Raw genomic sequence first — 118,348 nt, forward strand, 5'->3', positions numbered from 1 at the left:
TTGTGAGTAATGGAAACATACTGCAAATTGGCTTAATGCAACAGTGATTCAATAAAATGCAGCAGACAAAGCACTCTGGTCTGGGGAGATCTGTGTTTCTGGGTCCAGGAGGAAAAACACTCCAAAATGATCTTGCAAAAAATGCTATCCATGCTGACTTTTAAAGTGTACCAGTGCCAAACAAGAGAACAGAACTGCAACAACAAGTTTTTGCCTCAAATTCCTAAATGTAGGCCAAAAAAACTGAAGGAGAGAAAAAAAAAAGAACTCCCGGAGTGTTTTTCACACACACCTGCAGCTATACACACGCTTCCAGGAAGTAGAGTAGAAGGCAGCAACACATCACCGCCAGCTAATGTGCATAAGTATTGAACAATGGTGCCTTTTTCTTAATACACAAGTCACCTTTGTATTCATGAAATATGTGTGATCTCTGGATTTGATCATGTTTGTACATGTGCATTCATCCCATGTGTTCTCTTAATCTATATTAGCCAGATGGGTGAGGACCTCAAGCTCAAATACTAGGACAGATGTTTCAAGACTAACTGAGGTTTTGCATTATGCATACTTTTTTTTTTTTTTTCCCCACCACCTGGCTGTAGCCTTCACGGATTGGTCACTCTTTTATTTCTCTGGTTTACATGGACCCATTCATGAAAATCAGTGCACATCAGTGACGTATACCAGCTTTCCCCCTGTTCCCAGAGGATACAGAGAGGGTTATGTGTACTGCAAGCAGCACCATGGACAGCGTCTCATTCAAAGTCACCTCATGTTGACGTTTATGGAGAGTTGTGGGAAAAATTACATGTGGGAGCCCCAAGATTAATAAAAAAATCCAAATTATCCTTTTGTGAATAACTGGAGGGAAAAATATAACATTAAATGTGCCTCATGTTAGAAAAAAAGGTGCACTTAAGAAAACAGACTTGGTGAGTATACTTTTAATGTATTCAAAGGTGTACTAAAGTTTTGATGTAACCACTGTGTGAACCACTGTTGAAATGACTATCAGTTCTCAAGAAATGCTGAAATACATTGGAATTTTACCGTACATGTATTCTGGTAGTTGTACATATAATATTACCAATATAAGTCGTTTTGACCAGTCAAGAAACAGCCTCAAAACTTTGCTACCTGCAAAGTGCTTATAGATTCACCCGATAAAACGGCTGAGTGGATGCCTAACAACCATTCCAACCAACCATAACAATAACTTTTAGCCTCCTACATTAAACTAACCATAGCACTTCCATAACGTACGCAATATTTTTGATATGTCTACCATTGAATCATATGATGGCTTAGAATATTAAAGTATTGTTAGCCCGGCCTATGGCAGGATTCCCATTATCACCTGAATTTATAAACCGTTTCAGCACCATGGACAGCAACTTTAAGGAGCTCATGGCATTCAAATGCCTAAACTGAACTCTCTTCGCAGAAAGGGTGCCAGCTCCGGAGACCTAAATTCAGCCAGTGCAAACCTATAGCCTCTGTTTCTAGAGCAGCCGTCTGCAGTTCGGCTTATTTTCTGAAATCAGTTTTAAGAGTAAAGCATGGTGGAAGTGGCGCGGAAAAGGCAAAACGATAGATGCAGTGGGTATGCAAGGAGCGGGTCCAATTATAGGGCGTTAACATCCTTCTATGTCATGATGCAGATTTGTCCTAACTAGTCGACTATGTCAGAAATGCTTTTGCAAGATCAGGGCTGATTCAAAACAGTAGATGGCGTTTAGATCTAAATTACACCAACCAAGCTGAAAACAAGCTTGGTTGTACATGTTTAAGTGTTCCCTATACCTCTTTAACTTTAAAACAAACAAATTATTTAGAAACTAACTAACTAACAAACATTTTAGGAAATCTGCTTACTGAGAGTTAGATGAAAAGCTTGATACCACCTTCATGTCTGTCAGTACAATTGTTACGTCCCCATTCGGTTGGTCCAGGGAAGGATTAGGGACGAACGTAAAAACAACCCAAATGATAAACGAATAGCCCATGTAGCATAAATAATATTTATTAAGCTCACGTAAAGTCAAAGATGAGTGAGTCTTAACACAAGATTGGGAGAGGATGGGACAGGTGTGGTCATGCCAAACAAAACTTGGCCTAACTAACTAACCTCTGAAATCAAACAAACCAAATGGCTTCTATAGCTTATCTAAATGTGCTTGACCAAAACCCAAATACAGATGAGACACCGATCAATAAGCCGAGTGTATCTAGAGACACAGAAAATCTACTACGTGTGTGCCAATGTACAGGGTACCCCAGACTCACCTACTGTCCGCAAACTCTCACCACAAACACTAACAAGTTCAGCTCTCTCAGCATTGACAGTGTGAAGTGAAGTTCCCCCTGAACGCCGAGGCTTCCTGCCTTTATCTGTGTCTCTCTCTCTCTGCCGATTGGCCAGCCTGCAGCACGACCGGCCCCCACAGGTGGAATCCAATCAATTGATTGACCTGTTAGGAATAGGTACGAGAGAGAGAGAGAGAGTCAGTGTACTATAGACTGTATGTAGCTACATTGTGTGGAAGTAAATGTAGACCAAAATTAAAGCCTATATTTAATGCTTAAAAACCATAACGCGTGCGTAGATATATAACGTCGCATTTTAAATACATTCACCAGAGTATATGCTAGCTACAGGCTAAGCAGAGCTTTTATAGTATGTAACCACAAGAACACAGTGTACTTTATCTCTGTGCACTGAAAGTGCGCTAAATGAAATGATACGTGTTTGTTAAGGCAGCGCTAAATTACTAAATTGTATGGCATAAATTACTTAATAAACGCGTATATTCCGATAATGCTTGGTCTCGGTGCACGAGGCTGGGGTTTATCTTTACCCGAGGTGGAGGGAACTAAGTCCCATGGGAGCAACGTCACTCCCCTCGGCATATCAGCCACAGCCCGCTGTATGCGCCCAGCAGAGCACCACAGAGGACGTCAGGATCGCATCCATCCTCAACGCGAAATGCTTTGCGAACAGAATATAACTAGAGCAATCCTCCCCGATTCCGTGCGTTTCGGCGAGGAGGCATTCACATGCTCCGGCATACAAGCGGGCTAAAGAACTCCTCGGAGAAGTGGGAAGGTAAATTCTAGGTGGAGAGAGTGCTCGCGTCGAGCATGGTCTCTGGTAAAGAGAACGTCACAAAGAGCCAACATCTGTAACTTTGGGATTTACTTGTAAAGGCGCTTTTTACTGGAGATCGTGGGATATTCTTTTTGTCAACATGCCTGTGAGAAGAGGTCACGTTGCGCCACAAAACACATTCCTTGGAATGATTATTCGGAAATTCGAGGGTGAGAGTAAGTATCTTCTTGATTTACAATTAATATTACCTGATATACTACAACAAATATATTTTAACAAATTAACCTTAAGGTAGAAATGATGAATGAAAACATGTAAGGCCATTTTGTTAAGAAATAATTATTCCCATTAAAAACATTTTATGGGAATAAAAATGTTTTTTATGGGGATAAAAGCATTTAATTTGTTGGCAGACTTTCTTTCATGTGGAATGCAAACCAAAGACTTGGCTGAATGTTGAGTTGTATGAGATTTGCTGAACAAAATCATCATTGCTTTTTTTCTATACAGTGACAGTGAACCTAATCAACTTCATTGCTAATTGCTTTTATATGTTAGCTGACCCCATGTTGCTCTGAGGTCAGATTTACCACAGCAGTACTCATTGCATACTTTTTATTCCATGCAGACCGGAAATTTGTGATAGCCAACGCCAGGGTGGAGAACTGTGCAATTATATACTGCAACGACGGTTTCTGTGAGATGACGGGCTTCTCGAGACCGGACATCATGCAGAAGCCATGCACCTGCGACTTCCTCCACGGCAACCTGACGGACAAGGAGGCCATAAGCCAGGTGGCCCAGGCTGTGTTTGGGTCCGAGGAGCGCAAGGTGGAGATCACCTACTACCGTAAGGATGGTGAGTAAGTAACCTGATACGACAGTGTCGCTGTCGCAGAATACCCGTAAAGTCTTTTGTTCCGTGTTGCTCCTGAGAAAGCACCTGCTGCAGCTCCTCACTATGTCCATCACTCCCTGATGTGGCCTGTCAGCCTGTTACCAACCAGCCAGAGTCAGTTACAAGATGTGTTTCAGATTCAGACATTACCCCTGATAGAGGAAAAAGGGGTTGACAGTTGGCTCTAAAATAACTCCTTGTGTAAATTTAAGCCAGAAGTATTCATGTCGTATTTGGTGAAAGTAAACCGATACATATAGACTAACTTTGATCCTCCTCATACATCAGCAGGTTTATGAATACGGATTTGAAAATAATGACCTTGTAGAGCAAATAATCAACATATCATCCAAACAGAAAACATCATGTGATGCATATAACATCCACCTTTAAACAATAACACATTAGAAAATAGTTGTGGTGTGAAAAATTAGTTTCGTTATATGCATTACAGAAGAGGTGTATAATATGCAAAAGCTCCATGTCCAAATGTGTAAAAACACAACGGTAGTAAAGTCTGGCTGCCAAAATGATGGTGTGTGGATCTCTTAGTTTTGCATTGAACGTATAGCATGAAGCAGTAGGTGCGATGTCAAGTGATCCACAGCTTTTGTGCTTTGATGGACAGAGTGAGGGATGGTGGTAGTGAGACAGAGCTCACCTGCTGTCCTGTAAAGTTCACGATGTTCTCTAAATTTATCGAAAATACATCGGCTTAACACTTTTCAAATTTGAACACATTCACAGTGTATTTGAGCTCCATGACGCACTTAGCCATGTTGTGGTTTGCAGCAAAGGTGTACAGCAGCCTTAGTAGACAGCGGATCAATCCTATAATCTGTAAATTGCTGTACATGTGGTAGACTACAGCATTGCCAGTTTTGCATAAAACATGCTCTCCTTTTAATGCTAGACCGGTGTTTGTCATTCCTTTTTGGCCAATCCTAGTGTCAGCATGAATGGTGCACTGGTGAGATAGCAATCCTGAGTCAGAGAGTATTAATACGATGTTACCGCTCAGTGGCATAAATCCCAGGACTGACCACCCCCTGCTATGCTCTCACATGAGGTTTTTATGGTCAACCTGACATAGCTGTACAGAGTCAATCCAAAAGAACTCCTCTTATAGAGCATCACTTTATAGAGCTTTTTTAATTTTAATTTTGTGCCAGCGTTTGCACCAACACAGGCCAACATTTGTGTTTGTATGCGTGTTATTGTTAACTCATATTTTGTTCTCTGAGATAACTTCCAAGTCATATTGTATATGATACAATATGTATCATATACAGCAGTATATGAGGAGTCTAAGCTAGAAAATAAGAGACGTAATATTTTATTTAATCATAAGGAGCCAGGGCTTTAATTTTTAATTGTGAGTTAGGTTAGATTCTAGGCCATGGATACATGTTTGATCTGCCATCAGCTGCCATGTACTACTTTGGGTTTGATGTGTTTTTTTGTTTGTTTTTTGCTAATCAGGAAGAAACCAAGAGCCAGCTGCTACACTGCTAAAATAGATTGTTTCAGAAACCTGCAAGACAATTACACAAAACACTCCAGGGTCTGTTTGTGAGGGCATGAGCAGCTTGGTTTTTGACAAGTAGGATTTTCAAGCAACTTCATTTAGTCTCCCATCTTACACGCATATGCTGTACTCAATCGAAGCATCATGTGCATGTAATGTTTAAATTGTGGCGGATGAGAGCTACAGAAAACCTTTCCGACATAATCGTTGCTCTGTCTCTTCACAATCCTCCCCGGTGTGCATCGCAGCTTCAAGACACAACTCTTAATACTCCTCAGAGGAATTTACAGTGAGCGTGTGTGCTCATGAATATAGATGTCAAGGCTGACAGTGCAGTGACTGGGAATGAGCAGCTTACAGGGTAAATGCATTACACTGGTTTGGAGGGACACAATCTGCATGCTCCCACTGCTATGTGGGAATGAAAGATTCATGTCATCCTTGAGAGGGATGGCCATATTGATTCAAGTCGCTCTACGAATTGAAGCTGACGGGTTGAAAGCGGATGTATTTCGTGTCTCCTCTCCTAACTGTATTTCAAATTATCAGTCCTCATGCAAATCACTTAATCCCTTGTATTAAACCCCTTCCATTTTCCATGCACCTACTGTACGTCCCAAATCACACAGGCATGTTTAAAAATAAAATAAAAAATCAGCTCAGATATGTTACCACTATTCCCTGTTCTATTTCTCCCTGATTTTACAGAGGATACAGTCACTCTAAACACTCGCTGAATTATGATCTATAGACATGCCTAAATGCTTTAGTCTTTTGAGTAATTCCAAAAGGACATAGTGTAGTTTGTTTTTCCTCTCCCATCAATAACTACAGTGGGAAAATAATAAGTTTTGAGATTTGAGGAAGCCGTGTGACATCAGGAGCAACAAAGCTTTGTCTTTTCTCACTGAAAAGGCAAAAAGTTAAGCTGCTTACATGCTTAAATATTAAAAAGTAGTGGAACAATGGGGACCGTGGGAGCGCAGCAAAGGCCTTCAGCATGAGGACAATTTCATTTTGTGTTCCCCTCTATGTGAACAACCAAGACGGGTTGTGAGAGAAGATACCACAGACACAGTCCTCCTCCAGCGATGATACATAATCAATGAGATAAATGCTTTCCCTTGATGGCTTTGTAAAGCTATCCTATACCAGAGGGTGTAATAATACTTTGTACCTGAATGAGTCTTAACAAAAGGAAGCTGACACCGTGCAGAGAGAAGTTAAATGGCTAATTGCTATATAACAGTGGCAGCTCAGCTAACCGTGCTGAATGATCTGGGACATGTGGTATGCGTGGGTGCAGGGTTTCATAGGTGACTCCCCACTGAGGGGACTGAAGGGCCGTGTACCCCTGCTGAGGGTTTAGTGGCAGGGGTGCCTACAGTGCACTAGGTGTTCTGCAGGACTCTTGGGTAACCACGCTTCAAAAGAACACATCCATTTTTCATCACGCTCAGCCCTCTTTGGTGTCTCGCAGTATGAGGTGAAACACATACAGAGCTTTCCTCATCATGTTTCATCTGGTAGATTAAAATCAGCTTGTCCAGCTAGATGTTGCAAATTAAAAAAAGCCCAGTGGCGATTTCCATCTTTGAGCAATGGAAAGTGTAGATAACAAGCTATAATTTATACTCATTTCAAAGGGATGACATGGATATGGTGTTATTAGAGATACATTTGCATATTTATTTTAATGGATGGTTTGCTGCCATTGCTTAATTACGTTTTAATTACGATGTGAAACAGGTATATTGGTAGCAAGGAGGAGCAGATGGAGCAATGAACACCATATGAGTACAGGTTTAACTTTGCATTGGACAGGAATGTTCATCCACGGGCTATCTTTAGCTCCTGGGATGCTTCTACTGGAGGTGGTAATCTAATATTCCTCTCCATACCATCTGTGTTTTTCTCTTAATCAGTCACTGTTTGCCAACTTACATTTTATTTTAGCATCCATTGCATTCGATCCGCCAACATTTGCGCCAAATTAAACAGAATAAAAGATCACAGAGCGATACATCATGAATTGATAAATGTAAACACAAATAAAATGTAGTTTGAGCCGGAGCTGCCAGTTATCCCTGATGGCTTTTGAGACACTGATTGAAGATGAAATTAGGCCATGCTGTGTAGCTTACAGCACTCTCGCTGAGGCGAGATGTTGCCACGAGGCCCAAGGACTCTAAACAAAGGGTTAGCTTGCATGGCCTCTCCCTACATGCCCTACTGCCGATTGGCTATGCCCCAGTAACGTTGCGTATTGGCTTAAGCAGAATAGCCCTAAACAGGAAACATGTCAGATTTCATTATACAAGACGTACAACCAGGCAGTAGTCTGCGGCTGTACTGTTTAAAAGCTCCAGTTGTGGATAGTAGTTTGGTAGAAAGATGCAAAGACAAAAATCAGCGCTCAACAATATTAGTCATGTTTTTCCCTAAAGCAGATCAGCTGATGCAGATTAATATGAAACCTCAAAACATGAATTGAATAACAGGGTTTAAAACAGAGCTTCTCTTTTTGAAATAAGATTAAAAAAATGTATAGTGGCACTTCTACATGAATAAAACCAGTTCTACTGTACGTATTTATTTATCTTTAAGACATCTAACAGGTTCACCACAACTCTGTTCGACCTGTGAGTCATTATTGTGAGAATGTCCAAAGGATCACTTGATTAAGCAGCAATGTTTAAATAATTGATGATGGAAATAGAATCTACAGTAATGAAATTTCCACCATGAAAAGGGAGCTAGTCTTAATACACTGTACATTCATTCAAGCAGGTGGTAATAACATTTCTTGGCTCACAGGGTAACACTCTACCTAAAGGTCAGGGAATTAATTTCACTCGCCAGTACAAATTGCTCTACTATATAATGATGTTAACCATGTCCAGCAGCTATGGCCAAGTTTGAAAGATATTATGTTGTCTTGTTGACTGATGTAGAAGAGCAAGGTTGGATAGCCTGAAACCCAAATGTTCAGTAGTTTTCAGTGGCACACATAGTGTACGCTACAGCTCACATGTATACATATAATGGGGTCAGAAATTAATCTTGTCGAATGTAAAGGTTGAGAGAGGATTCCAAAGAGCTTTTTAGATGGTACAGTGGAGATAGAGTTAAAAGCACATGCACATGGACGAAACACTCCATCACCATCACCAATTGGACAAGACATATGTCACATTTAGGGAAATAGAGCGCTGCAAACAAATAAAACAATTCACCAATTTGAAAAGACATATTGTAGACACATGTAGAAATATCACACGTTGTACAGAACACAACAGAGTTACAACACAAAACAAAGTTACCGGGGACAGAAGAAATAGACAAACATTTGATGTTAAATACAGCATGTTCAGGGCTTTTCATCAAAAAACACTGTGGCTGGTGGTTTTACTAGCCACTCAGCATTTTTACTAGCCACAATTTTGTTGTCGGGAATTTACATTTTATTTGATTAAAACTGACTATGGTGTGCTACAATTTTTTTTAAACCAGATTTGCAACCCTTTTAAATGTAAATGACCACTGTAAACACCCTAATGAAGACATGAAATGCATATAAAAACACTACAGTCCGACCTCGACTTAACAACAGTCCACTGGTCCAGGACTGCTCCCACCTTCACCCCAGATTTCGGTTTGCATGTCTAAAGCTAATATCTCTGTTCATATCAACTATACAGGGGAGGATTTTTTATCTAACTCACCTGTTTGAATTTCATTAAGGTTTAAATTAGGCATAATTAAGGGCTTTGCCCTTTTGAGTAATAGGTGGGTGCCATCTCAGGTCGCTAGCTGTCTCTTCTGCTGTATCAATGATCCAGCTCTTTTCCCATTTTTAGTTAGGCTGTGTCGTCACTGCCAAGATGGCGACGGCTGGAGAGCTTTGAGCTTCACAACACCTCTTCAGAAACCTATGGTTGACATCATGGAGACTACATCCATATCTTATCAATTCTATGCTCAGAACCTGTTGTACATTGTCTTTATGCGCATATATGTAAAGGACAGAACATAGATTGACTGGTAAATTGCCACACAGAACCACGTGTCCATCTCTTGCTCCATTTTACCCTCACTTGTGAACAAGACCCCAAGATACTAGAACTCCCTCACTTGGGGCAGTGACTTAAGTCACCTCTCAGCCTGGGCAACTCCAGAAAAGGCCAGAGTCCAGCCTCTCTCCAGGAGTTTGGTTTTAGATAAAGTGCTATGCGGAGGTGAGCCCAACTTTACCTAGTTTATATAGCTCCACCTCCTGCACCAGCTCCAGTACTATCCCCAACAGAGAGGTGACGTTCCACATCCCTAGAGCCAGTCTGCAATGCCAGGGGTCGGCACACCTAGGTTTTGGTCAATGCCTATCGTTGCGAGTTGTGGGCCCACAGGGTGGCGACTCCATGTCGATTTTTTGGGCTGTGCCCGGGCGAGCACTTCGTGTTAAGGCCCGGCCACCAGACCTCCTGCAGACAAGCTCTGGTTCCAAAAGGGGGCCCTGATACGCCCCTTTTACGGGTAAGGTGGTACAACTTTAAGTAACAAGACTGCGTTTGAAATGCACTATGATTCATGATGGTTTATATCTCCAGTACATGTTGTGGTCATAGTCGTACATTATACAGTACATAGCTTCTTTTACAATTGTAATTTCCCTATGAATTGGAAAAAGACCATAGCTTCTCATGAGTTTTGTTCAACATGCTGCTCTAGCTGAAAAGTTATGTCTGCCAAGGCAGTTAGTCAGTCAACAGGAGGTAGCATCACAGATAGGATCCATTCCATCTGTTTTTATTCACATAGTATTGTATGGCTTGACTTGAAATGCATAGGTTGGTTTAATTGTATCATAACATAATGTTAGGCAATGACATTTGGTTGAGGCTCTCATAAGTCTTGATGTACATGTCAATAACAATATTTTGAATCACCATCAATCATTTTGAAGTCATCATGGAATGTTATGGATCTCAGTTAGTAATACTAATGGAATAAGGACATAAGGACAATAAGGACAATGAAAAATAGGGGGAAAAAAGTAAAAGCTTTGGGTTTACATTATTTTCCCACCAAAATATCATTAGGCTCTTGAACTTTGTTGGAAGTAAAAAATAAGATGAATAACACAGTTGTTCCCACAGTCAATGGCTGGGACTGTCTTTCTTCAGGTCATGAATAGCTCTGCTGGTCATATGACATACCACCACGGATTTTAGCTGGAGGAAAGAAAAGCACTCCTTGTTTTATTCGCAAGAAGTTTACAAAGTCATAAATAATGTAGTGGTGAGAACATAATCAGATTTTGCGCTGCACAGTCTGCTAATATAACATAGCAGTTATAAAGAAGCCTTTCCTTTGATCCATTTTTGGTAGAGGTGACATTCAGCAGGAGACCAGATGAGAGGGGACCCCCTTGGCTTAGCCTTTAAGCATGACCATTGTTTTCCCATCTGGTAAGGTAAACTCTAGCCCAGAAATATGTCTGCTGAATTTACCATCTTGGCTGTACACAGAGCACAGTTATATGTACACTAGATCGCTGTAATCATGTAATACAAATATTCGCATAGTGTATTCCTATTATCTCGTTTTTCAGATGGGTGATTTAGGAGCTTATTATTTCATATTTTTTGCAGCATTTCATTCACAACATTTTTTTAAATTTTTCTATGCTCAGGGCTGCATTCAGTAAAGTTAAGAAATGAATATGCAATGCATGGGTTATTGCTCAATTCAGAAAATTGAAGAGTTCCCTGTGTTATTTAGAGTTGAAGCACCTCACCCGAAAAAAGGACAACCAGGACCCCCTTCTGGAATCAAACTCCCCCCTTAGACAAGACAAGAGCAGGAAACAAAGACATCATTAATGTTTTTAATTAATTGAAAAGGGTGGAACACATCAAGTTACAGTAACAAAAGGGTGTCATATTTTCATGCAATTATGTTGCCGATCCATCAGTTTATGACGTAATCTCTCATAGAGGAAGAATTTGGCTATTTCGTCCACCCATTCGTTCACTGATATACTGTATCTCCTTTAGTTTTCCAGTGACGCAACACTGGACAACTTTGCCAAATGTTGTTGTTAACTTTATTAACAACAACATATGTTGGGAAATATGTCATTTGCACATTCTGGTTGAAAAGCAAAGAATATGTGGTTAGAAATATGACATTAGAAATACAGTAAATATGCAATGTTGTTTGTGTAAACTTGTACTCAAAACTAATCTCAATTCCTGCCGGGAACCGTTGTTGCATGCCATTCCCTAATTTACTGTCGCCTCTCCAATTTTAAATAAAGGAAAAATGCCCCAAAAATAACATCATTGAGCGAACATTTATCAAGGGACGGTTTTAAGGATTTATCACTAACAATATTATTTCCTGCAGCCTTTATCAGATAATTAAAAGTCGATACTGAATAAATCTCTCACTCACTCTGAAAAATGAGCACATTGTTAATTCAAACAGATCAAAGTCAAAAGGGCTCCTTTTTATACTGTATACGGGACAATGTAGAATTAAGTGAAGGATTTCTGGGAAATGCAGGAAAGTGCTTTTTATGAAAAGGGGATTGGATCCCAGCTATCCATCTCTCTAAGCACTGCTCTTCTACTTAACAGCATAACTTAACCAGGCGCCCATGACAAGATGTATGGAGCATAGACCTGCTGGACTTAATATCCACATACAGCACATACACATGCTGTACTATGTATTCACATTAATTCACACGATACTGTTGAAACATTGAATTCTACCTGTTTTCTCAAATACTGTTCATTTTTTACTTTTTCCATTGTCCTGAAATGACATTATCATATTGTCAGTGGTGACAATGCAGCATCACTTCTGTGATTTGATGCGGAAATCCTTCCAACAGAACTCTGGCATGTTGAGGCAGACCGAGATTGTTATATTTAGTCAGACAGCAAGTCTACTGCTAATGAATGCTGCTGGCAGGGTGTCTGTGAGGCATGCAGAGATTACAGGGAACACTGGTAATATGTGTCCTCTGTGAGTAGGAGCAACACAACAGACAGAAGGACAGACGGGCCTATATAGAGTTGCAGTTAGTATTAGATATGTTAATTTCATAGATCAGATAACTTAAACCACTAAAGATATTGTAAATATATACTCTCTATTACACTTTACTTTTTGAAATATATATATAATGTCGTTTTTGATTGTGTGCTGATTAATTCCAAGAAAGCTTTCTCTCGCACCAGACATGGTCACTGTAATATTGTATGTCAAGCTGGTTGTATAGGAGCTATTGTGTTCTTGTTTAGGGTCCAGTGAGTAGCTAGTTTCATTGGCGGGCAGTTGTGCCCTCAGGCATCAATAGCTCAGCTATAACCAGTTCAGCTGATAAATTGGTATATTCAGGGCTCAAGACTAAGTTTAGATCACGGATTGGTTTCTGCTCCACCTCACACAATGTTCGGTTCGAGTGATTGTTCCTATGAGCACATTGCAATTCTCTAAATTGGCTGTAATCTGTGCTGCCTGTTTGATCTATTCGACTAAACCCTGCTGTCTGCACCCTGCTGTGGCTCTCGCATTACATTTGTCCAAGTCCTGCTAAGCTTAGTCTTTTCCATCCTATGTCTTGCTAATTAAAATACTTGTAGTGCATCTATATGGCACATGCAGCACACAGGAACTCAGACACAAATACACTTTGTTTAACCACCCCTGGGCTCAATTATTTTATCTCTCGCTACTATTTCATTTGCTCTGACATGCAGGCATTGACCTTTAAATCGGTTCAACTTCTCCTCTGTTTTCCCAACATTTATGTGAAACCAGAGGGAGGTGTTAGTCATTTTTAGATTTCTGTTTAATTAACATTCTATATAATGGCCGCTAAAATGACTTGGGGTTGTTTTTTTTCTATAGATTTAGGTTGAATAAAGACATCTTTGGACTTACCCTTTTAGAGGTGACTGGCAAAAGGATAATGAATGATTCTACTTTGTTTCTCTTTCAGGGTCTGACTTCCAGTGTAACATTCACATAATCCCTGTGAAAAATGAAGAGGGCATGGTGATGATGTTTATCTTAAATTTTGATTACATCGTGGATGAGGAAAATGACCACTCCACAGACAAGATAAGCCCAACATCCCCTACAAAGTCAGATCAAAGTGAGTATTTGATATACTATTCCCTCCTTACTATGATATAAATGCACCTGAAAAAGCATGGCTACAGAGAGGGACTATAAAAATAGAAATGGGACCTTTTTTTTTGTCGTCGTTGCTGTGGCATTTTTATTAGTTGAAATTTCATTTTCATCCCATACCAGTATTTTCTAGGTAAAAACGTCTTTCATGATCAAAGCTAAAAAAAGTCATGATATGATGCCGTACCAAAGAATTATGCATGGCATTGCATTTGTCATTCATTTGTCACATTTTCTCTTTTTTTTCCTCCAAATTAAACCTGTGCCCATTTTATGAAATGGCACTAGTCCTAAAAAAAAAGTTCAATAAAAATAGCACTTTACATCTGTTAGACACTAATTAAGCACTAGAGATTTTTATTCCGTTCCCTGAGATGCTCCTCCAAAAGTTATTACCAGCTTCTATTATTACTCCACAAAAATATGCATTATTTAAGTTGCCAGTACAATGCCGTTTACAATGATGGAATGAACCGTGTGCATGCAGGGAATGAGCAGTCTGCTTACATAACCTTATCTTGTTGAAAATGTTGAATTATTGATCGTTATATTTGTTTCATGTCTTTTTGGAGAACACCATATATATAGCATTTATTTTTGGATGTGTGTCAGTAGGTGTAAATGTCAGTGAGACGTTCCAGCTCCTCTCCGACCGGAGCTCAGCTATCCACTTCCCTCAGCATAAATTCATCCAGGGCACTGGCATTTCACTTGTGCTGTACTGTGTGTATGCATGCACGTTATTTTGTGCATGCATGCATATGTGTGTGTGTGTGCGTGCGTGCATACATGTGTGTGGTTTCTAATGTGTGAGCGAATGCCTGTGTCCGTTGCCCGTTGCTAACATTGCTAATCAGAGTTGATTGCTTGTGACCATGCTACAGTGAGGGGACCTGTGGGGAGATGGGGTAGAAAGAAATATGATGTGACTTTTGATTAGAAAGAGTCTTGACTACATGCACACATCACACTTTAAGTATGACCTTACTATTATCTTTATCTTTGAGCATTCCTTAGATAGCGCCAGGGCATAAAAGTGTAATTTTACGCTATATTGGGTTTGACGAAAGACTCATGCTAATGATTTAGCTTTGGCGCTGCATACTATCGTACTATATTATGTAAAAATACCATATTCAGTGTTTCTTAAGATGTGTATAAAAAAAATGCATGTATTCAACAGCATTTAGACCATAACTAGATACTTAAAATTGACACTGGCGAAGAACTTCATCAGGTTGTCAGGCACAGTGACACGACCGTTTACATGGCCAGAGGAATGACTTGGACATGTCCCTGCTTTCAAAAATAAATTCAGTTATTGTTTAGAACATTCCCAAAAAGCCTAGCCATACATTTTGGTGTAGCGGCCTATTAGAAGTGATTTTTGGACATTGGGGAGCTAATTATGATCTACTGTTGACAGCAGGCAAAAAGCCCGCAGGTATCAGCTAGCACAATATTGAGCCTGGACGATAGTAATCCCTCTTTCCCTGAGCTGCCTTCTAGAACAAACCATTCAGCAACTTCAATATGCCTGTAAGGCCCAAAACCTGAGATAACATACTTGCAAATTACTCAGCAGAAAGATACACTGTTCAGTGCACAGAGACTTCTTTCCACTGTTCAACAACAATCAACAACATTAGAATATATTAACTTTAAAAATAGAGGCCCAGCCGAGCCAGTTTCTGTCAATATGAAGGTCCACTCCTGGCCCTTTACAGATGTTTAAGCTCCTCATCTTATCCCTAAGGGTGAGCACATATACTCCCTGTGAAGGGACGTTATGTTGGCTGGTTGTATCCACAATCTAATAGTCTGAAATACTTATATTATTATATATATTATTTGGGGAAAGACAGGTTGACATGTTTCCCTCAGTATTCGGAGAAGTTAACCCCCCTTGTAAGACATTCTCAGTCATCCAAATAATGGAGTATTAAGAAGTCCTAAATCAGGCAGCTGGTGTTGCTGTTTTATTCTTGAAGACATTTCATCACTCAACCAAGGGATTTAACCAGTCTAGTCACTAGTGGGGAGCCCCAAGTAGGAAGACTACTTTGAATGATTCACACTTAAAAGTCACGTGAGGTGTCATTAAGGCCACTTGTGAGCTGTTTAAGTCACATGGCAGTTATGTGTGTGCCATCAGAGTCCCATGAATTGAGGTGTGAAATAGTTTAAACCACCTCAAAGGAGATGTAAGGACAGCACTCTACGCTGCTGATTTTTCAGGAAAAAAATGTCTTTTGTCAAAATAGCAAGATCTAGCAAAAACTCCAGAGCAACACACAAAGAAGCAAAGCTGGGCAGTCATTCAATACAAACAGTGAGTAGATTGAGTGTCCAATCAAAACAGGATCCCATGTTTTTCAAACCCAGAAACACACTTGTCCACTCTCATGACAATAAACCCCAAATACAAGTTTCAGCAGGCTCATTATAAACAAAATGGGACACTGTGCCCTGTTTTTCTAAATTAACAAGATTATTGTCTTAGAATTCAGAGAAAGGTTTTCAAAAAGCTGCTCTGTTTTTCTGAGTGAAAAATCCTGTGAGAAGCTCTCACCTATTTCATCTAATAAATAAATGTGCCCACGAAATAAATAAATATGCCTATCCTATAGCCTAATTCTTACGTAATTAAATGAGACAATATATATACAATTAAATGTATAAATGAGTCAAAATAGTTCAATAAATATGTTACTTTTATTAATTTTAGGGGAATATTGGTTCATAATTCCACATTTATTTCCAAGCTCTTATTATCTGTATCTAAAAGTAAAGTTTGGCTACTGTAAGTTTTTTTTTTTTTTTTTTTAACATGTGTGTTAGTGGTGATGTCATTGTAGAAGGGTTCGGTTGTGGTCATTGATAGTACCGTGATTTACTTAAACCACTCCAAGTACAAACTGCATCTGATAAGGTTTGATAGCGCTAGACTTTTCCATACTACAATATTTTATTCGGGGATTATATAAACATTCAGCCAGAGCAACAGTCAAGAGCATTGATGACAGTCTCCCTGCAGAGAAGAGACAGGAAGGTTGTCCATATCTTTTGCCAGCTCAGGATGTTATTATGTTCATTTTCAGGAAACCCGTTGAGGGTCATGGCTCTATTGTAAGCTGCTATAGTTGTAACATCAGCACATTTGGCGAGGGAATGGAAACAAATGGCAATGACGTTATGTAAGGAGGCTGCGGAGAGATGGGTGCCTCACGAGTGAGGCAGGGTTCACTTTTCACTTTCTTTCCTCCTTCTATTGTTAATGAGCCAAAACTGTCCCAAGAGGTCAATAACATTGGCTACTGTGTCCCTTGTGGAAATGTGGTTTCGATACAAGAATTTGGTGAGGCGTAATAAATTGATTGTGCAATCTGCTTTCTCACATTCTCATGGGCACTGAAAGGAGATGATTTGGCAAAAGCACATCTGTTTTGATCGGTCTTCATTTTCATAGTTTACTGCACTGATCTGCTAGCACGGCAAATGTTTAACACTAGACAATAAAATAGTCTGCCAAACATTGTTTTGTTAATTAAAAGACATGAAGCTTGAGTTACAAAAAGATTACAGAAATGTGATCCCCTGCTTGTCTGGGGACAGACACTGCATGGATGTCTTATTAAAGATTGATTTGCATTAAGGCCTGCACACTTGAGAAACCAGAGCCAAAATCTGTTGATCTCATATGATCGGACATGTTTCAGAACCTGACTTTGTTCACGTTGGGCCTCCATGTACTATTTTCTTATTACTGTTGTCGCTGAAAGGGGAAGCCGATATACCAAAATAACTTTAATAATAATATTACTTTGCGAATTAATTATACTACTTATACTGATCGATTATCCTTCAGTCAAAAAAAGGAGTTTGGTTCTCCTGGTTCCACTTTTATGACCTTTGCAATTGATGAAAATGGGTCAAGCATTTTATCAGTTCTAAATTGTATGTTTCAGTTTCCGTTTTCCCTCATGTCTTGTAGGCAGCATAAACGTGTTATCTAATCATGGCTTTCATCATGTAAAAAAAATGATTATGGGATGTTTTTATTTTCCGGTGCTGTATACTGACTAACAAACTTTCTCATAATGTTTCTCACTTTTTAGGGAGAAGTAGATTCTTCCGCTTCCGCCATGCCGCTTTGAGCCTAATGAATACCAAACAATCTCTTCCGCAAGAGGACCCAGATGCTGTGATGGTGGACCCGCCCAAAGAGAATGAGGGATCAGTAGCCCTGCGGAGCTTCCCTTCACCCACCAAGAGCATTTGCAGTCCCATTGAGACCAATGACACGCATGGCCTCATAGGCTCAAGCCACCACTCTTCCCAGGGTAGCGTCGGCCCTGAACCACTTGGCCATTCATCCCCTAAACACATCTGGGAGAATCTGTACCAAACAGAGCCACACCAATCTTCCACCACCCTCTCAAACACCTTCCCCAGAGGCAGCTTCAACAGCATGAGGCGAGCCTCATCTGTCCATGAAATGGAGGCCTACAGCTCAAATTCCAAAAGCATATTCAAGGATCGTCATACCAGTGACGGTATGTACAGAACTGCAATATATAAGTAGAACTTACAGCTCCAGCAGCAATTTGTGTAAAGCGCCCAACTGGCCCATACATCCCATTATGATTGAGTTTGCATTAGAAAGCAGACCAGTGTTAATTCGACCATATGTCATATTGGGTCATTTTACTCTTATTTTGTATTAAATATATATGTATATGTTTATTAAAAGGTTTCTTCTTTAGTTGCTCTGTCCACAAAATGCTCCCTTTGACAATGTCACAGGTAATCATGTATTTTACTGATGAACCATGACTCTGCTGTTCTGGCGCATGACTTTCAAGAAAGGCAATCAGCAAAAATGCTCTTCATAGATCCACTTTTGCTGGATCAGTTAAGTGGGGTGACTCCACTTAATTATGTGAAATTATGTTTTCATAAAACAACGTTGGGATTTTGTCACATCAGCCTCATAGCTGCTCTCATCATGCGCTAATCAAAGCATTGCTTTTATAAAGTATCATTATGTCACCCTATTACCAAAACATAGAAATAAGGTGAAGCATCCTTTTTAATATTTATTAAGTCTAAAAACCAATATCCTTATTTCTCTAATGTATTAACTGTTAATCCTATCAAAGTATACATTTGAAGTATTGTGTATAGGATAAGATTACCAATGGTACTAATGTGACTGTTATTTGTTCTAAACCACCAGGCGCTTTTAATCATGTGAAGTCCAGCCTGCTTGGCTCTACCTCTGAGTCCAACATCAATAGGTATAGCACCATCCACAAGATCCCTCTGATTGCACTCAACTTCTCTGAGGGGACCGATAAGAAGCCTCATTCTCCGCCAACACCCGAGACAACCATCATAGCACCGAAGGTCAAAGACAGAACCCACAATGTCACAGAAAAAGTCACGCAGGTGAGTCACTATGTTCCACTTTGTTTGATACAAACTCTTCAGCCATCATCACAAGACCTGGGGTTTGATTCTCAATAATCCTTGGTTCTGTATTTCAAAGAAAGCAATTGGCTGTGTTTGATGGGTGGTAGCTGGCAAAGCGATTATGTCTTCATCACTGCACTGACTCCAAATGTAGTCATTTGATGGAGTACCTCGAAGGTGGGTTGTTGGATAGCGTGGGACTCTGATACACAGCAATTTCCTGCTGGCAGGTCATAAAAAACAGCTGGTGACCCCATGGTTCACCGAGGTAACGCATGACTGCATACTGCCCATCCAGGTCAAGAGTGGAGGAGAGACATTAAGGACACGAGTGAAGGGTAATTGAGCATTCCTAGCTGCAGAGAAAGTGAAGATAATATTGAGGGGGAAATGGGAAAATTCGTACTCTTCAACATCAGCTAAGAGTAGTTGTTTGAGGGAGGGAGACAAAGGACATCCCACTGATCCCTCATAAAAGAATTCATCTTTTTACTTGCATGCCTTCTGCATGGATTCTTGCTCAAGGATAATGCAGCAGGAGACACTTCCTGGACACTTCCTGTCACAGGGGATACCTAGTCGCACAATTCCCTGTTCCCAAGACCAGCAGCACAGCTGATGCCAGCTTGCCAAGGACAGCTAAGAGTGCAGGCATCCAACCGAATTTTTATTAATGGATGCCTATGTTTCACCGGCTTATACATTCAATAGAAAGTCAAAAGTCATTGAATAGCTTGAATCATCCTACTAACTGGGGTACCAGCAAACCACTAAGGTATACTTTTCATCATATCTCACAGGTGCTTTATTCTATCATTCCAGTTGTTCATGACTTTGTTCCTAATAATTTCATGTCATTGTTTTCTGTTTCTGTTTTAATTAGTGCTTCTTCAACAACCCTTTTTTATATCGATGTATTTGGGTCCTTGGGGACCCCAGTCAAAAGCAATGGAAAAAGCATTTTTGATAGCTCTAATTGTTTATTAACCTATTGTATGTTAAACTATCCCACACTAACAGGGGTGTTCTGTCAGTCATTCTGAAGGAGAGAGACACAGATGCATCAGACATAGATTTCCTCATGTGCTCTCTCTATTTTCGTCTTATACAATATGCAAATTAACTGTCACTTTCATAAAATAGAATAATAATGTGTTCCCAGGGCCCCCAATCAATAGTCCTTGTATGTTTATTATGTTGGTAGGATGAGAGTAAAACACTCTACCTCCCTGTTGACGTTAGTTTGGAGTTTTGAGACACCGCTGAGACGTGAACACTGCATCTACTTCCTGACTGCTAGCATGGGAAAATCCATAATTCATGTGTTGAGGATATGGGAATGCTGAAATTAATAGAGAGACCCGCCGCCCTCAACCTAACTCCTGCACTATTTTCTGTCCTCTCTCTTTGTCTGCCACTGCTTATTAAGCCAAAAACAGAGGACGGCTTGGCCTTCCTGAGCACACTGAATTATTTATCATCCAGTCAGAGTTCATTCACATGGGGAAATTAAAACATTTTTGTTTTGTTTACCAAAATATATGTATACAAATATCTATCAGCACAGTTTATACAGCTTTTCTCCAATTTATCATTCATACAGTAAAGTACTTAAACTTTTTACCAAGAATGTGGAACAAGTATGTGGCAGTCAAATTATTTATGGAGTTGGGACATAGTCAATCTACTTGTCATTCTGGAGTGGCTGCCTTTACCTAATACTGTTTGACTGCAGAGCACTTACCTTTGTGTGTCACAGTTGCTGTTAAATCAGTTTTCTTGAAGGCTTTGAGCTAGCTAAATTACCTGGTGGGCTTCAGCAATTAGGATCATAAGATTTAAGTATGAAGGTGTCTTTAATTCAATTATCAGAAGGATTATCAGCAAAGAAAAACATCATCAACATCAATTTAGACAGGTGACAGAAAATACATTGTTCAGTGATCCTATTCAATTAAGATGTTTATCCAAAATCAATTTAAGTGACATGTAAAGTTGGAGTCGCGTGATCAGGTGGTTTCCCTTACTGTCCTGACGCTCTCTTACCACTCCCCCAGGTCCTGTCACTCGGAGCTGATGTCCTACCAGAGTACAAACTCCAGACAGCCCGCATTGACAAGTTCACCATCCTTCACTACAGCCCCTTCAAAGCTGTGTGGGACTGGCTGATCCTGCTGCTGGTCATCTACACAGCAATCCTCACTCCCTACTCTGCTGCTTTTCTTCTCAATGGCACAGAGGAACAGAAGAGGCGTGAATGTGGATACTCCTGCAGCCCTCTTAATGTAGTGGATTTAATGGTGGACATCATGTTCATCATCGACATCCTCATAAACTTCAGGACCACTTACGTAAACGTGAACGAGGAGGTCGTCAGCGATCCAGCTAAGATAGCAATCCATTACTTTAAAGGCTGGTTCCTTATAGACATGGTGGCGGCAATCCCCTTTGACCTTCTTATCTTTGGCTCAGGATCAGATGAGGTATGTTATCTCTAAAGAATATATTTTTTACCTGTTGTTGTTTTTTTTCTCCCAGGGAGCTTTGCTGCACATCAACGGCCATGCTTGCTCTGTTATCCATTTACTAAGTCCAGACTTGTGCCCCTGGGCCACTATTAAAGCCTGAATCTTTCTGTCTCGGCTTTGAAAGGATTACTTTAAATTGCATGTTTTTTTTCATACTTTTTTTTTTTTTTTTGAATGGTCCTCATTCTAGAATCCATTTACTCGGATTAATAGCTTACCAAATGGCAATCAATGATGCATTTATGTGAGGAGCAGGCCAACAGGGCGGTGTGCACAGCTTACATGCAGATGTGAGATGGCCATTGGTAGGCTGGCTGCCAGGCCCGCTGGCTTGTTTGTTGGTAGGATATGTCCCCTCAGGCTCTAGATCTACTTCAGTAGTTTACCGTGCTTTGTAGGCACTCCATTACACCAGAAAAGCTCCTGATTATAAACCATAATCATCTTTTCAGCCATGGCGGCTGCTGCTGAGTCAGTTCAGCGAATCACAACAAATCAGAAAGAAAATGGACGTTTGTTTCCCCCACAAGACAAAGAAATCACAAAACAGTTCTGGCAAATTTTCTCAAAAAGTTGCAAGTAAAACATATAATCTTTTGCATCTGGGAAATCAATGCAAACTATGTTACATTATAATGAATAATAATAAATATCATGTCACTGTGATAACATGCCGATACATTGCTTGCAGTTGTAGCTAACCAGCGTGGTCTTCACAATTTTCAGACTGAACATGCAACGTCCCACTCACCGGCATTCTCATTCAAAAGATAAGAAACAACTGAGACAGTGGCAGATGGTTTTCACAAAGCTTGTTTAATTTAGCAGCTTAACAAGACGGTTTTAACGCTAAAGTAAACCTTTTGATTGGAGCAGAGAATATACTTAGAATAGATTTCAATCAATATCGTGTTGCTTTTAAAACAAATTAGTCTTCCCACAAGATTGAACATACTGTGAGAGGCATTATGAAAAATTGGCACCATGTAGGGTTTTGTTAATAAGGATAATGATTATAATAGAAATAAAAAAAAGCTAAAGATTTATTTCAAGCTGTTGCACTGAATGTGGTCGGAAAGAAGTTGAGTGCTTTGTCCCAACTTGAACCTCCTAAATCTTGTACCCATTAGAGAGGAACAGGGAGAGAAGAGGGGAGGGAGGGTTCTAGTGCTGTGCAGCTGTGTTTCAGTATGAAATTGCTTCTTCAGGTACATTTAAGACTTAATTGAACTGCTATTTGATTGTCGAGTGCACTTTGCCTGTTGGTTCAACCAATGCGTGATTTTAAAGGCTTTTACCAAAACTACCAAAGAAAACAGAATACAAATTCCTGCTTATGGCACCATTATAACCAATAGATAGATATAATTTAAAGCAGAACAAAGAGAATGGTTGTTGGCTAATTTTTAAACGAACATTTAAAGACAGGTTTTGAAGGCCCGAACAACTGACTTTGTTACTGTTAACCCAGATAGAAACAGTTGTGGAAGAGCAAGTAAGATTCAATTAGTGGAGCTATCGTTAAACAACTTTAACTTCATTCAGGAAAAGAGACAGAATGAGAAAAATGTCAGCTTTAAAAAAAATCAAGATTGAAGGCGATGCTATAGTGGTTAAAAAGGAGAGTGTGCAGACATTAGCTTCATTTTCAAAGGACATTCACTAATTGTCAGGTAGATGAATGACCGTTCCAATGGGAATGGGTTAGTGCTGCTTAAACCTTTCTTGATGACACAGAAGCAGCAACGAACTCCCAGGGAGCCGCTGAGTGAGTGTTACTGCCCGTTCGGTGTTGACTAAATGAGGATTTATCTGTGCGCCGCTGGTGTCTTCGCGTCTGTTCATTTGCCTTTGGCCAAAGAGCTGTGGGGAGTTGCCACAAGGGAGTCTTTTTTCACTGTTACAGAAACTCATTACCTCAGTTTGTGAAGTGACCCTCCGGATTTGTCACTGCTTTAGATTTGTTGTTGTCAGAAGATGTGGCTGTGGTAGAGATGCAGCAAATAAGGTTGTTTCTTGATAATTGCATGACAAATGAAATGTCCCATACTGAAACCAGATACATTTATTATAATACTGTTTTATAAAAATACAGTATTATAATACAGAACTTTTGTTCAGTTAGTTTGACATAATAACATTCAAACTACTACTGCTATTACTAATAAAATGCCCTACTGTACTTTTTGTTTAGACCACCACTCTCATTGGCCTGTTGAAGACAGCTAGGCTCCTGCGTTTGGTGCGTGTAGCGAGGAAGCTGGACCGCTACTCTGAGTATGGTGCGGCAGTCCTCATGCTGCTCATGTGCATCTTCGCCCTCATTGCCCACTGGCTGGCCTGTATATGGTACGCCATTGGCAACGTGGAGAAGCCCTACTTGGAGCACAAGATTGGCTGGCTAGACAATCTGGGCGTGTCTATAGGAAAGAGATACAACTACAGCGACCCTAACTCTGGTCCCTCTATCAAGGACAAGTATGTCACAGCACTTTACTTCACCTTCAGCAGTCTGACCAGCGTGGGCTTTGGAAATGTTTCCCCAAACACCAACTCAGAGAAGATCTTTTCCATCTGTGTCATGTTGATTGGCTGTGAGTATGTTTTGTTCTTTTATTTTATTTTAGCATAGATTTTCTTCTGCTTTTATCTGGCGCAGCACTTGAAGTGGACTAAGTCATGAACTTCATTTTAATTGCATGTATGTCCATCCTGGGAGAAGGATCCCTGCTTTGTTGTCCTTCCTGAGGTTTCACCTGTTTCCCAATTAAAGTTTTTTGGGGGGAGTTTTTCTTTATCTGAATCGAGGGTCTAAGCACAGATGATTGTCTGCTGCACAGATAGACAGGCAAATTAGTGATTCATGATCTTATTATGATGATATGACTTGATTTGGCTTGACTAGACAACAGGTATCTAACTTACCTCTTTTATTGATCATTGTTTGTATTTCAGCCCTCATGTATGCCAGTATTTTTGGAAATGTCTCTGCCATTATCCAGAGGTTATACTCGAGTACAGCCCGATATCATGCTCAAATGTTACGGGTCAGGGAGTTCATTCGCTTCCATCAGATACCCAACCCACTGAGGCAGCGGCTGGAAGAGTACTTCCAACACTCCTGGGCCTACACCAACGGCATTGATATGAACACGGTGAGTAAAAGGGATCACCACATCTAACTGTTATTTGAACTGGTTAGCATGCCCAACAAAATGAACTGATCTTATTTAATGATATTAGAAATGCAGGAATATGCAAGATTCTAAAAAGAGCTTTCTTTCTCTTGTCTGCTTTTCATTTGGATTAACATCCCTACATTGGTAAGAGCAGGAGGTACATGTTTTTATTTCTTGTCATTTTCATGTCACTGTTTAAAATAACAACCCCATTATCCAGACAGTGTCAATATTAGAAATGCCATCACTTGCAGTATGCATGATTTGTGTGAAATCATCCAATTATTATAGTATATTTCATATCCTAAAGCAAATACATTATATTTTAGAGTGAATTATGCGAGGGTAGTAGCATGCACTGAAATGGCATTTTGTCTTGTTTTAATTCCATCTGAAATGTTTATTGCAATAACCTTATCAGTAACGTTTGCAGGCAACTACTATATTCCTCAACAATTCATGTGTTAATGTTTTGCTTTCTTATTACTTTTAATGTTCAAGTAGATATATTGTAATCGTCCTAAATTTGAGATTGTAACAGTGCAAGGTTTTCATTCCCATGTCATTTTATGGATTTAGGTAGAAACAAACCTCTTTCGATTGATTCAAGAAATATAAGTTTCGGTATTTAAGGCAATATCCCAAGATGAAGTGCCTACTTACTAATTAAAGCTTTACAATCCCATGTATTGGCTCCTCATCCATCAAATGATATATAATATATACCATATAGTGGGGTAAAGCATAAAAGATTTGATAATTAAATGTGGTTACTGGTCAGAAAAGTCTGTTTTTCTACTATTAAAATGAATAATGTTTTGCAGTCAATTATTTCCTTTAAGGTGGATGCATACATCAAAAGTCTGTTTAATCCATGGCTTCTACAGATGAATTGAGGGTATAAAAATGGTCGCTTCTTTGTTGCTCGCATTATATCACACAATACACTTTTCCCTAATATGATGTGTTACCGGTTAAAGAAAAGAAAGAGATAAAGCCAAAACTGAGTAGGCAGTGTGGGTTTTTGGGGTTATTTTTACAGATGACATTTGGTATGAAATCAGAAATTGTTACATCTTGATATAATTAATATGAATGTGTCTTGATTAAGAAACACTATAGTGTCCTATTACATTTGAGCTTGGTCTTCCAATACTCTGTATGACTGTTTAATGGGTCTATAACTCTCCACGCTTGTTTCCCTCATATGTCCTTATCTCTGTGCTATTGTCAAGCTAAATTACAACTTCTCTTAGTAAAAGTACATTCATCTTAACGCATTTGCTGCTCACAGCTTCCCACTGGCTCGCAGAACAATCTCTTTGAGACTATCAAACTCAATATTTTGTGCATTTTGACTCACCAATTTTCTCTGCATCACAGGTCTTAAAAGGTTTTCCTGAGTGCCTGCAGGCAGATATCTGCCTTCACCTCAACAAGAGTCTTCTTGAAGACTGCAAAGCGTTCCAAGGAGCCTCCAAAGGCTGCCTGAGGGCCTTGGCCATGCACTTCAAAACCACTCATGCCCCTCCTGGAGACACTCTGGTCCACAGTGGTGATGTGCTCACCGCTCTCTACTTTCTGTCCCGCGGCTCTATTGAGATCCTGAAAGATGACATTGTGGTAGCCATCCTGGGTAAATACAATGCCTTGTTGCTTATGTGAAGTATGATAATGGGCAACCCTAAATTAATAAGATATTGTTATGGCCGTCCTATGAAAGCTGAATAAGTTATTAGTGGATTTATTCATCTCCTTTGAGCTAAGATTGTTTTTCTTTGACCTTTTGCCAGTTTCCATCATCAGCACCAGGAATCTAGTGACAATCTCTAGTGAATAACTGCAAAAGTCACCTCCCTGTTGAATTGAAGATCTGCCAGCTGATTGTGTGTTGAATGTCAGCATCAAACCTGTTGAGACAAAGAAAATTCTTTTGCTTTTGTCTGAGCTTGAAAGAGGAAATGGGAGTTAAAAAATTATATTATTCTGACCTCAGTGCTAGTTTTGTGAGCATAAGTAAATGGAGTTAGTGCTGTCAATATTTTACAATTTAGGTAGAATATATACCATGGTTGTTTTTGACGTTTTGTTGAATTCAAATATCTGTTTACATTTTGTATGAAACGTTTTCAAAGTTAGCTTCAATCTTTGGCTTTTTGTGAAGGGTATTAATTATGTAGTTTATTCTGATTGATTGAAACATTTGAATTATTGATTGAGCTAACATCCTACTCTGCCCAGGATGCTTGATATGTTCAGATATATGTAGATGCTGCGGTCATAAGTTCAGGAAAGGCTATACAGTGCAGTTTCCTAATGGACACACAAGTTTAACACAGTTAAAGGAGGCTCCGCATGACTTGTGTGCACATCAAAGAATTAAAGGAGCAATATACGACATTCTGAGCATTAGCAGCAGACAACTGTGAGCTGTGTGGTGGAGTAATGTACCTGAGCAGAGAATGAAGTCACTCTCCCTCTATGTGTGCTGTTAGTCGTGGTTCTAGCCGAGCCGGGGATTGGTGCATGTACGGGCATTTGAGCGTGCCCCATTAGCTAACTCACGGCCGGCGCCCTGCACTGCTCTCATATGGCAGTTAAGGCTGATAACGCCTTTACGACCGACCGCGTCATCATGAAAGCGTAGCATCCAGTCTCCAGGTTCCCGTCAGCTAACGCTATTAGCTCTATCAGCACGTTTGCCATAGTTTGTACTGTTTTTTCCCTGTTAGCACCGTTAGCAACGAGCAGTCGGCATAGGCATCGCCATGTTGAGAGCCGTTGAGAGGCAATCTAAATATTCCGCATCCTGTATCTTACACCGTTAACTGAACTGCTTTCAGGTTATTGCAGCAGCTAAACCACATTGTGTTCACACGTTTTGACAAGAAGGGCAAGGTGTGACTGTCTGTCCTCTGGGCAATAAGGCTGTTCATGTGACAGGTCTGACATTTCTATTAAGTGGTTCCATGAAAGGTTGTTTGGCGATTTCAAAGAACATGGTGAAATGGCTGCCACTTTTTTGACAGCACAGGGAAATGTTTTAAATCCGCAAAATAGTGACTTTAAGAAAAGGGCAGACTAAATTGACTAAAACATTTGCCAGCTTTAAATGTGAAAAACAATTTCCCAAGCAATGTAGTGATACTGAATATATATTACTCTTATGACAATGATGAGTATTTATCTTTTACTTCACGGGTGAACCACAACCAGGTGCTGCACGCCGAGCCTGGATTAAGCTTGCCATGAGATGAATGCTCTCCAAAGCTGCAACTGACAGAATGGGGTTTAAGCTTAGCAAAAACTGCTGCATCACACAAAATCTATCATTAACAAAAACACTGGTAAAGTCACTGATCTCGTAGATCAGCCCCTTTATAATTGATACAAGTATAATGCTCCATCAGCATCATTTTGCTCCAAACTGTCCCATCTCCTAACATGGTAGTGGTCAGCCGATAGCGCTAAAGCATTTTCCTCTAGTAATGAGTCCAACAAGGCTGCCAGCATTGTACCTCAGGTGAGGAATTAGTCTCTTACACCTCCATCCAGGCACTGATGAACTAAATCCTTGTGCTGAGAGCTGCATGTGGGGGAGAGATAAACCAGTCTGTGTGAGGCTGTGCTCTGTGGCAGAAAGGTGTCTGGTGCATGCTGTGATAGGCACACTGGCAGCCAACGTATCATATCTCATTCTGCTGAACCCCTGCTTACAGTGTTGGCATTTAGTGAACCCCGGCACCAACAAAGGGATTTTTCATCATGGCCTTTAAACCAGACCTGTCTTCCTTTGCTAAATTGAAAGCAGGGGAAACTCCGGTGGTACACTACTTGACTTCCTAGAAGTTTGCTTAAGAATTGGCTTCATTATGTGATTGCCGTTATCGGCACACATTCTTCCTTTGAAGTACACAAGTGTGTCAATCCCAGTCGAAACCTCCTCTCCCTCCACATCAAAGTTGCTTTGAGCATAAATAATGGATCAAAGATAGAAAGACAACTGATGCACAGCCCTGGGAGAACATCTATACAGAGAGGGAAGACTGTTTGATTTTTATTATCCACAAAAACAAACACGTCTGTGCCCTTTAGTGAGAACCTTGGGAATAGCGAGATACATCCCTAAAGAAAACAAGACACAAGTTATATTGCTACCTGTGGATATAAAAGCAGGAAACACTGACATTTTCCCTATCCCAGTAAACCTTTGGAGAAGATTTATTGTCTCTGTGTGTGTTGATACCAGGAAAAAATGACATCTTTGGAGAAGTGATCCATCTGTTGGCCAAGCCTGGGAAGTCCAATGCTGATGTGCGAGCTCTGAGTTACTGTGACCTGAGCACCATTCAGAGAGAAGATCTGCTAGAGGTGATAGACATGTACCCAGAGTTTGCCGACTATTTCTTCAACAACCTTGAGCTTACCTTCAACCTCAGAGATGAGTCTCCAAAGGTAGATGATATTGCATTGTTGTTCAGGGAGCCACGTTCAATTGATGCTATTCACATTGTCGTTACTATGGATCTTCACAAATATTCTTTAAAGTATACTATTTGTATTATAATTTTGGTTTTTATTTATCTTGTAACAATTCAAAATATATCAATGTTGTCAACTAATTATAATAATTAATATATTCTAATACTCACATTGTTGCAGCCCTCAAGCTCTCACGGCGGTGATTCAGATGGCGAGGGCAGTAAGAGCATTAAAAGAAGGATCTCCTTCACACCGGATGTATCTAAAGGTAAGTGGAAACTAATATGCACATCTCCAGTACAGCCTCTTGTGGTTGCAAATGTGTTCTTTGTTATTGTTAACTGAGTGGAGCTCCCTAAGTTAAGAGCATCTATTCCACATGGAATACAGAGCGGTGCTATTCCACTCACTCCTGTTGATTGCCGTTCTACAGGGGAAAGCAGGGAAGTGGTTGAAGACTTGAGTAGGGAGAGGGAGTCCAACTCGTGCCTAAAGAGAAGTTCAGAAGTCCTTTGTACCTCTCCACCCAACGCCCCAGTCCTGGAAACGCATCTTGTTGTCAGAGAAAACGTGGAGAGAAGACCCTCCTTTGAAGGTAATATAGTTTTGTTTTACTGATGAGTATTTTATTAATGTAATCTTTACTGTTTTGACAAGTACTCGTGGAGAAGTGTTGCTAGGGGTTCCTGGGTGGTGCAGGGCGAAAAGCCTGACGATGGGAAGCCAGTGTGGGATTATGTCCTTGTTGCTGCAATAGAAACTCATGAAATGGTTGGCGCAAATGTGTTGAGGTGGCTGAGATCTTCAGGTGGCCAATGTTCACAGCTTTATCTGGCTTTAACCTCTACATAACATTTCCAATAATGAAACATGTCGCTTACTAAACCAGTATGCTTGATATTAATTTGCAACCTCGCTCGCACAAATGAAACAGAAATACAGAATACAGAAAGAGGAAATTACAAATGTACAGTCTTCTTTCTTTTCTCCAAGGAGTCTGCCTCAGACATATAAAATACTCTACAGTAACTGACAAACCTGATATCGAAATAACAGGAGTTTGTATGGACAAAGCACATCCCACTGATAAGACTGACTGAGAATAAAAAACTGGGTGACTGACAGACGATATTGTTAATCTCTACTGTTTGACGGCTACAGAACATGAGGCTGCATAAGGGCAATGGTAAGTGCCATCCATGGTCAGGGCACACACAGCATCCTACAAGGGTCCAGCCACCTGCACAGACTGCTGCACCAGATAGTGTAATCACAGAACGTGTGTGTTTAAAATCACAAAAGAGGCAGAACACATATCATTGGACAGCCAGCTGAATACTAGCAGGTGCCCGGCAGAGATAACAGGGTTGGTTTGCTACATTGCGTTGATTCTCCCAGTTCACGAGTTTGATGGATTACAACAAACAACCTACCCTTTCATGTAGAGATTAATTACGTTCTAATTTATAGTGTGTGTATGTGTGTGTGTGGGGGGGGAGGGGGGGGGGGGGGGGTTGTTTAGTAATGACGTTGTTCTGACCCACATGTGGGGATATAAAGCATGTGTGTTGGTTTTGGCTCTCCAGATCTGTGCTGTGATAAATGGGCCTGTAAGAAGCCTACGGACTACCTGGATGAGTCAGCACACTTCCAGGACGATAATTCTACCAGCGAGATCACGTATGGAGAGGTGGAACAGCGCTTAGGTCAGCTTCAAGACCACTTAAACAGGTACACATTTTCTAAGTCAGCATACAGAGTGTTGATCCTCGTGTAACACATGAACACATAAACGGTGAATTACACCAGAATGTAAACTTTATCAGTTTATAAACTAGTGTATGATGAAAGTGCTTTTTTTTTCTTTTATGGTCTAAATGGTTTCTTTTTGTCACCAGCACAGAAAGTGCTATACTTTTGTTCATACGGTGCTTAATTTGTAGATCAGGAGACACTGGGAAACAGAGAGGAAGCTTTTTTGGTGGGTCAGCAGGAGAGAAAAAGTCACTCAAAGCATCAAATATCCACAGTGCCTGGAGCACGTATGTGCTAGCTGTTAAAACTGTCATCCCAAACAAGACATTATTAATTTACATTTTTTAAACAGAGCATTCACAATAATCATTAATTAATTAATAATTAATTAATAATAATTTTGCACCAATGTCCACTTAGAATTGAGGGTAAACTGTTCCAAATTTGATGAACAAAGGTAACTGTGACTTCACAAAACACGTTTTTGGCCATAACTCAAGAATTCATGTGCTGATTATGACAATTTCACACAAAATGTCTAATTAGATAAAATTATGAAGTGAGGACAGTTTGGACAGACTGGTTGGCAGAGAAATACAACAAGAATGAGGTCATTCTAATTGGTCATATTTTGAAGAAATAATACAATTAAATTCATGGTTATTCTTATTAATTATCCTGCCATTCAATTTTCATTTAGTGACTTCATGATAATTGTGTGCCTTTATATTTTAAAGTTGTCACCTCCTACACTGCTAAAAGTAAGCCACACTCTTCAATTCAATTCAACATGAGTGGGTGGACGAAGACAACTAGCTGGCAGGAGCCGTTGTCGGACTCAGAGTGGGAGGCTGGATTTACTGGAAGCAGCATAATGTACAGTACCGCTGCAGAACCGGAACATATTAAACTTGAGAATGGTTGGCTACAGCATTTTGCAGAGTTTGTAGTACTCAGAATCTAAAACTGATGACTGAGAACAGAGTATGTGTGAAACATCTCGGAACAAAAGCCACTCTCGAGCTAAACTCCCTGTAATTTAAACAATAGATGAGCACGCAAGCTACCTTTCCAGAGTGAATACATTGCATTTTAGTGTCATTATTTTCTGTAGCGGAGAACTACATTGGCCATAGTTTTAACAACACACCTGCAGTCTGCAGGCCACATGAAATAGACACACAAATGAACAGCAGGTGGTATTTTTAGCTGGAATAATGACAGAGAACAAGAAACGGCATCAGGGTGCTGGAAATACCGGGGGGTTTTCCACCAATGCTAACTAGTTGCAGGAGGAGCGGCACTTTTCTGTCAGGATATGACAGGAAAAAAATGTTGTTGGAGCACAGTGTGGCTGCTTTATCCCTCATCAGTCATAATCTATAAACAAATGCTGCCTTGTTACAATAGGGCAGCACAGAGACACAATAGTAAATTATAAGTAAAAAATGTAAATTAGAATTATTATTATTAATACTAATAATGATTATTATTAATTATTATATAAGGTTATTTAGCATTACCCAGTTTTGCCTGACGCTCTAAATATAGAGCTTGGATGAAATCTACTCATAATTAGATTCACCAAATGTGTGTGGTATCGTCATTTCCACAGTAAATGCTAAATTCACACCTCCCACAGAGAGCTCATTATCACACCTAGCATGAGCAGTGTCTATCATTTACTATTCTGGCAGAATGTGTTTCCACTTTATCATCTCTTCATTTGTCCATTGTGGAGCAGAATCTCAATGTAGTGTATGCAGCTGGCTTCGTTTTCAGCCATTGCCTGATCAGACTTCATCTCCACTGTGATCATCTTTATTTTTTTCTGCTCTTTTTGAGGCTGGAGACTCAGCTGATGACAGATATTCAGACCATCCTGCAGCTGCTGCAAAGACAACCGACGCTGGGACCTCCAGCCTACAGCACTGTGACTGCCAGTCCAGACTATCACAGACCTGCTGTGAAGGTTCAGCCGGTTGCACTGACTGCAAGCCATTTTTTCAGCCATACAGGAACTCAAGTAAGGAAAGAGGTAGATACAGTTTTTTCCCCACACAATGAGTTATTTTTGCACATATGTTCATGAAGCGTTGCATTTTTTTCTGGCAGAGCATGGAAGTAATGCATCAGCTGGCTTTTACAATCACCAATCACATTCTCACCAAGTCATCAGTGGTGTTGAAGGAGAAAATGAGGCAGTCTCTATAATCTGACAAGCTCCCACTGTTTCATATTGCTTAGCTGCAACCTGTTTTGAATGATTGGTAGGTCTGCCACAGTGTTTGCCAGAAAGTCTGAATAATCAGAGGAACAAATCTGAGCCACTGTCTGACACCATCGCAATTGTCTGGATGACATAAGCCTTACTCAATACAGGCTAAAACAAGTAGTGAGGTTTTCTGTATGTCGAGCTGTTTTGTCTTGGAATCTATTTTTGCACAATTTAAACTTTTAAATACAGTAGTTTTTATTTATTTATTTATTTTTATCTATCAATAATTGCTTTTTTTCGGGAATTCATAACTTCACAATTATCATCAAAATGATAAATGATAATTGATTCAGTTGTTGTGTAAATACATTGTATATTCTGCCACTTTTCTTCTTAGGGCCCCAACCACAAACTGGAGAGGACCATTCAGGAATCCAAAGACTCTCTGTCGAGCTTGGCCAACGTGAATGCCCCCATCGAGGGCAGCCTTACAGCGTTGCTTGTACAAAGACACACAGAGCCGCAACAACAGATCACAGGGCATCAACAGTCTGCACTGATCCTTCTTCCAACTGAAACCTCTTCCACGACCTCCTCTTCCTCCCCAGCCCCTTCTGACTCCAACCTGAACACCACTGGACTCAATAAACCCGTCTCCGACTCAGAGTTCTCAGGGCCATAAACCTTCCAGCAGCACGGTGTTCTAATATCTGGGTTGGATTGCTGTTATTACTTTTTAAGTAGTGGCTTTTTATTGGCATGCTGGCACACACATCTGTATTGTTCATTTGCATTGGCTTGGTAATAGTAGTAAGATGTTTGTTTTTTTCATTATGCATGTGGATGAAATACTGTTGCTGCAGTTAACAGTGTGTCCAACTGTTTACTGCAGCTATCAGTGTAATAACAATGGTTACATATTGTAACAGTAGTTCTGTTAACACAGAAGCTCTCTGATGGACTCTAGAAGGACAGCACTTCCACATTTACTAAGTCGCCAGCTTCCTAACTAAGTTCAACGTAATCGGCAGGAATGCTGGTTAAAGCAGAACTCCACCTGGTTGTGATAGAACTAGCTCTACAACACCTAATCAACTTTCTTTTTCAACCAGCTTTGTTCTCTAATGGGCTCTAATGGACTCTGTACCACTGCTCGTGACTCAACATGTTATGTCCCAACACACAATTGGTCACACTGGGCTAGACTGAGTTGGCAAGTGAGTCAGCCATAGCGAACACCACATGTACTGTATCAAATCGGGTTTTCACTTAATTCGTGGACCCCAGAAAGAGAGAGAGAGAGAGATGTCAAGCCAACTGCTCCTCGTCATCCCCAGATAAGGTTCCTGTAGGAGCTGAACATGCTTGACAACATCCAGAGAGAAACCAAAAACAGGTCGAGACACTCAAAAAACACTCAAAGTCCTTCCTGGTGTGGGTGACAGCAGCACCACACAGAAAGTCTCACAACTTCTTTGAAATCCTGAGCGTAGGCCAAGAAAAAGACAAAAGTAGGTCACCTGACGAACAAGGTGACAAATGTCAGCCACCAATCCTTCCTTACAAGTAAAAGCAATGGGGGGCAGTAAAAAGCCAAACACCCAGATCCCCCAACTGTATAGAGCAAAGATCTGAGGTTCAGGACAGTTGTTGTCCATCGACTGATGGAATTAGTTGATGTCTTTTGCATAGTTAACAGCGATAATTTATTTGGACAAGTATTTGCCAACAACCTTTTCAGGCCTTTTCCCACCCTTTTGTTTCTGTAGTGAGAAGAGGGAAAGATTATCTCCCAATAAGCTGCGTGTCAACAGAGAGCAGCTACTTTACCACTCACTGCCAAAGTGGCCCTAGAGACAGGGAAATGCAATTGATCGCATAGCTTCCTGTACTCCAGTTAGTGTAAATAAAGGAAGTAGAAATGGAGACCTCGACTTAAATTTGTAGTTGTTGGCGAGAGAGGTGGCCCACCTCTGTCACCAGGTCGTCCAGACAGTTTTCAAGTCCAACCTGAGACTTGGACGCAAGGAATGTGAGCCAAATCGTTGGCCCTGCACTACTTTGTGTCCTCATTGCCATCATACATGTACTGCATGATTACGTAAAGCATGAGAAGGGGACTTTGTCACAACAGGAAAATGGTGACATAGCCATTGTTCCTCCAGCTGAAGTCTTTGCCTGGCACCTGACTCTGAGGCGCTGACAAGGCCATAGGTCAGAACACATACGGTGAATTTCCTCTACTGGGATAGTGGCCACATGAACACCCTCAACAGTCACTGAGGAACCTGGAAAGTCCTGTTAGAGCCTGTTTGAGTATAAAGCCTGTGTGTGTTACATATATAACCTCTACCACTTAGAGGGCCTGTATACTGTTTTCTGCAGCTATTAGAGTAATACAGCATTATTACAAAGGTGTGAGAACAGTTGTCTTTTCCTTAGTTGTATGCCCGACTTCTCTGAAGTGTGACTCAGGGGTTGTGGAAAATTGCACTGCAATATATAGCACAGTATCAAGTATACTGCCGTTTTCTTCTTAAAACAATGTGCATTATTACTGTGCAACACTGACGTGCACCGACTGCACGACATTAAGCCAACCATACATGCTTGTCCAGGTAGTTATCATAACATGCAGATTTATTCTGTATTCTGCTGTTATCTCAGAGCTAGGACTCTGACAAACAAGTATGATGTAGGTATTTCTACATGGCAGTGCATGTGTTTTCTATTTATATATTTACTGTTTTGCACTGTTTATGAGCCCAAAGTAGCACATTACAATATAAAATGATGTCAGAGTATTTGTCTCTTTTTAGGCTGCACTTAAAGGGTGGGTTGGGGGAGAGAGGGGAAGGGGAACACATGGAAAGTTAGTACTTGCGCATAAACAGGCCCCAGAGAGGGTTTTGTGCCTATACAACAATTCCAAATGCTAAGTCAGCATCTTCATGTATAACTAACCATAACATCAATGAAGCATATCGTTTTCCTGTACTGTTTTTGTTGGCAATGTACTTTCAAAATATTGTTAGACAATTGTTAGAAGATAAATACATCACATTGCAAGGTGTTAAAAAATATATATATATTTTTTTTTTTTTTTTTAACTGAGTAAATTATATGAGAAACTCATTAGCGAAACAGTAGTAGATATGTTTGTTTTGAAGCTGTGGGAGCAATAAATGAAAACACACTTCTAGTTGTGTCATAATTCTCTTTTTTAAGTCCGTAATGGTGTACTAACAATGCAAACACAAATTACTACAGTATCACTTCTCCTCTAAAGTTGCACAAGCTTGCCAGAGCTATGCTGGGAATTACATGAGGTCAGGTCAGGTGAGTCAAGCTGCCCCGCCTTTGCAGGTGCTAAATGATAGTGAGGGAAAAGAAAATCAAAGGATTTTAATCAGCCACAACTAAAAACACCTGTGTGAAAGGACAATTGGTGTGTTGGGCCTTTAACTAAATGTACTTCTACTCACGATTAAACAAAGTTCCTAACAACATGTTGTACGAATACATCAATACATATTAACAAATGCAACGCCGCTATAAACAGCTGAGTGCGAAAGTCAGTTCTTATAGGTCACTGTTCAAATACAAAAACAGCTTTAAATACCTCAGTGAGTTGCAGGCTAATGTTGTAGGTCCTATGCAAAAACCTGTTATTCAAACATATTATGTTACAATGCTGACACCTGGTGGCCAGTTCAGTATGGAGTGAATTTGATTACATGGTCGTTGACGTACCAAAAAGTCCCAGATGTCCCAGTTTCCCACTAGCACCTAAACGCAGCATGCATTTGTGGATATGCGTGGAGCCGCACACCGTGAAAACAGTCTTTCAACTTTACGCAAGAGGCAGTTCATGTAACCTGATCCGTATACATCAGGCGATCCGTGCGCACACGTTAAACGATCTAGAAAGCCATAAATAAAAATGTCACAAATATTTTAGACATGTGTAAGCTTTTCGAAGGGGATTTATCAGATCGGTGAAGTTTAATTTGTGCATTTGCACAACTGTTTTACAAGTGTTCAAATCGCTTGGTATTAGATTGGAACACGCATTTGTGAATAACGAAAATCATTTTTCATTATTATTATTTGTGTATATCAAATTTTTCGTTTGCAGATCATGTAATAAACAACATGTTTGTGTCGTGAAATCAGTTTCACGACAGTTTAATTCGTGGGGGTTTGGGAGAAACGAAAGTGAAACCTTTTCATTTCCTTGATGCAGTGAATCATCGTTTTTTTTATATTTAGAGACGCTGGAGCCACCCTGTCGAGGCTACAGCGCTATCGATCACGCTGATTCGCAATGGCTTCGGATAACGATGATGAGCGTCTCATTGAAGACTGTAGACCGAGGCTGCGAGAGCTTATTGTGGTGGATCGGGTACTGGATCATATACAGTTTATCGAAACCGCCCAAAAGGAGCAGATCAGACAGAAAGCGAGGACCGATGGTAATATTGTGGCCGCGGAACACCTGATCTCCGCAGTTCTAAAGAAGCCACATACCGATGGCTGGTTCAGGGCATTTGTTGACGCGTTGTTACATTCAGGTTGTTCTGCAGCGGAATACATGCTAGTCAATGCCCCAGAACCTGAAGTGGAGGCCGAGAATGATTCCTGTGTCAGGCTCATTCGATTGCTCTCACCAAGTCTTGTGGACATGAAGACTGAAGATGTGTGCCTTCACTGTTTCGCCCGAAAACTCCTCACCAAGGATGACAATGAGATTGTAAGTACACCGATCATATTTTAATTTAACCCACTGTAAATGTATAGCAGAAAATGGTGATCACATGTAGTCTGAAAACAAACTTCAGTGTGTATAGTTTTTCCAGTTCAACTTTTTAAACCCCATGTCCCAGTAGATGTATTTGCAGGGATTGGCCACAAGATGGCAGACAAATGTAGGCTGTTTCCATCTGTTTTGCACAGCACAGTATCTCAATCTGATAGCATAAAACCAGTCAATTATTATGCTCATGCTGTAGATTATTACTACAACGACAACCCAAGGAAACAGGAGTGGAGCCCGTGAACTTCTCAGTCGTATTGTGAGAGGTCGACCAGGATGGTTTTCTGAATTTCTCGAGGTTCTGCGTGAAACTGAACACCAGCACCTGTACGAGCTGACTGGGGGGTCACCTGACTCTGACAAGAAAGGTGACTCACATTACAGGAGCACACACCCAGCCGCATGGGAATGTCACTGGTGAAGTATCTGTGTTTGGATTATTAATTAGATCAACTTATTTACTACCTTTACCTCCCAATAAATTAACTGCCAAAGTGTGATTTGATTATTTCTCATCAGGCTCCGAGGAGAAACTGCCTTCAGTGAAAGATGAACCTATGGAAAGTGAAGCTCCAGCAGCAGCTGAAGGCTGTGATAGCCTGCAGTTAATGGACATCAGCTATAAGGAGGAAGGAGAAGCAGGTCTTGCAGAACAACTTTGTTCAACAATCAGTGAAAAATATATTATCTTTAGATGTCAGTGATAACAGCTGGCAGCAGCCCTGATTCAGTAGCCTTTATATTAAACAAGCTAAGTGAAATAAATGAATTTGGACATTCATACCGTCCAGTAGTAGTTTATGGTTCATTTTACCCAAATCACAAAACACATTTTTCTCATTTACCCATTACCCGGTGTTTGACCATGTAGATCATTTTTATTTGCAAAGGTTTTATATGGACATGTTCATGAAAATTGTTTCTTTAGTAGAGAATAAAACACGCACAAGAGTCATATGTCATCTCGGAAACTGTCCATAACCAGGTCTGTGGATTATCATGAGTAACTAGGACATTGCTTCTTGTAAACAAAATTCAAATGTAAGTGATCAATGCCTCAAGGACCACCCACACAATTCAGTCTACCTCCGTTGTTTTATTGAGAGGCAGCAGACATCTCCATCTGAAACTATCTGCATTGTTACCACCAGGGGTGAGAGGTGAAATCTTCCCTTTGGTAATTTTGGTGAACAAGTCTAAGATGTATCTCCTGCCTTTCCTGGGTGTGATTTGTATGCCTTAGTTGATACCTCAGTATGAGCGTAGTCTTTTTTTCTTTTATAGTTTTAAGGGCTGAGAGAGCCAGGACCGATGCATTTCATTGCATTTTTATGTACAATTGTAATAAACTAGAACTTTAACTCTCTTTTCAGACCTGTACGAAGGAGCTCCCACTGAATCCAGTCAACTGCCAAAAAGCTTGGAGCCCTCACAACCAGGTGGGACTGATCCACCGTCACTCACCCTACAGTCGTTGATACTGTTTCTGTTTTTTAAGGATTCAAAGTATGGTAGTAATCAAAAAAGCTGGTTCTGGTCCCACACACACAAAAACAACACTCAAGTCACAGTGAAAAATGTACGCTGGATGTGTCGATGCCCTGTAGTACCATAAAAGCAGAACGCGTGTGTTTGGAACGTGCTGCAAGTGGAACATTTCAGGCTGCTTGACACCAAAGAATAAGTTCCATGTGTGTACCATGATGGACCACATAGAGGTCAAAGAGGACAAAGCATAGCCGGCGCTTCAAATGAAAACCACATGCTACTATATTCGAGCATTGTAAAGTAATGTAAAGGAAAAGTTGACTTCAAGTCGCTGTGGAGTGGAGCCTTCCATTACACATATAGACTTATACCATGCTTCATTTTGTTTGATTGTCTCAAAAGCAACTGCGTCATCTCTCACCGCACTGTGCTCGTTTAAAGTGCCTCTCCGACATTGTGTTTGCATAATAAATGAGTGCTTCAGGGATAATCAACAGAAGTAGAGCCGTGCGAACTAATGAGGCGGTGGAAATAATTACATGATATGAAGAAATGGAGGCGGTGTCTTTTATTTTCTTAATAAGAGGTTGCAGTACAGTTTGTCTCATTAACATGAGTAAGGACATTAACCTGACCGGTTGGCCAGGTTGCATGGATTAAACAGAAAGGATGTTAAGATTGTTCCATGTGCAGATTGATTTGTGGTTCTTCTTGAATTCATTTCACTGCACTGAATCAAACTGTAAAATCAGCCTGTGGATGTTCTGTTCTTTTTGGAACAATATTAAACATAGCTGACTGTTGACTTTCCTGCTCTAATAAATTCAGCATCAGGGAACTGCTCGTAAAAATACAGGGGGCCACACAGGCCACTGTTTACTTCTTATTGTCTCTTAAGCCTTATCTTGCCATCGGCACAGACATGTATTTACTTCGATGTAGTTCCTTGAAACAGCACTTTAACCTCTGGCATACCCAGTATGAGAGGGAAAATTAAAAGCTGTCTGCATGGAGGGAAAAAAAAGCTTTCCGGGGGACATAACTGGGGGGAAACGTAGTACCTCTAGTTGAAGGTAGCAGAGAGGGGGGCATATGCACATGGTGCATGTTGTATCCCCTGCCTAGACAGAGCCAATGAGTCATAGCCCGCCAGCGACTTCAAGTCTGACTGAAGTGAATCACAAAGTCTTCTGTCCTTGCAAACAGGAAAATAAGACAAAATGCTGCCACAATAGACCTCAACAGGGTAGACCTCAACAGGGAAAACATTACTGAAATGAAATTATACACTCCAAGGCAGCTTGAGAAAATCTCAATGATTTATAAATGCAAACAGATGTTAGCTCGTGCAAGGAAATACTCATCTGGAGTTTGATTATTTTTGAAAAATTTGAGGCAGTTCAATTGTAATAATATTCCCTTTTAAATGAGACTTCCCCTCTTATATTGCTAATGAATAAAAGGCCAGATTACATAGATGTATCTGTATTTGAACAATGATATCTGCAGGCCTGCTTTTGGCACAGTTCTTTGAATCTTTGAACTTTATGGTTTAGACTTAGCAAATCATAGAGTGTTCACATATTGACTACTGTACATAAGGCATGGGGTTTTATCCGTGTTCTGTGTAGTTAATTCTGTGTTCATTCTGGTTTCATTCAATGAAAGGGCAACGTCTGAATGCTCAGTGTTTATGTTTTAGAAGAAGAACATATTCCATGAAATCAGTGCATATGCATACAGTGTGTTTTGTATTTTTGATAGCAGCTTTAAGAACCACCACAGGACCAAAACCTCAAACAATGACAAGTACAGTTATTTCCTGCTTGTGATGCCTGTAATTGTGGGTTGCTGACCTAGACGAGAGGTTCTCTGTGTCTGAGGCTCTGCTCTGCATTACAGCTTCAGTAGCAGCGGCTGGAGGCCCAGAAAGAGCTGATATTGTTCTTCGAGATTATCAGATGGACGTCGCTGGACCTGCCTTGGAGGGGAAAAACATCATCATATGCCTCCCGACAGGAAGTGGTAAAACCAGAGTTGCAGTTTACATTACCCAAAAACATCTGGACAACAGGAGGACAGAGGGGCGTTCAGGGAAAGTGGTCGTCCTGGTGAACAAGGTACAACAACCTGACTTGAAAGAGTTTGCCTTCGCACCACTACGCTGACCTACTTATCTGCTGTTCAAATCCAGAGAAAACATTCTATCTTTCAGTCAGTTTGGACATGTGGGTCAGCTCACCACAAATTACATGCCGTACGGTTTAGACATTCCCCTGCACTTTGGTTCCATTTGGCATGCATGGGACCTGCCCTGCACTGGAAAAGACCTCTACTTAATCCATTTTGGATTAAAGTTTCTTCAGATATAAAACTAGTTGAGTTTTAAAACAGCTTGAGAAATAGCGATCGTATGTGACTTAGACTGATCATAGTGGATCACTCTTCAACTCCGGAAAGAACAGAATTATAACTTGCCATGTCACTTATCTGCAGTAGAGAGAGTAACTCACCCTGATCTTTAAACAATGAACCACAACATATTTTAAATCATGGCACGCACCCTCAAAGAGCTTTGTATTAATAGAAACGATGCAGGGTGTTTTATAACACTGAATGTGCTCTGGTGTCCTGCAGGTTCCTCTTGTTGAGCAGCATTACTCTGCAGAGTTCTTGCCATTTTTGAAGCACACATATAAAGTGGAGAGAGTCAGTGGAGACTGCCAGCTCAAAATCTCATTCACAGAGATTGTGAAGAACAATGACGTCATCATCTGCACAGCCCAGATCCTGGAGAATTTCTTGGAGAGGTCTAACAAAGGAGAAGACGAAGGGGTGAAATTGAGCGGTATGGTTTTACGATGTGATTTTACAAAAGGTTGAGGAATCTGACACGAGAACGTAAAAAACGTTTCCTTGGCGCAGTCATTTCCTTTGGTTTTAGTAAACCCGATCGAAATATTTTAAAACAGACGAGCATTCAAGATTGAAATAAGGTCAAAGCAACCTTGTGTGTGTTTTTTTTTTTTAAAGGCATCCTAAAACCTTTAGTTAAAATCTGTTCAGGCTTAAACCACAGACACTGACAGGTTTTGGAATAGAAAGCCACCCAGAGGACTCATAACATCTCCCCTGATGATACCTGACAGGATCTTGTCAAAGTCTTCCGGCTCTGCTGTTCACTATTGTTGGCACTCACCAGTCCAAGGTGGAATAGCCACCTCAGTGGAACATATGCTGTTTGTTGAAACGCCTGAGAGCGTGTCCTTTTTCTTTTTTTTTCTATCTCCTGCCTTCCAGGCCACACGTCTGTTCAAGCCATCAGTGTGCGGCTGATCAAATTCACATGAGACCTTCTATCACCCACAGTACATCAAGCTGCCACTCCTCCGTTCTCTTTTTCCTCCGGGGACACATTTGTATCACTGGTTAAACTTTTTCGTGTGAATGATTAGAATTCACCTCACTCCGACTTTTGCAAAATACCAAAAATAAGTAATGAGTTAAAGCTTTTTTTTTTAAGCGTTTTCCAGCATATGTTATTGTGTGGCTGAAACTGCTGAGTCAGGTTCCTAGAAAAGTGCTGGTATGTGTGGGAGGATCTCTCTCACAGACAGATGTTATAATCTGCGAGTTAAAATCACCTCTATTTATTTAAGAAACACAAATAAATGTCATATAAATGGCACTGCTTTGGTTGAGAAAAGTGTAGTCCCTGGATGGTAATGTTACAGTGAGACACACAGAAATGTTATTGTTCTGACAAAGCAAGCAGTAATCTTTCCAAACAGATGAATCTCTAAAAAAAATCTCTTTTTGTAATCCTCCATGTTGCTTTTTACAACTAGACTTCTTTGTGCGACATACTGTACAATACATGCATTTATATGTTTGGCTGTCACGTCTTCTCTTCGCGTAGATCTGTCACTGATCGTCATAGATGAGTGCCACCACACTCAGAAAGGAGAGGTCTACAACCACATAATGATGCGCTATCTGACGCAAAAGCTCAAGAACACAAGGCTGAAGAAAGAGCAGAAGGAGCCCATGGCCCTCCCTCAGATCCTGGGCCTGACTGCCTCGCCGGGTGTCGGGGGTGCCAGGAAAATGAAGACCGCTGAGGACCACATACTGCGCGTAAGTACTATTCTCAGCTTCCTGTCCACACCTATTTAGACAAAAGCAGAGAGCACATATTAGGTACAACTGGCAAACTGCTATAAGAGAGGCCATGGCCATAAGAATCACAGAAGAGATGATTAACCTGTTGTGAATGCAGCTGTTGCTTTAATTGTGTCCACACCTAGTATAATCACATTTCAAAATCAACAAAGTAATTGTCTTTCTTTGAGTTTCCCACTCCTGCCGTGTCTCTGTCTTAGTCAGTTAGCGAGGATCCTGTTTATCCAGCCAAGCTGTTTCAAATGTTCCACACAGCCATAAAGTTTCCTAGTGCCACAAAAGTCAAAAATTGAAAACAGCCTTTTGGCTTCAGCTCAACTGTGTCTGACATGCAGAGATTTCGTAGAAATAGTGTGCATCACATCAACATGGAGATGTCTGATTTAGATTTATTCCAAAGAAAATATGTCAATATGTGTCTCTTTCATAGATTTGTGCAAACTTGGATGCGTACAAAATCATGACGACGGACCTTGGGAAGTACCAAAGGGAACCAAGGAAACTGATTAAAACTGTTGAAGACAGAAGAGAGGTACATTTGTATAACAGGAAATGACCTCATGGTAGCTTTTTCATACAGTTTCTCTCTACGGAACGGCTTTAATTACATGTTTGTTTCCTTTTCAGGATCCTTTTGGTGATGTAATCAAGAACATCATGAATGCCATTCATACACATGCCGAGCTGAGCCCCACATCTGACCTTGGCTCTCAGAATTATGAACAGTGGGTTGTTCAAAAAGAGCGACTAGGTGAGCAACATTTTGCATGCTCCTCTTCAGGGATACAAGCCCTTTGCCTTGCTTTCCCTTTTTTATAACAAGCTACCTGGCTTCTTGGATCTAAAACTTGTCTCATTTAATTCTAGCTGCAACAGAGGGAAATCAGAAAGTGCGGGTTTGCTCTGAGCACCTTCGACAGTACAGTGAGGGCCTGAATCTCAGCAACACCATCCGCATGCGGGATGCCTTCGGTTTCCTGAACAAATACCACGAGGAGGAGATAAAGAAGAAAACAACTCCAGACGAGGAGCATGACATAAAAATCACAGATACTGAGAGATTCCTCTTCAATTTGTTTAAAGGTATTGTGGTGTTGGGAGAAAGCCCCAGTGACTTGTTATCAATACTGTTAATGTCTTGTTGCATTTTAAGTCAATACTTAGACATTTGGGGAAATAAGCGTATATGCTTTCTTGCCTGGAGTTAGATCAACTCTGATATCTGTAAATATAAGGCTTGGTGCTGGCTAGCTTAGCCTAGCATAAAGACTGGAAACATAAGGAAACAGCTAGTCTGGTTGTGTCCAAAGGTAACAAAATCCACTAACCAGAACCTGTAAAGTTCACTAATTAACTTGTTATATCTTGTTTGTTTAATCTGTACAAAAACCAAAGTGTGAAACTAGCAAGTCGTGGTTTCATGAGTACGTTTTGCCTGGTAATCCAACGGCAATAACAAGACTCATTTTTAGGAACATAAACTCCTGTTCATCCACACTTTTTTCACTTTGGCTTTTGAATAAACGTATTTTCCCAAACTGTTCCTTCTAAAATTTTACTTAGAATTTACCACAATGCTTTGAAATCTGATATCTTACAGAGAACAAGGAAGAACTGCAGAGACTCGCAGAGAAGCCAGAGTATGAAAATGACAGCCTGTCGAAACTGAGATGTAACATTCTGCAGGAGTTCAGCAGCAGGGAGGCGGCCAGAGGGATCATTTTCACCAAAACACGTCGCAGCGCCATTGCTCTAAGTCAGTGGATTCAGGAAAACCCCAAGTTTTCTGACATCGGAGTGAAAGCCTCTCATGTGATTGGAGGAGGAGACCAAAGTAATGTTAAACCAATGACCAATGTGAGTGCACATCACACCAACTGCAGCACATTTCCCTCGAGCAACCTGCAAACTTAAAAATCACAATCACAAATAACCTCAAATGTTGTCCTTCATCAGGCAGAGCAAAGGGACGTGCTGAGCAAATTCCGCGACGGTGAAGTCAACGTGCTGATTGCTACCACCGTTGCAGAGGAGGGTTTGGACATCGCGGCGTGCAATTTTGTTATCCGCTACGGCCTTGTGACCAATGAGATTGCTATGATTCAGGTCAGTGACGTCTGTTGTCAAATCACCTGTGGTGTGAGTTAACGATTATATCTTATCTGTCCAGTAATGAAGGCACCATTGTGCATATGTATTACAGGAAAACGTTAAAGTGGTTGTTTACCATTGACTGCCATCACCTTTTTGCAGGCTCAAGGCAGAGGAAGAGCTGAGGACAGCAGCTACACTCTGGTCGAGGTGAAGAACTCTGGGGTGGCCGAAAAGGAGTGTGTCAATGAGTACCGCATTAACATGATGAACAAAGCCATCATCAAAATCAGAGCCTTAGATCAAGCGGACTATGAAAAACGGGTACGTTCTCTTCAAACTGTTTTTAAACTGAAAGCTACATTCCAATAAGACCACTCTGGGTGATGTTTTTTATTCTTTTCTTTTTTTTTATCAGATCTACGAGTTTCAGTTTCAGGCTATAATGGAGGAGAAGGTGAGAATGTCTAAGAAGAAGCAGAAACGCATGCAGCATGAGAAGTGTGAAGTGAAGTTTAGCTGCCGAAGCTGCAGCAAACACGTCTGCACAGGCGATGACATCCAGATCATCGACAACATGCACAGAGTCAACGTTACGCCAGAGTTCAGGTACGAATCACAATTCAGAGTCGACTTTTACATTCTTCCGGGATGTATAAACTGTCTCCCACAGTTGCAGTCATGCTCTCATCGTGAATTATATCCTGCATGCTTAGCTAATCTGTCCAAATTCAATTTTAATTTGGACTTCTTTTCTTTTACAGTCAACTTTTCACCAAGAGAGAAAACCCTACTCTTCAAGAGCGACTTGTGGATTATGAGACCAATTACTACATAGCATGCAAGGTCTGCGGGCAGGTAAATGAAAAATGTTCTTTTTTAATGGGACATTTGGGGAAATACACTTATTTTCTTTCTTGCCGAAGGTTAGATGAGAGAATTAATACTACGTTCATGTCCGTCCATTCAATATGAAGCCATGAATCTGCATGGAACATTCAGAGGGACCAGTGGTGTAGCTGTCTTTTCAAACAGAATAACAGAACAGTGTCATCCACACCCAAATAAGTAGGAATGAAAATGAGTCAGTAGATCACATGAGAGATAACTACAACCAGATGATTCCATACAGTCTTTATTTCAGGCCAGGACTGACTAATACTTACTCTGGTTGCTATTTTCCTCCCTAATTATGTTTCAGCTGAGCTCACAAATGACATTCATTTGTTTTGTCGTTGAACAAGCCTTTGTACATAATACCACCCTATCATCCCTGATTTGCGTTGCAGAGATGGGGTTCCATGATGCTCTACCGAGGGATCGATTGCCCCAGCCTCCATGTGAAAAACTTTGTGGTGACTTTCAACGGGAAGAAGATCAGCAAATGCACCAAGTGGAGCGAGCTTCCCATCAAGTTTCCCGTCTTTGACTACGCTGAACAAGCGAGCCGCGTGGCGGAGAGCTTAGATGACGAAGATGACGACACTGATTGAATCACACCTACGTAGACTCGTTCATTATTCTGTTGTGTTCTTATCTTTGGCTTGCACGGTCATGAATTACTTTACCCATCTCACTGGCAAATGCAATGCTTCCTTCGAGTGTCACGATAACTGGAGTCTCTGATGGTTGTGGATTTAAGCATGTGCTGCAAAACATGAATTAGAATTGTTGGTGTATGAGATACTATATGTTGAATTTACTGCAGAAACTCTTTAACAGCCATAGAATATACTGTATGTGCCTATTGTGTGCATCACTGAGGGAAATAGGATTTTCCTCTCAAACTCCTGTGGTCTCCTGAGATCGGAACCACTAAGCCTGTGATAGCCCCTCAGAGCCCACCTGTCAACACGCATGCAGACAAACAAGTGCTGCTGGTGATTTTCCATTAAATCCAAATGTTGAGCCAGTCACAGCGGCTATTTTTAGAACTATTTCAAAGAGTTGTTTTCAACCAACAAAAAGACACCACCTGAGTGATCAGATTGTCCGTCCGGGGCACAATCATGCAAGTTGTATCTTGAGTTATAAAACTGTGTTCACTGTCTGACGTGTCCTTTTATTTTTGATTTGCATTTATGTTCCAAATAATGAATTCAGTTTTTATTAAAAACGGTCCCCCCACTAAACACTTGTCCAACACCATTATTGTGTTTCTTTTTTCCACAACTGGAAATCTCTATCTCTAGCCAACTTCTGCCTCCATTTGTTGAGGGAATGACTTGCGCCATGGTGAAAAAGCCACTTCCTAAATACCAGCAAGTTGTGCGCTCTTGGAAAGTTGTGCAGGCAGACTTCAGGGAGGCATCTCTGTCTGTCTGGTTTCGGACTCCTCTCAGGAATGCAGCGGGAAGTGTGAGAAGCCTGGCTTCAACTAAAAGTAGGACGGAGCTCTGTTTTTCTCATGTTGCCGTATTTAGTTTAAAACCATTGTTGCGGGGTTTTTTTTTTGTTGCTGTGAGAGCATGTAAACCAGGCAGCAGAAGTCACTTTAAACTTCACATCGTCGACCAGGATTATTAAAGACTGAAGAGCTTCACGGCGACTTCTTCAGCGTCATGGTCAGTAATGGATTTATCAGCTTCAAAACTTAGTAAGGACACGTCAAAACTTAAATGCACCATTGGTAAATAAATGTGACTTACTGTGCAGCTTTCTGTTTGGGATACAAAACGAGACTCTGCAGCGTCAGCTTCTGTTGTGTGATTTCAAGAGGAGGATGGTTTTGCAACTTTTGTGTCACCTTTCACAGGGCTGCAGCAGCAAGGTGCTGTGGGGGTTGATAGGGGCGGCTGTCGTCATCACGTTAATAACGATCTCAGCAGTTTATTACAGCAGTAAGTTGAAGTTTAGGCCTGACCTGTCTGTGCTTTCCTTTCTCTCTGTGAGGCTGTGCTGCGTGTTCACAGTGTGAAAATAACCAAAAACAGTGTGACACTAAAGAAAGAAAGAAGTATATATCCTACGTATCTATACAGCATAGTAAAAAAATATTACATGAATGCTTTATAATTTGTCTTGTTTCAGTAACAAACTTGTGAACGAACAGACAACGAGTAAATGATTTATAAGTGGCTCTTATATGGATCAACAGAGTAATAGCACGCAGCAGGACGTTATAGCGCCACCGCGTGACGTACAGATGGATGAGTTTTTTTATTTTTTTATTTCTTATTTCTAACAGCAACATCTTACTTTTCACTTTATGCTTTCTACTTCTACTCCACCAATTTTGGAGGAAATCATGGTACTTTTTACTCCACTACATTTATTTAATAACTTTAGTTACTTGTGCGATTTAGGTTATTAATACAAAATACAAATTAACTTATCGTAGGTTAAGCCACCTAGCAGTATGTAAAGTAATAAAGATTAGTCTCATTTTCTCCAGCTACAACATTGAAGTGATGTACACATTAATGCATCACTAAATGTAATCCAGTAATATAATGTACATCATTCTGAGACGGGCTGTTGTGTATGATGAGTTGTTTTACTTTGATGTTGATGCTAATAATCATGTAGGCCAATTTTTTACTTGAGTACAATTTTGAATGCAGGACTTTTGCGTGTACTTTTATAATCGCAGTCATGCTACTTTTACTTGAGATCTGAATTCTTCTTCTACCACTGGACTTCTGGTATTGTGAACGGCAACCAGCCCTAATGCAGCATGTGCATCATTTCAGAGTCTGATGGTCCCAAAAGGCTATTCACCCTTGACGATTACTTCAACGACACCATTAGGTGGAATTCCTACAATTTGTATTGGATGTCAGGTAAATCTATATATTACACAGGTTGTTCTTTTTGGGCAAGACGATATATAAATCATGTTGTGTACAAACATTTTTCTTGTCTTTTATACCTGCAGACAAGGAGTATCTGCATAAAACAAGAGACGGGAATGTTTTCCTCCACAACGCTGAAACAAATGAGGAGTCACTCTATCTGAGCAATTCAACCTTTGTAATATATTTGTATTTTCCAATATAAACACTTTGTAACAATAAACACAATGATAATGCAGAATAACCTATATTTTATACTGATATTTTCATAATCGTTATCATTGTAGGCTCAAGTGGATGCCACAGATTTCTGGTTGTCAGGTGATAAGAGATACATCGCTTTTGAAAGCAATTTCACAAAGGTGAGAAACTCCCAGTGAATGTTCCCCCGGCTAGCTTTGCATGTGTGTTTCTACAATATTTCAACTTTACAAGAGGTTCGCTCTTTAATCATCATAAAAAAATACCTGACAGAAAACGTCTGACACTAAGTTTTGTGTTTGCACTCCGACAGAAATGGAGACATTCTTACACCGCCTCTTACTCCATCTATGACAGGGAGAGTTCGTAAGTTGCAGTGTTTTATTGTGATGCAGTCCATCATTTCTCATTGTATGGAGTAGACACACAGAATAATAGGTAGGTTTTTATTTGGTACCACCCTAAATTATATTCATATGTCTTTCCAGAACATTTGTTATGCCGGTGAATCTTCCAACTGTTGTGCAGTACTTTACCTTCGCCCCAAAAGGAAACAAATATGTAAGTTTACTCCAGGCAGCCCTGTCTTCACATTCAGTTGGAATAAACAATGTTTCAGCTGCTTCAACATCACTGGCTTTGAAATATGTTGCCATGATATGTGACGCAACATGGGACTCCAAAATAAATATCAGGTCCTGTAAGACTGTTGTAAAAAGTGTACTTGATGAAGTAAAGTTATGAATCTGAGTATGGATGTGTATCATGTATGTAATCAAAAACTACATTTTGATTTGCAGGCTTACGTCTCAGGCTTCAATGTTTTCTTCAAATCCTATGTAACTTCTGAAGCTATACAACTAACCCACAACGGGAAAAAGAATGAGATCCTCAACGGTGTCCCTGACTGGGTGTATGAGGGTGAGTAACATTCACTCCTCCTCAGGTGTGCATCTGTGTCTCTATATGGAAGACGATTACCGATTTCTTTTCTTCCAACGATTTCAGAGGAAGTATTTGGATCAAACGGGGCAATATGGTGGTCAACATCTGGAACATTTCTGGCTTATGCAGAGTTTAACGATACAAACGTTCACAAAATTGAGTTCTCTTGGTATGGAGTGGAGCAGTATCCGGAGACAGTGGCGGTTCCATACCCAAAGGTGGGATTCAATATTTACAGTGCCCTTCAAAAGGATTCACCCCCCCTTGGCGTTTTTCATATTTTGTATAGTAAAAATTGGAGATGTGAAAAAAAACAAGCATTGTATAAAGAAAAAGAATTGAGAACCCTCATGCCTTTTAGCTAACGCCAAACATATTGTTTATTTCTCAAAGAAATTACTTTTTTTCTGGCCACTCTTCCATAAAGCCCAGCTCTGTAGAGCGAAAGGCTTACAGTGGTCCTATGGACGGATACTACAATCTCTCTAGCTTTCCAGCTACTGCAGAGTTATCTTTGCTCTATTTGTTGCCTCTCTGAATAAATGCCTTCCTGGTCCGTGAGTATTGGTCCTCTCTCGGCAGGTTGGTTGTGGTGCCGTATTCTTTCCATTTCATTTCAAGGTTGTAATGCATCAAAATTGAGACGGAGTGGAGCTTTTTGGCACAACTTCACCGACTACTTAAGGTTCATGGAGAAGGGAAGGGAGGAGATTACCCTGATGAAGGCCATAAGTCGAAATAAGTTGGGCTAAACACCACCGTTGTTCTATATACTACAAGTGTCGCTGGAGTTTGAACCTTCGTAATGCAGCAAAATAAGAAAAATGCCATGGGAGGTGAATACCTTTGCAAGGCACTATATTTGTATTTATTTATAGCACACATTATACGGGCACATTGTCCATAATTTATCTTCCTCACGCTCTCATGTAATTATTTCACAAAAATGCTCCTGTATTTGGTGCAGCCTGGATCTCCCCTTACCAAGGTGAAACTGTTTGTGGTTGATACCACAAATCCATCCCGCCGCACACAGGTGTTCGCCCCCGCTTCTGTTGCTTCTGGGTCTGTATATTCTTCACTTCATAGCATCAATTAAATCAAACTTCATTGAAAACAGAGGCAAACACAATATCCTCATGGTCTGCCTTACCTTGTCACTTTCTGTTGCCTTTGCTGCAGCGATCACATGTTGTGCTCAGTGACCTGGGTTACAGACGAACGCGTCGCTGTGCAGTGGGTCACGAGGAAACAGAATTACGTGGTTGTACAGATCTATGACTTTGACGAAAGCAGCTGGCAAGAAATACAGGTAGCTGTCATGACCGATGTGTTGACTTCATGGTCATTTGAGGAAACGCTAATTAACTTCAATGAATTTCTCTGCTCTCTATAGAAATTTGAGCAAACAAGCAAGACAGGATGGGTCGGCCATGTAAGTCTCCGAGAAGCTGCCACCATTGACTGTGAATGAATTGGTTGATTCGGTGTATGACTGTAAAATATCGTCTTTTCTTTCAGTACGTCCCCTTACCTCTTTTCTTTGCTGATGATAAACTCAGTTTCTACAAAATCATGAGTGACACTCAGGGCTACAAACATATTCATCTTGTGAAAGATGTAAGTATATTTCAATTCTATTTACGCTAAATATACTGCACAGTAGCTTTCATCACGTCTTTGGTGTTGAGGGTTGTATTCACTCCTTTTGTGAAGGGCAACATGACGCCTATCACCTCTGGGAAGTGGGAAGTCATCTATATATCCAAGTTAACAAAAGATGCCATGTGAGTGATGATCCCGTACGCAAAACTACACAAAACATCTAAGAAAGTAAATACATGTAAATCTGATTCATGTAAAATTCCTCTCTACAGATATTTTGTGAGTAATGAGTACCAAGGAATCCCTGTGAAGAGAAATCTTTACAAGTAAGGAATTCTTCTAATCTCTGTGATGTATTCTTGGACCCCAGGAAGACTAGCAGACACTTTAGCCGAAGCATTTTGGGGATTCTATAAAGAATAAACAAGAGCACAACATTACAACGTTAGGATGAACTTGCATTACTTGATCGTCATAACTGACGTGAGTTATTTGTTTATCAGGGTTATTATTGGAAGCAGCCCTTCTGCTCCTCAGTGTCTCACCTGTGACCTGCATAAGGACAGGTGTCAGTACAACTCTGCTTACTTCAGCTTTGACGCCTCTTACTACCGAATGGACTGCTACGGTCAGTTACCCATCCACATCTTCTCTTAATAAGCAATAACTCATTCACTGTGTTGGGGGTCGTCTGTGGCAAGGACCATCTGTGAACAATGATCTGTGCAAAGACTTCCAAAGTGGTACAGAAGACTTGATGTTCGATAAACTGTGTTTGCATTTTCTATTTTTGTTTTTACCAGGACCTGGGTTGCCCCTCTACACACTCATGGACAACAGGGGCTCAGGTGCAGGTCCGTATCCTTACTAACCACAAGCCCATTGTTGATTTCTTTTTATTGCAGACATTTTACAGTCAATTCATATTATCATCTCACTTTGTGTGCTCTACAAATGTGCACGGATCATTTTGTATATATTAATAATATTTTGTTGTTGTAGCGTTACTAAATAACAGAAACATTCTCTCAAATCTTGTGTTTTTATTGAAAGTCAACCTTCAGTGTCAGTTATACTAAAGTGTGTTATGGTGATATCTGCTCTGTACTTTTCACACTGATTCTGGTCAGGTTGTATCAAGAGAGGCGGCAGATCTTAAAGATTTACAGTTTGTGGTTTAAAAGTAGAAATATATGATATTCACTTTTATACAAGTTTATTTTTTTCTTTTGTCAGAGCTCTCCGTTCTTGAAGAGAACAAGAAACTAGAAAATATTCTGTCAGAATTCCAAATGCCAACAATGCAGCATGGCACGATAAAGATTGCAGGATATGGTGAGACAATACAGTATATGTTTACAGATCCCTACCAGTATGTTTGAAGATGTCAGGTTTAACAGGTTTGGACCCAAACACAGATGAGTGCATTGAATTAATAACAGAAAACCTTACAGAGTCCAAAAATGATTGATGATAATGATATTTAAAACATATTGTGAAAAGGTTCAATTTCTCCCTATTCACTAGGCCCTGTTCCCCCAAATTCAGTGTTATGTGTCTGCTTTATTTTTATTTATTTTGTATTTATTTGATATATTATAAATGAAGGTGTATAAATGACCCAATCTTGTTTAGTTCTCTTTGTTTCATGGGTTCATAAGAGTTTTGTTGTAGTACAGCATGTACTTTTTTTCCCGCCAGATCTTTGGTATCAAATGATGTTACCACCAAATTTCAAGAAGTCTAAAAAGTATCCTCTCCTTATTGATGTGTAAGTAAACGATGCTCCCCGGCGCTCCATCTCAACATGATTCAGTGAGCGTTCGTGAACATTTGATGAAATCTGCTGTTGCTGACCGATGCAGGTACGGAGGCCCCTGCAGTCAGGAGGTGGACTACCGTTTTAAGCTGAACTGGGACACGTACCTCTCCAGTTCAAACGGGATCATCGTCGCCAGCTTTGATGGAAGGGGAAGCGGTTACCAAGGCGATGAAATAATGCATGCAATCTACAGACGCCTCGGGACGTTCGAAGTGGAGGATCAGATAGCAGCCGTGAGGTAAAGTGTGTCTGAACAGTCGATCACCTCATGTTACATCGCATGCACTGTGAAGAGATCTCATTTGTTGGCTTTACCTCTCTGACGAGCAAAGCTATGTCATATTATTCACAAAGATTTAAAAGTAAGTAGTGGATGGTCCGACACTCAAATGTGCGTTCATTGTTTTTGTTGCTAATAAATTATTTACGTGTTGTAGGAAATTCATCGACATGGGTTTTATCGACAAAGACAGAATAGCAATATGGGGCTGGGTAAGTTGCACTGTCTTGTTGCTCTCTGTATTTCTCATATACTTATGTTCTTATTCAGTGTTTTTTTACATTCACTAAATCCAATCTATTCTGACTTTCAGTCATATGGTGGCTATGTCTCCTCAATGGCCTTGGGTGCTGGAACTGGACTCTTCAAATGTGGAATAGCAGTAGCCCCAGTGGCAAAGTGGGAATATTATGGTTGGTGTTTATACATACTATAGTACATATTTCTACAATCTATTCTGAGAGAACTATTTCCCTCACTGGACATCATTTCTACAGTGTACTTGAGAGTTCTCCACTGATTTGCCATTGCAGTTCTATAACATCGTCAGACACAGTGTTGACACTTTGTTTGTTTTTTTAAATGGATTAAAGTCGATGCAACATCACCAGAGATGTCGAACTTTTTATTCCATGCATTCTTCTCCTTTGCCAAACACCCACAATGCAACCTGACCACAGACAATTTGGTTGGATATTTAGGTGTGTTTTGCTAGTGATGAGAAGCAGGCTTCAGAGGTCAGGGACTGAGTCTCCCAGACTCCCTAAAACTCGTAGTCGTCAGCCCCAACTGACACTGACTCATGTGACATCACTTGAGGCAGTTTACCAGAATTCCTGGAGCTCCCTCTGGAAGGACAAAATATTTCCACATATTCAGCAGTACTCCTCTAGACCTGTCACCAGACTTTGATGTGTAAAATCGAGGTTTCAAATCTCCATATAAATCTTGTGAACTCTCTCAAAACCTCTTTTCTTCTGCTGAATACGTGTAATTCATATACTATGTGCTGTATAATTGTGATATTAAATTAGTTTTCCTTTGCAGATGCAGTGTATACTGAACGCTACATGGGCGATCCCGCAGAGAATTCAGACTCTTACGAGGTACATTTTACCAAGTCAGCTCTTTCACAATACTCCTTTTAAACTGCACAATACTGACTTGAGACATACAGTACGTTTTTAATGGTGACATATCTATTTTATCTAACAGAATTCCACAGTTACCGCCAGAGCAATAAACTTCAGAACAGTAGACTATCTATTGGTTCACGGCACAGCAGATGGTACGTTTCATCAAAATAATCTTATTTTCTGTTTTTTGAGCATGTGGTAGCCCTGTTTCTCAACAGTGTACCAGGTAACACAGTAAAGCCTTTCACTAATGGACCCTGTTTGCCTTGAGCTTTGATGTTCATTCACGTAGTAAAAACACTGTCTTTCCTGTAGACAATGTCCATTTCCAGCAGGCAGCACAGATCTCCAAAGCTCTGGTGGACAAGCAAGTGGACTTTGAGACGATGGTAAATATTGGCTCAGGGAAGTGGGACTAATATTGGCCTTGATGGTGTTGATTTAATGAAAGTTTCAAATGGGGGGGAAAAAAACAGCCATGTGTTATTATGCACAGTCTTAAATATATGGTTTAAAATGAGTATAATTTGATATTGGAATTCAGAATTTTACAGGCTGTGCACTAATCTGAATTTGTCATTAATTTCAGTGGTACACAGACAAGGACCACGCTCTCAGAGGATCAGCCTTTTATCATATATACACCCTCATGAGCCACTTCCTGCAGAAATGCCTCGTTCCTCCCAAATAAATGTGAAGAATGTGACTGCATTTCTTTTCTAATTTGTGTATTTTTTTAGTGTCATGTTGAACTGAATTTGTTTTTTTGTTTTTTATGTGCAAAATATCTGACATTCAAAACATAGTAAAAGCCATTGCATGCATTTATGTTTGAAAGCATTCTTTTATGTGAATATCATACAATAGATAAATAGCTCGGCACTGATTTGTTGTGTGAGTGTTATAATGTGTGTAGCAGTCATGTTCTGATAAATACATTTTGTTTGAAATAAAACGGATTCATTATTTGTATATTCTTAGTCCAGATGATTTTCCCGCATATCATTTGTGGGAACATTACAATTAAAAATAATGAAGGTATGTATATTTTGTCTATCTCAATACATTTCCCTGCATGCTTACTTACAGGCAACTAATGTGGGGAGAATACATGACTTTTATAAAAAATAAATATATATATGTATATATGTATATATATATATATATATATATATATATATATATATATATATATATATATATATATATATGTTTATATATATAGCTTTGTTGTCTGTACATGATAAAACTAAATATTCAGAGGCAGTCATTGGAACACATATGGGTGCCAGTATTTGCCAGTCTTTATTTGTCAGGGTGGAGGTCATGTTTGATTGCAACACCTAAAGTGGCAGCTTTTACCACCCAGATTGCTTTAAACAAAGTCAAATACATTCAGTGGACTGAGATGGAAGCTGACTAATGGGTTGAGAGTAATAGAGGATGCTGATGTTTCAGTGACGGGGGAGTCACCTGGGAGAATGCTCCTCAGCTCCACTATATAAGACTGGGCAGATCAAGGGGGGGGACCATGAAACAGCTTCAGAGGGAAGAAGGGCACCTTTACGCACTTTACAATCCTTCTCGCAGACGCTTGACAGCAAGTAGCACAGGTGAGAATTTTTGTACCTTCCTCTTTTCAAATATAGACATGTCTACGTTAGATTTTATTTCTCTCATCCTGCATTGCAATATTCTCACAGTGTCTTTTCTCTGCTCATCTTTCAGAAGCTCAAACGATGAAAAGCGCTCACTCTTTGGCAGGAGTCCTGCTCCTCATCGTGATCCAAAGCAGCTGGCAGATGCCTGACCAGGACACAGACCAAAACCCCACGTAAGACCAGTTCTCATCTTTGTCTCACACATTGGCCTAAAAAGCAAAGATCTTTTTATGAGAGGATTACAAAGTCTGGCCATGAGCATTTGGTGACACCATCCTGAGCTGCAAAAATATGCTGCAAATCTTTTGAGAGCAACAACCAGGTTTTAACCAAATTAGATGACTTAGAGTGTTACAGCAGAAAAGCAACTACCACTTTTCATCTATTTTCTTTTTGTGTAATCTTTCTTTTTTTGTTTGTTTTTTTGGTTAAGAGGGCCAAACATTTCTAAAGCAAGAACGGCAAAGAACTCTTATGCTGTTAGACTGCTTTTCCGTTGACAGCTCCACATGTTGCTTTCAGAGTATCAGCTCTTGACATTAGAGGAAAAGGATCTCCGGGTTAAATAGACCAAATAATGTGTTGTTTGTTATTCTTTATTACGAAAAACTGTTGGGGAACTTTTAGGTGAGTTACGTGAGATAATATTTATATGTTTCATTTGAATGCCTTCCTTGTAGCACTATTTGCATGTATTGGCATTTTAATATTTAGTATTTATTTTAGTTGTATTGTGGTGTCCCCTGTCGTGGTTGCTGATGCAAAACTCAATTTACAAAAGTATCGCATAGCCTAATTGAAAAATATTTGAACGGTTAATTTCACAAGCATGGATCAGTGCATCAACGAGATCCAAATTTACAGATATTATTACTGATTCTAAAATGTACGAGTAGTTATTGGTGGATGAGAATGATGAGAATGATGATGAACAGCTGTGGTGTGAGAACTCCAGCAAGTTAAACTCTCTAAAAAAGCGCAGCGATGGTGGGCATTTATGGATATTTTTATGACAGGTAGGGGAGTGTTTGAGATGAAGTTGTGTCAACTAAAGCTTTATTATCTCCATCATTTCTAGTCTATTGGCTGAAAATCCCATGCTGGCCGAACCCATTGAGCTCACAAACATGAAGAGACATTCGGAGGGAACATTTTCCAACGACTACAGTAAATATCTGGAGACAAGAAGAGCACAAGACTTTGTCCAGTGGCTAAAGAACTCAAAAAGGAATGGGTGAGTGTGCCCTTTTCTTACTGGATCACTTCAACTTGGTGGCATAGCATAACCTATATCAAATATAGCTCAACTCTGTAATATATCAAGGAAACCATAAGTCTTGCTTTAATTGCATTAATACTGTAGCTTGCTCTATGCCTGTGGTATTGGATCAGACAACACAATTGTACAGTTATTGTGACTGCATCATGTAGATGTGTCTGTCTCTACAGGAGCCTGTTTAGACGCCATGCAGACGGCACCTACACCAGTGATGTGAGCTCGTACCTGCAGGACCAAGCAGTCAAGGAGTTTGTCTCCTGGTTGAAGAATGGCCGAGGCAGAAGAGAGTAAACTCAACCAACAGCTGCCTAAATAATGCAACGATTCACACTGACTCTGTGCTATTATATGTTTCACAAACTGTACTAGAGTTTTTTTCCTGGTCATGCTATTAAATTTCCCTAATAAGAAGCTCTGTCAGCCTTCAGTGGTTGAAGGAAATGTTGTCAAAATGCCAAAAGGAACAGTATGTTTGAAATGAGTCTCAATCATAAATGCTGTGTGACTATTTTATTTGATCAAGCATTTGAACCATAATAATGTTTTTCAGATTTTGGCAATTTTCATCTTTCTTTTCACATAAAATGTGTCAGAATATGCTACAATCACATTATTGATCTGAATTGCAACTTGGCTAATTACATCTGTAGATAATCTCAACACCTTTTCTTATCATTCAGATAAAAGTCATATTTAGTTTTCAATAAAGAAATGTGTACAATCTATGAGTTCCCTCTTTAAAGAAAAAAATGTAATCTCTTTTGAAATATTGGTTTGACAAGGATCACTCTTCTTGGCAAGGATCTACATCTGACTGCGTACGTGTCCATCTACACATATAATCTCAGAGAATACATGAAGAATACGTTTTAGGCACAGGATCCACCTGTAAATGTTCACCAAAAATAACATTCTAAAACTTCAAAATGAATAGTTATTTCAAAGAAAACATTTTCGATTGGCAAATGAGAATATATAAACTATTGTCATTATCCAGTTAGCACCAGTGTTACATTTTGACAGCAGGCACCACCTATGCTCTCCTAATGTTTCTGTTTGTGGAGGCAGAACAAACATCAATAAACACGCCACTACCCTGGGAGAAATGTGCCGTGGGATTTCCACCGGGTAACAGGATGATGCGTGTCACCTGTCAGCTGTTCAGCGGAGGAGGATCACCCAGTGATGCTGTGACAGCCCACCAAGGAGGGCTAAATGCTAAATGAAAGAACATGAAATCACGTCAATAAGCTCAGACTCGTTGGGAACAATGACTGGGTTGACACTCTTGAGTTCCTCCTGGCGCTGAGACAAAACAGGAATTCACATGAGCCAGCAGCTTGACATGCTTTGGGATGTGCCACCTCTCTAAGCTGTCATCCATCGCACATTCAAACCAGCTGTTGATTGCAAGAACCTCTGCCCACTTCAGTCTATTTGTAGGCCAAATCTCTGAGGGTTTGACATTAATGCTTAGCAGCAATGACATTGGATGTTTCTATCATGTTATCCCCCGTGCAGGAATTACGTCAATGCAGTGTGTGACCAAGCATGTGCTGCTCCCTGATTATTTGACAGTCTGATATGTGATTTGAGTCTGTAAAAAAAATCCTCTTTGAGTCTAAAATTAAAGGTTTTGTGGTTACTGTTCAAGCAAGGTAAACGTTTCTGAAGCACTTCATAATAAGAGAAAAACATGCTTAACTTATGCATAACTATTGAATAACTAGAGACGATTTAATGCATCAGGCTGTATTGTGAATTACCGTTGCTCACCTTTAAGCAATGTTACAATCACTATAAGTTTATGTATTATTATATTATATAATGGATTATGATTTATAGGTTTGTATGCCAAATGTTACTTTCCCACTGCAGACAAAAGCCAGATGTTAGTGGGTTTTTTATCCAGTGGCAAAGGGGCTTCAGTTACGTCATGCATTAATCTTTATTCCATCAAATTAGCCAGACGCCAGTTACCATTTGAGACCAATGCATTTGATCAGCATCTCTTAAAACAACAGCCGTTTTATCAAACTGATAGTATGCATCTACATCTACATGCTGCATGACCCAACAGCCTTTACTCAACATGTACAAGCTAGGGGTGTTGTTGTTCAAAGAAGCGTTTGTCAGTGTCTTTGTCAGTTCTTTACACATGAGAACACCATTACTTACCAGTTAGTAGTAGTCATAGTACCAGTAGTAAATTATTACTTAATGTACATTCACTGAAGGCGAATACTATTCTGCTTTCAGAGAGATTGAGCAAATGCATGCTCAAGTGGTCTTTTCCAGCAATTTTGATCTTGTATGAATGAATGTGTGAAGTAACAATCATTAATACATAAACAATTACATGTTAATTAATAACTAATAAACTCACAGTGACATGACGATGTCTTAATGGAAGCAATTCATACATATAGGACACATTATCATTAGGATTGAATCTATCTGTGACAATGATAAGACAAAGAGTGCTCATAGAAATGTATTAAGGTAAAATAACATTGACAAGATATATATAATAAAACTGTGTTCCCTAAGTATTTAAAAAAATAAGCCCATGTCTTTTAAAACACCACTATTAAAGCTTTATTGTAATCCTCAGATGTGTAGCAAAATTGCATTTATGACAATGATGCTTTTTAATTCATGATTCACTAAATTGTATACAAACATTAAAACAAATAATGAGATCATTTAAATTTACATTTACAATATAAGCAATACACTGACACCTGGAGGCAAAATACTGTAAGTCTCTGTAAGAATAGAAGGTATTCTCTGGCAAACATTTTAGTCCACAAAATAAATATGGATAAATAATTGATCATGTAAATACAGAATGGACTTTCTGACAGAAAGTGTTATTGCATTTGGTTCTTAAGAGTATATTGCCTTTTATCAATCACAGCTCATTCCTGTACTTCATAACCATTATTTGGATTCAACATGGCTCCATCCCATAAACAGACATCAGAAATGTGTATTTTACTGGCTTTTCATGTTATATGAATTTTAACACATTTATGTATGGCTTTTCAGAATGTTCTAATGGTTATGGTCAAGAATGACCATAGGCCTTTAAAATAGTTACTAGATCTTAATAATTTTCACATCATATCCAATGTCTAAAGAGAACATTAGGAATTACAGGGAATCCGTATACAAACAGATAAAGAATTCAAGGATATGTTATGCTATATATGTTAATATAATGATATTTAAAAATACAAAGTATCAAACAAGATTAATACAAATGTATCCAACGACAACAACTTGAAAACAGCCTCCAAAACCTTTTACATCCGTCTTTAACATGTGGTGGAGCAAAAGTTTCTAGATTTAGAAAGTACAACCCGACAGCACGAGAAAAGAGAAGGTTTCATTGGTTCATGAAGAGGCAGAATATTTCCGAAACATCAGATAACACAGTTATTCACTTAACGCACAGAGATTTACAAGACTAAACGTGAAGGATTGATTAACTGCAATATACAATACATTTGATTATGAGCGCACAGAAGGGATAGTGACTAAGACTCACAGCACTGTCCTCTATTTTCTTCCTCTTACATTTCTCATCATGCACACTAGTTTCGTGAAACACTGCAGTAGTGAACTGTGAGAATCAAGAAAGAAAAATCAGATGTGTAATTAGTAGATATTTATTAATCATATATTGTCGTTTAAAAAAGATGTGTTACCGACAGTGGTGCAACAAGTACTCTGATTCTTTACTTAAGAAAAACTAGTAACATCAGAGTGTAAAAATTCCTGTATTCAAAATTAAACGTGAGTACAAGTAGAGTTGTATAATTAATAAAACCTACATGCAGAATGGCCCCTTCCAGAGAGCTATCATTGTATTATTATACTGAACGTACTATACTAATTTATTTGGTATTATGATTACAAATTTTAAATCAAAAAGTTTTTGTTTCCTTTCGACAGAGCCAGGCTAGCTGTTCCCCCTGTTTCCAGTCTTTGTGCTAAGCTAACCGACTGCTGGTCGTAGCTTCATATTTACAGCACAGATATGAGGGTGGTATCAATCTTCTTGTCTAACTCTCAACAAGGAAGTAAATATGCATATTTCCCAAAATGCCTACCTGTTCCTTAAGTCTAAAATTCAAAAACCTAAACAACTCAACTTACAATAGTTAACCTACAGTCCGTACTGGAGTAAAAAGAAAAAGGATGTCTGACTTGTGTTAATACTCTCATGTAGTGAGCTCCTTTAATGAGCAGATGGCAGACAAGATTGTAGATAAACAATACTGTGTAGCACCATGTCCTTATACTAACATGTTTACCTGCGGTTATTACTGCCCACACAGTTATTAAGACCCAATTATTATTGAGATCTATAGATTTTCATTATTTTAGTTTTTGAAGATATTTGAGCCAAAAGTCTTCTGCAATTCGTAATAAGACACTTTTTAAATGTATTTTTGTGTAATGTAATTGTAAACACAAAACCAACTGTACGATATGAGTAAGTATACTGTATATTCAACAAAGCAAAAAGTCTTACCATAATGTTTTGAGGTCTTGATTCTTTCTAAAATATCTTAGCTGTTGGCAATCCAAGTATTTCCAAAAGAACCTTTTGACATTTCATCTGTGATATTGATGATGGGTATTCCCCTGTAAAAAGAGACGTGAATTTACGCTCTTATCTTTACTCAACAGATTAAAATGTACTGTACATGAAATTTAGAAAAAACCTGTTGTGTAAATGTTACTTATACTGCAAGTCAAATATAACTTACTTGTTTTCTTCTAATGGCACTTGCACGACTCCCTCATCTTCTGCCAGTATACTCTGCTCCTCCTCCTGAGGGTCAAATAAGACAAATGCATGTAAATGTTAATCAAATTAAATGAAATTGACATGCACGTAGTTGTTGGTTTATAATAGCAACCTCTTCAGCATCCTCAATCTTCTTCTTCTTGCTCTCTGGCATGAGGTCATCCAGCCAGCTCATCTCTCTCTTGGTGAAGAAACAGTCCATCAGCTTCCTGATGAACACCAGAGCCAACACCTGCAGAATTGACACACAGAAGCCTCTGATTCCACAGAAAGTTGTGTGTCCTAATAAAGGAGTACGCTGTGCTGTGCTCAGCAGTGTTGAAGGCAGAAAGTATGAAGGACAAATCAGTTTAAATGTTGTTTAAGTACGGTCATAGATGGAGAGGAGGAAGGTGTGACTTTAAACAATGCACAGTAGCAAAACTCTCTACATTTTGACGACAAAAGATATGATTGATAAAGTATGATATTATCTGTATGTGCCATGTGTTATTTTGGGAGAGTTAAATGTGCAATGTGTAAGATGTAGCCACACGCTTCACAGAAATAGGGGGCAGCATTTCACCTCCATCCTGGGTCCAATGTAAATTTATAAAATCTGACCAAACTGCTAACAATCTGGGATTAGATGTGTGGTGAAAGGTATGCTTCTGTAATGGTCCTTAAGATGAAAACATTTGATCGTTTACGCACCATCATGGGAAAGACAATAGCAGCCTTGGAGGTCTTGATGACCCAGAGCAGAACCAAACAGCTGAGCTGGATGATGGTAAAGAGGTGCACCTTCCTCAGGGGTACATGACGTAGATAGATGAAGTCCGGCTGGTGCTTAGCTGGCATGCCGAATAGTCTCAGACGATCAAAGAACTGGAGAGGAAAATGATGAAAAAAATCTTAAATTTCCAGTAACTTATTTCTTGGACATATAGATAGATGGATGGAAAGATAGAGATACATATAGTAAATCTATTTTAATAATGCACAATTTCAGAAGGATCACCACAACCTATGCACATGTAAGGGTTCCTTAAATGTGGCAAACCCAAAGAGGATTATATCATCCAGCTCTGAAGCTGTTTAAAGGTAATCGTTTGGGCAGCCTTTTTAAACAAAAAAGCTTTTTAAAAGTGACAATACCCCGCCTCCCCTGCAGCAAACAGCAAACAGACATCAAGCTAAAAGTGTCTCCGTCTGCTGGATGCATAACTACAACAAGCTGTATCCCCTTGAAAAGCATAGAACGACACCTGTGCAAAAGATCTTTTTTTTTTTTCAAAAAGTGTTTGTCTTCATATAAATATAGTTTTCACAACTAATAATAGAGAGTACTTCAAAGAGAAGAAAGTAAGAATTAAACAGGGCAATTAAATAACAGCCAGGTGTTCTGTAAATGCTGGGAACACACTAGAGGCCAATTAACACTTTTTATCTGGGCAGCCAGACAATATGGAGGCGCTCCCCTATCGTGGCTCAGTGAGAATAAACTATCTACAAAGATTATCCGATAGAAGCATCTACAAATTAAAATGTAACCACACTGGCCAACTGTCTGTCTAATCTCAGCCATGCAGATAATCTAAAAACAAATTCATATTCACAGCTAAAATTCTGCTCAGATGATGATGACATTGTAACTCTGGGAGGGCAGACGACTGCTTCTTGCATTAGGACTGAAAAGCTTCAACTTAAAACGTTGCTGTTATGTGTGTGATGCAAATATCTTTCAACATTGGTTATATTTAGTCCAGTCAGAGGAGGTTGTATCAAATGTCTTATGAGACAAGTGTCGTATCCTTGCGTTTCCTCATGTCGTGATACATTATGGGAGCAGAAAATCATGGATTAAATACAGTGCAATTCAAATCATTTTACCTGAATGCCTCTGAGAGAAGATGCCCCCATGTAAAGGAATACTCCGTACAATACAGGCATAGGAATGAACTGAAGAACAACAAAAGCTTTGTGTCAGTAACACGAAAATGTATGCCAGTAACTGCTCTATTATAGCAGACCTGCTGCAATCAAATCCAAGAAATATTAAATGTCTTGAAGATGATGCACTCAAAAAAGATGTACAACAGTTACAGAGGGATACTTTAAGTCACACTGAATAATACTGGAAGAATAATTGCACGAAGACGGAAATGCACAAATAATAAAAGACAGTGACCTTCAGCACAGATGTCATGAAGACGGAGCAGCCCATGAGGGTGAAGATCATGAGGCCAGTAAAGCGTTGCTCTCTGATGCCGAGGAACTTGGGCTGCTCTCCCGGAGCGGAGCACTCTGACTCGAGCTTCAGGCTGTTGACGTGGCTTATGGAGAGGACGGTGGCTGCTACGAACCAGGGCAAGCCCATCAAAGAGCACACGCCGAGCATCACCCCCACCATGAACAGATCGAGGTGGTACCCACAGCCTTTCTGAACAGGGGAAAGCACCAGTAAATAAAGTCGAAGTTTGGAGGCACGTTCAGAAAAGGCTGAATTCAAGTCACCATGTTGCCAAGTTGCTGTACAGTAAAAGCAATCTTACCAATGCGGTCTGCAACCAGTGTTCAAAGTTGGGACAGGAAAGTACCTTGAGTTTGTGTTCCTTCCTGTTGATGATGACAGCTGTGATCTGCTGGTCCATGAAGATGAGGATGGTGCACAGCAGAGCTGGGAACACTGTAATGATTGTGGTCCACCAGGGGTTGGGCCCCAGAGGGTTTATGAACCAACCTCGATCATCTCTGGTTGGCTGATGCAAAATAAAACAGTTGTTGTTGGTTAGACATACTTTTTAGCTTGATGATGTTAGTCAGCAATTTGTTGATGAAATCTTATTTTGTGGACTGTAGCTCACCTTAAACACACTGGGAACCTTTAGTTTTGGAGAGGGGATCCCTAAGGCATAGTCAATTAAGACCATGGTTAGGATGGTGAGGAAAACAGCAAAGTCACTGATGATGGACCTCACCTAATAGAGAGGAAAGTGTTATCTATTTTACTCAATATACATGCAAACAAAAGGGTTACATTAAATGGAACTCCTTAATTTCCAAATGTCCTTGTTTCTATTCTGCAGTATTTACATTTGACCACTAGAGCGCACCACTGCACTATGTAACTCTACAGCTGTAGTCGCTTTACCCTCATGCTTTGAATCATAATGCACTCTAATGTAATGATAATGTGGGGAAAATAGCACCTTTGTGGGAAAGTAATTGCTGAACTTGAACTCCTTGAGGAAGGCGGACATGAGGACGGTGGAGAAGAAGAGAAGGACACACCAGAAGAGGACATCGGGAACGTAGGGTCCATGAGGGCCGCAGGCGCTGCCTATAAACTCCCCGCGTTTATTAATACAATCCTGCAACGACAGATACAGTTATTCATACTCATCAGTTGATTAACAATACAGAGGAATCAGCAGACTCTACGTTTCCACAAATGCGGTTTATCAGCAACCATGTCCACAAAAAACTTAACTGAGTACCAAAAAAATGTGCTTTTATAGTGATTTGCAATGACTAATCCAATATAATCCAGCTAACATGCCCTTAATCTCCTCCGTTCAGTTTCCTACATCTGGGCGGGCAACGCCACTTTAAGGTGGACAACTTAAATGAAAAGTATTCTTTTCAGTTTGTCTTTGTGTCAGTCAACATTTCCAGCTATAGTGTGCAAAACCTCCATAACCAACAGACTTGTGTTTTTTTATTCTTTATTTTTTTTCTACTTTCTTAAACCAAATCAGCGTGGGAAGCACCTTGGTCTCCAGTGCTTCCCAGTAGATTTCTGAGGCAGTGACGTTGTTGATCTCCCAATACTTCAGGGTGGCATTGCTGGGTTCAGAAGGCTCAACGCATGAACATCTGTGGAGGCAAATGAACATCTGGGTGACTGAATAATCTCTCATCTGTCAGGGATTTACAGTACCTCCAAGACATGTAAATAGTAATTACATATATTTCCACATACGAGTACATGGTGAGTTTGTCAAGGTTGTTGTTCTTGTTAAAGGGATAGTGGTCTCCCAGGTGGACAAGTTTCTCCAAGGCCTCGTAGATGAAGATGATGCAGATGAGTGAGGCGAAGGCTTCCTCTGTAAAACGTGTGATGTAACAAACGAGGGAACTGGCATCTGTAGCCACCAGAATGATACAGAGGATAGCTGTCCAGAGACCAATGCAGGTTCTCAGAGACAGGTAGGACAGGCCATACTCCCTATGTGCAGATAAAAGGGGGAAAAAATCATTGTGGGACAGAAATGAGATCAAACCTCATCATATATTGATTATTTATCGTCTTTAATGGGGTGGATTGATGAAGTCGTTATCACAACGAAATGAAATGAATAGTATCATTTAAAGAGATCATTTCTGTGTGCAGTTAAATGAATATAAGACATACTTGCAGAATTTGAACAATATCTTTTCAAAAACAAGAACCGGCCCAGTGCTGCCCAGAATGGTTAGGGGCTGCCCGGCAAACAGGGAATAGGCTATTCCAGTCAGTGAGGCTCCAAACAGTGACTCAATTGCACTCTGGGGAATGGGAAAGGACAGAGAGATTATTGGTGGACAGTTACCTCAAAAATCGTTATCATATTGAACTACAACTGTCGTCAAGAAAAATGTATTGCAAGGCTGCTACAGTGCACAGCAGTGTACAGCTAGTCTTGGCAGAACACTGTGAACATTTAGAGGAAAGGGCGTGTGATTTACTATGCGTCCTTCTGTTGCCTCGCCCAGTAGTCCTCCAAAGGTGATGACAGGAGACATGCAGGCACAGTAGAGGAATAGGAGAGAGGCCATACACTGTAAACTACAAGCGTCAGTGTAGTCGGACAGGTAGTGGGGTGCCTTGCGCTTGATGTCTAGGAAAAGACCACCAAACCACCTGGAAATATAAAAAGGAAATTGACATTACAGCTGTATTATTGAACGTTATTAGTATTTCGTCTTTTCTATTTACTTGCTTTCCCTCCATTCCCTTTTTCCCAATGTTCAAAAGTCTAGCTGCAAATAGACAGGCAGGATGTTTCTATGGAAACCAAGTTATGACTACAACTATAGACCAAGTTTACCCAGAAATAGATGATCAGCATGACAATGATTTTGCGGAAAACTGATATTTTTTTAGTTTACTGGATTGATGTTGTAAAGGTCTGTGTACATTTTAGATAGCGGATAAAAAGGAAATACTGTTGTCAAACTAACCCAAGAGTATCTCACATAATTGTTTTTTATTTTAATTTATTATTATTAACAGCATTATTTAGTGCCTTATGTCAGCATTAGTATACTTTCTGTTTGAGATATTTAATTACCTAAAGCACCAAAAGCATTTTTTCTATTGTAGTAACCCAATTGAAAAAGTACACTTTAAAAAATTCCATATTTAACTGCTGGCTCCCTGCAAATTCTTCTCTATACGTTACTAGGGTTGTAACGGTTTTTAACATCCTGTAAGTGTGCGACAGCACAGCCAGACTTCTTCTGTCTGTACCTTTAACTCACACAAACACACACTCACGTTTTTTCAATACTCTAGATTATCAAATGTACACGGTATGATAACGGTCCATTTCGATGCAATGTAATACCTTGATACCGGTATGCCTTCACAACCCTATTTGTGACAAAACATGACAAAATAAATTGAGTGCTGTGTGAAGCTCTGGAGGCTGAGTAGTTCAACTGCAAATAGATTCTCTGCAACAAAGCAGTGAGTGTTGTGAGTGGGCTGCATGTTGTACTGCCACAGCACTGCATATCCACAGTTTAGTATGAGGCACTTAGTTATTTCAAAAAATGTATTTCTTCACCTCTGAAGACTTCATGCTTTTCTACTGGTGATTAGAATTCACTTCTTTTTTTTTAAACACTGGGTACCTTCCAGTTCGCTGCAGTTCTGGACCCCCGTGTCCACCTTCCTCCTCTTCGTCTTCGCCCTCTACTAATCCGTTTGGTAAAATGTTACTTTTCTTCCTCTTCTCCTGTTTATCAAACAACCAACAGCAAGTTAGGTTCTTTTTCAAGCACAACATCTTAAGAGTCACATACAGTCTGACAGAGAGGAAAGGAAAGGCAACCTGCTAACAAAATTCCTACCAACCTGAGAAGGTACATTCTTTGGTGGTTCTATCCGTATGGATGGGTCCCACTCTCCTGGAGGCAGGACTGTCACTTGATCGAGGAATTCATCAATCCCAGCGATCAGATCATTTCGGTCTTTAGCTTTATAAGCAACATCATGGAACACCTGGAGACAGAAAGAATAAGGAAGGTTGATGAGGACATATGTATACTTTATAGACTCATGGCTATACAAATGCAGGAATGTCTGCCAACCTTAACTGTAATCAAACAGAGATACACATATGCACATGTGCAGAATATACGGTACAAACAGAGGATCTGCTCACTATGACACAAGTTAGTGTTAACCACTGACTTACGATTCTCCCCTATAATATATATACAGCCTCGGGGCACCTCGTTATCTCACCTGGAAGAAGTGAGCACCCCATGAACTAAGGCTGAGTCCTTAGCAAAGGTCCACAAGCTCTTTCCTGTCTATACTATCTAATAAAGGCAAAGAAGACCGAAAATAATCATTACAAAAATAAAAAGACCAAAAAAGATCTAGTGTCATCGAATCTACTGAATATAACAAAGTTTGGACTTTGTCAAAGCCCATCTTTTCCTCCGAAGTGATGATGGAGAGCAGCCTACATCCCAGACAAAAAGGAGGACATGAGGGCTGACTAATCGCCAAAAGCTTGTCACAAAAGCTCTGAGCTGTGTTTCATGCTGAGAAATGTTCCATCACTTCGGGAATTTGTTGAGTTCTGCTGGACTGTGAATTTATGCAAAGTGCCTGCAGAGAATCTGAGTATGACATCTGGTTGACATTCAAAACAAACCACACTCTTCAAAACATTAATGAATAAAAGACCCCTGCAGAATGCTAACGTGGTAATAAGGTGTTCTCCAGTGAATTCTTACCTCATCTGTCATCAGTGTTGCAATGGACCTTCCAATCTCATGGTACTGAGGCCCTCTACCCAAGGGCCCGAGAAGAATAAACAGAAACCTAAAGGCAAAAACAGACTTATTTTAAAACACATTGTCAAATCAAATCTCTATCACAACCAACTGACAGGGTTCAGCTGGGTAGCTATTTATGCAGTAGGTCATTGAACTGGTTTAGTTGAATCAGCCTGCAGTAACCTTGTGGCGATGGGGACTTCAGCCAGCCCGCTGAGCAGGACCGCCGGTGAAAGGCGGACAAATGCCACCACCGGCTTGTTCAGACATTCCAGCTCTCCCACTAACACGTTGCACGCCTCGGCCCCTGCTGGGATCTTCTTCATGAAATGAAGGTCTTTCTGAAAGAGGACACGTTGTGTAGTGTTTAGAATATCATATAAAAGGCCTTTCCGAATTACATTATCGTCTAAGCTGCTTTGACGGTGAGCATGCTTTAAAAAAGCAAAAAGACAATATAAATAAATCCTTATTTGTGCTGTCCATCCTCACATTAAGCCCCAAATAAAAAGGTTTGACTGGATTCTAGTCTAAATGTAGTCCAGCTGTGTGTCATAGGGCGTAGCATTCAAATAAGTCACACGTGTCACAGTAGAATATTACAAAAGATTATTGAAACATGAATGGTAGTTTGAACTGTTGCATAATAACTCATAAGAATGACTTTCCTCTTAATTTCCCAAATAGGATTCCTAAAAGCGTATAAAAGCTGACCCCGACTATGAAAGTGACCCTCTTACAGTAGCTAAATCTGCTTTACACTCTTTAATGCAGTGAAACTGCATTGTACAGAGAATTCTGCAATACTTAAGGTGTTGATTTTTCAGCGATAATTATGAGGAGGCAAGTGTTGACTGGAGTGTTGTTTGTTCCTTCATAGAGTTTATTCGGCTCTAGGGAGGCTGTCCAGAATCATCCAACAGAATATCTGTGATGTATTGATGGGTCATGACTTCCATAAACACTGTTACCGTGCTGATTTTTTAAAGTATCACAGTTAATACTGAATATGTTGCTGTGTCCATTAGTAAATAACAACATGTAAGATGATATGCAGCTGCTGCAAAGGGGGGGGGGGGGGGGGGGGGGGCTTTGATTGCTGCCGTGTTCATAAATATATCAGGTTGACGATTCGGTAGAAAAATACACTCCATATAACCAGAGCACATTGCATTATTGTCTAAGTCAACAGGAGAAAGGACATGGAACAGTTATTATTTTTGACCTGAACAAAAGGTTAAAATCCTATTCATTATGCAAAAGGTTTCAACACAGATTTTGTCTTTGTTTTTGCTGTGTGTGGTTGTTATGTGGTTGCAATACTTAATATGGTTCTAATCCTAATCCTTAAGTAGATGGCCTTTCCAATAAAAAACAACAATGACCTCCTGTCTGTTGTGGGAAACGCACAATTAAATAACAGCCAGCTCATATTCGTCAAATATGAGGTACTTTTAGTAAGAAGTACATTTGGGCTAATGTTACACAACTGTACAGTATTCTGACAGCTCTGCAATACAATACCCACTCTGATAAAAGTGCATTAATTGATGCAAGATCCTTTACAGAAGTATCAAAACTTATAAATATACTTATAGTTACAAGTAAAATACCAGCATTATTTTATTATTATTATACACAAATTACACTTAAAGTATCAAAAGTCACTCATTAAGCAGAACAATATTATTGCTGATGCATTACTGTTATGTGTCGGCAGCATGTTATTATTGTAGCCGGTATAGAGGTGGACATAACTCGTATTCATTTTTATACTGTTCGGTATTTCATCTACAACAATGTATTGTATCTTCTACGATGACGTTACAAGAAATGAACGAGTAACTATAGCTGTAAGACGTTTCCCTCTGACATGTGAAGTAGAAGTATGAAGTAGTATGAAATGAAAATAAGAGTATGAAAGTACGAGATTTCTGACGTTATGCACAGTGCCGTGATTTGAGGGGGGATGCCAGCGTCTTTGTTAGCAAAATGACCAAACGGCCTCCACCTTGTTAACCTGCCGTACTTGCCATCCCCCCCTCTCCATCCTCTAGTAGCAGAGAGAGTGCAGGGTCAGAGGGGTTGTGTAGTTGAAAATATGTGTTAGTCTTGTCTGCCTGACTCGCTGATCCTTTATCTGACTGGGGTTTGTGCAAGTTATCAATCGTCCACCAGGCACAGGTGCAATGAATGTATTAATGTATTGAAGTGAATAGGTGCCACATGCACATTTAAAGAGGTTACTTCCCCAAACATAAGACACAAAAAAGGATGGAGGAGTAAATCATGGTTACAACGCATGTGTGTTGACTCCGCAGGGATATCGTTAAATGAAATTAGTAGATCAACAGGAAATATTTGAAAGCAACACAGAATGACTGAGAGCCTGTCCTGACCATCGCCCCAGTTAAAAATGTCGCCTATTGACAGCACTGAATGTATTCCAGTGCATCTGCACAGTGTGTGTACTCTACCTTGCTGAAGTCCACAGAACTGTTCTCTCTGCTCAAGTCCCCTTTCCCATCTGGACACGCTAAATGAGACTGGGAGGCCGTCATCTGACCTGGGTAATCCAGAAAGGAGAATTAAAAAGAATTGATGATTTCACTGAATATCATGAGACTGACCAAGTATACCGAATATTCTTAAAAACGGAACAGGAGTGAGGACCACACAGGGTTCACAGAGGACAGCTTTTACCTGTGCGTCGGTGGAAAAAAACACAAAAAAAGAGTTGCATTACTGTATTAAAAAAAAACAGGCTCATGTTAAGATGATTACTGCCAAGCAGCCTGAGAGGTCTGGCCTAATTTCTCTATTCATTAAACAGCAGGGTAAAAAATTAACACTAATTATAGTGTTTAATACGCTTACAAAGCATAGCGTGACGCTTATCAGAGATTGTTGCTTTGAAATACGCTTGATATTACAGCGGGGAAATAAAATGGCTTAATGATGTGCCACCAAGATGTCTAGTAAACAAAAAAAATGATTTAACAAACATTTTGGTGTGTTCTGCTTACTAATTTTGTCATGTGGAATTCTGGCAAACCTGAAGCTTATAAAACATAGTAATGATATGGGCAAGTAATGCTTCCAACTACAATCCCGTCCTGGACTAAATTTAGCCCAGAATTCAACCTAAAGCGAAGACCAACAGCAAACAAATTTGCATATTTATAGAATGTACTTTTTTTTTTGTATCTCCTTTTTAATTCAACCATTTCGAACCAAACGAAAACAACTCGAGTTGTCAGTGTCAACATGAATCATGAGAATATGCGCTTCTACAATATGTTTTGTTTTTTTGTATAAGCTGGTAAAGGTGCAAAGGCATACTGCATATCCAGCACCTGTTGACTTCAGTGGGGCTGTGGCAGGTGGGTGGGCAGATGGTGGGTGGAGGATAAAATCGGAACGAAGAGAGGATGGAGCATACGCAAGTTGAGACCATATGCGTAGAAGACACATACACATATTGCACATTTACAAAGTATCTACACTTAAACACTACTGACCACATTTAATACAGAACCCAGTGAAGCGACCCCTTAAAACAAAGGTATGCATACTTAGGACCCCTTCTCACAGTTTGCATACCATGTCAGCATGTAGTGACCAGTTCAACCAAAGACTCTGTCTTTCTTATCAGAATATTTTATAGGATGTATATATTTATATAGTCCTGCTTTTCTCACCATTCTTGTCCAGGTGGAGCTCCGATGTCCGTCGACCCATGTCAGCAAGGGAGCGTACAATCGGCAGGCGATTAGCCAGCTTCTTGTGGTTCTGGTGATGGTGCTGCTTCAGCAGTGTTTCACGCACTCTCTGTCTGAGCTCGTCTCCCAGTGGCGAGTAAAACTCCTGGTGGTCCAAGACCATGTCTAAAGTAGACACAGACAAGCGATTTAGTTTTTAGCTAAGAGCGACTAGAATTTAGTTAGGGCATCAATATCTTCCTAGACAAAGACACAGCATTATGAAGTTTCCCCTCAAACATACAATTCATTCAATTTTCTGAGTTCAGGGGTCTTGGGTTGACAGAAACATTAACGTTGTCACCTGCTACAACCGTGTGTCATTACATTAGATACCTGCAATCTCTTCGACGGTATTAGCCCTCATGTCAAGCAGCACAGTGCTGTTGATAATGCAGCTTCGCAGCTCAAACAGGCTGTGTAGAGACAGAGTGGCTACGTAGGGTTTACTCCATCGCTCTCCTCCGTCCTCCACGTCCTCCTCAAACTTCAGCCACCTGTAACAGGAGTTTGAGTACCAGTAAGGAGAGAAGCCAGCAGAAGGCAAACAGGCCGGCCATCTGTTCTGGCTGCAATAACAACACTTACTTACTCCCCGTCCGTATTGCCTCTCATCAGGGTATCACTATATAAGATATGTCTGATATACCATTTTAACAGAAGAACATAATTCACATGATAAATAAAGTCTGCATCTTGATAGTTATCACAGGAAGAAAGTAACAATAAGTGAATTCCTCGAGCAACTAAAACACTGAACTGTGATTGCTTAACGTAACGGAAACACAAACATTAGCCACACAGCTATATTTCTCATCAGTATAAGTGGGATCATGTTCATGACCGGTCCATTCAATCACAGCTTTCAGGGATGACATGTAGGTCATGACTGTGTGTGGATGGATATGTTAATGACGTGACAGTTTAACAGTACCTGGCACTTTCCCTCCACTCGGGATCTTCTCCGTCTCGCACACAGATTTCATCCATCTCTGTGAAGAGGTCATGAGGAATATGCTCCTCGTTATCATCCTCAGTGCCCAGCAGGAACTGCACTCTCTGGGAGGGAGTGTCTGGGAACGCAAGAGATTGCCGTGAGTGGTTCAAATTGAAACTAAGTCTAAGTATCTCAATTTAGTAAAAGATCCTGAACAATTAAATCCTTTTATGCATACAAGGGCCATGATTGTAGCTAGTACCGAAAACAGGAGACTCTGTTCCCTCCACCAAGGTGGGGGCCCGGTCCCTGCTCCTTCTCCTGTGTTTGTTTCCATGGTGATGGTGCCTGCGATGGCTGCGGTGCCTGGTACTGCCCAAGGGGACGTGGACCCCGATGTAGAGCGTCCTGTGGCCTATAGGGACACATCCCACAGCGTTTAGAGGACTGCAACATGCCTGTCTGTGTGTGTGTGTGTGTGTGTGTGTGTGTGTGTGTGTGTGTGTGTGTGTGTGTGTGTGTGTGTGTGTGTGTGTGTGTGTGTGTTTGCAATCACAGATGACCATTAGGATTTAACTGTGTTGTTACTGTGATGAAGTGCATTGCTCAAACACATATGTAATAATATAATGTTTACTGAATGGACAATGTCACATTGAGCAGCAGGTTCATCCCACCTGCTGTGGCTGGCTGCATCAGAAAAAGCCTTCTTTAATAGTCTTCATCATAAATAATCATCTAAATCATGTAAAACATAGGATAGACATATCATGATTTCTTTCGGTTCCATGCAAATAAATGCAATGTTCCGACTTAATGCTTGGTAAATAAAAACTGGGCCTGAATAAGTGATCCTAAAACAATTAATACATGAATGATTAAGAGTTCAGCTGAGCTTTAAAGTAAACCAGTGGCCAGCAGGGGCATACAGTTGTAATGATGAATGAAACACAGTAAAAAATGTATCTGATAAATATTCTTACAATTTGTATGGCATTCAGTTACATTGTGATATAGTGAGATTATAATATCTATATATATTATCTATACATGAGCATGCTGCACGAAGTCAGTTCATGTTGCTATACATATGGCTTTGACAGGGAAAGTGTGAATACAGTTCAACAACATGATGTGGAAAATGTAATGTTGCAATTATACAATAATGAGGGATTTATGTTTGTATCTATGCATGTGTGTCCATGTTTGTGTTTGTGCCGCTATGAGACAGCGTGAGTGAGAGAGAAGAACGTCTGTGTTTGCTCTTGTAAGTCAGCCCACTCAGTTCACTGCAGTATGATATGAAGATCCATCAGTTTTTTGTGCTATTGAGCTCTGGAAATAAATTGCAAAGAGGTGCCTTACAATAAACCTTTAACTGATAAAATAACATGTTTACAGTTAAGATGTAAAGTTGTGTTCAGTTGTGTCATCTATAACATCCTAAGGCAAGTTGATTCCAAACTTGCTGAAGCAAAGTGCACACAATCACACTGTTTGAATCTTGTTTTGATTGTCCATGTTTTTCAGTGATTATGAAATTGCTGAGGCAAACTCAGCTCACCCACAGTTTCTACCTCCCACTCTGCTCTTGTCCTGTAACTATGAAAAAGCTGTCAAGAGGAGAGCAGTTGTGTTAAGGACAGAGTGGGCGGACTCAGCTACAGCAGCCTTTCACTGCTTGAAGCTGTTTTGTATTCCAGATGCATTCAGTGCAGTCCAGGTACCTTCAAGGTCCTCCTGGCCAAAGTTGGTTCCCTGTTGGGACCGTGTTCCTCCTCGGTCCACCACCGCCTCGTCATCGTTCCTCTGTTAGACACATCGCGGCAAACACAGAAAAAAACGCATGTTCAACATTATAAACTCAAGACCGCAAGAGTCGTACAGTATTGTATCTGAGCTGGAACTGGAACATGAAACAACATATATTCAAGTTTACTCATGTATCCTCAACATAGCACGAAACAAAAATGTTTGTTGACTTGAAGTGGCCTCACAGTCGAGGCCATTATGAACAAACACATTATCCAACCCAATGCCGTTGTCGCCATGGAAACTAATTGCACATCTCACCTTGAAGAGGAGAGAGTGTCATCCTAGTCCAAACAAAAAGCTTTTTATAGTGGGAACAATAAATGACCCAACTACAATTAAAAATGAAATGACGCTCGAGTGTAGGTCCACTGTGGAAGACTATTCTTTGCATGCTCAGGCCTGTAGTTTATTCCTCATATATCCTGCCATTCACTCCTCTTACGCACACTCACTCATAATTTCCTTGCTGTCATTGTCTGGGGCTCTCAATCGCGTTATCAGCGGTTCTCATCAGCTGATCACATCTATCTAATAGCCCAGTGTCACACCCACATTGTTAATCCATCATTTTTACCACTGTCTCTTTTTAAATAAGATCCTCTCTCACACCTCCACTGAATTCCCATCACCACAGATTCATCATTTCAGTCTCATCAGCCTACCAGTCTCAGCACTATCATCAGCCACCACCAGTGTCTGGACTGCATGGGGGGATTGCTGCTAAGGGCAAACACGCCTTCATTATAAACCTCCATGTAGAGTGTAAACACCAAAGACTTTCCGTCAAGACTTCATTATCACCTATCATGTTATGGTACACAATTATCTTTTCTTCATTCACTTGTCTCTCCTAATTAAACTTGTTTAAGATGCTTTCTTTGCAGTTACCTTTATTACGTGAAGGTGAATCATTACTTGACACTGTTTACAACACGTTAGTTAAAGTAAGTTTGTAATCTCCTTTTTCCTTTTCTCCTTTTTATTTTAATCACTGATTTATCCACCTTCTTACCAACACTTATACAGTTACAACAATACATTGCACTTGTTCTGAATTGAGGAGAGAGATCAAACTCAGGCTGCATTCCAAATAAAGGAAACAGGTTTATGATTATCAGCTTTGATATTATATTAATAATTATATTACTAATTCTCATTGCAACGGGCGAGCAAGTTATGTGAATGGTCCACATGGAGGTTATCCAAACGCCATTTTCATTAACACAAAAGTGACAGAAAACATGCATTGCTAAAAGAATGTAATCCTCAATGTAGCGTTTTTGACAGAAGGAATGACAACGCTGTTTGAGCAGAAGAGATTTCCCATGAATCGCCTTGTGTATCATGTACTTCATGCACGGATCGTTATTTCCTCCAAATCCATGCAGCAACAGCTGGGATTGAGAATGCTAAACCAATATACAACAAGAGAGCTCTGCAGGATCGCTGTCTCCTCAAAATTGTGAACAGATTACAAACACGTATTACAGTAGGCATCCTGAAAGCTGGCTTGGTATCAGCTTTTCCCTGAGCCATCTTCACCACCAGTTGACCATCAAGGCATTACGATAATGAATGTCACTGCTGTTCACAACTGCAGTGACACATGGGCTGGGCTGGCCACAAGGTTGATGTTGATAATCTGTCTACAAATACACAGGGCATGGATCAACATCCCTGCTCAGATTAAACCGACAGTATTTGTTACTAAAACACCAGACACATTGGCCCATATTAAATGTGCGCCACTGTTACATAAAGACAGCATTACAGTTTTGTACAAGTGGTTCTCAATGCTGAGTTCACTTTTTCCAAACTCAGCACAACAGAAGTCAATGTGGACGATACTCTCGGTCGCTTTTCATTGCTTTGACACGAAATGCAGTCAGTGAACATGTTCTTAAACTTTGTTTTCTCACTCACACTCAACCAACCAAAATTCTGTGTATTTACACTCCATTTTACACGTTTACACTCTATTGTAAAAACTGGTACATTTTCTTTCAAAACCTAGCATAACACGAGATTACTGTAAATAGGACTGGAATGTGCTACATTCTGCTACATCTAAAAATAAATCATCAAAAAAAAATGCATGGACTCCTAATTGGGACGGACATCAACACTGAGCACCTTTCTTTGATGATCTCTGTGACAGATTTGTGAGGAAAAGGTGTCTTTTGTTATTGTATAGGACGCTGTGAAGTTTTTACTGTGGTGTCACCGTTCCCTTCACAAGATATTTATGCATGCCATGATCCTTTCCCATATGTCCTACTGCATTGCATGTTGGGGGCAGGCTGGTGAAACGGTCATAAGACATCTCGAGTCATTATATAAGCAAACAATAAAAATCCTGGACAAAAGGCCGTTGAACTTTCACCATTGTAGGGTATTGGAGAAGCACAATCTACTGAGCTTTGACAATTTTAGATTGTTCTTGAATGTGTGCCTTTTGGACAATCTGCCTTCTCTGTAAAAGCAACACATCAGTGGAACACCCTGCCTGAAGGTGTGAGGAGCTGCAGCTCTATTAGCATTTTTAAATCCAACTTAAAAGGTATTTTAAAAGCTGCACAACACTGCACACACTGACCTCAATTCTTGTGGTCTTTCTGACTTGATTTTATTGACAAACATTCATTTTTTATATGCTATTTGTGTGTCGTGTTGTATTGAGTGTCTTGCATGTTTTTTATGGTATATCTTTGTATTATGTCTTTTCCTTTTACTGTGTTATTGTCTTGTCCTTGTTTGACCTGCCAAGGGACTGCAGATGCAAATTAGCTTAAGCTACAATCGAATGGAGACATTTATGTTTAAACTGTATATGGTCCCTTTTAGATAAATTTGATTAATAATAATAACTCTCCCTTCCTCAAACCCACGAGGGATTTATTACAAAAAAAGCCTATTGATGCATATTGCAGCATTTCTGACAAATTTATGTTACATATCTTACATATATATATACTAGATATTACATATACTCTAAGGCAGCACAATCAATGCAATAAAGAAGGGACCTTTTTGTTCTAATGCATCTTAATTCGATAAATAAATAGATAAATAAAAGATATTGATACATATTGTAGTGCTAGATGTGTAAGAAGTGTTTTGGTTGCATTAGTGCATTTTGGATGTTAGATTAACTGTTACTGTAAAGGGGTTGATTGGATAAAGAGATGATAGTATGTTAACACGTACATCTGACAGATTGGCTAATTCAGACATGATGATCAGAACAAGATCAGATCGATAACTCGGTTCTCAGGACAAAGTATGTTCTGAAGAAATACAGGAATCCAAAGAAACATGCTTTTTAGACTAATAATCATTCATTCACCAACAAAATCATGTTACAGTTAAGGGCTGACAAACCACACAGCTGAAGTGATATCACAGGATGTGGCACATACTTGGATCTGATCCCTACAGATGGCTGTGGCAATTTTGGAACCATCAGTGGCAGCAATATCATTAACTGCACAGGCTTTCATGTGGCACAAAAAACACTGTAATCCTTAAATGTGTCTGCTATAAACGTCAACATCCTGTAAGAGGACACATTAGTACTTCGTTTTTTTTCTCCAAAAATGCTATTTAAGGTGTTTTACCATTTTGAACCCTCGTTATTTGGCAGACTTAGTGTCTGCATCCATCTCCAAGCTGCAAAATGGATCAGAAGCGGTCAGCAGGAGAAAGCTGTTTTCCACTTTCGTGTTCCTTGCCAAGAATCTACACTAATTTTGGACACTTAAGAGATCGGGGTCCCTTTCTACAAAAATGTCCCAAATGTCTGTTCTGTGAAACACATCTTGCCCTCTCTTAACCACGTCACAATCTGAGTACTTCCTGGATCCAAACGGCGCACGTCCTACCTGATCTTTGAAGAGCCAAGGAGCCTCCAAGTTTTTCGAATGCATGAGCTCTCCCGCTGTGTCCTCTGAGTTTGGACAGAGTGCGGGCACAGTCGAAACGCTGCAGCTCTGCAGTGCAAACGCCTGCTGCCCTGCTTCACACCATGCCTGATAGACACCGACGCCCTTCTGTTGTGCCAAACAACTGTAATTTGTTAGCATCTATCGACAGTCTCTCTCATCATGAGATTATAGCGGTGACATCATCACTGCTGCCCAGCAGCATTCTCATCAAAGACAAAGCTTGATTTCCACCATCTCTCCTCTCTTTCCTCTTTATATGCAAGACTGTCATGGCACATCAGATCAACTTGGTTACTCCCAGGAGTGTTTCTGCAGCTCCACTAGTGAGTTTGTCTTCTTATATCCACATGTAAGAGTTTGATCTTCAAAAAATGTCCTCAATGCAATAAAAATGTACATGCTATAGTCTTTAATTTCAATGTTGACCCTACAGGCCTGAGGGAATGTAACTCACCAAACTTCTACGCCCAACTGATGAGCCAAAGGAAGAGTTGACCTGAAAGATAAACAATCATCACTTTAGTTTGGAAGGGTTTATTCAGCGACTCAAAACACTTTATACTCAGACATGTGTCGCTCCAAATCAGATAAAGATTAACTCTGAACTGTTATTTTTAGATTTTTAAATGCTCAGTGACTTTCAAGGCCGGGGTTGCAACCTTACATTTTGAAATCAAAGCCTAGTGGCTCTAATGATACCCGAGCAAAGAAGCTCAGTCAGTCTAAAACCTTCAGCTAAATGGAAAAATCTGTTTTTATGTAAACAGCATATGTACAGTGACAACAAATCTCCTCCAAAGTGTTCAGCTAAGACCGATGGGGATGGGCCCACGCGTGAACATCCCCGGAGAGACTTCTTTTATGTCAATATCATTTTTTCAACAGAACATTTCGTCCCAAGATACTTGTTGGAAGAGTTTGTTGTAAGCATGTCTGTGTGACCTATAGCTGCCAGAGAATGCATAGATCCTGTAGCTTTGTCAGAACAGCATGACGCCGCCACACATTTGTCGCATTTTACAATCAACTTTATTGCAGCATACAATGACACAAGTGCACTTCTGCCTGGATTTACTGTATTAATCGCACATCTGCCCCAACAGAGATTTATAAAATGATATAGCACAAAGGAAAATCACTTACTGTAATCAGTCCTACAGCCTACATGCTTTATAGGCTATACTGTAAAAGAGCATCACACTGACACATAAAGCCTCCTGGTAGTTCCTGTTTCAATTCGGGAAGTAACTTTCACGTCATCCAAAGGTTACAGTGAGTCACATTTTTGGCTCGCTAAGCAATAGATTGAACACAATTCTTCATCAGTGATGCAATATCACAATGGCATTCCTCTTTCTGTAAGTGAGTGCTCTGCAGGTGAGCCTCACCTGTTCAGAGCTCCACAGGTAGCTTACTCTGTGAAAACATTTTAACTTAAAAAAATAAAATAAAAGATAAGCCTCCTTTAGAAATGGTTGCATTTTTAATAACTCTTAAATGTTAGTCTTCAGTAGCCTACATAACACACATATTCGGCTTGACGGTCTGGATAAAAGGCGTTCTGAAATATTAATCTACATGAGTATAGGTAGAAAGATGTGTCCCAGGAGATCAGGGCTCTTTACCGTTGGCAGCAGCGGCTCTATCTGAGCACCTTGGTCCGTGGGGTCCATCTTCCTCCCTCGGCGGTATATCACCGTGCGGTGTCAGAGAGATGGAGCAGAGACCTCCGCCGTGTAAGAATCCGGGCAGGTGGAGCAGTATCTGAGCGACCAAACAGCGGTCACATGTGTATATCACCGTCGGTCAGCCGCTCGCGCCTCTCGTGCGTGTCCTCGTTCTTAGAAACATGCGCATCTCTGCCAGCTGACGTGGACGCGTCGCTTTTAAACGTTAAGCCTTTGTTCGGACGCAGAGGTGAGCAGAGAGAGAGTGGTTTTTTTTCCCGGGTGAAATGCTCTTTATTTTAAGTTATGTAACGATGTCTTCGTGGTTTTTTATTAGACTGTGACTCAGTGGGCATAAACGCTCACTCATGAGAGCTATTCTAGCAGAATATGCTGCACTCTAAATGTGCAGTGATTTACCCCACATTACAATGTCTCATTCATCATGCATCCTATATCGAAAAACATTAGTATAACAGTTAATGTTGTCAGAAACTTTGCAAAATTGCACATTATTTTAAGTATTCCTTGGAGATAGAGTTTGTTAGAAGATGTCTGTCCCATAAAATGATTTTTGTGACTGGGAGACAGCTTTTCTGAGTCTTCTGGGGCATTCAGTAACCTTTGAAGGAACTTAAGATAGAAAGACTTAGCATATGTGTTACTATTTCATCATACAGTATCCTGCTGTGGATACACACATGTTACTCCGAGCAAAGACAGGCACCAATCAAATTCTCAGATAAGGAGTGGTTATAAGTATTTGGGGACGTTAAGGTGGAGCAGGAGCATGCATATTGTTGACAATAACAGGAGCATATAGGTGATGGCTCCGCCCCCTTCAAGATGACGACTTAATGATGTGGAATTTTACAACGTTTGTAAAGTAACTGAACTTGAGGTATGATATAGACCTCTAGAGGGTCCAACTTGGTCCATCTGACTGCATGCCTGTTCCAGCCAATAAATAAAGTTTAAGATTAAGAATATGGTAATTTTTAATTGTGACTTTGAGTCCTTATAGTTTGAACTTGTTTGTTATCAGGCAGAGAGCTTACACTTCTTTGTTTGATGTGTTGGTTGCAGCTGAAACCATTTTGGGCTCAGCTGTCTTTTTAACAACAAGGATTCCTTTCGCTGATATAATAATAGTAGCATCGCCATCTGGTGTCACAGTCCCTGTGTAGTTGAATCCAGAGGCAAGTCGCTGATTGACCTTTATTTATGTCGTTCATAGAATTTATTAAAAAAATGAAATGTCTCGAAGCTACCTGAGAAGGGCCACATCACGAAAAGCTGTTTGATTACAGGACCTGCATTCAGTTATCGCCATCTACTGTTTATCCCTGGGAAAGCCCATCGCTGACTGTCAATGAGCAACACACACACACACAGACACAATTTAAGACGTTAAATGCTACTCATCTTATTGACCGCTGTGAGCTTCTCTTTCACACCAAAAGTCCAATTAAGTGCAGATTGGGTTTATTATGCATCTTTCCGTTTTAATTATATTTCTTAACTTCATTAATTTTATAGCAGTGTTTAACATATTTTTTATGACGCCTTTAAAAAGTAATGATAAAGGCATCTGTTGAATAAGGATTGAATCAACCAATCAATCTGTAGTCTAAATAATAGTAAAAAACATATTTTACATTTGATTTTATCCTTACCCCAGCTGTCTTGTCCTGGTCCTTACACATTTTCACACAGGCACAAGACCTCCCTTTGATGTGTCACTTCCTTTGGCTGCCGAACAGAAGACTTGTTAACTTCACAACTTTTTGTTGTTGTTGTTTTCACCCTCTTAGTTTGGCAAACAAAGTTATTTCAACCAAATGTTGCAAAAATGGACTCAGAAAAATATCAGGTAGTGGTACTTTTCATAATAATTAATTACCAACTTTGAATTTTGGCGGATATGAAAATGACACATGACAGTGTAGCGCATTCACATTATTAGTGGCCCCTGTTATTTATGTGCTCTCTTTAATTGAGCTTGTTATGGCTGTGCTGTTTTTGACACGTGGAAGTCTCATTACCGAAAACGGATCTTTGAATCCGCAATCTTTTTCTGGACCAATCACAAAGGAAACAAATGTCATCGTCTAAGTAGGATTATTGTTATATATATATTTTTTTCTTTCTTTTTAAATGCAAATCATTTTAATAGGGGCATGATATTATTTAAAAGAAACAACTTAATTGCTTGTCCTGATGATAACTTAATTTATTTTGTTTCAATCACATTACAGCAGATACAGAGATTTTCACAACATCATAGCATACAGGCCATGAAAAAGAACCGACTGGAAGAAAAAAAAGACTCTTATTCTACTTCACCAACATTTAACCACATATATCATGAATGTAGTGATCGTCATAAACTTTTGGTAGCCTACAGCATCGATAAAGTACAAAATACATTTTTTTTTTACTGACAGGGATTAATATGTCAGCATATGCTACACAAGAACATTTAATGTACAATATTATCGATATTTTTGTTTACTAGGCTACTCAACAGAAGAGTTTTTTAAAACACTATTTAGTCAGATTTCATCTATTCTGTGTACATTCAATCACTATCACCAAATGCTCAATATTATGTACATTATTTTCACAATTACAGTGTTTTTCTGGAAACAATGCGCCCAAGCCATGGAAGAATTTACACTTTGGCCATTAACTGTGGAGGTGTCAGTTCTTCTTTTTTATTTGTATTGATTAACAGATGGATAGATAGATAGATAGATAGATAGATAGATAGATAGATAGATAGATAGATAGATAGATAGATAGATAGATAGATAGATAGATAGATAGATTCACTGTTCTGTTGTTTTAACTGTGAGGATAGAAACTGTAATAACCAATGTCCTTTGTACAGTTTTTCTCACACTCTCTCGGTGCCAGCAGCTCAGATTTTAACGGGGACACTGTCTCTGAAACCGGCGTGGCAGAAGGTGAGATTCTTCTCCTTTTGGCCTGTTCAAAGATACCAGAATCGCTCGAATCAATTGACTTAATGGAGGACGGCGTCTCTATCCAGCTCGACTCGGATGTCATGTCTTTGGGTTTGGTCTCGTCCGAGCCGCCGAGCGGCGACCTCTCCGTCGTGATGGAGTCTCCCTCCTCGGCCAGGTAGTTGGTGCCCGCCCTGCCACCGATAGAGTTAGCGGGCCAGCAGGAAAAGACCGAGCTGGATTTGCTGTTTACACCACAGTACTGCGGCGGTGTGCGTCCTCCCCAGCCGGACGGGTCTGCGTAATAGCCAAGAGGCCGGTTGGAGCAGCCTGCAGTCGGCAGGGGAAGAGCCTTCACTCCGGCCGCTGCGTAGGACAGCAAGGTGGCCGCGTTACCGGCGAAATCAGCTGCGTCGTATGCCGAGGCAGCAAAGTCCAGTCGGTTGTTGGCAGGGGTGACAAACCATCGCTGCGGGGGGGTGGCAACAGAGGACTCGTCGGTTTGCTGCGGGGACAGCAAGCTGTTGCCGAGTGGGACGCTGCGCTCCATGCCAGGACCAGTCCCCACGCCAGGGTGAAAGCGAGATTTGGCATAAGTGCTGACAAATTGGTCCTGCAGGAAAGAGCTAGGCATGGCATATCTCGCACCCGGCACGATCTGTGAACGCGGAGAGTCACCCGGTGATGGAGTTAGGCGGTCGATGTCGCAGCCTGTGTAGACACTGAAAAGATGGAGAGAAAAACAGAGGAACAATTCAGTGACTAAAATGTGCTGGTTCTCTAGAAATCAAAGAAATGTACAATTAGATTATCATACGTGGGGAAATCTGCCATTCTAGAGTCAATATTATGATTTTAAAACACTTATGCCTTCAAACCTAATCGTTACGCAAGTGGAGTGTTTTTAAATAGACATGCTGCCTTATATCGATGCAACGTTGCGTTGTCAAAAATAGATCCCTTTGTTCGTTTTTTTTCCTTGTGAATTTTACGGGTCAATATTCGCTTGTTATTTTCAGCAAAACAAGAAGAACTGACATGAACGAGAAATGTATGTCATCAATGATTAACCGAACAATTTTAACGAATTTTTGGATCATTTTTTTCAAGACTGTTTCACTCTCTGTTGAATTGAAAATGCATTGCTTCAGCTGTTGAAACGTTTCTTCTTTCTTCTTTATTTATTTCATTCATTTTTCAAATCTTATGAGCTCCTCTAATTTGGACATCAACTGGAAACAATAATCAGCAGACTTATAGAAGTGCATTTAAGTTGTTTAATATGATGATAACCTTAACCCCTACATGTCTTTAAACACAGAGGTTAACGAAATTACAATCGAATAAAAGTTAAAAAAAAAACATAAGAATAAAATAAAAACTTACGTGTCGTAGTTGTCCCGAAATCCTTTAGCAAACGGATTGTGATCGATTTTCAGTTGAGTAATCTGTGGAAAAACAATACATCGATTAGAAAACCAGCGTGTGTTTGGAAACAAGCGGACTGCGTCAAATTCAGGAATAATATTTTTTATTTTATTAACTTGATTGTAATCCATGTAGTTCTAATTTGTAACAACATAAATAAGTACAATAACTATTATTTGAAAATGTAGAGAATTATTTGTCTTGTCTTTCCATAGTATTTCATTTGTTAAAATGAATAAGGGTTGTTTAGGAGCCATTTGCAATGTTGTGTGAATTAAGAAGTGGCCGTACATCGGTATTCTGGTAAGCCGTGACGGCGATGAATTGCGTTTCTGTGAAGGTGAAAGTCTGGACTCGTCCTGGTTGGCTGGTATCCTCTGTCCCATCCTCGTTTACTTCCACCACATGGAGCCTGGGCTGGTACTTGTGGAGAGACTGGAGAACCACCATCTGGAGATTCAAGACGCACATCAGAAACTCAGCTTCAAACTTTGGATAGATGGTTAAAACAGAATGTTTAACTGTTTAAACTCGATTATGTCTTTTTTTAAATGACTATTGTAACAACGTTTCGCATGTTGTTGCGCTGTAGATGATACCAGTAAGGCAGTAAACCCCTCCAGATGAAAAATAATAATAAGGCTATACAACAAACAAAAATCATTGCATTTTTCCATCTGCCATTACAAAAAATAATCCAAAATCGATTTGTAATTGAAGCATTGGGTATGATGATGCATTACCTGTCCTGTGTTGTTGGATGCACCTTTGTTGTTTGTAAGCTTTAGCTTTCCAAATGATATTTCTTGACGCATCCAGTGCGCTCCGGTATTTGGTGAGTCTGGGTGCATATAAACCCTATTTCCTAAAAAGAATATGCAGAAATACAAAGAATTAAAACACGAAATATATTTATATAATATAATATAAAATAAATTCGTTTGCCTGAATTAATAATGTTAATTGCAATAAATGTAGGCATACATTACCTGTTACATTTGTGTCTGCTTTTCCACATGGCACCCACTTGCCTCCTTGAAATCGCCAGTGATTTGGATCAGCAAGTATTACATCCACAAATATATTGTAGTGAGCAGTTGGGTCAAGGCCAGAAATGTTGAAGCTTAAAAATGGAAACATTCGTCTGTGGAAAATAAAGGAAGACAGATTTATAACACGCCTCTCATAACAAAAGAAAATGCACAAAAATGAGGCGACATTTCCACCTTTTTGGCATTGAATCCGTTCCCCTTTTTATGTGCAGGGAAATAGTGATTCGATGTTAATACACATCACTTTTAAACTAAAAGCTTCTCAATGATAGCTCAGAAATGCTGCAGGTCGGGCGAGCCCGTAAACGTGCACTTACCGTCCTTGCTTTGTGATAATCATCTCCGTTTGGTGCCTGTGAAACTTCAGCCATAGGGCCCTGTTGCACAGATACACCTGCGCTTTCCCCGGAACCAGTCCTGCTTGCGCCGTGGAGAACTGGTAAAAAGCCCCTCCTTGGTAAGTGTGTCCATACTGTTGCGCGTAAGGGTAGCCCGCTGTCGGGTAGCCTTGAGGAGAGGTGTTGGTCAGAAGGCTGTTGTAAGCTCCGTTAGTTATGACCGGATGATGGGCCATATAGCGGCTGGGACTTCCAATCGAAAAAGCCGGGTGCGCTGGTCCATGCTGGGTCGGGTAAGGGAACATGGCAGTGGGAGCTGCTGAGACTGACTGTGGCTGGGTAGATGGAGAAAAGATGCACCTTTCTCCTGCAGATCCATCGAAATTATGACGGATGTCAGAGACTCCGTGAAGACCAGGAGAGAGTTTGCCCCTCTGGACGTCCCCCGATGCGTCCTTGGAGTCAGGAAAATTGTCTGCCTCTGACTGATTCGTCATCTCCCTAGAGTTTTTTTTCAGAGGTGAACTTCTCTCCAGGTTGTCACTTGCAGATATAATAGGATGGTCCTGCAACGAAAGCTCTGATCCATCGGAGCTCGAAAAGCCACTGCCCACATTCATAAATTTCTTGGAGAGATCACTCGCTGGCGAGATGCAATTCTCGACCTGCATAGCTCAATGAGAAGCCACTATTTGCTCAACCTATATCGCAAGCTTTTGCACGCGCCTTTCCTAATCTAACTCTAAAACGCCTTGCTATGACTTGTGGCGAAGGCAGCAAATTAGCCAATTGACACCATCCTGCAATCAGGAAGGATTTTCTTTCCATCACTCTCCCCGCTTTGCTAATGAAACAAGCGTTGCCATTGGTTAACTCGAGGCTTTAATTTAATTAGACCGTTCTTAATTTGGACAATCTGAGAAGTGCTGTGAACAAAGTGATTGTTTTTTTAGTGTGACAGGGGCCTATATTTTATTAAAATATTTGAATTCCGACATGTTTCTGTTAATGAATATGAACAAGAAAAACAAAACAAAAAGATGAAAGTATAAGGGTTATAAAGATTGTCAGCCACGTTATTTACCTATTTATCCGCGTTATTTACCTATTTATGCGCTATGAGTGCCAAAGTATGTCTGCCGAAGAAGCCAAGATGTATTATTAACACGCCAAAAATGACAGTCCATGACAGGCAGTGCATCTGATGTCTTAAAATGTTTGTGGTATAGCGTGAAATCATGGCGTCCCACTGAAGATGTGTTTATGAGTCCCAGTGCTGATAAATATTTGATGCCTTAAAGTTATGAACCAGTGGACTGATAACAGGGCTGCTGCGGAAAATACATCTCGCAGAAAGTAAAGGAAAATCGCAGATAGGCTAGAATAATGTTGATGTTGCTCGATAAAATAAAAAGTTACTGTCGAGGCTCATTACCTTATATTAAGTCTGTTGGTTATACACAGTGAACCATTATGAACAGAAATCTGTATTTCCCACAAAAGGATATTCCAATAAAGATCACATTTGATGTCCGGATGCAGATGTCTGAGAGAACTGCCCATTTGTTTGGTTGAAGTACATAGAAAATAAAACTGAAAACATCAGACCAAAACCTGAACTCTTCACTGCAGTGTAATGAAACTTTGTCAGGATGATTTTGACGATGTTGTCATAAGATAAAATGAAATATTAGAATGGCAACAGTCTCAGAGCAGCTGTAAATACCTTCCTGCATAACTTACTAACACGGTCATTTCTAACACTAACACAAACTGCTTTGGACACACTGTTTATTCTTTATGTTATATTGAAAGGCCTTTTTTTAAATTGCACTGGATTTATACATATGGTTCATTAGGTATACAAATAAACAATGATGAAATTCAATGCATCCCTTATGAACTGTGTCAGGTATAGTGTTAAATCAACACTGGTCATTTTATATGGAGATGTATTCCATTGCATAATCTGTGTGTACTGCAGACAACAAATTAGAAACTCCTATTAATATAAAGTAGTGCAGTACAACATCACTGACTACGACATCAAAAACTGATCATTTCCACTTCACTGAATAACTTTTTGTTTAGCTCTACTGCAGTGTCTTTAACCCACAGTCTGAACCAGACAAGGATGAGAGAAGACCAATCAAGGCCTGTATCACTGGTGCATCTACAAGTTTTGTATCTCTAAGGAACTGCCGTGAATCTCTGAAGCTAACAAGACGGGTCATTACAGTATATAGCTATATGGTCCAGCTATCTATTCCTGTGAAACATGCAAGCACAGGCTTGTCTGTGCCCACGCAAAAGAGGCCACTCTCTGCTCTCCTCATTACAGGATTATGGTTCACTTCCATCACTGATCTTTAATAAGCAAAATGGGCTTGCTTCTTTTCCCCTGAACAAACCAATTGTTGAATCACCCGTGCAGCAACTCCGTTTGTTTCCCTAGGTGCTCTGGTGCCTGTTTATCAGACCAAGTCCTTTCTTTCCATTGGCTCATCCAGCAAGTGGACATAACCAAAGAGGAGGGGGGCTGATTTGTTTTGCCTGGCCAGCCTTGTCCCTCCGGGAGATAGCATAGTGTAGATTAGGATCTCTTCCCCTTGCCTTGCTCAAACCCACCATTGGCCAGATGAGCTAAATGCAATGGGTCTCTATGAAAAGTATTTATGCTCTTTCTACTTTGTAATTGTCATACTTTTAGATTTAATTCTAATAAGTGCATATACACATCTACAATTTGTCAATGCAGGCATAGTATTAAAAAGATCTCCTTCAGAATAATCCCTCAATAATCTGTGAAAATGCAAAAACATATAATTATTAAAAATACTCTTTTCCAAAAAAAAACAGTTCTGGTTAACAATGTTCAGTTGAGCATAAAACAACATGCTTTTTCTTCAAGCCGCTGTATCACCATTTTTCATTGTTGTGCCAAAGGAAGCTGCTTGCCACCTGGGTCTAATCTAATCAATGTGAATGACAAGGAGAGAAAAAGCCTGAAAGTGAGCACCGGCTTAGGGACTTTACCTAATGCCCAGCACTGTCACTTCAATGATATGATCACAGCACACAAAATGACAACAAAATTATAGCCACCAAGGATATGGGGACATAGTGTGCTACTCCAGTCAGGTGAAATTGCTTTTTCCGACTATGAAATGGCTTGTCTCTTGTCGGATGGGTAAACATTTCCTTGTCAGGCCAGTAATAAGGGATGAGGCACACTGGGCTGAACTAAGAGGATAGAGCCAAGGTTATTTGGGATTCATGACAGGTAGTGGCTTATATTACAGCGGCACTAAAAATTTCATGGGAATGCATTTAAGATGGCCTTTAAGTTATTTATATGTTGTTTGCCAGACGTCACATTGCAATTTCCATCAATAAATCAAAGTGAAGTATTTCTTTTTTTCTTCAAGGGTCTTTGATTATTTTTTTTTAAAATAATTAAAAAACATGACAAAACCTGTATTTACCTTAAGTCTTTAATTAACTAGCATGACTAATCTGATGTTTGGTGGTGCTTTGTACTTTGTTGACATAACTATTCCCCCCTGTGGTTTCTTGCCATCAGTGATCTGCTCTGTCAGAGGGAATCAGGGTGCTCTCTGACAGAAAGACAGCTGGAGGCCTGTTAAGGGGCGGAGTGGACAGTTGTGGCTTTTAAACCCTTATTAGCCGCGCTCCCTGGACACACCAAGACACACGTCTCGGCAGAAGTGCACTCCTACACCTGCTCATTATTGATGTCCAGACCCAACCGTGATTCTTTACCACAAACCTCACAGCAAATTACCCTCAGGACAGGTGATTGTGATGTTCAGTGGAAATACAAGTGACATGGCTTGTGTGCCAATACCATACCTGAGCCATGCACTCTAGAGATTATACACGCAAAACAAATATTTATACATGTGCTTCTTTATCTAGAGCAGAGAACAAGAAAACAGAGATGATATCTCTATATTATTATAATAATGTAATAATATATATGACTAGAAATCTAGCAATTTATCTCTCGTATGCACTATTTAATCTCCAATTGCTTTCTTATTAGGTGAACAAAGTCACTGTTAGTTTGCAGGAATAGAAATGAGGGATTAGAAATAGAAATGTTCTGTTCATTCACAGTTATGGTTTTATGATCTCACCACATTGAAGTTCAATTGATTGCATTGCTTTTGTATTATTATCCAATATTTGTTGCATGGTTATAAACTCACTCCTGTGTGAAAGATCATCAATATGCCATTTAATATTCTCCCGCCACATTCATTTTTCTCTTGAACAAGGCAGAGAGGGTAAAGCAGATGTCATTATTAGCAATTAACACATGGATAGTATGATTATATGGGAGAATGCATGAGCTATCCACACTGCTAAATTGAGCGCCCCCCCCCCCCCCCCCCCCCACACACACACACACACACACACACACTTTAAAAAAAAAATAGAATAAGGTTAATACAGATGACAGAATGTAAAAAATTAATGCATAATTATAAATGTGTGAATTTTGTCTCATACCAATTCTGGAGCAAAGTAGCACTTGTGAAATATTGTAATCCTCTGGGTACTACACACCCTTAGAGAGTAATGCCTACAACTGCCGCATGCTCTCTGATGTGCATTATTTGGCTAAACAAATGGAGAGGATATAATGTCAGGAATCACAAAGTTAGTGGAAGGGCTAATACCCCTACGAAAACTTCCTTTATCACCTGCTACTGTCCTGTTATCAACTGTTTGGTTTGTTGCTAGTCCCTTTAAATTTTAAAGAGCCTGTGTGACCCGGGGAGTGCAGTTGGGGTTTGTGACCATTTTGTTATTTCTGCTGCCATGCACTGTCAGACGTCTGCAAGTGAAGAACATGGCCACTGTCCCCAGTAAGCCCATGGCATAAAAAATTCAGACTAACTCTACTTTTTAAGCCATTTCTGATGAAAAGCACACAGAAATGAAACTGACTTATGCCAAATGAATATCATTGAATCGCTGTGATTGTAAGGCTGATGTTTGTAACTTTGAAATTATTTATAAAACATCAGTTCCATTTTAAGAGTAGCCATGCCATGAAGTGTGCACTTACTCCTCTGAGGATCCTCTGAGGTTTCCCCGAGCACTATCAGCCCAAAGCTGAACAATAGAAAACAGAAGGCTCCAATCCAGTAGCTGAAGCTTTGCCCTTTTTGATGCGAGCCTGCATTGCTTGAAACAGGATGAAAATAAGTACTAATTATTAACGACTCAGAAGCCTGTTATATGATTAATCAACGTCAAAAATGTGGTACCTAAATATCTTTAATTATATCCGCGATTAACTGGTGATTAACCTTCAACAAAAACACTTTTCAAAAAAACACAAATGCTGCACATATTCCTCAAAAGAAACACGTTCTCAGTTTGAAGAGAAAATATTTTGGGGGGAGAATAGGAGCAAACAGGCGACTGTCGTGTTACAAGAATAATCTTCATTAAAATCACAGGCAACAACACCAGGCCAACACACAGCTCATTGGGAATGCAGTGTGAAAAGAGAGGCCCACAGATTATCACTCTACGTAACTCATGTTTAATTTATCCAGGAGCAATATTGTCAAGAGCCCTACCATTCCAAAGAACTAGAGGCTGATAAAAGCTGCTATGAGACTTAGAGAAGTCCAAAAATAACACTGACTTCGAGTAAAATGTCGCAAAATGGAGAGAACACACTGGAGAATGAACGCTTTAGAGACATCTTAGATATGTTTAGCACAGCTTCACAGCACTGTAATATAGCTGCTTTAGCATTGTTAATATTTCAAAAGATGACTTCTAAATGGACCTGACGATAAAGTGTTCACACAACAACCAGACATGATACACCGCACTTAACCTTTGCTCTGATTTGGAACTATTCCACAAAAACTTGCACCTTCTCAACAAGTGCATCTTATAATCCTTAAATCTAGGCAATGTAAGCCAATACAACATAGTCCTATTCGGCTATAAGAAGTAACCTTAAACCAATTTCTATGGTGTGTTTCCCCCCCCCCCTCCTCCTCCTCCTCCTCTTCCTCCTCCTCCTCCTCCTCCTCCTCCCCATGGCTGAGTGAAATGGAATTGCCTCTCACATTCAAAGACAGCTCTAGGAAGGTGATAATAGAGCTACTCCCTGCTGTCTGCAGGCAGGAAATAGGAAAGTGGCATATGGGGCCAGGAACCAAATAGAGAGGAAATGTGACCAGGCAAGGGAAGGAACTAAAGGAAAGGTTAATGATCAGTCCTGAATTCTACAGGGAAGAGAACCATGTTCCAAGTTGAGAGGAAAAATAAATGTGACATGATTTATGTCTCCACCGCTCACATCTTGCTGTCACAAACAAACACGTGGAAACCAGTTTATTTTTCTTGACAAACTTTGCCAACGGTAATAAATGTTGTGATCCATTTTGCTCTTTAGCTATAGCAGTATGAATGCTCAATCCATACAGCTGCAGAAGTGTAACACGACGTATCGTGTTTCAGGAATGGCATACAGAAAATAATAATATATCCCACTGTGCCACCATTTCACACTGATTAAAAAGATGAGAAATACAGACAGTACCGTAAAATCAAGAAAGAATCCATCTCCACAGCCTCTCTAGTATGTTCCAACAAGTGTAAACTACTGGCTGGTGTCCTACTGGTGCCCTTACAGCAGCCCGACCCTTCTCCAGCCTGCAGCATCTCCAAGAGCCTTCAGGAAGTGATCCACATTTTAAATGACCAGGAAATGAAGCCGCTACACTGGGACTAAATTAGACATTGGACACTGATTTGTGTATGAGAAAAGGAGAAGGAGAATAAAGGAGAAGATTAATCATAGGGTGACTAAAACGTTTGCAGCGGATGTGAGTGAAAACATGAAAATGAGTGCTGTGAGCGCAATGCAGTGGGTGTGTTATCATTAGGGGTGATGTGGGCTACATTAGCAGCGAGAGAATTTGCTTTCAAATTTTCACCCTGTTACCACACCTTGGTTAAAAGACTTCCTGCTCTTTCACCACAAAGCTGGATTCCAAGCCTTTTACCATCAGTTGCATCTGCAGGGAAGAAACTTAAGGCAATGTGCACTCGGTTTGAGCTTCTGACAACATTCAATGGCATTTTTAATTATCTGAAGGAGTGGGTGACATCAAGGAAATATGAAGATGATAACTGCCTGAAGCTGAGAATCAACGTTAATGCATAATGTGGAATATGGCATTCTACAAATACACACAATCACATGGACATTTTAAACACATAAACATCCAGATCAACGGAGATATAGATCTTGACATGTACAAAACACGGTCTGAACACTGGATTCAAATAGGTTGCTGGTACAGACTGTTGTAGCAACAGCTGCACAATAGAGACAAAGCAACATCACACAGGCCGGCTTTTTCCAGATCTGACAGCTAGATCATTTGAAGCTGACAAGATAACACTTAAATGCAAAGGTGACATGACAGTGTCTTCGGAGCCAGATGGATCGATACTCAGCTTGGCTCGTCAGGACCTGAGCAGTGGTTCTGCAGCCATGTTTTTTTTTTTACGCTGCCGTTCTGAAAATAGGCTAACACCGTCTGACACAATGTCTGGTACGTTATCAATGAGCAGATTTCCGTTCTTATGTTGCAACTGAAATATTGATACATTCAATTTAACAAAACAGCCCAGGAGTCCAGAGGAGACTCGGAACATTTTAATCATTTTTCCATGAGCCGGCAGCTCGCAGCTAATGTTGCTAACAGCGCTAACGGTGCAAACAGTACTAACAGTGCAAACAACAGCAACGGTGCTAACAGACCCAGTAGTGTTTACCTGAGGTGGGCGCTATATGCTTCTACGACAACGCTGTCGGTCATTATCAGCTGAAATAGCCAGTCGGGCACGCTCACATGCACCAACGTGCACTAAAATCCATGCACGGCCAGCCCGGCTATGTAAACAAAGCACAGAGAGGCTCCGATTACAACACACACAGAGGGAGAGCGGCAGTGGCGGACTCAGGTTGTGTGGGGGGAAGGAGCAAAAAAAAATGAAAAGGGCACCAGCTGCACATGGTGGGGCACCAACACGAAGAAAGTATACAAGGCACTTTACCATGTTTCTCCACTGGAAGGGCATCCTCATGTTTTAGCATTATACATTACAAATGGTTGTTTGCTGCTATATGAATACTCTGAATATCATATAGAGAAACGTTAAGTGACAGTTTGAGCTCTAGAAATGTTCTGCATGGTGTAATGTGAGCAGCAGCTGGTACAGCTACATACAATGATATCCATTCAAGACATCCAGGTGACTGAAAAGCTCTGTGCAAGAAGGTTTGATCAAATTTTCAACTAATTTTGTGGCAATAATTATGAGACTAAAATGATCAATGACCTGTCAGCTTGTAGTCACCGTCAAAAGGCACTCGAAGAAGCCCACTTTTCCAAAACGTTCCCCTCGTGAGACGGCCAAGAAGTCCCGTAGATCAGTTAGAAAAACTCGGCAAGTTGCCTTGGTGACCGTCCAGGCTGCACCGACTGGCACTATCTCTATTTCCCCCCCCACCCTCTCGCATCTCAATCTATACACTTAAATAAAAAAATCCAACTGTATCTTTCAAATATTCAACAGTCCCTTTTCCTTGGGAGAGGTAAGGAGTATTGTTGAATAATGCAGCCAGACAGGGATCTCCCAGAGCTGGTCTCTACAGGCATCACTGAGTAGGTCTGATCCCACTTGAGTAGCATCTATCATGGTGACATCATCATTCACACACGGAGATACGATAAGACAGTAGTACACTACTCTACTACTTGAGCCAACTCTAAAACAGGCAGTGGTGTTACTCATTTAAACCAATCTACTGGCCATCTGTTGATGCTAAAATCATGGTCTGACTGCCATTTCTAAATCAAACACCATCAGTATGCCTTCATTGCCTTCGACTGAGCGCTACCATGTTTTCGAGAAGAAGAAAAAAAGGTAGCCTGCGAGACACTCGCATATTCTCTTTTACCTTGTGTGATTCTGGTGGGTGTGTAAACGTAAAAAAAACCCCACAAGGACGAGCAGCTAAGGAAGAAGAAAACAACATCTACATGCAGCAGCAGCAGGTCTCTACCTCGCAGATTAGGGCACTGGGAGCACTTTGCAGGTTGTTGTCACAGGTATGACAAGGGAGAATTGAGCTTGCTGTCCCCAGGTTACTAAAGGTGTGAACAAAATATGCAGCCAATTTGTTTTGTGCAGAATTAGAAGGAAAAAAAAAAAAAAACAACATTGGTGGAGCAGGAGCATGCTTTGGTTTATCTACCTGTCTCCCACTTGCGTTCCTGTTTACTATGTGCACTTATCCTGTATCAGTGCTTTAACTATCTTTGACTGATTGTAATCAGTAGTATACGTGAACACGTATGTTCCGGTTCAAATGGGTATTTTAACTAGGTCGCCAGTGACATCAAATCAACAACTAAACACCAGACACAGCATCAAAAATAAAGCCATCCAATCCACAAAGCTCAAACGAATCACAAGGACAAAGAGAAAGTGTGAGCGCTGGCACAGGAATGACTGATCTTGGGGGAATTGGCAAGACCATCAGCAAGCAAGTGTATTACATATGGCGTGCCATTTTCACAGCTTCCACAAAGAGAACACAAAAAGTGTTATATCTCACTATCTAAGACTAATAAACAACAACCCAGATATGCTGAATCTGTTTAATACTGGAACAAAGACTTAAGGTAAATGGAGCTTGCTGAAGGCTTTTCAGCTCAGCTCAAATAGAGTACAGCGAGATGATAAGCCGTGTACTGAGCTGAGCAAAGACGGTAAATGAAGCTGTCCTCCCACTAATTCTATGAGGTGTCAGTCAGGAAACTGGTCTGCCAGGATGACTTTCAGCTCTAATCAAGCCAGATGGTTTCTTAACACTGAATAAATGAATTGATTTGTATGTTGCATCTCTTACAAGGGCTCATATCCGTCTACTCATGACACAAAGGTGGTCAGCATGAGGGTACAAGCGCTGTGATCTGCGAACCTTGAGGAGGGATATTGTGAAGCTCTTAAGTCCCACTGACATGAATATAACTAACATCTTTGCAGTGTTTGTATCTGTTATGTTGACAAAGTGTTAGGACGAGGTCTTTGTCGTCACAACCATACACAGCTCACACCTCAAGTGTTAACTTCTTCTGCGAAATTCACTACACTTTATTACTATCATTAGATGGATCACTGCACTTTCCCTATGGTGTGAACTGCCATCAATTATGCAGCCATATTTCAATAATTGTATATTCTTAAAGTACCTGCTAATGAATTGTGAAAGTGCTGTGTTATGGTGTGATTGTACTGGGCAATAACCAGCTACTGTACACTTAAACGCGTTTTTCAATTAGATCTGGGTGCCGGTTTTTCAGTCATTAAGCACATTTGGTGTAAGGAAGTCCACCTTACACTTAGCCAAAGGTGTTTCTGCAGTTGCTGTTAGCCAGCAGCATCTCAGCCCGAATGCAAAGCTGCATGTAAGAGGACTCCGAGGACAACACACGAGTACCCACTGTGATTATCACTGGGGATTTTGATATTCACACCTGTACTAGGTGTTGTTTGGGAGTCTGATAAGCATGTGTGAAACCAGAGGGGTGACTAGAATGGGGAACCTTATTTGAGGGGGACAGATCTTTTGAGATATATCTATTGAGGACAGCGCTGTTGTTTTGTATTTTCATGTATAACAATAAGAAGGGACAAAGCCAAATAAGCACGGTGTATCTTAGATACCAGCCATGTGTCTAATTGAAGCTGCACATGGCCATATGGACATGTGCGAAAAATAGAATGTCCAATAACTACATAAGGATTCATGCAGCACGTGGAAAAATAAAATATTTCCAGCAACATCATTGCCAGTCAGTGACTGCACAGCTCGTGAAGGGGGGGGATTCATCTTAAAGCCATTGCAAGCAGTGTATAAGGCAAGATAATTCTTAGCGTATGAGGAAATCACAGACCTTATCATTACAGGATCAGAGGCTGAAAAACAAAGTGCATGAGACTTGCTCCTCCTCTCTCCACATTGGTGATGTTCAGAGGCAGCCTGTTATTGGAGGTGTTAATTGGCAAATTCAGTACAAGTCAAGAGCATGTTCCCTGTCGTCCTCGCCCAGCGAGGCTAGGTCATTAAACCGAGAATGGATTCTTTCATGCTGCCTTAATCCCTGAATTGCAAGTTGCCATTCCGCAAACATCGTCAGGCTCCATCCCACCCCCATGTGTCAAGAGGGAAAAAAAACAACCTACACTGATTTAACAGCGACAATAAGATAACAGGAGGATGACATCTTGAGAGCTAGACTTGCAGTCGTACAGTTATCTCAAATTGGCAGCCAAGTGTCTTCAAAAAGTTCAGAAGTTTACAAATGTCCAACACCCCCATCCTCCACAAGTAAACATGTAAAATAAGTCTTTGCTGTGTGAAGATGAACAACTTGATTTTCAGAACAATGTCTTCATCAGACTCCACTGATCAGTGCTTGTGTGTTTTGTGTATTGAAAGAGCCTCCCGTCCGCCTGAAATGAGAGCCTCCTTTGGGGTTCTGGGTGCGATCTCACCACTGCCTCTGTCATCACTTGCTGTGACTGCCAAATCTCTGCTCCAGAAATCAGGGCTCTCAGACCAGCACTGAAACAGAGAGGGGAGGCTGTTTTGAGACTTTGCACAGGCAGCGATGGCTTCAACACATTTAATCGAACACCAAGTCAGCTCCACCACTGCTGCACTGAGAGCACGAGGAGCCCAACGCATGGCAAGACAACTGTGAGGTGATACTCTCGGCTCGCAACGCCGTGAGAGTTGGCAGTCTCTCATGCCAACGGTGACCAGTGTACAGACAGTTGAATATGCTTCCCTCCAAAGTTGTTAATTATCGTAATGACATTGATGTGAAGAGGGCATTCTAGTCAGGTGACCTTAATCCACTTGCTATCGCTCTGTTTTGTTTTATGATTTGATTAAACCCTTCAAGAATCTCCTTTTTTTCCCCTCACTCGTGTTACATCTTTTGGCAATGGCACAATCTGATAACCCTTGTTTAAATATTTAGACGGGTAATGAAAATGATAACAATGACTTTGTGGAATGGTGCCTCATATGCCTATTGTCTACTGCAATTATAATCCATTTAGTGGCCAATTAAGATCTTAATTCATAGAGTCAAGTTATTTTAGTCTAAATATTATATTTTAAGCACAAATTTCCTATACACACATACAGGTGTGATGAGTTTAGGAATACCAGAATTATAGAAGGTAATTGTAAAGGAAGAATTACTATATATACAGTATATTAAATAAAGTATATAAACTCTCAATAGGTGTAAAACAGGAAGAAAGAATAAGCACTGGTGAAAGCTACTTTTAACAATAAAACAAGACAAATAAATGATTGTAGCCATGTTACATTTCAGTAGATTTATACTTTAAAAAAATGACGACTTAAAAATAGAAAATAAACATTTTCGCTATTTTGCAACCCCCCCCTAAATATAGGCCTGCTTTACAGCTGTGTGTACAACCATTATGGAAACAGAGCTTCATCGGAAGCATCAGAAATGAATAGTAGTTGTTGTCCAGTGTAAGCAGTTTGGTAGTGATAACGGGTTCCAATGTTTGATTTTTGGGGCTACTCTTTTCTGCAAGTGGATTACGAATTGCACTTTTAATGTAACTGGGCTTTCTGTTTATCAACACTCGATATTGCAAACTTTACCATTTGATTAATATATTTTTTGGACTGTGGTTAATAAAAAGTGTTACCATTTCACAGACTGAGTGTAGATTTTCAATGCAGAAATGCACAGCTGCATCATCCATCTTTAAGCAGCCCTGCTTGCAGCCACACATGAGTCTTTATTAACCCTCTCTGAACGCAGCTGATTATAACTAACAATGCTGGTGACACCCTCAGAGATGTGCTGCATGCATGCGAAATAGCTTTGTTATGTGCATATTGTATTTCATGAAATAATCTGATCTGATTTGTACTTTTTAACCAATCACTGTTCCAAATCGCATGCTTTTTCTTTTTACTTTTAGTACAGCTGCCCTTACAAAAAACATATTGTTGCATACAGTATGCATTTAATTTGCGACATTCTACTTGATCATAACATTGCACCTTGAACTTTGACCTTTTTGCATATATATTGATGCGTTAAATAATACTAAATACTTTTCTAGCACACTAAATAGTATGGTAGTGGTAGTGTGGGTATTCGAACGCAGAGTATGTCTTTTTAAAATATATTTTAAAAAACTAAAAATGTAAAAACCCGATTCCTGTTTATATAGCCTGTTCATGTTCTTTTTATTGCACTTCTTACTTTACTCTGTCATTGTTCACTATCCTAATTCTAAATGTATCTCTAAAATCTCAAAACTTACTGCTACTATTTATTTTTATTTTATGAATTTAAACTTTTAATGACATTACTGTATGCATATTATTTATTACACTATGGTGACCTATTACTCCACTCAATCCACTTAAAAAGCACTCCAGTGCCAGTACCTCGTCTTTCAAGCACAAGCTGATAACGCAGGCCACAGAGATCAGTCTCTGCAGAGGATAACTTACAAGCTCAAATAATTGCCAACAACTATACTGTGCTGTTTCGACCCTCTCTTTTCTGCTTTAAAATGACTGTGGTCCCCTGAAACCCGTGACTTCCCTGTCTCCCCGAACTCTCTGCAGTATCGACTGGTGGTGCAGAAGCACTGCTGATTAGCATGCAGTAATGATGGTGAGCTGGGCTCCATTGTTCTAACACCTCCCCTCTCCTCCGCACCAATCTGTCACCATTCAGTGGGCTAGAGCTGCCTCAAATGCTTCTCTCCACAAATGAGATGGATAATTAGTTGCCCCTCACGAATGCTGCACTCTTCTCACCCCTGATTGCTTTCACCTTCTTGCTCCTGGCAATTTTGACACCTTGTAATCAGCCTGCTACTTCTCCGTCTCAATCCATATCCTTCTCCTTTTTTTTGTCCTCTTTCATTTTTTTGTTACAGCTATTAAATCTATTTCAATCCTACTGCCGCTGGTAGCAAATATCCCAAAGAGAAATATGGCCCAAACATCTCATATTCTACTCAAAATGATGGTAATAATAATGCCTTAGAGCTTAAGTGGACTGTACACAAGTGTGTAAATATGCAGTGTACGGAAATACACACACACACACACACACACACACACATCCTAGCTGTCAGTACGAGTTTCCTCTTCCAAATAACAACGAATGACAACATAATTATGAGCAAGCAGCTGTTCATGATCCCAGAGAGAAAAGCATGCAGGCTGCACAATGTTCGACTCTTCGCAGATTAACCAGATAGGATCATTAGGGATATGTATTTGCCAAAAAAAAAAAAAAGAATAAATGTGTTATATTTTAGCAGTGCTCCTTTATCTTAGTCTAATGACTCACTAGTTTGGAATAGTTCGTAGCATTACTACATCACTGCATCCCTTCTCAGCGATTTATGAAACACAGTGAAACGGGCTGTGCAAAAGCAGTTAAGGTTGATGTAACAAATCAGTCTATTAAGCAGTATTTTATTTTGGAAAGGGATATCTGGTCATAATATATAGTTATTAAGAAGGTTGTTCGCAGTCTTCACACCAGCTCATCTACTCAGCACAAGTGTTACCAGCCCATAGCTGAAGGGCTGCAAGGTCCTCTCTGCACAACGCAGTGTTCCAACACACAGTGTCCCCGTTTCTTCGTCAGTCTGAATGGTGAAAACCACTGCAATTGTTTGCTAAAGGTGTGAATAAATACTGCATAAGTCAAAAGCTGATGCTGCTGTTTAGAAAAATCAAATATGAGGTTGTGTACATACTGTAAAATATGTCAGTGATTGAAACACCATCTGTTCCATTCCCAAATTACAATTACCTGCATTTCACTGTTTAGTCTCTTTAACAATGTGTAAGAACTACCCTATTTTTCCATAACCACTAACTAATTAATGAATCAATATTAGCATATAATGACATTTGAAACTGGCACACCTGGAATGTCTCATTTAAATACTTTGCAGAGCATTAATGTAGAAAAGAAACCCGTCAAATAACACCCATCAAAATAAATGTGCCTCTCATTACACAATACATAATATTATCTTAGGTAAGACCATAACCATACAAATAGCAAGGTAATTTGGGAATCTGATTTAACAATGAGCTTGTGCCTTATGTGTTGCCATCTGTGTAGACACTTTTAATGAGTACATGGCATCATAGCTTTGAAAATAATGTCTATATTGGTACTATTCCCAACTGCACCAAGAATAACATACAGCTGTTTCAAATAATCCTGCTTGAAGTACACAACACGGAGGAACCAATGGAATATAGTGCTCGTGAAAATAGTGCTAATCGACATGTAAATCCTAAACATTTCAGTGATTTGATGAATATTGTTGGCAACTAATACGGGACATGTTGTTGTTCTGAGATATAAAATATTGCTGTGAATCTAAAATGTTTTATTTAGTCTAAATTTATTGGAAATTTACGAAGCAAAACACGTTTCTTTTCAAATATAATTGTAATATTATTAATAAAAATGTTTCAAAATAATGTATAAACATGTTGCGGAATGAAAGTTGTAATAAATACACATCTTGTCCACCTTATATCTTTATGTATTGATGCACTTTAGAGTACCCCAACCTGTTTTATGTTTCCATGTTGAAAATGATTCAAATGATAAAGAAAATGTAAAGATTAAATGTCTGCTTTATTTGCTCATATATATATATAGATATATATATCTATATATCTATATATATATATACCATGTTATGCATTGTCGTCACTTGTACTAGAGTTAAATCTCAGCGTGATATTAGAAAAATATAATGGGCATAAAGTGTACCATTCAATTCTTCAATATTAAATAAATGGATTCAAGTCTTATTGCAGTGTCATTTCAAATCCAGTACAGTGCATGTTCTTCATGGCAGGCAGGATTAGAACATGAATACAGTAAGTATTGGAGTAGTTGTGGCCCTGGACCCGTCAGTCTCTGCCTTCACTGTCAATTGTCGGCTTCATTCTTAGGAGAGAAATGCGAGTAGAGGTGGCCGTTCATTCGGTCCTGAGGAACCACAGCGTGGCAGAAAGCACATTTATCAGGACTGCTGCTCTGAGGCGTCGCCAGCTCTGTCCCCACGTCAGCTGCATCACACAGCTCAGGGCTCCAGAGAGGCTGCAGAGCAGGATGAACCAAAGAAAACAATATATTATTCATAGTCTTAACAATCCTTACACTCACTCTATTAAAGCATGCCGGACCGCTTGGACTGCAAGTTGAAGTATTTGTCGCTTTAAGGAATACAAGAACATGTCAACACGATAGTCTGAACAAATACCCCACAACAATAAAAGCAAAAAGCTATTCTCAAGTGCTTAATTATCTTGCTATTTATGTGTTCAACCACACCATCGCACGAGCCTCGCCTATTATAAATGCCCGTGTTGGTGTGATCTAAGGAAAGAATCATGCTATGAAAAACTGTTAAACCAACTTTAAAATCTTACTCCTATGTCATTCACAATTTTTTATTAGACATTTATACACATCAGTAAATATAAATCCCACTTAACCATCCTCCTTGTTTCATTAGATTCAGACACTGTAATGTGCTTCCATCTGGCTCACACTTTCCAGCAAAGATGCCAAATATAACCAGAGCATCCATGCTTAAGTAAAAAAAGATCCAGCACACATTACACAGTAATACGTTTCTAGTTAAGCCAAGGGGATTTTTTTTTTTTCATGGACTTCACACGGTTTCACTCCTCCATTAGCGAAGACCAATCAGAGACTGATCATTTGCTACTAGTTTTCTCAGACTTTCTCCTGTGATTCTCACCTGCTGGGGTCCCCGCACGCTCTCCTGGGAGAGCGAAGATGATGTTGAGAGGGTGGGGGACGGAGGGTAGACAAAAGGCATGGGCAGTTCCACGGACTCCTCTTCTGTCAATGTGGAGGGGACCGTACCGAGAGGCCGCTTCGTGGGCATGGTCAGACCAATGTGTCTCTCTGGAGCACTGTTCAGAAAGTCATATTCACTGTCCGCAGAGGGCGGGAATTTGACACTGAGTTTGGTGAGAGAGTCTTCTAAGTCCCTGTCCTCGGGGCTGGCGCCACGAGACGCCAGGGACATAGGCGGGAGTGGGATATCCACCGCTGACCTGAGCGCTGAGGGAAAGGGTCTCTCTGCCTCTGCTGTACGGTCTGTGCACTGGATGGGCATGGAGAACCGCTGATCTGTCAGACGGCAGAAAAACATGAGATTTTACACAGTTTTTCGGTCTTGGTCACATTGTTGACGTATTCCGGCGCTGGCTTTAAAGACAATTGGGCATTGGACATTGACATTTGAAGTTGCATATATTGAGAAATATATATGGACAAATAAAAAACTATATATGCAACTGTATGAATACAAAGAGAGAGAAAAATATATTTCCATTACACTTTATATTTATTATTGTATGAATAATTATGATCCATTATTAATCATAGAGCTAGTATCCAGAGCCAACATTTATGCATTTGTCAGTGGAATTATTAAATGTATTTTTCGACCACTTCCTTAAACAGCGGTGGCCAGCTATGGATCAAAAGAACAACAAGGCATTCAAGCACAGTCCTAGTTAAGGTGTTGCTATCTAATTAACTCAAAGAACAATTCAAAAGCAAGTTAACTCGTAAGTTGATATGACATATACAATCCTGTTTCAATTAAGCACATTTTCTTTTAAGTAATTGAATTAAGAAAACAAGTGGATTTAGGTTCAGGCCTTAAAGATACGGCAGTATTAATATTTGGTAAATATGAATATTACCGTTTGATGCATCGTTTCCTCCGTGGAACCTTTTTAGGTGATCTTTTTGTCTCCTGGTAAGAGAGCGAATCTGTCGGAATTTCCCTTGAATTGCTTCAAACGCATTCAGCATGTCCTTACTGACAAACAAATGAATAAAGAGTGAGAAAAAAAAAATCCATTCTTTAACTGTAATGTCCATGATTTTTATAAATATTTTTAAAAAAAGTCTTAGAGACATACTAGTCAACGATGCTGTTGACTGGCATATTAGAAGCAACAGTGCCCGTATTCTCCTGTAAAAAGACACATATACACATGTATAATGATCATTAGCAGCAATTATCCAAGGGCATATTGTGAATGTATCTGCAATTTGATTTACACATCACAAATTGACATTTATTAGTGGAAAATGTTATCTGTCCCATTAAATAATGAACAATAAAGCTCAAGCTGCTGAACTGTGCAAGCGACATTATCCTCTAGCACCATCTGGTGAAGTAAACGTGGATACACCTTGTGCGGAGTAAAATAAAGGGTGGATACTATTACAGCAGCAATGCAATCTTGGCTTCCTGGATTGCTCGAACCTTTGGAAAGCAAGCGAATGGAAACATGAACCAGGAGAGAACTTCTAAACAATGGTTACAAACTGAAAAAAAATTGCAGACTGACTAATTTAAAAGGATGATGCTGAGACCTCACCGTCACTAAAGCAGTGCTCAAAAGTTATCAGACAGTATATGAATCACAAATGGATCAAACGTATTCTGAGCCTTATAGTTACCGCTATATTGATTTCCCAATAGATATAATGTGCTCTCTAAACATCTGTGTTGACACAAGTGCAACGACATCCAGCAGAAGTACAATCAATGTGCGATTGTCAGTGAGAGGAAGCTGTAGGTATGCGTATGCAAATTTTCAAATGTGACAATAAAGAAAAAAGCACTTCTGCAGCCATCGTATTGCAGTTTTCCCATAGTGTAGACATGACAAAAGAGCACAGTGTAGCACAGCGAACATACCAGGTACTGTATTTTCTTAAAAGCACTGGCCCCATCAAGGAGATGGTTGCAAGGCTCACATTTCATCTCTCCTAAGAAACCAAAACAGTCAGAATTAACAGTTTGACCAGGAGGCAATGCTAGAGGAAACAGATTCAGTCAAATGTATTACAATCCAATATCAATGCGCAGAAAGCAAACGCAATAGAAGTGTAAATCATCTTGTCGGCATAAAAACAGAGAGATCATCCGGCACGTCTCACTAACCTGGTGGTTGCCTGGTTGCTGATAACTTAGCTTCAAGTTTTGAAATCAACTGCTGTTGGTCCTCTATCTGCTTTTGAAGTTTTTGAGTGTATCGCTCATAATATTCACTCTGTAAAAATGAGGTTTCTGTTATTTTTAGCACCAATATCCGCAATCTGATCTATGCAATGCGTCTGCGTCACATTTTCATGTACATATAGAAATGATAGTCATGTTTTCAAAAACTGATTTCTTGCTATCAGACTGTTAACAAAAATAAAATGAGTAAACACACTCAGCAAGCTACTCTGTGGCATTTGTTTTATTTATTTTTTTAAATATATTGGTAAAGTTTGGCGTATTTCCCTTAAAGTTTGAGAGAGTTTCTCTGCACATGTCGTTACCATTTGTTCCAGCTCCTTTTTAGCATTGTCCTTTTCGATGGAGACCTGGCGATAAGCTTCAAAAGCTTTATTGAGCTGGTCTCCGATGTTCCTTTCCATGCCGTGTGCTCCACAATCATCCCTGACACAGCAGACATGAGCCCTGGAAGTGAAATCACAACATTAGTGTTTTAAAACCATAAAATAAAGACAGCACTTTTTTTTTTGAGACTCGTGAAAAAAAAGCATGGAGTTAGTGAGCCTATATTTGCTTGTGACATGTTTCTACACACCGTCAACTTGTCTTCACACACTTTAAAAACAATTTAAAAAATAACTAAATAACTCCTTAAAGTGATGTTAAATTATTTGTTCGATTTATGTAAGACACTGATGCAATGACAAAACATACTTCTTAATCTCTGTCTATTAACCAAAGATGGAATATAATTTTAAGTGCAAAAGCAAAATTGCATTCAACAATCAATGCCTTGTTCTAGTTCTGTAAGAAGTGATGACGTTGACGAGCAACTGAGCCATTGAAAACAAATGACAAAAAAAACAAATGAAGTTACTCGATGCATTTGCAATTTCTTGCACAACTAGTTTAAGACCACTGACCTAAAATAAGATACATGTGTGTCTGTTCTCGTCCAGTGTCAGCACAGACTTCCAAACAACATGTACAGCAGCATACTTACTTTTGTAACAGTTAACATGTTGAAATGGTGCAAAACAAGGCTTGTCAGTCTCACCCAGAGCTGCTCATCAATTATTGATCAATCTTCAACACACTGACGTTGACACTGTCGCAACCCACGGCTCCTGGATGAAACCACAGTAATAACACTGCATCAACCCTATCTACCGAGGCACAGCAGGGAAGCACTTCAAAGTGTCATTCAAAACCTAATCCACACAGTTCCGTATTCCTTCAACCGCATTAGACCGGTTGTCCCGGAGCTCATTCAACCGGTGGCGGATAAAAGCGACCGAGCAACGACTTCCACAGATCAGTTCTCCTCGTTGACAGTGAGCGAGTGAGTGTCCTCTTACCTTCATTCGCGTAACTGTTAAAGTCGAACTTATGGGTTTGAACACCACCGCAGCGTCGTCGCCCAATCTTCAGATGCAAAGTTACGAAGCGCCAGAGAGGATATGGCAATGTATGTTTTACATAGCCTAGTTGAGTTGGGAACTTCCCTCGGGGAATCCCCTTGCTCTGTAGACTTCCGCCTTTACTCGATGCCGGCCAATCAGCGCCGAGCTCGGCGGAGCGCTGGGTGGTTAGCTGGTTGAGGGTTCTTCCAGCCTACGCGTCTGCAACCGACTGTTGTGCATGTGAAAACTGTCCCCAAACTAGAGTTACTCTGTGCTCATTTTACTTTCCAACATTCTGGCTGATGTTATTGAAGGTTCTGCAAGTTCTGTCGAGAGTATTGAGCCTGCCTCGTTGTAAATAAAGCTGTAACAAGCACGGCCAGGTTAACCTGTTAAGGGGCCCATAGGCAAACCATTAACTGTTGGGTCCCTAGACTTTTTTGGGTGTATTTCATAACATTGACGATGGCTGCGTTCCAGTTAGGGGAGGTCACGGTATTGTGCATGCTGGCTCACTGGAAAAACTTATTAGAACTAAGCCATCGATGTTATGTTAAATTAAATGATCAATTTCACTTGTGTTAAAATGTCTGCCTTCAGAAAGTTAGATAGTGGAAGTTATAATAAACATCCAACTTAAGAATATGTAGCCTACCTTAGTTGACATTGCACTTCAGTGGTTAAAACATCATTAAATTAGCAAAACATAATTGACTTGCAGTGAGCTTGAGGCCTTGGCAGTCTGTGAAGTTGCTTAGCCTGATTAGCAACAAGCAATTAAAGTCTATTTGTGCTTTAACACATAACCTTGATTACCAACAGGGTACATTGGGCAACTGCCCCATGGACACGAGACCTCCAGAGGCCTCAGACGGCCCCGGTTCACTGCTGTGTCAGTTGATTTTTTGGTATATTTGGAAACCGCTAAAGTACAATATCAACTGTATCCTGTAATTGTGTGGCCCTGTCTTGTGCTCACATGGTCGAATACCCGAAAATAAAGTTATGTTTCATTCAATTAAATTAAAATATTAAATTACCACTAACTAACTTAAGTTAAGTTACTGTCTTTGCCCCTGAACCTGGAGTAGTTTTTCTTTGGTTTGAAAATATGAAGATAGTGAAACATCTGTCTGTATTTTACACAACTTCACAGACAATAATTAAATAAATGATGGTTGAATTCAATTTGAAAAGATGGAGTCCCATCTGATGTCCTTAGTAACACCTGTGCTTCTCCTACTATGAGAAGTCCAAATGTCTGCTGTGAAAAAACGTTCTTAACTGATCTTTATCTTCTTGTTTATTGTCAATCATCCAAACAAAGTATGTTTTCTTTATTTGATCTTATTACTTTGACCTCTCATATGTTGCATAGTTTTAAACCTAAATAAGAATTGTATCTTCTTTATTCTGTGTGCGCACACATGTGACATAGCTGTAAATGAACTGGGCTCAGTATGAACATTGTTGAGGTAACCACAGCCAACAGTGATCTCTGTGTACATACTTCACTGCAGCAAGGTGAGGACTATCACCACTGGAGGTCAGCAAAAACAAATTACTTTTCAATCAGCTGCAAATTAGACTAATCAGGAATGAGGGGACTTGCCTCACTCCCATGCATATGCAGAACGAATAAGAATCCACCCACAGACTCTTTATAAAGACCTAACGGTTTTCCCATACTGTGAAAGCACAACCGTCCAGGCAAGATTTGATCATCTGTTCTGCATTACTCCTCGAAAATCCCCACATTACCAGCATCTCGAGTTGTGCTGTGCTGAGCTGTGGTGCCCTCTGGTGATACTGGTTAAAAAAAGGTCAATTGTGGCCACAATATATACCACATGGGATCAGGTTCTTAGTAATGTGACATAAAGGCCTCATTATGCTCCTTCCAAAAACCTGTTCAGAGCCAAACCTATGAAATCCCTAATGAGGATGAAATGATGATGACAGAATATTTTGTTGTTTTGGGAAATTGGGCCACAGTCAGTGGTGGACAATTAGCTCACATTACTGTGCATGGTTGCACTTATTTTGCAGCATTTCACTTGGCACTGATATGGACTCCTAACCTTAGGTTTGTTTGGGCAAAGAACATTCCTATGTGAATACTTCAGGGGATTAATTTACCCAAATACTGCGGTCTACTTATCCCTAATCTGCGACTTTTTTTATTTTGCTACATTATTTTAACTTCTACTAAAACCCAACACCCTAAAGTAAGTGCAAATGTCTCAATGCTTTCTTAATGCCTTGGACGTATATTTGTAGTTTTCCTTTCAGCATGAACCTACAAACTGAGTCATGATGCAATACTCTGTCCTGGTGACAAACTGGGAATCCCCTCCCTGTTTCTATTGCTTTTACACCTCATCGAGCCTCCATTGTTTTACGTAGAACTACGTCTGCACATGATTTAGGTTTATAATTGTGTCTCCATGCCACATTGATAACTCTCTTCACAGCAAAGGGCAATCCAAGAAATACTAGCAGGACAACAAGATAACCAGTAGATGGCAGCTGAGAGGGATTTTGTGAGATGCAGTCTCTTTTTTAACTTAGTTTTTTAACAGATATCTATGTTATTGAGGATATTGAGGTACTAATGGTGCAGTAAATAACCTTTTTTAAATACTACCATAAGACACTGGTACTGATACCTTACATTACTTAAAGGCCCTTTAACATCAGGCGATGTGGCAATGGCTCAAGTCAATTTTTAATAATTAAATAATTCACTTCATTTCATCATAAGTGAGTTTTCCAAACTTGGCTCATCTTGCATCATCTTACTTTCTCACATGATTGTCTGTTATCTCCCCGTGACCATGAGGCACAGATGCTGGAATTTCTGATTTGACAAATACATTTTGTTTCTGTGAAAGAAACTGGGGTATTACATCTGATTTTAGTGCTTAGAAAGACACAATGTTCAGCCGTTTATATTTTGCAATCAGCTGATATCAATGGCTTAAACTAACACGGCTACCTTTTCTTTTACTTTTTACATTTTTGTACATGGGGAGATGTGTTAGGTTAAATTACCCAACAAAGTTGTCTCAGTCTCAGTCTGTAACTGATTTAATCTAGAACTGCCTAGAGCAGTATAAGTGGATGAGCATTTCTTGTCTCTGTCATCAGTTATGAATTAGTTCAGACCTTCGTGTGGCCCGTCCAGCACAGTGGGACTCCAGCGGCCTGACTCTTCCTTGGATCGTTTTCTGGAGTCCTGCCACAGAGGTTGTCGTCTTGACCCTCACTGACATTCCAACATCAACCTCTGCTCCTCTTGAGAATGACTTACACTCCCAGAGTGCCACCAATTCATATATAAAACAACAGGAATTTCTTTAACAGCATGCAATCTTAAAAGTGTCACATATTTTTCATGGCTGCTTTGAACTCTGAATTTAAGACTCTTGTCTTGTGGTTCTGGTAAAGAACAATGCCATCTTAGACTGTGGTGAACACAGTCATTCACCTCAAGTAGTATTTTCTTTCTTTCCTGCAGAGGATATTTCATTACTCAGCTGACTACTTAGAATGTCAATATGTTACCCCAAAAAACAATACAATTAGGAATATTTCTGCAATATACTCTTTATCAACTTTACCTGTCATGTCGGGGTGACGACACTAAAGATGGGAAAATTGCAAACATGATGAGACAGATTTATGAATACTCTGTTCCCTTTCAAGTAGCAGTCCTCTCTGTTTGATCTCTCTCTCTCTCTCTCTCTCTCTCTCTCTCTCTCTCTCTCTCTCTCTCTCTCTCTCTTCCAAAATTCTTAATGTACTTACTTGTAAATCGCAATTGTCTCCACAGAGCTCCAGCAAGGATTACTGTCAGCTACAGCAGTCACATAGGCTGAAAGGCATTTCCGTCAAAATGATGTGCATTTCCTGCATTGCGAGACCACAGTGTATTAACATTATACAATAACCCACAGTGTTGAAAAGAAGAAGAGAAATTCACTGTGTGCGTTCATTATAAACCATTGTTCTTCAGACTGGTAATCAATCTCTGTTACATGCAGCCACTTAAAACACACATGCGCCCAATGTCCACAATAAAGTGAGCAGGGAGATGTTTTTCTGTTGAGAGTCTCCCAAAGAAATGTTGTCAATATCCTGATCTCACCACTTACAAGAGGACATCAGTGTTGCAGAGAGGCCTCATACATTGTTGGCATATAAAAGGGTCAGATGTGTGTGTGTGTGGGGGGGGGGGGGTGCCCTTCATCCATTTATAGGACATTGGTGTATCTGGTTTATTGAATGATCTGGTTCCTTAATATCCACATTTAGTAGGATGAGTGGATTGTTTGCATGCTCAATACATGTATCAACTGATGTGCTCATCTAACGTTGTATTCCCCAGGCCGGCAGGCCCATTGTCCCTTGTGATGTGTCACTGGTGAAAGGGATAATAGGCTTATAGGGGGCCTGTTCCAGATACACATCACACTGGAGCCTGGCTGGAGCTCAGCAGTAGTAAATCTTGAGCCAATGTAAGGTTCCATCCACGTTTCCTCCGTGTCTAGCAAAATAAACAATCTGCTGTGGGTCTGCAGAAACGTGGGATCAGGCAGAGGGCAGAGCTGAGGACTCTGGCATGCCGGGGGAGGAGGGGGAGAGGAGGAATGCAGGGGGGAAACACATAGATCAGATTTCAGGAGCCCCAGAGAGAGGTGGAGGAGAATGAAGAGAAAACTTGCTATCAAGAGACGAAGAAACTACAAATGAAAGGCAAGAAATCATAAAAATGCAATTTCTTCTTTGTCCTTTCGCAAATTTTCTTCAGAAAAATGTTTGTATAGTGGTTTCATCCATCCAAATTGTCCAAAACAATCTACCTCACTGTGAAGAGGTGCAATTATTGTTTTTTTCTGGAATATGTAAAAGTGTGTGTGTCAGAGCAGAGCAGTGAGCCACAGTGGTTTCCATCAGAGGCCAAAGCTGGACACAATAGTGTTTTGGTCGAGGCTCTGGCCCCAGGGGCTTCCTGCTATTTGAAGAGGACAGGGTGGGAATGAGTATGTTGAGAAACTATTCAAGTTCTATGTTTAGATATTTTTATTCAAGACATTTTTATTTAAATTAATTTTTATGAGGGAATTTTATGATCGTCAGTTGTACTTGACTCTCATCCACTTTTGTGGGCTGATAGTTTTTTTTATTTCCCAAACTCCAGGGAGAAGCAAAACATGTAACTGATTATTTTGTATTAAAGCACCATCATACTTATTTGTACCGCCACAGCGATCTAAATAACATGGTGCTCTAAACTCTACTCTTTACTATGCAGAAATTCTGCAAGAAAACTTTCCTGCAAGCGTATTGAATTTCCTGACTGATAGCGAGAGGAAGTTCTCTCCCTGTTCCTGTTTCATAAGAGCTAAACCACAAACCTCTCATTGAACAAAATGTTGTTTACATCACAGTATATGCAAAGTAAAGAGCATCAACCAAGCACAAACCCTTTATTTTTTGGTAAAATGTAAATATATTTTGTTTAACTTCACGCAAAAAGCTTATTGTGTTTGAGTAATGTTAACATCCCAAAAGCCCCCAAAGTGAGCCAGCAATACACTGTCGGTTGTCCTCAAACGTGTGCATTGATTTCTAATTTGTCAGTATCAGTATAAGATAAGGCATTTTGGGCGTCCAAAATCAATATATGTGGAAAGGGAGAGTCACAGCGTTGTGTGTGTTTCCCACAGTGGGTGAGGTATGTGAGATAGCAGACCCCACTGAATGCTTTTATTTCTGTCTTTTATGGCTGACTGTAGATCTCATCTCTGCTGCACAAACACAGTTGTTGGAGTTGTGATTTGCTCTTCAGAACATGCCTGACTAAATGTTGATTTTGCAAATGCTCCCAATTTCTTTCAGAACTGAGAATATATACCAAATTAAAAGAAGCCAGTTATGTGGCTCTTTAGGGTAAAATGGCACAACATGTCAGTGGAGATGGAACAAAACTAAAGAAGTGAAAGGGCATGTGAGGTAAGAAGAAAGTCCCTAGCAGACCTCACATAAAAGAGCCCTCTAGTGCTCTTCATTACTCAAGCTCATGAAAGTTTTATCAGCAGGAGACATTAGGCTTCTCATAGATGACTTCTACCAGCAACAGGAAACAGAGAGCATGCAGTCCCACTATCCTACATTGAAATGGAAATCATATTTTTTGGTGCATTAGTACTTCCTCAAACCCCTTCTTGTTCAGTGAATGGACTTTATAGAATGGGGCCATTCATTCATGGCATTTCTTGTTTACAAGAGATGGGGAGAGTGTATCTGATGATTAATCAACTGCTTACCAGATGACCAAACAAAGTGTCATTGTATAAAAAGTGAAAACGAAAAATAGGCTTTTACGCCAGTTTGGATTTAGCAGGATTTGGGATATTTTAAAACAGAAGTTGCCTCAAAGTAACAAAATGCTACATAGTGATTGTCTCCTGATGGATTTCCACTCATCATCACCGCTACATTAGTTTTTCTCATCAAAATAAACATGTATTTATCTTATTAATGACTTTAACTGCACATTCGAGGCATAACAATCGTAAATACTGTCTATGCAGATTTTATTGTAGTGTTCTCTCTCAAGCCTATATCAAAATAAAGCATGCTACGGATACAGATCGTTCAGAGCTAACACTTTTATTTCGCTAATATTTTGGCAAAAGTTTATGGCAGGCTGCCTCCACCAAAGTACATTTTAAATTATTGTCAAGGTCAATGCATTAACTGCCATGGTGAGAGCGTGGACAATGGCATCACGCTGAGGCTGAACAGCACCATACAGTGTTTACAATAAAGTTTGGAGAGTTGCCTGGCAGCAGAATGTACACAATGAAAGAGCCCAGTGGCCCTGCTCTTTATGTCAGTGTCAGGCCTGAAAGAACTGCCTTTGTACACATATGACTCTCATTCTCAGGACATTTGACATGAGCGAAATGAGGCCAGGCTCCACAATAAAACCTTTCCGGCTACTGTCAAGTATATGTCCTCACTAATGTTGGAACTGATTCAGAAAAGCTTCAAATATGAAAACCTTATCGTACAAATCGCTTTATGTGAGGACCATTTTAAAAGACCTTGTTGTATTTGACACTATGTTGGTATGATGTTTTTATGTCACTTCATAAAGTAATGTCAGGGATCAATACAACTAAATTGTCATTTATCATCAAAGCTTTAGTCTGTCATAAAGAAATTACTAATGTATGAGATGTCATAATGAACATTTCACATCAGATGGTTGCAGTGATTTTTTGTTTCCCATTTCATGATTTCTAAATTGCCTTTCCACATGTTTTGTACGTGACGTAAAAGCTATGAAAGTCATTCCAAAGTAAATTTGTATGTACAACATTATCCTTCTTCTGCAGTGGTGCATTGTGTGCTTAAAGTGTCATATAAATATAAAGGTGTTCGAATGCGGTATATAACCCTTATACAGTTATGGGATTTACTCACCTCAACAAAATAATAAATACAGTAAGAGAGTGGAATAACTTGCAATGATGGCAAATGTGTGATGACATCCAAGTTCTCCGTTGCTTTAAATCCAACATTATGAATCACATGGAGAGTGGTTCCAAATAATCCTGTAATAAAGACTATGAAAGACCATCTAGTCATTTCAAACATCTAAAAATATTATATGACTTATTCTTTTTTTTTAACATTCCTCAATTGTTAATTATTACATGGAGCCAGTAAAGTGACTCATTTCTTTTTGGATAACTGAGCGGGGCTGTCATGAACACCACCCCCACATCAGCACCTCAATTAAAGACCAGAGTTGTGAATATGGCCTTTTTTCTGTGTGACACACACACACACACACACACACACACATAGGAACTCACAGCTCTCTTTTGTGGCTAGCTTACAGCCAAGAGTCAGGGGAAATGAATCTGCTGCTGCTAAAGAGGGGTTAACGCCCCAATCCATGCGGGCAGAAAGGTACAGAGACTGTTACTAAAAGCTTCTAGGAGCTGCTAGAATACTTCTCAGGAATCTAACACAGAGAGGAAGTGAGGATAAATCTCTCTCTCTCTCTCTCTCTCTCTCTATCTCTGCTTTTCGACTGCAATTGCTGTTATGATTTGCAAGGACAAAACAGAGAGCAACGTTTTCTTCATACACCTCAGCTGGTAGACACTGCTTTCATTAGCTCTGGGAGGAGTGAGAACAAGTAGCACAATGTCCTAAAATAACCTCTCTCTCTTATTTCCCTTGGAAATACCCAGTGTGTGCATGTGTGTGTGTGTGTGTGTGTGTGTGTGTGTGTGTGTGTGTGTGTGTGTGTGTGTGTGTGTGTGTGTGTGTGTGTGAGCTATCTGTGTGTCTATGGGTTTGTGTCTTAGTGATCTTATATTCTTTGCATCTATGCATGTTTGAGCCTGTTTGAGGGATTGTGCATTGACAATCTAAACCTGCATCTGAAAGGAGATCGCCTTCAGGGGAAAAGCATGCTCTCAGGATATCTAAGGCTGATCCTTTCGTATCAAAACAATCTGCTAGCAGGGATTTAATTGTATATTATATATACTGCAGGCTTTAGATTTAAGTGAGATGTTCATTCCAAGTCTAGTTGATGATATGGAAAGCAATGGGATAGATAGATACACGTGTAGGTTTATTTAGGTGTTGTTATAGGCCTATACAAACGCAGGGATCAGAGATCACCTTTCCTTTCACTGTTTCATAAAAGGTGGTGGTTCAATTGCCTCTCTCGCACCCTGAGCAGAGTGCTGAATCAGACAGCTATACCCTTCCTTTAATGCTGACCCACTGACTCCTGTTGGCCTGGTGAACTTCTTTACATGCTCTACTGGTGACCTTTGCTTCCATTTAGGGATGGCATATCGCATATCACACCTACGTTTGGCTACAATGATATCATAGTGGGTTCTCAAGGATAATTTCAGTAAATACCTATAGCTTTAAGGACCCAATTTTACATTATTCGGCCAAAGCAGAGCCACTTGTTCTCTCTAGATATTACTACACTGCACGTTTGGGTCGATGAGATAGGGGGAAAAAAACACAGCTACTTATTTGTTCTTGCTGACAATGCTATCAACAACTGCGGACTAAAATCAGGGAGACCACAGGGTTCAGCTGTTAACTAAGTCAGAACAAGACAGTGGTTATAGCATGGTGCTTGTATCTTGCTGAAGGTCGCCATTAATTCACATTTTC

At 40.1% G+C, this 118,348-nt stretch overlaps 7 protein-coding genes across 9 annotated transcripts; 4 read left to right on the top strand and 3 right to left on the bottom strand.

The window, feature by feature from the left end:
- Positions 1-3,251: 3,251 nt before the first annotated feature.
- Positions 3,252-34,065, top strand: kcnh7 (potassium voltage-gated channel subfamily H member 7; the record flags this gene model as incomplete). The annotated part of the gene is given in 16 exon segments (XM_079170264.1): positions 3,252-3,327; positions 3,741-3,971; positions 13,553-13,708; positions 17,865-18,302; positions 18,986-19,197; positions 21,279-21,704; positions 23,944-24,343; positions 24,705-24,904; positions 26,312-26,564; positions 29,178-29,383; positions 29,591-29,707; positions 29,854-29,862; positions 29,864-30,005; positions 30,997-31,141; positions 33,011-33,191; positions 33,781-34,065. Coding segments are annotated over 16 exon segments (3,477 nt in total).
- A 3,606-nt stretch (positions 34,066-37,671) lies between these two features.
- On the top strand, positions 37,672-48,082 carry ifih1 (interferon induced with helicase C domain 1). 2 transcript variants are annotated; one of them, XM_079170491.1, is made up of 16 exons: positions 37,672-38,136; positions 38,396-38,567; positions 38,719-38,841; positions 39,573-39,638; positions 41,590-41,807; positions 42,325-42,535; positions 43,607-43,824; positions 44,300-44,401; positions 44,497-44,620; positions 44,737-44,952; positions 45,470-45,726; positions 45,826-45,975; positions 46,123-46,284; positions 46,379-46,569; positions 46,725-46,818; positions 47,250-48,082. In XM_079170491.1, exons 1-16 carry the CDS (start codon positions 37,711-37,713, stop codon positions 47,451-47,453), a joined length of 2,934 nt encoding a protein of 977 aa, XP_079026617.1. In that variant the 5' UTR covers positions 37,672-37,710; the 3' UTR covers positions 47,454-48,082. The 2 variants fall into 2 exon arrangements, with proteins under 2 accessions (XP_079026617.1, XP_079026618.1); XM_079170492.1 differs by lacking the exon at positions 37,672-38,136 and having other exon boundaries at positions 38,485-38,616.
- Positions 48,083-48,422: 340 nt separating this feature from the next.
- Positions 48,423-56,715, top strand: fap (fibroblast activation protein, alpha). Its single transcript, XM_079170630.1, has 26 exons — positions 48,423-48,524; positions 48,716-48,800; positions 49,653-49,742; positions 49,838-49,932; positions 50,042-50,116; positions 50,269-50,321; positions 50,444-50,516; positions 50,756-50,876; positions 50,964-51,118; positions 51,868-51,965; positions 52,083-52,212; positions 52,297-52,335; positions 52,422-52,520; positions 52,617-52,687; positions 52,778-52,831; positions 53,009-53,133; positions 53,309-53,359; positions 53,742-53,840; positions 54,207-54,276; positions 54,371-54,565; positions 54,765-54,819; positions 54,921-55,020; positions 55,655-55,713; positions 55,823-55,895; positions 56,059-56,132; positions 56,333-56,715. The coding sequence occupies exons 1-26, from the start codon at positions 48,522-48,524 to the stop codon at positions 56,432-56,434; spliced, it is 2,244 nt and encodes a 747-aa protein (XP_079026756.1). The 5' UTR covers positions 48,423-48,521; the 3' UTR covers positions 56,435-56,715.
- Positions 56,716-57,259: 544 nt separating this feature from the next.
- gcgb (glucagon b) lies at positions 57,260-59,406 on the top strand. Its single transcript, XM_079169880.1, has 4 exons — positions 57,260-57,356; positions 57,472-57,577; positions 58,483-58,638; positions 58,854-59,406. The coding sequence occupies exons 1-4, from the start codon at positions 57,275-57,277 to the stop codon at positions 58,972-58,974; spliced, it is 465 nt and encodes a 154-aa protein (XP_079026006.1). The 5' UTR covers positions 57,260-57,274; the 3' UTR covers positions 58,975-59,406.
- A 3,857-nt stretch (positions 59,407-63,263) lies between these two features.
- slc4a10b (solute carrier family 4 member 10b) lies at positions 63,264-82,676 on the bottom strand (the record flags this gene model as incomplete). Its single annotated transcript, XM_079170749.1, has 25 exons — positions 82,626-82,676; positions 81,455-81,496; positions 76,969-77,050; positions 75,504-75,656; positions 75,239-75,377; positions 74,641-74,801; positions 74,245-74,430; positions 73,021-73,109; positions 70,727-70,884; positions 70,502-70,589; positions 69,609-69,755; positions 69,386-69,489; positions 68,216-68,390; positions 67,902-68,035; positions 67,470-67,715; positions 67,258-67,363; positions 66,697-66,858; positions 66,352-66,465; positions 66,085-66,246; positions 65,676-65,927; positions 65,378-65,446; positions 64,199-64,372; positions 63,618-63,737; positions 63,465-63,529; positions 63,264-63,339 (listed from the first exon to the last, which is right to left on the bottom strand). The coding sequence occupies exons 1-25, from the start codon at positions 82,671-82,673 to the stop codon at positions 63,264-63,266; spliced, it is 3,252 nt and encodes a 1,083-aa protein (XP_079026875.1). The 5' UTR covers positions 82,674-82,676.
- A 2,838-nt stretch (positions 82,677-85,514) lies between these two features.
- tbr1b (T-box brain transcription factor 1b) lies at positions 85,515-89,125 on the bottom strand (the record flags this gene model as incomplete). The annotated part of the gene is made up of 6 exons (XM_079169632.1): positions 85,515-86,358; positions 87,023-87,084; positions 87,356-87,514; positions 87,808-87,929; positions 88,054-88,208; positions 88,434-89,125. 6 exons carry the CDS (start codon positions 89,123-89,125, stop codon positions 85,515-85,517), a joined length of 2,034 nt encoding a protein of 677 aa, XP_079025758.1.
- Positions 89,126-104,011: 14,886 nt separating this feature from the next.
- On the bottom strand, positions 104,012-109,193 carry tank (TRAF family member-associated NFKB activator). 2 transcript variants are annotated; one of them, XM_079170826.1, is made up of 9 exons: positions 109,073-109,161; positions 108,772-108,841; positions 108,038-108,179; positions 107,655-107,763; positions 107,409-107,479; positions 106,621-106,673; positions 106,399-106,517; positions 105,420-105,817; positions 104,012-104,752 (listed from the first exon to the last, which is right to left on the bottom strand). In XM_079170826.1, exons 2-9 carry the CDS (start codon positions 108,783-108,785, stop codon positions 104,582-104,584), a joined length of 1,077 nt encoding a protein of 358 aa, XP_079026952.1. In that variant the 5' UTR covers positions 108,786-108,841; positions 109,073-109,161; the 3' UTR covers positions 104,012-104,581. The 2 variants fall into 2 exon arrangements, with proteins under 2 accessions (XP_079026952.1, XP_079026953.1); XM_079170827.1 differs by lacking the exon at positions 108,772-108,841 and having other exon boundaries at positions 104,013-104,752; positions 109,073-109,193.
- Between the last annotated feature and the right edge of the window lie 9,155 nt (positions 109,194-118,348).

This window comes from Pholis gunnellus (genome assembly GCF_910591455.1).
Source record: "Pholis gunnellus genome assembly, chromosome: 12".
NCBI classification, from domain to species: domain Eukaryota; kingdom Metazoa; phylum Chordata; class Actinopteri; order Perciformes; family Pholidae; genus Pholis; species Pholis gunnellus.

Bases quoted from the DNA above. Each gene is read 5' to 3' on its own strand.
- ifih1 (XM_079170491.1), top strand. From the start codon at position 37,711: ATGGCTTCGGATAACGATGATGAGCGTCTCATTGAAGACTGTAGACCG. The intron at 38,568-38,718 runs GTGACTCACATT...ATTTCTCATCAG, and splicing joins ACCTGACTCTGACAAGAAAG to GCTCCGAGGAGAAACTGCCT. The intron at 44,402-44,496 runs GTACATTTGTAT...TTTCCTTTTCAG, and splicing joins CTGTTGAAGACAGAAGAGAG to GATCCTTTTGGTGATGTAAT.
- fap (XM_079170630.1), top strand. The intron at 50,517-50,755 runs GTAAGTTTACTC...TTTGATTTGCAG, and splicing joins CCCCAAAAGGAAACAAATAT to GCTTACGTCTCAGGCTTCAA. The intron at 51,119-51,867 runs GTGGGATTCAAT...TATTTGGTGCAG, and splicing joins TGGCGGTTCCATACCCAAAG to CCTGGATCTCCCCTTACCAA.
- gcgb (XM_079169880.1), top strand. From the start codon at position 57,275: ATGAAACAGCTTCAGAGGGAAGAAGGGCACCTTTACGCACTTTACAAT. The intron at 57,357-57,471 runs GTGAGAATTTTT...CTCATCTTTCAG, and splicing joins CTTGACAGCAAGTAGCACAG to AAGCTCAAACGATGAAAAGC. The intron at 58,639-58,853 runs GTGAGTGTGCCC...CTGTCTCTACAG, and splicing joins AAGAACTCAAAAAGGAATGG to GAGCCTGTTTAGACGCCATG.
- tank (XM_079170826.1), bottom strand. The intron at 105,818-106,398 runs GTAATATTCATA...GCCGTCTGACAG, and splicing joins AGGAAACGATGCATCAAACG to ATCAGCGGTTCTCCATGCCC. The intron at 104,753-105,419 runs GTGAGAATCACA...CCTGCTCTGCAG, and splicing joins GCGTGCGGGGACCCCAGCAG to CCTCTCTGGAGCCCTGAGCT.